The sequence below is a fragment of the Haliotis rufescens genome, unplaced genomic scaffold (assembly GCF_023055435.1).
Source record: "Haliotis rufescens isolate VD_foot unplaced genomic scaffold, xgHalRufe1.0.p SCAF_10, whole genome shotgun sequence".
Taxonomy (NCBI): domain Eukaryota; kingdom Metazoa; phylum Mollusca; class Gastropoda; order Lepetellida; family Haliotidae; genus Haliotis; species Haliotis rufescens.
Genome location: NW_025963780.1, coordinates 25,866,541 through 26,010,719, shown reverse-complemented (window position 1 = coordinate 26,010,719; position 144,179 = coordinate 25,866,541). Strand labels below are relative to the sequence as shown.

The 144,179-nt window shown below is 41.4% G+C and overlaps 2 protein-coding genes across 7 annotated transcripts; both read left to right on the top strand.

Annotated features, from left to right (window-relative positions):
- The first annotated feature begins 27,800 nt into the window (after positions 1-27,800).
- On the top strand, positions 27,801-96,732 carry LOC124123019 (serine/threonine-protein kinase tousled-like 2). Of its 6 annotated transcripts, none has more exons than XM_046486257.2 (23): positions 27,801-28,281; positions 51,446-51,519; positions 57,154-57,327; positions 58,291-58,369; positions 59,528-59,586; positions 60,621-60,692; positions 62,532-62,633; positions 64,611-64,739; positions 66,683-66,775; positions 68,312-68,422; positions 69,500-69,636; positions 71,098-71,127; positions 74,154-74,288; positions 75,897-76,061; positions 79,484-79,565; positions 80,908-80,999; positions 81,935-82,024; positions 83,014-83,183; positions 83,497-83,635; positions 87,207-87,318; positions 88,027-88,134; positions 88,696-88,796; positions 90,402-96,732. In XM_046486257.2, the coding sequence occupies exons 1-23, from the start codon at positions 28,197-28,199 to the stop codon at positions 90,514-90,516; spliced, it is 2,454 nt and encodes an 817-aa protein (XP_046342213.1). In that variant the 5' UTR covers positions 27,801-28,196; the 3' UTR covers positions 90,517-96,732. The 6 variants fall into 6 exon arrangements, with proteins under 6 accessions (XP_046342213.1, XP_046342212.1, XP_046342217.1 ...); XM_046486256.2 differs by having other exon boundaries at positions 71,095-71,127; XM_046486261.2 differs by having other exon boundaries at positions 71,095-71,127; positions 88,696-88,800.
- Positions 96,733-107,084: 10,352 nt separating this feature from the next.
- Positions 107,085-142,105, top strand: LOC124123021 (ATP-dependent RNA helicase DHX8-like). Its single transcript, XM_046486264.2, has 22 exons — positions 107,085-107,490; positions 109,365-109,450; positions 110,206-110,361; positions 110,894-111,066; positions 113,940-114,005; positions 114,237-114,480; positions 115,696-115,794; positions 116,033-116,143; positions 117,088-117,379; positions 118,216-118,313; positions 120,902-121,049; positions 122,600-122,781; positions 124,350-124,544; positions 125,097-125,282; positions 126,479-126,565; positions 128,347-128,470; positions 132,130-132,452; positions 133,524-133,817; positions 134,934-135,062; positions 135,955-136,151; positions 138,334-138,513; positions 140,376-142,105. Exons 1-22 carry the CDS (start codon positions 107,397-107,399, stop codon positions 140,611-140,613), a joined length of 3,702 nt encoding a protein of 1,233 aa, XP_046342220.2. The 5' UTR covers positions 107,085-107,396; the 3' UTR covers positions 140,614-142,105.
- Positions 142,106-144,179: the final 2,074 nt, after the last annotated feature.

Genomic DNA, 144,179 nt, shown 5'->3' with positions numbered 1-144,179 from the left:
TTGTCTATCGAGGGAGTTAGTAGATTCAGTTCTCATGTCAGCCAGACAGTTGCCTATGGAGGTAGTTAGTAGATTCAGTTCTCATGTCAGCCAGACAGTTGCCTATTGAGGTAGTTAGTAGATTCAGTTCTTATGTCAGCCACACAGTTGCCTATCGAGGGAGTTAGTAGATTCAGTTCTCATGTCAGCCAGACAGTTGCCTATTGAGGTAGTTAGTAGATTCAGTTCTCATGTCAGCCAGACAGTTGCCTATCGAGGGAGTTAGTAGATTCAGTACTCATGTCAGCCAGACAGTTGCCTATCGAGGGAGTTAGTAGATTCAGTTCTTATGTCAGCCAGACAGTTGCCTATCGAGGGAGTTAGTAGATTCAGTTCTTATGTCAGCCAGACAGTTGCCTATCGAGGTAGTTAGTAGATTCAGTTCTCATGTCAGCCAGACAGTTGCCTATCGAGGGAGTTAGTAGATTCAGTTCTCATGTCAGCCAGACAGTTGCCTATCGAGGTAGTTAGTAGATTCAGTTCTCATGTCAGCCAGACAGTTGCCTATCGAGGTAGTTAGTAGATTCAGTTCTCATGTCAGCCAGACAGTTGCCTATCGAGGGAGTTAGTAGATTCAGTTCTCATGTCAGCCAGACAGTTGCCTATCGAGGGAGTTAGTAGATTCAGTTCTCATGTCAGCCAGACAGTTGCCTATCGAGGTAGTTAGTAGATTCAGTTCTCATGTCAGCCAGACAGTTGCCTATCGAGGTAGTTAGTAGATTCAGTTCTCATGTCAGCCAGACAGTTGCCTATCGAGGTAGTTAGTAGATTCAGTTCTCATGTCAGCCAGACAGTTGCCTATCGAGGTAGTTAGTAGATTCAGTTCTCATGTCAGCCAGACAGTTGCCTATCGAGGTAGTTTGTAGATTCAGTTCTCATTTCAGCCAGACAGTTGCCTATTGAGGTAGTTAATTAGTAGATTCAGTTCTTATGTCAGCCAGACAGTTGCCTATCGAGGGAGTTAGTAGATTCAGTTCTCGTGTCAGCCAGACAGTTGCCTATCGAGGTAGTTAGTAGATTCAGTTCTCAGTTCTCATGTCAGCCAGACAGTTGCCTATCGAGGGAGTTGGTAGATTCAGTTCTCATGTCAGCCAGACAGTTGCCTATCGAGGTAGTTAGTAGATTCAGTTCTCATGTCAGCCAGACAGTTGCCTATCGAGGGAGTTAGTAGATTCAGTTCTCATGTCAGCCAGACAGTTGCCTATGGAGGTAGTTAGTAGATTCAGTTCTCATGTCAGCCAGACAGTTGCCTATCGAGGTAGTTAGTAGATTCAGTTCTCATGTCAGCCAGACAGTTGCCTATCGAGGTAGTTAGTAGATTCAGTTCTCATGTCAGCCAGACAGTTGCCTATCGAGGTAGTTAGTAGATTCAGTTCTCATGTCAGCCAGACAGTTGCCTATCGAGGGAGTTAGTAGATTCAGTTCTCATGTCAGCCAGACAGTTGCCTATCGAGGTAGTTAGTAGATTCAGTTCTCAGTTCTCATGTCAGCCAGACAGTTGCCTATCGAGGGAGTTGGTAGATTCAGTTCTCATGTCAGCCAGACAGTTGCCTATCGAGGTAGTTAGTAGATTCAGTTCTCATGTCAGCCAGACAGTTGCCTGTCGAGGGAGTTAGTAGATTCAGTTCCCATGTCAGCCAGACAGTTGCCTATCGAGGGAGTTAGTAGATTCAGTTCTCATGTCAGCCAGACAGTTGCCTATCGAGGTAGTTAGTAGATTCAGTTCTCATGTCAGCCAGACAGTTGCCTTTCGAGGGAGTTAGTAGATTCAGTTCTCATGTCAGCCAGACAGTTGCCTATCGAGGTAGTTAGTAGATTCAGTTCTCATGTAAGCCAGACAGTTGCCTATCGAGGGAGTTAGTAGATTCAGTTCTTATGTCAGCCAGACAGTTGCCTATCGAGGGAGTTAGTAGATTCAGTTCTCATGTCAGCCAGACAGTTGCCTATCGAGGGAGTTAGTAGATTCAGTTCTCATGTCAGCCAGACAGTTGCCTATCGAGGGAGTTAGTAGATTCAGTTCTCATGTCAGCCAGACAGTTGCCTATGGAGGGAGTTAGTAGATTCAGTTCTCATGTCAGCCAGACAGTTGCCTATCGAGGTAGTTAGTAGATTCAGTTCTCATGTCAGCCAGACAGTTGCCTATCGAGGGAGTTAGTAGATTCAGTTCTCATGTCAGCCAGACAGTTGCCTATCGAGGGAGTTAGTAGATTCAGTTCTCATGTCAGCCAGACAGTTGCCTATTGAGGTAGTTAGTAGATTCAGTTCTCATGTCAGCCAGACAGTTGCCTATCGAGGTAGTTAGTAGATTCAGTTCTCATGTCAGCCAGACAGTTGCCTATCGAGGGAGTTAGTAGATTCAGTTCTCATGTCAGCCAGACAGTTGCCTATCGAGGTAGTTAGTAGATTCAGTTCTCATGTCAGCCAGACAGTTGCCTATTGAGGTAGTTAGTAGATTCAGTTCTCATGTCAGCCAGACAGTTGCCTATCGAGGGAGTTAGTAGATTCAGTTCTCATGTCAGCCAGACAGTTGCCTATCGAGGGAGTTAGTAGATTCAGTTCTCATGTCAGCCAGACAGTTGCCTATCGAGGTAGTTAGTAGATTCAGTTCTTATGTCAGCCAGACAGTTGCCTATCGAGGGAGTTAGTAGATTCAGTTCTCATGTCAGCCAGACAGTTGCCTATCGATGTAGTTAGTAGATTCAGTTCTCAGTTCTCATGTCAGCCAGACAGTTGCCTATCGAGGGAGTTAGTAGATTCAGTTCTTATGTCAGCCAGACAGTTGCCTATCGAGGGAGTTAGTAGATTCAGTTCTCATGTCAGCCAGACAGTTGCCTATCGAGGTAGTTAGTAGATTCAGTTCTCATGTCAGCCAGACAGTTGCCTATCGAGGTAGTTAGTAGATTCAGTTCTCATGTCAGCCAGACAGTTGCCTATCGAGGGAGTTAGTAGATTCAGTTCTCATGTCAGCCAGACAGTTGCCTATCGAGGGAGTTAGTAGATTCAGTTCTCAGTTCTCATGTCAGCCAGACAGTTGCCTATCGAGGGAGTTAGTAGATTCAGTTCTCATGTCAGCCAGACAGTTGCCTATCGAGGGAGTTAGTAGATTCAGTTCTCATGTCAGCCAGCCAGTTGCCTATCGAGGTAGTTAGAAGATTCAGTCCTCATGTCAGCCAGACAGTTGTCTATCGAGGGAGTTAGTAGATTCAGTTCTCATGTCAGCCAGACAGTTGCCTATGGAGGTAGTAAGTAGATTCAGTTCTCATGTCAGCCAGACAGTTGCCTATCGAGGTAGTTAGTAGATTCAGTTCTCATGTCAGCCACACAGTTGCCTATCGAGGGAGTTAGTAGATTCAGTTCTCATGTCAGCCAGACAGTTGCCTATCGAGGGAGTTAGTAGATTCAGTACTCATGTCAGCCACACAGTTGCCTATCGAGGTAGTTAGTAGATTCAGTTCTCATGTCAGACAGACAGTTGCCTATCGAGGGAGTTAGTAGATTCAGTTCTCATGTCAGCCAGACAGTTGCCTATCGAGGTAGTTAGTAGATTCAGTTCTTATGTCAGCCAGACAGTTGCCTATCGAGGGAGTTAGTAGATTCAGTTCTCATGTCAGCCAGACAGTTGCCTATCGATGTAGTTAGTAGATTCAGTTCTCAGTTCTCATGTCAGCCAGACAGTTGCCTATCGAGGGAGTTAGTAGATTCAGTTCTCATGTCAGCCAGACAGTTGCCTTTCGAGGGAGTTAGTAGATTCAGTTCTCATGTCAGCCAGACAGTTGCCTATCGAGGTAGTTAGTAGATTCAGTTCTCATGTCATCCAGACAGTTGCCTATCGAGGTAGTTAGTAGATTCAGTTCTCATGTCAGCCAGACAGTTGCCTATCGAGGGTGTTAGTAGATTCAGTTCTCATGTCAGCCAGACAGTTGCCTATCGAGGTAGTTAGTAGATTCAGTTCTCATGTCAGCCAGACAGTTGCCTATCGAGGGAGTTAGTAGATTCAGTTCTCATTTCAGCCAGACAGTTGCCTATTGAGGTAGTTAGTAGATTCAGTTCTCATGTCAGCCAGACAGTTGCCTATCGAGGTAGTTAGTAGATTCAGTTCTCATTTCAGCCAGACAGTTGCCTATCGAGGGAGTTAGTAGATTCAGTTCTCATGTCAGCCAGACAGTTGCCTATCGAGGTAGTTTGTAGATTCAGTTCTCGTGTCAGCCAGACAGTTGCCTATCGAGGTAGTTAGTAGATTCAGTTCTCAGTTCTCATGTCAGCCAGACAGTTGCCTATTGAGGTAGTTAATTAGTAGATTCAGTTCTTATGTCAGCCAGACAGTTGCCTATCGAGGTAGTTAGTAGATTCAGTTCTCGTGTCAGCCAGACAGTTGCCTATCGAGGTAGTTAGTAGATTCAGTTCTCAGTTCTCATGTCAGCCAGACAGTTGCCTATCGAGGGAGTTAGTAGATTCAGTTCTCATGTCAGCCAGACAGTTGCCTATCGAGGTAGTTAGTAGATTCAGTTCTCATGTCAGCCAGACAGTTGCCTATCGAGGGAGTTAGTAGATTCAGTTCTCATGTCAGCCAGACAGTTGCCTATGGAGGTAGTTAGTAGATTCAGTTCTCATGTCAGCCAGACAGTTGCCTATCGAGGTAGTTAGTAGATTCAGTTCTCATGTCAGCCAGACAGTTGCCTATCGAGGTAGTTAGTAGATTCAGTTCTCATGTCAGCCAGACAGTTGCCTATCGAGGTAGTTAGTAGATTCAGTTCTCATGTCAGCCAGACAGTTGCCTATCGAGGGAGTTAGTAGATTCAGTTCTCATGTCAGCCAGACAGTTGCCTATCGAGGTAGTTAGTAGATTCAGTTCTCAGTTCTCATGTCAGCCAGACAGTTGCCTATCGAGGGAGTTGGTAGATTCAGTTCTCATGTCAGCCAGACAGTTGCCTATCGAGGTAGTTAGTAGATTCAGTTCTCATGTCAGCCAGACAGTTGCCTGTCGAGGGAGTTAGTAGATTCAGTTCTCATGTCAGCCAGACAGTTGCCTATCGAGGTAGTTAGTAGATTCAGTTCTCATGTCAGCCAGACAGTTGCCTTTCGAGGGAGTTAGTAGATTCAGTTCTCATGTCAGCCAGACAGTTGCCTATCGAGGGAGTTAGTAGATTCAGTTCTCATGTAAGCCAGACAGTTGCCTATCGAGGTAGTTAGTAGATTCAGTTCTTATGTCAGCCAGACAGTTGCCTATCGAGGGAGTTAGTAGATTCAGTTCTCATGTCAGCCAGACAGTTGCCTATCGAGGGAGTTAGTAGATTCAGTTCTCATGTCAGCCAGACAGTTGCCTATCGAGGGAGTTAGTAGATTCAGTTCTCATTTCAGCCAGACAGTTGCCTATTGAGGTAGTTAGTAGATTTAGTTCTCATGTCAGCCAGACAGTTGCCTATCGAGGTAGTTAGTAGATTCAGTTCTCATGTCAGCCAGACAGTTGCCTATCGAGGGAGTTAGTAGATTCAGTTCTCATGTCAGCCAGACAGTTGCCTGTCGACGGAATTAGTAGATTCAGTTCTCATGTCAGCCAGACAGTTGCCTATCGAGGGAGTTAGTAGATTCAGTTCTCATGTCAGCCAGACAGTTGTCTATCGAGGGAGTTAGTAGATTCAGTTCTCATCTCACACAGTTGCCTATCGAGGTAGTTAGTAGATTCAGTTCTCATGATGGCCAGACAGTTGCCTATTGAGGTAGTTAGTATATTCAGTTCTCATGTCAGCCAGACAGTTGCCTATCGAGGTAGTTAGTAGATTCAGTTCTCATGTCAGCCAGACAGTTGCCTATCGAGGGAGTTAGTAGATTCAGTTCTCATGTCAGCCAGACAGTTGCCTATCGAGGGAGTTAGTAGATTCAGTTCTCATGTCAGCCAGACAGTTGTCTATCGAGGGAGTTAGTAGATTCAGTTCTCATCTCACACAGTTGCCTATCGAGGTAGTTAGTAGATTCAGTTCTCATGTCAGCCAGACAGTTGCCTATTGAGGTAGTTAGTAGATTCAGTTCTCATGTCAGCCAGACAGTTGCCTATCGAGGTAGTTAGTATATTCAGTTCTCATGTCAGGCAGACAGTTGCCTATCGAGGTAGTTAGTAGATTCAGTTCTCATGTCAGCCAGACAGTTGCCTATCGAGGGAGTTAGTAGATTCAGTTCTCATGTCAGCCAGACAGTTGCCTATCGAGGGAGTTAGTAGATTCAGTTCTCATGTCAGCCAGATAGTTGTCTATCGAGGGAGTTAGTAGATTCAGTTCTCATCTCACACAGTTGCCTATCGAGGTAGTTAGTAGATTCAGTTCTCATGTCAGCCAGACAGTTGCCTATCGAGGTAGTTAGTAGATTCAGTTCTCATGTCAGCCAGACAGTTGCCTATCGAGGGAGTTAGTAGATTCAGTTCTTCACAGTCGTACAACTTGTGTGAATCACTGGATTGGACTACATTAATTTACAGACCGCCGTCACCGCTGGAATATTGCTGAGTGCGGCGTTAAACAACAAACAAACAAACAAAACATCTCTGCCGAAAATGACGCAGACGCATAAAGATTAGTCGACGTTATTCCGGCGTAATTCAGGTCGTCGTGGTTTGACTTCACTGTTGTGTTTGACTTCACAGACAACGTATTTGACAATTGGTCGTTGATGACGTTAATCACTGGATTGTCTGGTCCAGACTTGATTATTTACAGACCACCGTCATAAAGCGGCGTTAAACAACAAACAATCAATCAATCAATGTGAAAGCTCCTAAATTCTTTAATCATTTTAAGAATGACATTATTTTATAAAGGAATTATTATCCTTCTGTGCTGAGAATTGATATCTTGCACTAGGAATAAGACATTTACTGTGTAGGCCTCAGAACGGGGACGTCAGACACTGGTTCGTGTCTAATATGCAGGAATTCTGCATCAGAGAAAACCACACATAACAAACTTGGTTTATCTGTCACCAGGATGGCAGTGCCGTTCTAATATTCTACTCAAAAGAAGTTAAGGACCACCCGATTTTTTCATATGATTATAGTTAATCTGTCATGACAGTCTAGACTTATCTAATACATAATCCATATCCGTGAAGATCCGGGGTAGAATAGGTCTTCAGCAACCCATGCTTGCCGTAAAAGGCGACGTTTTGGGCGACTAACGGGATCGGGTGGTCACTCATTGACTTGGTTGATGCATGTCATTGTATTCCAATTACGTGGATCGGTGCTTTTGATGTCAATCACTGGATTGTCTGGTCCAGATTCGATTATTTTCAGACCGCCGTCATATAGCTGGAATATTGCTGAGTGCAGCGTTAAACAACAAACAAACACAATATTAACTTCAGTCTACTTTTATACTCAGCCAATATTAGAGGCAGGCTGTTTTCAGTCTGTCCTTGTTCCTTTGGTGTGTGGGACGAGAACAAACTTCTTTATTTCGTAAACATTCAAATGTTTTCGTGAGAAATCGTTAGTATGGTGATCCAGATTCTATTAGAGGAATGGTTCTTTATTTCAAAACTTACCCCAAGACACAGTCCCGAATAAAGGCCGACACATTTCAAAACCTTACCCCAAGACACAACTCTGAATAGAGGCCGACACTTATTTCAAAACTTACCCCAAGACACAGCCCCGAATAAAGGCCGACACATTTCAAAACCTTACCCCAAGACACAACTCTGAATAGAGGCCGACACTTATTTCAAAACTTACCCCAAGACACAGCCCCGAATAAAGGCCGACACATTTCAAAACCTTACCCCTGGACACAGCCCTAATGAGGGCCCGGCTCTTATTTCAAAACATCAACAGCACTTATATTGGCAAGGCTCTCATTTTAAAAATAGGCTCCAGCAGGTAATTTGTGATCTTCTGTAGTCAGGTGCTACAGAGGTTGTGATTAATGTTACACTGTGCAGGGGTCGGAAGCTCACCTTCGCCAATCACTCTGCCAAGTTTGTTCACAAGGCTTTTTTACATTTTTCCGTACCAAGGGAACTGGTATTGTGTTATTGTTACATTATGGTTTCGTGCATCTATTTGAATAAAGTTGATATTTTCAATTGAAGCCATGATTGTGTTTTCAAGTTTGGCAATCTTAGCTTCAGTTGGTTTTAAATTAGAATAACACACCCATTTTCATTACGAGACCTCTGCCGATGTGACGTAAAATATCAACTCACTCATTCCGAGACAGTGTTTTCATTTTCAATCATTGATGTGTTGTCAGTCCATCAGTGTCTTAACTTCTCGACCGCCTCCGTGGTCTAGTGGTAGAGTGTCCGCCCGGAGAGCAGAAGGTCCGGGGTTCGATCCCCGGCCACCTCATACCAAAAGACGTTAAAAGATGGCACTTGTTATTACCCTGCCTGACGCTCGGCATTAAGCGGCTAAAACAAGAACTGATCGTCTCAGAGTCAGTATACTGTGTCTTAGTGGGGAAGTCATGTTAAAATGTGTCATGGTATCTCAGTGGGCTAGAACTATCAAATTGGCATTAGTCCGAACTAGCACAAGCAGACACACACACACACACACACACGTGCATGCATGTCTGTGTGTTAGTGCAATAATCTTGGATACGACGTTAAACCCCATTTCACCACACCTCACCACCTAAACTTCTGCTTGTTTGGACTGAGTGCAGTCTCATTAAACTCAGATCTTCGTGCTCTCTTCCGCTAGAGGTATGTCCTACGTTTTGGGGTCACGAAAACTGAGACCTGTTTGGTCATAGGTGTGGATGTGTGGGTGGGTGTTAGATTAAGTGGGGAGGGGGTGTTGTCACAACTATTGGGTGGGGTTTGAATCCCAGATTCGTCCTGATTATGTATCTAGGTCACCACAGTGGTCAAGCCTGTACCACTTCGGACTTTCTTCTCACAGCAAAGTGACGGGCTGTGGTGTGACCATAATACTGTTCAAAGCAGTGTTGAACCAAACTCACTCACTCACTCTGAGCATCTGCTGGATTGAAGTCAGTACACTACACACAGTGCGTGCTAGTATTATAGGCATAAAAGTGTAATATATATTTAGATAATTAACAAGTAATTAAAGTAATTAATAAGCATTAAGATACATTCTGATTCTATAAAAGATCAAGAGGGAGAGTTGGGGTCGGTAAGTCGGGAATATGTATATGTATAATACAGGCAGCTCTGGTTAGTTGAAGACTACGGGAGCATGCCTGGCCACGTGGATCCAGGGACGAGGGCAGTAGGTCGAGGGTTATACATGAACGAAAAATGATTAACAGATGAGGAAATAGATAAAGGGGTAAAATAGAGTTGGGAGGTACGGGAACGTCAGGGACTTTGGACATATATGGTCTGAGAGGGGAAATAGTCCAAATTCCAAAGGGTGAGGAGTTACATGATAGCAAGTCCGAATAAGGTTCTGGTTATTAGAGAAGAGTGGGGAAGAACGACCTAAGGTAAGGGGGGAAAGGTGTTTGACCAATGAAATAGGAAAAAATGGGTAAAACCTTGACGTAAGCTGGGGGGTAAAAAGACGGGGAGACCCAAGGTTCGGGAGACTGGAGGATCCCAAATGAGCACCACGATCTCGACCTTACTCTTGAAAAACACCAGTCTACACCTCCAGTATTTCGGCCAGGACTGAAGCTTCGCGGCTAAAGTACATAAACCATCGTGACTAGAAGTTGGTGATCAATCTTATGTGATTGAATAAACAGTCATCAACGAAAGAAAACGCTTTGTGCTCATTGGGAGAACTACGGTAATTCATCCAAGGCCCTCGGGTACTGACATTGTACCTCTCGCTCATCCCAGTCTGTCAGCACCAAGAACGTGGGGATTGCCGTGGTTCAGGTGAGGAGGTAACGACTGTTACACTCCGGTTAATTAACACCAATTAACTCCAATTAACACCTGTAATTAAGGTGTTTAAAAATACCTTGGATACTAGTTATTCATCCTGGAGATGCTGTACAGTAGATGTGAAGTCCTACCTTTCACCATTGCTTAACACACATACGACCCGTGAAGATTCCGTGGTAGAATAGGTCTTCAGCAACCCATGCTTGCCGTAAAAGGTGACTATGCTTGTGGTAAAAGGCGACTAACGGGATCGGGTGGTCAGGCTCGCTGGATTGGTTGATGCATGTCATCGATCCCAATTGCGTGATATTAATCACTGGATTGTCTGGTCCAGACTCGATTACTTACAGACCGCCGTCATATAGCTGGAATATTGCTGAGTGCGGCGTAAAACAGCCGACGTATGGTCGCCGTGAAACCGCTCTTCGACATGGCTACAGCGTACGGCAAACCTAGAAATGAAAAAAGTTATAATCCGCGCTATAATCCCACGGCGACCCCTACGGCCTGTAAAAGATAGGATACGCCCTAGGGCGTCCCTGAGGCCACCGCAGATCCTCTGCGGCCGCCGCAGGTATCTCTCGATTTCGGGGGGTACGGCCGCCGTATCCTAGCCGTAGAGCAAATGTGACTGAAGCATTAGTTATAGTAGCCTGTAGCAGTCATCGCCCACGTTCGACTCCCAACATTGCTTTGATTTTTGAAAAACCGTGCATTGTGTCTATCGACGCGATATACATGTAGTTTGTTTGTCTATTTGTTGTTTAACGCCGCACTCAGTAATATTCCAGCTGTATGATGGCGGTCTGGGCCACACAATCCAGTGATTGATATCATGAGCATCGATCTACGCAACTGGGATACGATGACATGCACCCGATCCCGTTGGTCGCCTCTTACGGCAAGCTTAGTCGCTCTTTACGGCAAGCATGGTCCGCTGAAGACCTATTCTACCTCGGATCTTCACGGGTCGATATATACATGTAGTAGATTTTCTTTATGGACGTAAAACTTTCCCCGTCGTCATGGGCGACGTTAGTAAAACCTAATCTGTCATCTAACATCGCTTTACCTATAATGATTATACACATTTCATGTCAACGCAAGTATTCTTTAATTTTTACATTTACCTTAAACATTTCGTATGATGTTTGCTTTGGTTTTGTAGAATTCAGTTTTGAGTAAATATATGTAAAAACACATAGGGTTATCATGATCATTATTTGAATAGAAATAAGAAATGAATTATGAAAAGCCTTCCTCGGCATAGGACTACCAAGTGACTATGTAATAATTAATGTATACTGGCCTACAATACCATATCGGCTTCGTATAATATTGGCAATAATCATATTAGTGCAGGGTGCATTCTGATTGCTTTGTAGCACGGGTTGCGAGCGGTACCTTTGATCTTACCCGTGCTGTATCATGGTAGTAAGAGCACGGTTTGTTAAAGATTATTACCATTGGCTGATGCCAAGATCAGCAAGCCCCGCCTACTGGCTTGAGAAATTTCAAACTTACAATGTTTCTTTAGTGTTGTACACAGTGTTCAAGAGTAATATGGTAAATAAACAACAAAAATCAATAAAAATGTTTATAACTTATTTAAAAGATTACAATGTAACTGTCAAACATAAAAACAACTGGACACAGAACGCATTTTGCTAAATTCGGAAAATTAATAGTTGACATTTCTAATGTGCCTTTGAAAATTCCAAAGTTTACACTTGATTTAACAATTAGATTAAAAGTTAAACGTTAACGTTAAAAGTTAACGTCATATTAACGTCACTAAATTTTACACAAACTCGCGCAATTTTGGAATGACCGTCGCAACCCGTGCTACAAGTCACTTACAACATTCTGATTGCTATACAGGTATTATGTACATGTTAAAAAAGGCACTGCATGTATCCTGTGGTAGAAAGGGATTGTATATGCACAATAGAACAGAAGATTGTCATAATAGTGTCGTGTTGAAGGCAACACTGATAATGTAATTGGGAGTTAAACCATTGGCTCTGACATGACCGTCTACGATTATCCAGAGTTATATATTTCCATTCTATTATGATAAACACCTTGGACCCATTGGCTACAACGGATTCAGCTTGATGACCTGTGCCTTAAAGAGCCGACCTATCAATATTTATCTCATTACTGAAGATAGCAACGCGATAAATCGCAAAGAACAATGAAGATCGAATCGTGGTTTATTTCACGATAAAACATTGTTCTATCATGACGTCATTTCTGGAGTTCGAACATGCGCTCGCATTTGGATGACATCATATATTGGACGACGTTAGGTGAGTTGTTCTCCGTAGATGTAGCTGGACAGCGCAGATGAGCGCAATGTAACTATACTAACAGAAAAAAGTAACTGTGCTTCACATAAAGCTCAATAAAAATATATTTATTCTGAAATGAAATAAGGCATCTTTTAACACATATTCATGAAAACATTAAGGTGTGTAATGGAATGGGTTGGCATCACACCTCATGGGAGAACATGACTCTTCATTGCCAATGGCAGTTTGAATAGCGTACGCTACCGGAAAGACTTCGTTTGAGAACATTGTTCACCATCTGTGCAAGTAACGTTGCAGCAAGTCAATGCCTGCCCACCTTTTACACGTGTTACAACAGACTTTTAGAGGCAGCATAACAATGCTGCTTTGGCCAGCTGTTTCTCCAGACCTCTCCCCTATAGAACATGTCTTGGATGAGATGGGTGGACGCCTACGACAGGACCAGAACCAGCAGATAAGGCTAGCTCAGTTGGGCCAATCTCCCAGGCTGTTTTCAATTTATCAAATGTCTTCAATACGCCGCCGCTGCCTCGCCTGTATCAACACAAATGGTGGTCACAAATTGACATTGTTAACTTCGTTGTTACACCACCACTCTTAGGGCGCATGTCTCTGTCTTCTGTTACCAGGTGTGGGATTTGTCAAAGAACGCACCATGATAAAACACTGATCAGACGAATGACGAAATATGTTATTATTTTCAATAGCATAATATTTACACCATTTAATATGAAGAACAGTTACTGTGTTCCGTTGGTATATATACTCACAGCCAAAAGAAACGCGAACTGTAGAAACATATAGAGAAGTATGCACGTTAAGAAGAGATGTTTCTATTGTGTACCACTTAATGACAAAACTAACAACCAGTCAAGTGTTACCACAGAATGCCTTTAATCTTAGGAAGAATGAGACCCTACGAGTTTACACATTGAAGACACGACAGACCAGAGCCGGTGTCACGAAATATATTCGCCCCCAGAATAAAATCTCCCCCCGGCGAATTTATACCGGTACAGTTCCGCCCCTCTCGAAATAAACTCTCCCCCCACCTACGAAATAAAATCTCCCCCCAGAGTATTCTCTCTCTTCCCCCCCCCCCCCCCCCCCCCCCCCCCCCCATTTCGGTCGTTTTATATTTGCCATGCTTGTGTAATCGGTTAAATTGTACGGTATACATTGTAGACAGACAGACAATAATTTATTAATGTCTCACTTCTGTACATACATAAAACAGCTTTGTACAAATAAACATTGATAGAATGTAAAGAACCATTCAATAGAATTATGAGAGATTATTAACAGAATATCCCACTGCTAAGTATATGATAAATTGTTGAATTAACATTAGATAAGGTTGAGAATAAAGTGTGTGTTTTTTCAATACATCTTAGACTGGTGAGTCTTCTGCTCGATGATAACCAGCCTACTCATATGTTTACCCTTTTCCCCATTGTTGGAAAGTGTGTCGTCTGCTACCCCAGCTGGAGCCACCTGGTAACAATTAATCACCAGCTGTCAATATACAATACATTATAATACATCAAGATGGCAGTTTCCATGTAAAGATTAAGTATTTCTAAGCAACTTAAAGATATGCACAATATCTAGATATATGTATCTTTAATTTGCTTAGAAATACTTAATCTTTACATGAAAACTATCATCTTGATGTATTATTCTGTTTTGTATATTGACAGCTGGCGATTGAGTATGAGGTTAAACTGTATCATCTTTACTGTTTTGATATTTTGCAAAATGTTGTGGTCATCAGTTATGCAAATCAGTTTCGTTGTGTCTTTTTAACAAGGTGTTTTTCATTAAGATTCACCGCCAGCCCGATTGTAACAATTACATGTGCACTTTGCTTTGACGATGCCGGTTGATGTTGTTCAATACAGGCTGGCGGTGGGTGTTTTAGAATCTTTTCTACATGCTAATCATTTCGGGAAGATGATACACATTTCTCTATAATTTGGGTTACTTTGCTTATATAATTTCCGATTATCATTCTTAGTTTTACTTTTTCTCTTTTGCTGCGGTGATATCCATCCGAATCCAGGACCTTTGCATAGTCCAGATTTAAAGTTTATACATCTAAACGTACGCTGTCTTAAAGACAAAGTAGATTTAATCAGTGCTGAATTAGATAGTTATGATGTTGTATGTTTAAAGCAAGGACTGGTCGGCTCGGAGTCACTATACAGTAAACTGTGGCATGCTATCTCAGTGAGCTAGCACTATAAATCGGCATCAGTCCGGACTAGTACAAGCAGCCACACACACACATACCTTGGACGCGACGTTAAACCCAATTTCACCTCACCTCACCTACACTAATACCATTTTCAAATCGTAGCCTGTATTAAGGAATATATTTTAGATCTTAAATCAGAGTATAACGGACAGCGTGAGCTGGAGGCGCGCATGGATATGTTGACAGTTTTTACGTAGTTAGTGTTAAAACCGAATGTTTGCGAGGATTAATAAGATTTCTGAATTTCAGTTACGACAGTAACCGTACATGTATTTGTCACATTAAGTCATTTCATTCAAATTTGTTTGGTATGATTATGTCTTATAATTATTTTAGGATGGAAGGTACAGTTACCAAATAAAATATGCTGAAATATCAATTCATTATGACCATATTTCATAATCTATATTTTAAAGTAACCCTCCTTACATTAAAGATAACTATTTAAAGAATATAGTACTTAAAGACATTGCAACAAACCGAATAATCAGAGGGGAGACTTTATACTGAAATATATCCGCCCGGGGGAGATTTTATTTCAGAACAGATTCTCCGGGGGAGAATCTGTACCGGTATAAAATCTCCGGGGGGAGAATTTGTACGGGGGAGAGTTTATACCGGGACACCGGCCTCATCCACCACATGCTGGACGCTAGAGGTGGACCCAAGACAGCCTTCTTGTCTTATGACAGGCTCATCATAGGTGATGATATTTTTGTATTAGACAGTAATGGGGGATTACAACGGGTGTGAGTAAACGAGGTAAAAACTCATCGACCCGTGGCAGACCCAGTCACCATTCTCCTGCGGACAGGGTGGATAGCCTACCCGGCCCCCAGGGGAGGGGTGAAGGGAGACGCGCCGAAGGCTCTTCTCGCGCTTCTCTTTCTTCTCCTTCAGACTAGGAAGACGGCCGTGGCCCACTGCAGTACCAGCCCGAGCCACGTCTGCCCCGTCAACTGACAACGCCTCCCTGCGCTTGGAATGTGCAAGGCATTCATTCACACGTTCAAGACACAGACGTTTAAAACTTTTGTCAGAACTATGAAATATTTGGCCTGATAGAGATCATGTAACCTGTCACTGACAGGATTAGAAATATTTTCCCAGACTTAATTTGTTTGTCATCACCTGCCAGGAGATTGAAAAACTCTGGAAGATTTTCAGGCGGGGTACGTGAGGAACTCACTGTTGAATTATGTTGAACAAACGCATCCAGACTGGATAAATTCTGTCTTTATATGCATATAAACACACCCAGTAAAAGGTTAATCTTAGGTTCTGTATATGTCCTCCCAGATAATCTGATAATTATGCGGATACTGATAATACTGGTATTGATGACTTGGACTTAAAGTTAGCCATCTTGAAATCAGAATATGACGAAAATGTAGATATACTGCTGTGTGAAGACTAATGCCAGAGTAGGAAATAACGATGCTATTATAGTGGAGGGCGAAACGACTCGTTATATTCCACTTGGTGATACGTATATATGTGACGAATTTTGTCAACAAAGGTCCACGCAAGACAGTATTTTAAACAGCTATGGGTTGTTACTTCTCGAATTATGTAAAAGCTTCTGTATACAGATTGTCAATGGGAGATTAGTTAGTGACAAAGAGGGAAGTTTTCCATGTGTCATTAATAGGGGTACTGGCTTGGTAGACTACTTTATCGCATCATCAAACATTTTATATATCATAGATCTAGCTGTTCACTCCAGACCGGATTCTGATCATCTACCAGTTTCATGTCAGCTAAAACTTCCATGTATTTCCCATAGTGCGCAATATCACAGACAGACTGATCTTGATTCCGAAACAATACTCAAGTTCAAATGGCATGATTACGGTAATGAAGAGTATAAAAGTCGATTAAACTCTGATAGGGGCAATCATAGTTAATGATTTTCTTGATGTTGTACATACGAATGTAAATGCAGCGACTGTTAAAATTGTCGAATTACTCCAATATGCTGGCGATTACTTTAAAGTTATAAATAGAAATAGATCATGTGATAGAGTAAGACAACCTCCATGGTTTGACTCTGAATGTTTATGTGCCAAGAGAAAGAAATATATGTTTAGATTTTCTTAGGAACTACAGATCTGGAGAAAATTTAGAAAATTACATGACAGCAAAGAAGATATACCGTAAATTGTGTTATGAAAAGAAAAAAGCTTTTAAAATGCCTGTCTTACACGAGATTGAATCTGCTGTACGACTGTAAAATGTTCTGGAGAAAGGTCACATCCTTGCTGCGCTCTGACAGTTTTCACAACAGTGTATCAAGTTCTGATTGGTACAACTACTTCAAAAATTTGCTAAATATCAAAGATACAAAATCACATTGTGATTTTGATATAAATGTGAAAGAGTTTACTATCCAACATGATTATGATAACTGTGACTATTGTAATACTACAGATATATTGTCCGAAGCCATTACTGACGATGAAATAAGGGCAGCTATTAGAAGTTTAAAGTCTGGTAAAGCACCTGGTATTGACGGTGTTCCTTCTGAACTTTATCAAAATGCTCTTTCCATTGTGTCATATTTGAATATACTTTATAATTCTGTTTTTGATCGTGGCGAATTTCCAGATGAGTGGAATATAGGAATGATTGTCCCACTGTTTAAAAAAGGTGACGCTCGAAATCCGGACAATTACAGGGGAATTTAGCTTTTAAATAGTGTTGGTAAAATTTTCACTTCAGTCCTAGAACTGAGAATACGAAACTATGTCGAAGTTAATGATATGCTACATGAAGCACAGGCGGGATTTAGAAATGATTATTCCACTACTGATCAAATGTTTGTTCTACAATCCCTACGTCAGAAATATCTTAGAAAATCAAACCACAGATTTTATGCCTGTTTCATAGACCTTAGGAAAGCCTTCGACTATGTAGATAGAAATAAGTTGTTATATGTGTTATTAAATAGAGGTGTTCATGGTAAAATATTTATTATCCTTAGAAATATGTATGAAAATATAAAAGCATGTGTAAGGGATGAAGATCTGAAAACAAGTCTTTTTAACACAAGTGGTGTTAGACAAGGATGCATGTTAAGTCCTGTTCTTTTTATACTTTTTATAAACGAGTTTGCACTTGAAATGGAGATTCTTGGGCTAGGAGGCATATTTGTGAAAGATAATTTTGATGAAATAATGTTATTATTATTTGCTGATGATGTCACTCTTGTTGATGATTGTGTAATTGGAATGCAGAGAAAACTAGATGCTTTAGACTCTTATTGTGACAAATGGGGCCTTGAAGTTAATTTAGATAAGACAAAAGTCATAGTTTTTTAAAAAGGGTGGCTATCTGAGGAAAACTGAGAAATGGTTTTATAAAGGTTCGCAAATTGAAGTTGTATCATATTTTAAATACCTATGTCTACTATTCTCTTCAAGGCTTGTTTGGACTAAAGGATGTGATACACTGGCTATTCAAGCAAGGAAAGCGACTTTTCTTGTGTTAAATATGATAAAGAAATTCCTATCGCTCCCATTTTCTACTGCTGCTAAAATATTTGATTCAAAGATAGCTCCTGTTCTTTTATATGACTCAGAAATTTGGAGATGTGAAAAGGTTCAGAGTAATTTCTTTAAAAGTGTTCTTTCCGTTGGTAAAAGAACATCAACAAATGCAATTCTAGGAGAGCTGGGAAGAACATCACTGTGTGCACACTATTACAGTCGTTGTATTAAGTACTGGTGTCGACTACTCAGATTACATGAAACAAGAGATCTGTATGCCTGTTACCATATGTTAAAAGCATTTGACGAAAATGGTCAAACTAACTGGGTTTCTTATATAAGACAATTATTGTTTGAAACTGGGTTTTCATATGTGTGGTTGTCTCAGGATTGCGGCGATATGAAATGCTTCATGGTTATATTCAAACAACGATGTAAAGAATTACAAAACTAGCATTACAAAATCTCCAATTCTTCTTTCCCTGGTGTTTTTTTATCTTATAAATCACTAATCGAACCAGCAAAATATCTGTCTACTTTAGCATGTGAAAGATATCTTCGTAGAGCTTTTTGTGAGTTCCGTTGTTTAACCCGTAATCTAAATGTACAGAAAACTCGATTTAATACAACCACAGAGACATCGTTTAGTTTATGTATGGAATGTAACCGCTATGAAATAGAAAATGAATACCATTTTTGTTAATTTGTCCATTTTATAAAACTAGTAGAGAAAATTTAATTTCAAAATGTTACCATGTGCAACCTTCTGCCCCAAAATTCTTCTATCTACCAGAAATGATTGTGTTATTGAAAACCTGTCCATATATCTAAAAAACCCATTTACCTATGTAAATACAAATGTCAAAAATGATTAACGTTTGTTGTAAGAAAATGTGTGCGTGTGGATAGTATATATTATTCCTGGGCCATGTGGCCTTCATTCATGAATAAACTTCTTCTTTTATCTTATCACGATATGCTGCACGTGATTTCCAAACTTTACACGCTAATCCTGCACGAGACAAATGGTGCATATCGAGTCATGGATCTATGACGTCATATATGATGCGTTCATGAGCATCGGTTCACACATTCACACATATTCATTTGTGCATCGAACCAATCTAAAATCTCTTAAATATGAGTATGTCTTCATATATCAACCAACCTGTATGGTATTAGCGTTTCTTTTGGCGGTGAGTATATGCTGCTGACCACTTGGCGTATAACTGTGTCGATCCTGTAATGTTTGACATATTGACATGGACATATTTGTTCGTGCAGTAGTAAATGAGTTGGCGTGTTATTAAATAAACATGAATGAATCATACCCAGCCCTTTGCGTTTGTCGGACGGACTTTGTACCAAGCTGTGAACAAAGCATGTGCCACACTATTTGGAACTAACATGTGCTTGTATTTACAGCACCTACGTGATATGACTGAGACATGATCCTAGCGATTGCCTTCCTCCATGGTCGGGCCAAGTAAATAAAAACATTCACTCCCTGTACATTGTGAAATTGTGAAACCTGTTGATCCGGAAGATATTGGTGAAGTGAAAAAAAAAAATGGGGTTTAACGTCGGATCCAAGATTATTATACTTATATTCGGACGTGCATGCACGTGTGTGTGTCTGCTTGTAATAGCCCAGACACACACACACACCCCCCCTCTCTCTCTCCCTTTCTCTCTCTCTCTATCTCCTCTCCTTCCCTTTCACCCTCCTCTCCCCCCTTTCTCTCCCTCCCTCTCTCCTTTCCTTCTCTCTATCTCCTCTCCTTCCCTTTCTCCCTCTCTCTTTCTATCTCCTCTCCCCCTCTCTCCTTTCCTTCCCCCCCCCCCCTCTCTCTCTCGCGTGTGCGCTTGTACTAGTCCGGATGTATGCCAGTTCTACCCCAGTGAGATACAATGCTGCAGTGTAACATGGATATATACCCTTCTCAGACACAAGTATACTGGGGGGCACGGGTGGCCCAGTCGTCTAAGGCGCCGCGATTCGCTGTGCAGAGTTGCGTCCCTTGGGCACACCAGAAACCTATGATTGTGGGTTCGAATCCCGGTTCGCCCCAATTATGTTTCTAGGTTTGTCAGCACCATACCCGTGCTCGTGGGTTTCACCGAAGTGGTAAACGTCTGAGACCTGCATCACTTCGGGCTTTCCTCCCACATTAAGCTGACACGCCGCGATATAACTGGAATATTGTTAAAAGCGGCGTTAAACCAAACTCACTCACAAGTGATCCAAACAAACTCACAAGTATACTGACTCCGAGCCAGCCAGTCCTTGTTTTATCCCCGTAATTTCGAGCACCAGGCTGCCTCGTGAGTCGCCAGAGGCCACTAAATATCGAAATTATTAACCCACTTGAACATTTTCCCTTCTGCTTTAAAGTCAACTTTAAAAACAACAACCAAAAGTCGCCTACGCTACATCCATTTACAGTCAACATCACAAACAAATTACTTGTCGCGTGGCAACCATTAAGCGCAAACTTCATAAACCGTCACTCCGTCAAGCGAGTGACAGAAGCAAAGCTACGTGGTGAATGTAGAATTTCCGTCGCTTCATGGCGACCTATTTCATAGGCAGCAAAAGCTCTGATTAAAATAAACAACCACGACACGTGAAAGACAAAACAAATATCATAATGTTGTTAAATCGCGAGAGAGTTGCCTGGTTGCAAGTTAACATTATTTTAATCTGAACTTCGGATTCATGACTGTGACATTTCATTGTCATAAAGGGGGCGGTCGGGTAGCCTGGTGGTTAAAGCGTTCGCTCGTCACGCCGGGTTCGATTCCCGACATGGGTACAATGTGTGAAGCCCATTTCTGGTGTCCCCCGCCGTGATATTGCTGGAATATTGCTTAAAGCGGCGTAAAACCATACTCACTCACTCACTTTATCATAAGGGGACTTTCCTCACACATTAAAGTACAGTTCAAAGTGGCGTTAAATCCAACACATTCACTCACTTTCAGGCTAATTTTAAGCACATCTTCTCGCAGGAATTACAATATTTTTAACTGTACCAGTTTCTTTCTGAGTCAAGTCGACATTTTATTCACTGTGATGTCCCATTACGCGACTTCGACAACGTGCACATTAACCGCGTATCGTTATATTTTACGTACGCTTCGATTAACGTGTAAGGAATGCCCGCGCGTTAATTAATACAATTATATTTCATAATTAAGGGCAAAATTGAAATCTTTCTTATGTCTCCCTTAGTTGACGTGGCTTGGTTGTCGATCCTTTTATTACCATATGTATGCTGTATAGGGTTATTCAGAGATTATTGGAATTTAACGAGTTTGTAAGTTAATTTCACTGTCAAAACGACATGCGACCCTAGGCGCCTGACTACATTGATATGAGGTGAGGTGAAATTGGGTTAAACGTCGCGTCCAAGATTATTGCACTTATATAGCGACGTGCATGCACGTGTGTGTGTGGCTGCTTGTACCAGTCCGGACTGATGCCGATTTATAGTGCTAGCTCACTGAGATACAGTACCGCAGTTTAACATGAATATCCCACTCAGACACAGTATACTGACTCCAAACCGACCAGTCCTTGTTTTAGCCCCTCAATGCCGAGCGCCAGACAGGGTAACAACAAGTACCATCTTCTAACGTCCTTGGTAAGGCGCGGCCGGGGATCGAACCCCGAACCTTCCGCTCTCCGGTCGGACGCTCTACCACTAGACCACGGAGGCGGTCACGTGGATATGAAACCTGCCGGGCTCTGTGGCCGACAGTCGTGCACATGCAGGGTCACCTCTAAATTCCACACCAATGACTCAACACAGTGCGTCATATCCTGGCTCTATTTTCTTATATTGGGTTACGGAAACAGTTCAATTAATCTTCCTGTCGATTTTAAAGGAGGTCAGTCAAGACACGGCAGCTGCTCTTACAAAATATGCGAACAGGAAAATATTATCCCGTACGCGTGTGAAATTGTTGTGTTATTTAAATACAAACCACGGAAATGACGACAGTGATGTTGGGATTATGTTTGTTGTTTAACGTCCGTCTCAGCAATATTCCTGAAATATTGTTCACACAAGTGTTAAACCAAACAGACTATTTCTTTGGTTTTTTGTTTATTCCAATACTAGTATTCAATATTCCAGCTATATGACGTCGGTCTGTAAATATTCGAGTCTAGTCCAGACAACCCAGTGATTGACATCGTGAGCTTGTCGCAAGAGGCGACTTACGAGATCGGGTGGTCAGACCCGCTGACTTGGTTAATGCATGTCATCGTATCCCAATTGCGTGGATCGATGCTCATGATGTCAATCACTGGATTGTCTGGTCCAGACTCGATTTTATTTACAGACCGCCGTCATATACCTGGAATATGTATGAATGCGGCGTTAAACAACGAACAATTAGTTAAACAAATAAAGGTAATGAACTTAGAATTACAACAAAGCTACACACATTTGCATAGAGCGTTAAAAATTTGTCTAAGTTTCCTTTTTGTATGTGAAGAGCAGCGTGTATCCGTGAAACATGAAAAAATGTTCTAGCCTCAAATATGTATGCTATTCATAATTAAAGGCATAAGTTAATAATGAAAAGCCTAAAAGTAAAGAACAGGGAAAAGTAAAACAGTCACAACTATTCACAATGTTCACAATGCCGTCAGTATTTTTCCGTAAAGCCCGCATTGAAAGTTAAAACGATATTACAAGCATGTGCATAATGTGGAATATGCATTCAATCGTGCATAATAATTTTCTAGTTTTTATTCCACGTAACACAAGGAAAACGAATGCAAAATCAGACGAGTGTGGCTTAACCACACAGACGCACGCACGCTGAATACAGCCCGGTAATAAAAACGAGTCTTTGAAGTATTTTCACTGCTGTTGTTCAAGCAGTAAGGTAGATGTCGTCACTGTGATCGTGACGGTGGCAGAAGCAGGTCATTGTCGCAGTACAATCAATATCTAAATAATCGTACAACAATCCCTCTTCAGAATAAGACGAGTGTATTATCTACCAAGTACATGCTAATCCTAACAACGTCAATATATAAACATTCAAGCAACATTAGCATATAAATAAAGCAACACAAAACACGAGGACTGTTTACTTCACTTTCTGGTATCAATATTCTAAAGATTATCCACGCTCTACAATCTCTTGCCCAGCTTACAATGAGTCGCTATTGGTAACAGTAATTATATCTCTCACTGTTCGCTCTCAAATACAATAGGTAACGGTATATTACAAGGTCCGGGCTGCTTAATATTGTGATTGGCTAGGTCAGACCAACGTGACCCGTAGGACTTATCAGGTCAAAGGTTATAGATAATCGCGACATGTTTTCCTTAGGGTGTTCACCTCTCCGGTCGACCTTGAGAACGCCGGAGGGCGTTAATTTCATCCAGATGTCAAATGCATGGTGCGAATTGTTCGACAACTGCTGAAAGGAATGTCGTTTGATCTGGGGCATGTTGGAAAGAACTATAACACACTCCTAGAGTCTCAATACACATTTTCAACTTTGACCATAGTAGAAAATACTCGAATGATGAATACCGATGTTGAACTCGTGCTGTTACAGAATTACGTCCGATCGACAGCTTCAAGATATATATATATACATTTTGACATGGTTTCTGACTAACTAAAGTATTTTTGTTCCGCACATCATACAAATCGTCAATTGCAAGTAGTTATAGATTTACAAAATAGTGCTTGAGTGAATTATTTGCCGTTTGGGACATTTGATCCTGTCAAGAAGCGATCACTTCCTTCAGTGCAATTAAATGTAAGAGTTACTTCCCTTGCACCTTGTCCATGACGAAAGCGCGTTACTTCACTGTATCGGCAGAATGGACTAATCTCAATTGTTTATTTTTAATTTTGCTGTGAACTCATTCATCAATCTTTATCACTCTTGCTATTTATCCCTTTTATATAGCCAGCAATTAAAACAATTCTGCCTATGCTAATGAATCCTGGTCATCAATCTAACTATATACGATTTTTTTTTATAAAATAAGGTTCCTTGTCAAAAACATATTGGGCCTTTTATGTCATCTCAAATTTGTTGACTTACATAACGGAAGAGACTATTCCTCTAAAAAATACAAAAACTGAATTTAGTGATTCTTTTTCTTTACTTTTTGTATTTTTTGGAGTTTAAATAGAGCGAGTATTGTGCCGCCTTTTGCAATATTCCAGTAAAATCACGGCGGGGTTGACCAGAAATAGGCTTCACATATTGTACCTATGTGGGGAATCGAACCCGGGCCTTCGGCAAGAACAGCGAGCGCTTTAAACGCTTGGCTTCCCAACTCCCCAAATCTAAATAGAGAGATACAAGACTCAATGTAAACGTTGTATTAAATTATTGAAAACTAGCTAAAACTATACCTCCGTACCACGCCTGTTTTCACATGAACTAAACCATCCACATAAATTGCAAGAAATGATGTAAAATGAAGCCGACTTCGTGAAATAAGGTTGGTTGGTTTGTTGTTTAACGCCGCACTCAGCAATATTCCAGCCATATGACGCAGTCTGTAAATAATCGAGTCTGGACCAGAAAATCAAGTGATTGATATCATGAGCATCGATCCACGCAATTGGGATACAGACATGCATCAATCAAGTCAGCGAGCCTGACCACTCGATCCCGTTAATTGCCTCTTACGGCAAGCATGGGTTGCTGAAGACCTATTCTACCCGGATCTTTACGGGTACGTGAAATAAGGAGCCAGTTGTAGTGTTGTAGTGTTGTAGTGCATTATTCCGGGCTAGTTGTAGTGCATTACTCCTGGCTAGTTGTAGTGCATTATTCTTGGCTAGTTGTAGTGCATCATTCTCTGATTTTGTTTTGTCCTAAACCGTGGAATTAATGATCGAAATTCAAACACAACAAACGTTTACAGGTTTTTTTTAATTCATCGCATATGAGTAATGGTTAAAAAAATAATTAAGAATTAATTAAAAGTTCCATATTGACGTTGAGTTATTTCTTTTCTCCCGTAACACACTTCTCCATATTACTTCCATTCTCGAGGGAAGCATAAAGACTGTTTTTAAAAAAAATGTGTTGCACTTTTGTGAAATGTTTGAATGGAGGATCAGTCGACAAAGTAATTGAAACAAATCCATCACGAAGAATAGCAACTAACATTAGTATACTGAGGAGCAAAAGAAACTATACCTCTCAGTTGATTTATTTGCATATCTTAAGTTAGCTACATTATATCAAAAAAATGAACTGCACTGGCGCTTAGTCAGCACTCAAAGAATACTTCTACGTGGTTTCATTTTTAAAATATAATTTGATATAAAACATTTAAAATTTCAAAAAGAAAAGTTCTCAAAATCGTCAACTGCTGGTGGGTATCTTTGACATATTATATTGAAAATCAATTAATTTGTTTGTTTTTTCGGCACATGGTAGGGGTCACGTGATTGCAAATTCATTTCTTGCCCGAGTCACCTTTCAACCAATTTATGTTTACACACAATTTCCCAGCCATAGATAACCTTTTTACAAACCTTTGCAGGAATGAGTGACGGGTCAATGGACATAACCAAATTTAACAACAGTCTTTTTAATTTTCAATTTCATAAAAAAGAAACTCTATATACATTCTTTTGTACCTTTATGCAAATACATCTACCCAATTAATCAAACAATGCAAATCTTCATAAACTCAAAAATATAATGTACACCATCTGCCAATATCGCCAAAGCTTGAAATACATGGACGATCGCACATGCTTTTTTGTAAAACAGAATACATTTTCCAATGCAAGTTTCCGCTGATTGCAAACGGATATCTAAACCGAGATTCTAACTACTAAACGAATTATGAAATTGTTGACATTTTGTTATAAGCACGACAAGGTTGAAAAAAGGACACGGCGATTTATCCACAACGCCATGTTTGATATGATCGACATATGTCATGTCAATAGCATGTTGGTACGACTGCAGGAGCAAGGCGGTGTGCGGCGGCGGCCACGAGATGGCAGATGCAGATGCTGCAATATTCATTGCATGTTGTAGTCGTGCTAAAGGTCAGGCCCCGCTGCATACGTGTACAAGACGACATGTGGTGTATCTACAGGCTGTGTATGAGCGTGGGGATATTGATCAGCTCCGTTACCATGCGGAAAGCTGACCTTGACCATTAATGCGTCATAAAGATGAAGATATTCTGACCACATTCATGTTGAATACAGTGGGTTTCTCTGACATGTTTAAAGTCGACGCATATCACAATTGTTATAATGATAAGTCGGGAAAGTAATATCTATAAATAAAGCTCTTCTATATTTCATCACGTATCGTGTTCATTGTGGAATATTTACATATTTATATATTTTATATATGATTTCTTATATATGATTGTTGTAGGCAGGAGTTGCTCAATGATCAGTCATCGAGTTTTGAATGTGTATGTTTCTGGGAAATTCAAATGTTGTCAATCTTATTCTTTGAACTAAAATGCCTCATTAGTTACACATTTAGTATGCCTTTAATTGAGTGAACATTAATTATGATTTTTTTAAAATTATGTATTTACTGAAAAATGAACACAAATAATTTTTATCTCTGCAATGGATTCGTATTACTTCCAATAAATCATTGCATAGATAGTAGTCCCCAAATCGTCGGAACATTTCCTGCGCCCAAGATCCTTTCACAGAAGCTCGTGCATATTCACACTCACACTATAAAAGCTGCTGAGATAACATAATGACTCGGCGGTTCTTTGTTCGTGTAAAATAATCGATTTTCAGAGTTTCATTTTTTTAAAATGCCATCCACTAAGAATAGAATTATGACGTCATAAGATAGAAATAGTGACGTCATATATGTTTCACGATACCAACAGGTGCTTGTGATGTCACAAGTGCACGTGCGATGCGTAAACGTGCTTGTGTACGCGTGTTGCCTGCCTGTGCGGCTGTGTGACAATGACTGTACAATATGGACAGGGAAATGAAACCGAGATTTCTAAATAGCACTGCGCGCCTCCGATTGCATTTCGCTTTGACTGAGAAGGGTGAGAAATTACTAGACTTCGACTATCATAACTCCCCCCTATGGATTTACTACAAAAAGGGTATATGGGCTGATTACTTTTACCAGTTTGATTGATATCAATATTACTGCGACAACATTTATTATTTTCGTTATCTCATCCTCATCGTAAGAGAGCTATATGTCTGCGAGTTGGCCATACTGTTCCCTCTTTTATTTTCCTAGGTTAGCCAGACGGTTGATGGGAGCTGTGAAGACGTTTAAGTTAACTATGTGTAATGCGATCTCGCCTCTTTTTGCGTCACCTAGGCATTTTTTGGCGGGAGCAAGATGCCCGTATGTAGAAAATGCTCTTAAAATTTAGCCCTGTTATGTAAAAAGAGGTAGCCCTTCTCCCGTCACACACGTTTTGTTCATTAATACACATAGCTGTATGCATCGATCCAGTCATCTCTCTTAGTGTAATAATGACTTTAATAGATATTAATATACAAGAAATTTGATCATTTACAGCAATTAATTAAAAAATAACAGTTGATTAAAATTAAGGCTGTATAAGTCATTGACCACGAATCAGGTAGTCGCTACTTTTAGATATCATACTTACCTTTGATATTAGCGAGAGTTCACGTGAGGTCACAAGTCCTGGACTTGCTTCAATGAGATCTGTCATATTGTGTCCTAGTTAAACTAAATACGGATACGAAAATATTGAATAGTGACACCAATGATGAAATATCTTTGAAAAACTTTGATTCTTCCGGGGGGTGGAAGTTGTTAGGCAACCAGCTTTGATGTCAGGGCGGGAATCCCTTTGACGAAGGGCATCCCCCACCGGAAACATCCGAGAACAACCGATTGCTACCGCTATCGTGACCAGGGACTGGCATACTTTGTAAGGCGCATTTTCACTGTTGATGGCGTAGACTGTTGACCCTTGTAAATTCTTATTCTGGAGACACGGGAACAAGCGACATCTTCTCCCCTCGCCGCATTGGCGTGCTTGGGAATACGGCTACGGTGGATGACGTCACGTGCCCTAACATCAACAAAGTTAGCCGTGAGAGACCACCATCTTTTACACGTACGATTAATGCAATCGGGTTTTTGCAAAACTAGAAAAAATGTTTAATCATCGAAGCAAAGATTGAAAGGACAGATCCTTGGCCATCGCGTGCCATAAAGGTGAATTTCCAGTTTGTTTGCAAGGAATGTCTAGCGGGAACACTTGGGGACCGCCATCTTGGACCACAAACAGCTCTAGTGGAAATTCATCGGTACAAAATCGCGGCCAAGGTAAATCGTGGGGCAATTATTTACCAGATCAGATATTATATGTCACAATGGATATACCTACTACAAATGTGACCATTTATTTTGTTCATATAACCACCATGGAATAAGAAGATCGCCCTTTTATAGGCCCTGTATCCAAATTTGGCGAAAATTTCCTTACAGTCCATCTTGCTAGTATTATCGGATGCCAATTAATTTACCCCAGAACCTGGTGACAAGCCTAAGTTGATACATCCGTCTGCCATTTTGTTACAGCACTAGCGCATTTTCACAGCAACTAGTTGCCACAGAGGGCAGAACATTTAATTCTTAAATCTAAATGCCATATTGTTTATGGTGACGTCAGTGGTGTAAATTGTTGACTCGTGTTTGGCAAAATCTTGCCGCAGGTTGCACTCGTGTGTCAACACCGTGTTGTGAACCTCTGCCATGTTTATTGGTTAGGGCACGGAGAGTCCATTTTTACTTCTGGACAATTCATGTTGGATACGATATTCCTTGCATGTGACATTCAGTTTGACAGGTGATAAATTAGTAGCATTCCAGAACTGCCCTTGATTCAGCTAGAAGGCAATTACAAGATCGGTCAGCTGTTCATGGGGATTATTTAGGCCATTGCTGACCTTGCACATTGAACGAAGTATTACTGATTTGTTTCACATTTTGTGAAGGTACTATCACCAAGAACATCAAATACATAACAAAATAATTATTTGTATGATTGAGACAACCATTACAGTATCTCTTCTAGAAATGGTCAAACTATGATTCCTCATATTGACAATATATGACAAAATTATTTTGACTCCTTCACAGGAGAATTGCCGAATATTTGTCTCTTGTTGATATATACACTATGATTAATTTTTTGTTGTTGGCATGACGACAATGATGTTACAGGATGTGAGACCCTCATTTCCTAATAACAATTTTTTCTCATACTTTATCAGTGACAGCCTTCATTATAACAATCACTATCAAGAACAATGAAAAGATTTACAGAAAACATGATGTTTAACATCATGCTTGTTGAAGCATGTTGGTTGAATGAATGATTGTCAGAAGTATGAATGATGTTGATGAATGAGGGGATCATTCAAAGTGAATATAGCGCCTTCCCTTTTCAGCTTCTAAAAAAGATGAAATAGCTAATTCATTTGGAGGTAGAAAAAATGCTGAAAGGTTACAGTGACTTTGACATTTTAACAATACAAACAGGACATTATTGGAGGGTTTTTTATGTTATTAAATGCAGTTTGATTTGGCTTATTTCTAGAAATATCATTCATTCTAACTAAATTATCAGTAAAAAAACTGTTAAATCAGTTGCCAAGACTACCAAAGCTTGAGTCTGTGAAAGATGTTTTTAGTGTAGGATATGTGTATTTGATTTGATATATGTATGTATAATTGTAATTTACATTATGTATCTGATTCCATGATGCAGTATTTGATATAATTGCTCCCAAAGCTCATAATGACAAAATGATTGCATATTTTATGCATATCTGGTAAAGAGAATGACAGGAGTGACAGTTTGCCATATATTGAAGGCAAGTACAGACTGAATGGACCTATCTTGGGCTGTGACGGATAACTCGGGTACTCTGGTCGGGTAGGTACTGAGTATGACCCGGGTACCCACAGGACTACCCGAACCCGTGGTTAGTCATGTGATGTATTGTTTCAAAAATGACAAAAATTCACAATATAACTACATGGTTACATGACAATTTTAAGTCTCTATTGTTCGCATTTCTTCATGACTATGAACACGTTCCTTCTGACTTATATGTTTGAACAAAGTCAGTCAACTTCAGTGTATGCATGACCACATCGTTTTATACATGTATCCAGTTACATTCTGCAAGGGCTACTGTCAAACTATTCCCAATCGGACATTTTGTACCTATCTCTTGACACCAACAACGGGCACCCGGGTAGGGTCGGGTAATAGGGGTGTGGGTACCCGTGTAGTAAAATTGGACTCGTCCCAGCCCTAGATCTATCTATATTTGAGTCCAGGGGCCTCTCAGTTATAATTTGGGTGTTCTAGGCTGGCGACACGGGTAGACACCAGGCTTACTATCAAACTAGTCTCACTGCCACTGTGGTCTTGTGCATAGAGCATCTACCTGGAGAGCGGAAGGTCGGGGTTCAATCCCCAGCCGTGTCATACCAAAAGATATTAAAAGATGGTAAAATGACCAGATTGTGGGAAAAACAACAACTAGTGCCTCAGGGATTTTCACTAGTCTTGAATTAACGGACCAGTGGCCATGTCTGTCCATGTAACATGTGACACACTGCACTTGATTCCAAGAATTTTACTGATATATCACTGCGCATACTCGGAAGCCCTTCAGCGTGTATGGATGGTCAGTGCTTTGTTGAAGAAAGTCAAGAATTGATCCTTGGCACTTTGAATTTTTTCTTTCTATATGGGTTCGTTAACATGCTAACCACAATGTTCATTAGTTTCAAAGATTCAGGACAGTCATACTTCTTTGTTGAGCTGAGTATCAACTGGTATCTTTCGATACGATTTGTATCATGAAATGGACTGACTTTACTACTGGTATCACAATATACTTTTTCTTCCTTAAAGCAAACCACAAAAGCAAAACAGGTTTAAATGAAGGGATGGTTATTAATGTAACAATTAGTCAGCGAGCCCTCAGCTACAATGTTCTTGTAATCTGCCATGCTTACAGGTGGCGCTATTCTTTTCTGCCATTATGGGAGGCAACTCTATTGTTTCTGTTCTATTTCTAGAGTATTGCAATCTCACAAAATGACGATTCAAGTTTCGTGTGTCAGTGTTCCTGCTGGTTTTTGATACTGCCTGTCCTGGTGCACTGGCAACTCTAAAAAGTACCAGTTCCCCGAAATTTTTGTCAGTACCAACTTTCAACAAATCAAAAAACATATGCAAATTACCTGATTTTAATTCTTCCAACTTCGTGTTCAATGCAATGACGTCATCTCTGAAGTAACTTAGTTAGATCTACCGTCATTCACACAAAGTTCAGTCACAATTTTCTTCAGACCGCTGTCATATAGCAGGAATATTGCTGAGTGCAGCGTAAAACAACAAACAAACAACATGTGGTTCGTTGTCATTGTGTTCTGGTTGTTTTCAGTACTGTCTCATCTGGTCCCTGAGTAAGTGATCGTTGCATACAAACTCCAGAGCTCCAGATAAGCTGCGTGTCTGCGTGAAATACACATCAGAAATGCAGAAATACACAGTAAAATATAATCCAAGCGTATCAAATACGCAACGAACATTACAGGATACGCTACAAAAATATAACTTGTGCGTATCATCAAAATATTGTGAAGTAACCCTGCGTATTCGATAAGCAAATCAGCAACTTATTTTGAAATTATAAACGGGCATTCCGTCAACGTTGCCAAACTCCACGATGACAGTTACATCATGATCATTTGCCATCACACTTTCTTGTGGAAGTATCGTGGTATTTTTGAGTCCTATAAAGATCTCGAACCCACACAGCACCAGTTTGCAGGGACTAGATGAATAGTGTTTTTAAACATTTAACTTAAATACCCACATGTGTAAAAACTAGTGGGTAACAGAAATTTGAATACACAGATAGAATTACTGATACCCAATGATTTTAAAATGCATGGGTAAAATACCCACAACACCAAAAGCTTATCTGGAGCTCTGAACTCTGTTTCAGTTATAATACAGGGATGTGAAATCTCCGCGGAAACGCGGAAAATCGCGTATTATTAATAAACGATACATAGGGTTGTGACTGTTTATCTTCCGCCACGTCATGGTATTTCTCCACAATGTGTTGCATGGATACAAATGCATATAAATATAAAACATCAATGCTAGAGTTTAACAAGTCTTCATTCCCCCAAACAGATTTATTGAGTGCAAAAGACAAAATAGCATTGAAAAAAATATGAATGGGTGAGTGAGTGAGTGTTTTTAAGCCGCTTTAGCAATATTCCTGCAATATTGCGGTGGGCGACACCAGAAATGGGCTTCACACATTGTACCCATTTGGGGAATCGAACCTAGGTCTTCTAACCACTAGGCAACCCTATGGATCACATGACCCGTGAAGATTCGGGGTTGACAAGGTGTTCAGGTACCCATGCTTGCTGTAAAAGGTGCTGTAAGGCGCCGCGATTCGCTGTGCAGAGTTGCGTCCCATGGACATGCCAGAAACCTATGATTGTGGGTTTGAATCCCGGTTCACCCTGATAATGTTTCTAGGTTTGTCAGCACCATACCCGTGCTCGTGGGTTTCACCAAAGTGGTAAACGTCCGAGACCTGCATCACTTCGGGCTTTCCTCCCCCATCAAGCTGACCCGCCGTGACATAACTGGAATAATGTTAAAAGCGGCGTAAACCCAACTCACTTGCTCACTCAATGTATTTGAATATAACCTTGGCATATTATGAGCATCATTTTGGTGTTTCATGAAAGATTAAAAAATATCCCTATCCAAAATGGATTAGTATATTTTATGATGATATGTATACAAGCTGTTAGTTCTAAAGGACTAATTTTGTTTGGGTTGGGCCTATGTTCATCTTTTATAATGATGTAATATGTCTTCTTAATGTGTCATTCATCTCAATCTTACTTTATGATTCTTAACAGGGACACTGGTGCCCCTGTCGTCTGTGTAGAGTTTTATGCTTTGGACATCCAAGAAACCTATGATTGTGGGTTCGAATCCTGGTTCGTCCCGGTTGTTTCCAGGTTTGTCAGCACCAAACCCGTGCTCGCGCTTTTCACCAAAGTGGTAAACGTTTGAGACCTGCATCACTTCAGGCTTTCTTCCCATATGAAGCTGACAATCATTGAGCTTGTACCAATGATGTATCAGTAAGGGTGGACTCCATTGGTCAAACCCAGCGCATCGGCCGCTCATTTCAGATGAGTTGTTTGTGTAAAGAACTAGATTTTGGGATAAAACAACTAGTCTCTCTGGACTTTCACTAGTCTCATCGAGCCAACAGCCTCATGGCCGTGCCTATCCCTGATGAAATACAGATCACAGAGATCGATATTCGTCAATTTTCGATAAATATCGGAGAAGTAACTTTCAGCAAATATACAAAAAGCTCAAAAGCAAAACATATTTCACATCACTGGTGAGTGGTGATACATTTATGCATGGATTACTTTGTGGACATTTAAGGTGTGTGGACAAAAACAAGTCTGCTTCAGCAATTTAAAACTTTATTTTATCACAATAGTTTATGTGAGATATTGATGACACAAATTTCATATAGATTATCAACAATATTTCTTCCCCACGAGACCACGAGATACATGACGTACGCAGCGTCTAATGGGATCAGGTGGATAGGCTCACTGACTTGGTTGATGCATGTCATCAATCCCAAATGCGTAGATCGATGCTCATGATGTCAATCACTGGATTGTCTGGTCCAGACTCGATTATTTACAGACCGCCGTCATATAGCTGGAAAATTGCTGAGTGCTGCGTTATACAACTAACCAACCAATCTTCCCCACGATAATACGACTATCAATCTCTTTAGCCAGCCATACAGATTGGTGGCAATGGGCCTCGAAACGCATGATGAGAACTGTGAGTCACTGCATATTGTTTTGAGAGTCATAAGTATCATCATGACTCCATGTTAGAGTCATATGCACAATTATGACTATGACTCACTGTGAGAGTCATATGCACTATTATGACTGTGACTCACTGAGTCATGCACTATTATGACTATGACTCACTGTGAGAGTCTTGCACAATTATGACTATGACTCACTGTGAGAGTCATATGCACAATTATTACTGACTCACTGTGAGAGTCGTATGCACAATTTTTACTAGCGAGTCTAACTGAGATGGGTTCTGTTTGTAGTAATGAACATTTTATTTGAAATTATTACATTTTATACCTTATAATGAAAAATGAACAATTTCTGTTACAGTCCCTGGGTGGAACTGTTGTGTCTGAGCTGCTGATATTTGCTGTTCAGAGTTGCGTCCCTTACCTGTGCCAGGGTCTGCTGATCATTAGTTTGAATCTCAGGTTTGCGTCCTGATCATAATCTTTGGTTTGTCAGCACCAAAAATGCACTCTCTGCTCATGGGTTTCATCAAAAGGGAAAAATGTGAAATGCTTTAATGCTTTCAGTCAACATCAGGCTGACATGCCATGTTATTAATGAAATACTGTTTAAAGCACTGTTAAATCCAACTCACTCACTCACTCACTGTATTCGTTTTGACACTGGGCTTCCCAACTGTCATCCCCAGGATGTAATCAAGCATACATGGTGAATTCATAGATCTAAGGCATAGTTTTTATGTATGGTTTGTCATACAAAGACATAAAGAATAATGAAAAGCTTTTAGGTGTACGGGGTTCACTCAAGGATTTTTGGATTAATAAGAAAATTTCAAATATTCCAGAGCAGGGGTCCGGAAAATTTAAAATCCCAATCAGACATTTGCATTTAGGCCACGTCCCCTTCAAAAAGCGTTGTTTGTTTTTTAAAATGTCCGAACAGAAAAATTTACATTTGAGATTCCCAATCGGACATGTCCGGCGCATATGACCGTTTCCGAACCCCTGTTACAGAGGTATACCCAAACTTGCCAACACAGCACAATGTTAAAATGCCCCATTGTATTTGAAAATGTGGGCTTTTTTTTCAAATTTAGGGTCTAAAAGCACAAGGCCCCACCCTAGAATTTTCCCTTGGTGTATCATGTAACCCTAAACATCCCTATTTAATGGGTGACACTGTTTTCCCATGTGGGGTATCAGACTCAGGCCTGTACAGAACTCAGTCATGCAGCTCTTGAAATGGTTGGGTAATCAGTGTGCATGGTGGCTTCTATGGTGTTGACTGCAAGGGAAGTAATTCTTCTACCCATGTGTTCAATGCTCAACAGTAAACACTAACATTGTTTTTGAGCCAGACATAACATCGAAGGGACTGCTACATTAATTGTTTGTTTTCATTGTTAGTTTTATATGTTATGTCAATCAATACAATAATTATTACCGGCATGTTATTTGTTATTAATATCCTGTAGACTGAAAGTTGATCTTGTCATGACTATATAGTGCACATGACTAAATAAATGTACAGTGTGTCGTGTAGGGCTGGGACGAGTCCAAATTTACTATCCAGGTACCCACCCCCTATTACCGGACCCTACCCGGGTACCCACTGTAGGTCTCAGGAGATGTCTCAAAATGTCGATTGGGAACACTTTTAGCACAGCCCTGGCAAAACGTATTTAGATACATGTATTTAACAATCTTGTCATTCATATACTGAAGTTGAAATAAGTTATATCAAGGAATGGGTGCATAGTCAGAAAGAAATGCGGACATTAGTGACTTAAGTGTAACCATAGAGTTCTAGATAATTTTTGTCATTAAACAATATATCACGTGCTTAACCACGTGTCCGGGTACTCCTGTGGGTACCCAGGTCCTACTCAGTACCCACCCAACCGGGTAACCGAGTTACCCATCCCAGCCCTAGTGTCGTGCCCCCAATAGGCTTGCCATGTTGGTGCTCGAAATTAGCATAAAACTCCAGGTGTCCTTGTCATGGCCCTAATGGTAACAGATAAAGATTCAGTATGTCCTCAAGGTGCAAACCTCAAGGTGACAGGACTCCCTTTATTTTGAACAGCGTTAAGCCCTTGTCTAATTCCCAGTGGTACTGGTAGATGTGAAGTAGATCATGCATACACCTAGGATTTTCTGCAACCATTGTTGTCTGGCAGATGAACTAAGATACCGTCATTTCTATGTGGTGCTTGTCAGTGGTCTGGAAGGGGAACTAAATTCAATACACTTGCCACTCACTCACTCACTCACTCACTCACTCACTCACTCACTCACTCACTCACTCACTCACTCACTCACTCACTCACTCACTCACTCACTCACTCACACACTCCACATTTGTCAAACCATGACAAATGTAAACATATATATACTTTCCCTTTACTTGACCGTATGACCAGCTATACTTGACTGTATGACCAGCTATGACTTGACCGTATGACCAGCTATGACTTGACGGTATGACCAGCTATGCTTGACTGTATGACCAGCTATACTTGACTGTATCACCAGCTATGACTTGACCGTATCACCAGCTATGACTTGGCCGTATCACCAGCTATACTTGACTGTATGACCAGCTATGACTTGACCGTATCACCAGCTATGACTTGACCGTATCACCAGCTATACTTGACTGTATCACCAGCTATACTTGACTGTATCACCTACTATACTTGGCTGTATCACCAGCTATGACTTGGCCGTATCACCAGCTATACTTGACTGTATCCCCAGCTATGACTTGACCGTATCACCAGCTATACTTGACTGTATCACCAGCTTTACTAGCCGTGTATCACCAGCTATACTTGGCTGTATCACCAGCTATACCTGACTGTATCACCAGCGATACTTGACCAGGGATTGACTTAGGACACAATTCCGCGATATTCTTGCATAGTTGTCGTAGATATAGCATCAACATTCAATCAGCGCAATTGAAAAGCGCGTAGATCTTTCAATAGAATTATCTGCATTAACATTCTCATTTTCACCTATAAAAATCGAAAATGTCGTATTGCTAGAATACATTTATCTATGGTACCTAAAAATGTCGATAAAAAACTAACACGCTAGTTTATTCAATCATCTAAAGTCGTCAACAGAAACAGCGGTTTGCATACTCGCAACATTGCATGCTATCTCTTTCCGTGCATAACCGATTCCTATATCACTGCATGGAGCTTTGCATCAGCTGACAGTGGTGGAGTGTGCAATAGTTTTTTTTATCCCTGATTGGCAAAACAAGTGTTTGTTTTTACCAACTAAATACTTTGGTAGTGCACGAAAATCTTATTCCGTAATCTACAACTCCAATTCATTAAACATATTTTTTAAGACTTAAATCCTAGGAGAAATCAAAGACGTTGATCTTCATGTATGTGCGTCTGTGCAGAAATCAATAGAAAAAAGGAAATCACAGGTAAAGTTTCAAAACGAGAGCAAATTTCGATTTTGGAATGACAGCAAAACAAAAACTAAATGAATATGCATACAACTCTTTCTCTATAATAATCTACAAATTGCAGATCAGAAACGATTGTATTTTAGGTGAGAATCGCCAAGCTGGTGACGGCACCGGTGGAAGAGTTTTCATTAATGTACCCGGTCCAGACACGATTATTTACAGACCGCCATCATATAGCTGGAATATTGCTGAGTGCGGCGTTAAAGAACAAACCAACCAACCAACCAACATTAATGTACCCTCGTGCAAGAATGAATGGCAACCGTGCGTGAATTACAAACTTTGGATTTAGATTATTTAGAAAATGCTATGATACGTTTGCTTCCATATTTGTCCATAAAAATTGAAAACTGTGACTTAATCATTCAAATGTAAGTCTCAAACATCGTGAATGTCAAGAGTCTTTTCAACTTCAGTTACTTGTAAACATTTCCTGGCTGCTGCACATAGCAAACACGCCGCCTTCTGTGTGAAATATATGACTTAATAGTTGCTAATTAAACAAGAGGGTGAACTTGGAGCAATAGTCATTGTATAATGTTAAAATTAATTGAAAAGTCCATATTGATAAGATATCATTTGATACGGTCAGATACCCGGCCTCTGATTTGATACACACTTCAGACGGAAATAAGACGGCGAAATTGACGAAAGTGACGAAAGTACTGGAATGTAAGTAATATACTTTTGGCCAACAAACTGTAATACCATTTACAACAGTCGCTATTTCATGTCATCACTCTAAATACATGTGTATATTGAATTACGATCTAAACACACATTGTCGAAATTTGATAACTGCAGATTGTTGTTTCCTGCATGCCAACGAAATGAACAGCTGATGGTGGTAAACATGCCTCCCAAACGATCTATAATTGTCCTCGAGAATAATTCACCATCAAGTCGACAATGAACAGAAATACATAAATGTTGGTGTAATTTCTCCTAAAGTAGACAATGAACAGAAATATAAGTCGGATGTAATTTTGTGTTAATACTAATGCTAATATTTTTAAAAACATGTATTCGCAGTGGAATGATTAATGTTCAAAAATAGGATATCCGAGGATATATCTATATAACCTAGTATGTTACTTGCAGCATTATTGGAGTCACAAGTACCAAAAAACAAATACAATTTCCCTACTATGTGAAGATGAAATATCTCTGAAACTTAGCAAAATCTCATCATACTCCAAAAAATCTCATTGCTTTTGGACCAGGGGAGATTTCCTCTCATTGGTAAAATTTCCAGGATAATCCCTGCTTGACGTATATCACCAGCTATGCTTAACTGTATCACCAGCTATACTTGACTGTTTCACCAGCTATACTTGACCGTATCACCAGCTATGACTTGACCGTATCACCAGCTATGACTTGACCGTATCACCAGCTATACTTGACCGTATCACCAGCTATGACTTGACCGTATCACCAGCTATACTTGACCGTATCACCAGCTATGCTTGACTGTATCACCAGCTATGACTTGACCGTATCACCAGCTATGACTTGACCGTATCACCAGCTATACTTGACCGTATCACCAGCTATACTTGACCGTATCACCAGCTATGACTTGGCCGTATCACCAGCTATACTTGACTGTATAACCAGCTATACTTGGCTGTATCACCAGCTATACTTGACCGTATCACCAGCTATGACTTGACCGTATCACCAGCTATGACTTGACCGTAACACCAGCTATACTTGACCGTATCACCAGCTATACTTGACCGTATCACCAGCTATGACTTGACCGTATCACCAGCTATACTTGACCGTATCACCAGCTATGACTTGACCGTATCACCAGCTATGACTTGACCGTATCACCAGCTGTACTTGACCGTATCACCAGCTATGACTTGGCTGTATCACCAGCTATGACTTGACTGTATCCCCAGCTATGACTTGGCTGTATCACCAGCTATACTTGGCTGTATCAACAGCTATACTTGACCGTATGACCAGCTATACTTGACCGTATCACCAGCTATGACTTGACTGTATCACAAGCTATGACTTGGCTGTATCACCAGCTATACTTGACCGTATCACCAGCTATGACTTGACTGTATCACAAGCTATGACTTGGCTGTATCACCAGCTATACTTGACCGTATCACCAGCTATGACTTGACCGTATCACCAGCTATACTTGACCGTATCACCAGCTATGACTTGACCGTATCACCAGCTATACTTGACCGTATCACCAGCTATGACTTGACCGTATCACCAGCTATACTTGACTGTATCCCCAGCTATGACTTGGCTGTATCACCAGCTATACTTGACCGTATCACCAGCTATACTTGACTGTATCACCAGCTATGACTTGACTGTATCACCAGCTATACTTGACTGTATCACCAGCTATGACCTGTGTGACCGAGCGTATGTTTACGGCCCTGTCACCTACTCGAGCCACAGTTTGTCCAGAGGCATCACAGTGTTATCCATGAACAAGATTCCCACAGGCCTTGATGCAACTGAAGTACCTCCATTACACCATTATAAACTAGCAGTCAGTACAACTGATTCACCAGGCACACTCTGCATTTCCGCCTGACTCGACTTGTGTCTGAGGATTGGTAAAAATTAAGTCAACCTAGGACACAGCTAAACATTTATTTCTAATTAGTGATAACTGAACACTTCCAAAATGTTAAGGGGCAGTCGGGTAGCCTAGTGGTGAAAGCGTTCGCTCGTCACGCTGAAGACCCGGGTTCGATTCCCGACATGAGTAGAATGTGTGAAGCCCATTTCTGGTGTCCCCCGCCGTGATATTGCTGGAATATTGCTAAAAGTGGCGTAAAACCATACTCACTCACTCCAAAATGTTAAAATTCTGCTTTCCTTAAGGATGCATGTAACATTTAGCAAGTTCTCCAGGGCTTGTAGGCAGTTGCTCATGTCAGTTCTTTGTTAGGCCAATGGGTAGTGTGTTAGATAGAGTGTTCCATCCCCTCCAGGTACAGTTTGTAAAATACATTTCTGGAGCCCTTATCAAGATCCTTCCTGTGTCTGCAACTAGACTATTGGACACCCTGTATCCTTACTGTGAGGACAGCCTCCGTGGTCTAGTGGTAGAGCGGGTGGTAGAGCGGAAGGTCTGGGGTTCGATCCCCGGCCGCGTCATACCAAAAGACGTAAAAGATGGTACTTGTTGTTACCCTTTCTGGCGCTCTGCATTAAGGGGCTAAAACAAGGACTGGTCGGCTTGGAGTCAGTATACTGTGTCTGAGTAGGGTATTCATGTTAAACTGCAGCATGGTATCTCAGTGAGCTAGGACTATAAATCTATGGGTTTGCTCATTAATTCACTGACTATTTGTATATTTGTACACCCTATCATGGTTACAATATCTGTTTGCTGGACACCGCGCACCATGAAGTGGCATTTAGAAGTTGTTATAATGGACAAGCAAGATAATACTATGGATATACAACCTTTTTGTTGCAATAAATTTGATGTTTCGATGTGGATACAAACACCGTTATCACTTGCCTGGTACAATGACTGCATGATCTCTTTCCGGACACCTGGTACCATGACTGCATGATCTGTTTGCTGGGAACCCTGGTAAGTCCTTTCCGGACACCTGGTACCATGACTACATAATCTGTTTCCTGGGAACCCTGGTAAGTCCTTTCCGGACACCTGGTACCATGACTACATAATCTGTTTCCTGGGAACCCTGGTAAGTCCTTTCAGGACACCTGGTACCATGACTACATAATCTGTTTCCTGGGAACCCTGGTAAGTCCTTTCCGGACACCTGGTACCATGACTACATAATCTGTTTCCTGGGAACCCTGGTAAGTCCTTTCCGGACACCTGGTACCATGACTACATGATTTGTTTCCTGGGAACCCTGGTAAGTCCTTTCCGGACACCTGGTACCATGACTACATAATCTGTTTCCTGGGAACCCTGGTAAGTCCTTTCCGGACACCTGGTACCATGACTACATAATCTGTTTCCTGGGAACCCTGGTAAGTCCTTTCCGGACACCTGGTACCATGACTACATGATTTGTTTCCTGGGAACCCTGGTAAGTCCTTTCCGGACACCTGGTACCATGACTGCATGATCTGTTTCCTGGGAACCCTGGTAAGTCCTTTCAGGACAACTGGTACAACGACTACATGATCTGTTTCCTGGGAACCCTGGTAAGTCCTTTCCGGACACCTGGTACCATGACTGCATGATCTGTTTCCTGGGAATCCCGGTAAGTCCTTTCCGGACACCTGGTACCATGACTGCATGATCTGTTTCCTGGGAACCCTGGTAAGTCCTTTCAGGACACCTGGTACCTTGACTGCATGATCTGTTTCCTGGGAACCCTGGTAAGTCCTTTCCGGACACCTGGTACCATGACTGCATGATCTGTTTCCTGGGAACCCTGGTAAGTCCTTTCAGGACACCTGGTACCATGACTGCATGATTTGTTTCCTGGGAACCCTGGTAAGTCCTTTCCGGACACCTGGTACCAATAACTGCATGATCTGTTTCCTGGGAACCCTGGTAAGTCCTTTCCGGACACCTGGTACCATGACTGCATTATTTATTTGCTGGATTATGTTCCCTGTTGAATTTGTAGCTTTATTGTCATCTATAATGCTGTTGTGTGGAGTTGCCAGAGTCCTTTGATTGTGGGTTCAAATCCCAGATTCATCCTGATTGATGGTGTGTCTGCACCATACACAATGTTGGTTTCACAAGGTGATAAATGTCTCAAAGACCAGCATTGTTTGTGTTTTTTGTATATTGACTGTTATCATGTGTTAACATTTGGTCTTTGCCCTATTCAAGGGATTTATTACTTGCCCGTGAAGAGATCACCCGTTTAATAAACATATAGCTTTATTACACATTGTGTAATACCAAAACGCGTGCTTATGTACTCTCGGAACATGTTTCACGAACAAATATTGAAAGCTCTCAACATCGCTTGGCTTATTCAACGACATTGCGTGTGGAGTTGATAGATCACTGAGAGGAGCTTATGCACACTCGATGACCCCAGCAACCTTGTTGCTAGGCTGACGTCACATGGCATTGTTTCGCCGATGGATCTTGCATCAAAATTCCACAAATTACGTCATCGGGTATTGTGACGTTACTGAAAACTTTGAGGTGCAAGGCCCGTTCCACAAGACGATCGTATTGTAGCGCAACGACAGTCGTTGGTCTAAGTTAAAGTATGTGAGATGCGAAAGTCTTAGCCCTACGATAATTTTGTGAATTCTAAAGGTAGACCCGTTGCATGGTATGAAATTCATACGTTTCAACTTTTGACGTGTTTGAAGTATTATTCTGTTAAACTCAATTGGACTATGTCGTGGATCATGTAGGTGTCAGCCTATTCATACTCAACAGTATAATTAAAAAAACGTTATAAATTGCAAGTAATAAATAAAATACTAAACTCGCTCCCGTGTAAAACCAATTTATGAAACTCGTGAATAGTTGTTGTATCTGACTCGCTTTCGCTCGTCAGATACCACAACTATTCACTCGTTTCATAAAATTGGTATTACACGGGAGCTCGTTTAGTATTCTATATATATCTGACCTGCTTAAAGCAATATCCTGTCCCCAATATAGACCTGTCAGAATGATGTTACAATTCCATTTTTAATGTACATGCTGTCTATATTGTAGATCTGATTCTATAAATATTGACATGTTCCGTTCTGTCAATGGCAAGAAATAGGCAAATAACCAAAATAGGCAAATAACCAAAATAAGCAAATAACTGGTTTACAGTTTAATTGAGTATATTTGCCTTGTCCATACGTCCATCAATCAACTACTGGCAGAATGAAGACAGACAACTGTCTTGGGGTGGGGTCTGATGGGGTTCTTGTGATGATTGACAGCATATTACTCTGTGCTGATTTGTGTTCTAGCTTGGACAAAGAATATATGGAGAATGGGTTTGCAGTGTGATATTCAGTGTTTGAAACTGAGGGGGGATTGTGGTGTGCTTCAGGCCTTCTAAAGTATTTCAATCTTGGGAACCTCTAAATCTTTAACTTTTAGCATTGAGACAAATGACCCCCCCCCCAACTTTCATGCTTGAGGCACGGATGGCCCCGTCATCTGAGGCGCCACAAATTGTTGAACAGAGTTCCGTCCCTTGGGCAAGCTTGAAATCTCAAATAATGGTTTCGAAACCAAGTTATTTCTAGGTTTGTCAGCACTATACCCATGCCTGTGAAGATCTGTACCACTTCCCCAAACAAGCTAACACGCCATGATGTAACTGAATACTGTTCAAAGCGGCTTTAAACTCACTCACTCACTCACTCACTCACTCACTCTTGAACACAGGGTATGTAATCGATGGAGAATTTGTATAGGACATTGCAATTTTATTTTTTTACTGTATCATGTTCATTATGTTGTGAGTTTCCTGTATTTCCGGGTCTGTTTTGTGTACTTTGCTTCCTCAATCATACATTTAATTCATGGATTCATTCTTCCCTATTCACCATACCTTTCTCACTACTGTGAAAAACATCAAATCCCTGCTTCACTTCGGGCCTTGCTATGATAGGACTGAAACACTGTTCAGAGTGGCTCAAACAGCTCTCTGTCTCAACTTAGTTAGACCTTAATACCTTATTAGATTTTCATCCAAGTTTATCAAAAACAAATTCATTTTGTAACTTCCATTTATAATAAAAAAGACCCGGGCACACATGTACATAACTTGTCAATGGCCAATTTTCGGTCCCAAGTTTTTATCATATATCTGTATAAGTTACCAAAGTTTTAAAGTCTTGCCTATATATAATCGGTTATAGAGAATTTAGGGAGAAGGCGGTAATAAGTGCTGCACTTGTGCCCAATCCCTTTGTCTTTTTGGACAATAAAATATGTTTAATAATAAAATAATGGATTCTAGACCAGGCAAACCAGTGATTGATGTTGGTTGGTTGGCTTGTTGTTTAACTCCGTACTCAGCAATATTCCACCTATATGGCGACGGTCTGTAAATAATCGAATCTGTACAGACAATCCAGTGATTAATATCATGAGCACGGATTCACGCAATTGGGATCGATGACATGCATCAACCAAGTCAGCGAGCCTGACTACCCCATCCTGTTAGTAGCCTCTTACGACAAGCATAGTCGCCTTTTACGGCAAGCATGGTTTGCAGAAGACCTATTCTAACCCGGATCTTCACGGGTCAGTGATTGGTGTTAGGAGCACGGGCCCACTCCTTTGGGGTATATTGACATGCAATCAACTGAGTCACCAAGCCTGACCACCCTGTCACATTTACATATCTGTAATCAATTATTTGCTGTTAGTTCATTAAATGAATTCTTAGGGGATAATGTATTCAAAACAAGGGAGACAGATATGCACTTCCTGTTGCAAGGTTTACAGTGGGATGTGTTCATGTGTTACACTAAATGGTGTATGCTGCACAATAATGGAAGATTTGAACGCTGTTTTGTTTTTATGGTGGGCCCCTGTAGTTGTAGAATTTAGGGACCCTCAGATTTAATGTTGGGACCCCGTCATTTTTTAATGTAGGGACCTTGTCAGGTTGAATGTAGGGACCTCGTCAGGTTGAATGTTGGGAGCTCGTCAGGTTGAATGTAGGGACCTCGTCAGGTTGAATGTAGGGACCTCGTCAGGTTGAATGTAGGGACCTCTTCAGGTTGAATGTAGGGACCTCATCAGGTTGAATTTAGGGACCTCGTCAGGTTGAATGTAGATACCTCTTCAGGTTGAATGTAGGGACCTCATCAGGTTGAATGTAGATACCTCTTCAGGTTGAATGTAGGCACCTCGTCAGGTTGAATTTAGGGACCTCGTCAGTCTTAAACATTCAACATTGCTTTAAGGACAAGGAGAAACAAGGTTAAGCTTCATTTATCATGTTTATCCCGAGAAAGACTCTTTTTGCAGGGTTACAATTTGGCACTAGTCTTATAGTCCTTGCCAAACTGCCCAATAGTTAAAGTATCATGAGGACTTGTAGACATTTACCCTTTTTAAGGGTTTTGCTATATGTTATCATTGTAAGGACTAGTGGACTAAAAACTCTCTCTACCGCTGGTTTAATTACCGTATTCGACGTAATAAGCACCCTGCTCTAATAAGCGCCCACGGCGATATTTGCTAATATATTGGCTAGTGAACAATCCCAATTAGCACCCCTTCCGATTGATCAATGTATACAAGACTTATTTATTCGCGTATAATACGCACTCGTGTGTTATATGCACCTTAAATATGGGCAATTAAATTCTGGAAACAGCATAAACAACGAAATTTATCTTTCTACTCTGTTTTTTTTCCATCAAAATAATATTCTAAAAAGAGCCCCCATATTTCTAATTTTGAGAGCGCCTTGGGTGCTTATTACGTCGAATACGGTATATATTTTTCTTATCATTCAATGATTCGTAATCGACCGTTGATTGATTGGTTGCTTTTTTAAACCAATGTTAAATCTCAAAATTTAAATAATGCCCAGCGCTTCCAGTTTCTTACACTTGAGTTTTCTGGTGGCAGATGACACTGGACTGATAAAAACAGTTATTGTGATCAGGACAAGCTATCCGGTTGATTAGGTGACCTGCCTTCATTTGGCTTCCTCACCCTACATACTACATACTGTCCCCAGATTACACCATGGGTCATGCACCTGTTCCTTGTGTACACACACACAGGTAGTTTTGTAGATTAAAATCAAAACAAACCCAAAGGTAAATTTTGCAAATTATCATAGGGCCTTTTATTTTTTATGAGTTTGTATACAAAATGTTTCGCCTCAAAATCAATGTTTTTCGCGGGGAAAAACATTTCAACTAACAGATTAATACTGTTACCATGGTTACTATTGAATGAAAACAAACAAATTTTAACATTCAAGATGGATATTATTTTGGTATGGATAAACATTTATATTAGTATTATTCACCATTTCTTAGAAACTGTGTTAACAAAATCTTGTGTGTTTTTTTTCATTTCACCTAATTGTAAAACAATAAGAAAAAACTTCTTTGTCGAAATTTATTCGAGTTATGTTATTTTATCAGTAAAGTCTCGTAAACCATCTTAAAACAAATGCAGCATGTGATTGCAAGTGCATATGGACCTAATTTCTTTTCATGTTAATTTTGAACATTGCATCAGAGGAATTAAGAAATTAACGAAAAAGATCACTCTTAGTAACAGAAAACAGAGCAACAATTCCCATTCAAAATTATCCAACAGCCATTTCCATCAATGGGCTTAGATTTACACTGATCTGTGAATCAGGGCTGACTCTGAGACGGTCAGCTAATCTCAGAAGCAATTAGCAGTTTGTCCGACGATTAAGCTTGTTTGAAGAGCCTGTAAGATAATGGCTGTGCAGCACGGTCTGAATTGAAAAGAATTACCTCGGTGTGGTGGGGTGGGGCAGGATTGGACATGCCCCGTGTGGGATGCTGTGAGCCGGCTTCTGTGTGGCGGCTGACGTAGAGCTACCTACACTTGCCACCCCAGGACATGGTGTTACGATTTCATTCAAAGGATATTTGCTGTTTTGTGAACATGGATTTTAGAGGTAGGTGTCTGTTCGAAATTATGCGTGAAAGTCCAGGCGCCCTTGCCATGAATCTGATGTTGAAAGGTAATTATTAACGTTGACTTAAGGGGTCATGCCTTTGTTGTGTATTGTGACAGAGGCAAATGTTTTCAATTTGCATCACATCTCTACATCATTAAGATGACATGTCATCACTTCCCTGAAACACTTTTCAAACGGAAGTTTTTTATAGACATTTCTTAGGTGACCAGTGACAAAGTAGAAGCAAATGTTTTATAGATAACATCTTCTTAATGTACAGTTATTGTGACGTTTCAGTTTAGATCTTTATACCGTTGTCAAGCAGGACTTTTCACTTTTCACTCACTCACTCAGAAATCCGAAATAGATGTATGATGTTGAGTCAGTGACCATGGTGACCTGAGACTTGCATGTATCTGAACTCCTACATGGTGGTTGCTATGGCAACATTTTTCAGTTTAATTGCCTTGTTGGTTTGGTTGAGACGTAGGTGGCAGTTTGTGCTTGATTTACTGTTTTGTAGAAGACCTGAGCATAAGCTAAATATGTTTTCTCTTTGTCTTGCACTATAATCTACACCGCTTTAATCATGCTGAAGAATTGGCTTAAAAAATATATTGGATTATTACTTCTTGAGAACATTATTCCAAGACAGAAGCTCTGAAATATATTTTTTACCCTATTGTATTAGTACATTAGATTAATTATTAGAACTATCCAGAATTTTCAAAAAATGTGATGTGGGAGGCATTTTTTAAAAATATTTGTATTTTCTTAAACTAATTATTGACTTGAAACACGAAGCCTTGGTAGACTTTCCATGAAGTACTTAAAGAAGTGAACAAATGTGTAAATTGTCTCGTCTGTAGGTACTCGGACAGCAGAACTATATGAGGTGGGCTGTTTGGTCATGAGATGGTCAGGGATGTAGCTTATGGTTAATTTATGGCCAAATATCCAGCATTTTATAGTTTCCTTGAGATGTGTGTTTTAGAACTTTCATGGATATTGTTTGAGTTACCTCCCCTTGGCCTGCCAGGATTCTATGATAGTTTGTTCAAATCTAATAAGACTGCTATTAGAAGCAGGGCACAGCGAATATGATACAGTATATCGATATGCTCTCACCATTACCATGACAACCGAGCCTTAATATGTTTTAACTCCCTTGATGGGATTGAAGAATGTTAAGTCAGGTATTTCTTGGATTCTGAACTAAGTGCCCATGCCAGCCAGATTGGGAAAACAAAATTCTTGGTTAAAATTGGAAGTTTTTTAAGTTATGACTTTCATAAGTTCAGATGTATTTTAAGATTGCATTCAATGCAACCAACAAACTTGAGGATTAAAGCTTCTTCCTTTTTATTGCAGTTCATCTTTTCAAAGCCATAACATGAGTTGTGACTTTAATAACATGAATTGGGAAATTTAAGATTCCAGTTTGGGAATTTGTACTGACATTTGCTGCAGACATTGAACCTGGTATCGTCTCATGGGCTGTCGAGAGTAATCCCCGGAAGTATGATGCCTGTGTTGTTTATGGAAATAAAACCCTTTACCTTTATATCCAGGGGAGGATCAGCCGTTTATTCTTGTGTAAACAGGTAAATAATGGTGATGTACACTGAAATCTTTTTAATACTGTCTTCTGTGTACATTTGCCCATGGTACCATCTAGACTTTAGAGACTCATTCAGAGATAAGTGCTTGTCAGATTACCTTTAAGAAGAAATGAATACCCCTTCTTTGATTCTTTGACATATTTGTATGAATATTTATGGAAACCTGAAACTGGAAATATTGTTTCAGTATTTTGTAGGAAATCATATTTCCTGGAAGAAAAAGTCCATAGGAGATATGGCTTGTTGAGATTAAGCAATCTTTCCCTGAAGATATCGCTGCAATGACATTGCATCACAATGGTTTGCAGACCATTGTGATGTCATCGGTTGCCATGACATCACAATCAAATGACGTCACTAATCTCTGTTTCTGAAGCTGGTAAGCTGTACTTTTTAAGCTGGGGCGGTCGGGTAGCCCAGTGGTTCAAGCGTTTGCTTGTCACGCCGAAGACCCGGGTTTGATTCCCGACATGGGTACAATGTGTGAAGCCCATTTCAGGTGTCCCCCGTCGCGATGTTGCTGGAATATTGCTAAAAGCGGCGTAAAACCATACCCACTCACTACTTTTTTAAACTCAAGACACTGCTTAGACTGCTTATAAACTGAAAAAGTGGTAAGAATGATTTCGGATTATTGATAAAATTTACATCAAATATTTAAATACTCGTTGATGAAAGTTTAAAGCTCCTTGGCAAGCCTCAGTGTTTTGAACTTTTATTGACTTGTGTTGATATGTTTGATATCTGATGAGATTCTCTGCCACATTTGGCTCCTGCATACTTACAGGAACTGATGTTACCCATGCAAGCCTGCATGTTCTCTCCGATCAAAAGATCGACATCTGCTAATGGTGCCAAAGTCACTTACCAAAACAGATGGCAATAGGTCATTTCAACATGCTGGACCATTGCTAGGGAACAATCTGCCACAAGAAATCTGAGAAGCAGAAAATCTGACAAACTTTAAAAGACATTCAAAACCTGTGGCTTCAAGAGATCCTTTGACTAGTAGATCAATCATCGTCTAAGCGCATTTGAGCAGTTGTTAATTAGAAAATATATTTCACAAATTCTCAATTTAATTTATTTTAATTTAATTTATGCTAATAGTCAGACACCACAAGTTGCATGTCCCAGTCATCTTACATCAAGTCATCCATCATGGTCGGGACATATTTCTGAGAACAGAGTTAATTTATTGATGAATAATAACAGCATTTTGCTGATGGATACCATGATATAATTGGTGTATACAAAAAATGTTCAGTATGTTTATTAAGTGTATGAGACTGAATTCACTGGCCAAGCAGGGCGGTCGGGTAGCCTAGTAGTTAAAGCGTTCGCTCGTCACGCCGAAGACCCGGGTTCGATTCCCAACATGAGTACAATGTGTGAAGCCCATTTCTGGTGTCCCCCGCCGTGATATTGCTGGAATATTGCTAAAAGCGGCGTAAAACCATACTCACTCACTCACTCACACACTGGTCAAGCACCTGATGCTGGTTGTACAAGGGAGGGACCGAGAGGCCAGGTGGTCAGGCGCGATTCGCTGTGCAGAGTTGTGTCCCTTGGCCCAACGAAAACCTATGATTGTGGTTTCAAATCCCCGTTCGCCCGATTATGTTTCTAGGTTTGTCAGCACCATTCCCCTGCTTGTGGGTTTCACCAAAGTGACAAACGTCCGAGACCTGCATCACTTCAGGCTTTCCTCCCACATTAAGCTGACACGCCGCGATATAACTGGAAACTGGAATATTCTTAAAAGCAGCGTTAAACCCAACTCACTCACTGACTTACTAATTTACAAGTCGCCATCATTTAACTGGAATATTGCAGAGGACTGCGTTAAGATCAACAAGCACTTTCTTTTTGATGCATTTAAGATGACCTTGGGTGAAAAATGAACGGATAAGACCTGAGTCAGGTCCCTTGGGGTGTGTAATGTCGAGTTTTGTCTGTACAGATCTTACAAGTGATATTATCCGGATTAACAAATGTCTGGATTAACAAATCACGTTCAGCGTCATGCCCTTGCACTTGTGTGTGTACCCAATATTCTCAAAACATCATTTTCAGTAGATTTTAGAGCCTTCATATTATACTATTATCAGCAGATACTATTTGTATCATTATAAGGACTAGTGGACTAAAAATGTTAGTTTCTTCCGCTTTGTCTACTGATTTGTCAATATGTATATGTGCTGGCAAAATCAAAGGTAACTATTTCAGGGACTCGGAACAGTTTGTTACCATAAAATGAACTGAAGTTTCCTAAAGATTTTGTCCTATAAGAACATCAAGGCTGATGGATACAAAATTGATAGAGCCGTGAAGGGTGCTGCTTCAAACATCTCGTCGCTAATTTATACTTTACATGCATAGCAAAACATTGATCAGGAGACAGAAGACAGGACACAGACATAGACAGAGTGTCAAGTCATCTAAGGTCAAGGAATTCACATGGCAGATTACAAGTCTTGATTATGCAGTCACTGGACTGTGGATCAGCTGAGCTTAATTGACCAAACAGAAATTTACTAGACTCGGGATTTGGACGAGTGGCTCTATCTGGTTTTGATTGTATAATGGTTTAGTGTTTCTAAGTAGGTCTTGATTGTGAATTATAGATTATCTCAGCGTTAGAAATTGGCACTAATCCTATAGTCTTTACCAAACAGCCCAATGGTAAAGGTATCCTAAGGACTAGTAGAAATTGGCCAAATCTAAGGGTTTTGCTATGTTATCATTATAAGGACTAGTGGAAAAAACTGTTAGTTTCTAACCCTGAGATTGTATGTGATGTCCGACAGTGAAGGATGTACTGTATTCGTTCTATTACAGGCTACAATATGGACAATTTAGGTCTGGACCCCAGGAAACAAGAATTGCTCGAACAAAGATTTCTCGGAGGAAGGGTATGTATTTTTTGGTTCTCCCTATGCATATCAGTTGTCATGACAATGTGGACAGACAAAAGCCCTTAAGCTGTTTTGTGAAAAAAAGCTGTGTTGGCTCACCGCTACACTGACTTTATGTGTCCTTAAAAGTGTTGAGATTTATTTTAATGCTAGGTTTAGCAGCACCATACCCGTGCTTGTGGGTTTCACCAAAGCGGTAAACGTCTGAGACCTGCATCACTTGGGTTTTCCTCCAACATTAAGCTGACACGCCGTGATATAACTGAAATACTGTTAAAAGCAGCGTTAAACCCAACTCACTCTCACTATTTTAATGATACTGTATCACCCATGAGTCATGCCATTTGGAATTGGTCTCTAGGCGGGTTATGAGAGTCGACCAAATGGATCAAGTGGTCAGGTGTGATTGTATCCGATGTGGGAGCTGTGGGGTAGCCTAGTGGTTAAAGCGTTCACTCATCACGCCGAAGACCCGGGTTCGATTCCCGACATGGGTACAATGTGTCAAGCCCATTTTTAGTGGGTTGTCGTGATATTGCTGGGATATTGATAAAAGCAGCGTAAAACCATACTCACTCGTACCCGATGGTGTGTATCTTTGCTAACAATATCAATCACTGGATTGTGTGGTCCAGACCTGATTATTTGCATGGCCTTGAACAACAAACAAACAAGACAACACTATCAGGGCCCCATTCCTCAAAGTGAAATCCTAGCGCTGAGGTGATCGTAAGTCCCATACTTTAACATAGGCTTACGATCATCGTAGCGCTAAGATCACTTTGAGGATCAGGGCCCAGGAGGCCATATCTCAGGATCAGAAGTGCCCATCTTCTTTGTGGAAGCCACCGGCTTAGATAAGGATCAGACAGCCACTTTTCAGATTGTGCAGCATACCCAGTCATGGATTATTGTACTTGTTTCATGTGATCACTGTGATTAGGAAATATAGGGACGGACACACACTAGTTTATCATCCCAAACTGGCTCCCACAGGAGATATGGCTTGGGTGAGATCAGGCGATATCTACACTGTAGATATCGCTGCAATGAAATTGCATCACAATGCTTATCAGACCATTGTGACGTCATTAGTTACCATGACGTCACAATCAAATGACACCACTAATGACTCTGCTACTGAAGCTGTTAGCAGTACTTTTTACACTTAAGACACTGCCTATTACTGTCTACAAACTGAAAAAGTTTGAAGAATGATGTTGGATGATAAATAAAATCTCACCCTCATGTCTTTTGATATAAAATATATCAACACTCGTTGATAAAAGTGGAAAAAATCCTCGGCAAGCCTTGGAGTTTTCCCACTTTTATCAACTCGTGTTGATATATTTGATATCAAAAGACACTCTGGTGAAATTCTCTATTTATCTTATCTGAGTGGGTCCAAGGTATTTATCAAAATTCAGTAGAGATTTGGTACACTCTGATGGTTCTGACAATGGTTCTGGGGATAATTGTCTAGAGACAAACTAAATACAAAGGTTGGGTTGCCGATAGTGTGTGGGGTTTGTGCCAAAGATCTATTTCTAATCTACAATGCATCCAGGATTAACATCTGAAAGAAGTCGTAATAGGTGACTACCGGGATTGGGGGATCAGGATGGGTGACTTAATTGATACATGTTGTCATGATGTCCATCACTGGATTGTCTGGTCCATACTGGGTTATTTACATGCCGCTGTCATGTAGCTGGAACATTGCTGAGTGTGGCGTTTGACAAACAAACAAACAAACAAACACTTCTCATGGTGTACTTTCAAGGTGTACTTCTGTCCCTGCGTACTATGATATAGCTGGACCTACCTCATGGGTCCTGTTTCGGAATAGGTTCCTACCACTCTGTTGGTTGTTGAAAGGGGTGTCTAAATTTATTCGGTGCTCAGACTTGACGTGCGACTTTAGTCACAATATTAATCACTTGTTTGTCAGGTTTGACTCCATTATTTACAGGACGTCATGGAGGTTGAATATTGCTGACTTGACATAAAACAACAATAAAACCCACATGGACAAACAGTCTGTGACTTTAGCCACAAGTCTGAACCCCGAGTCTTGTATTATTTGGTTTAGTCTCGTAAGGTCACAGTCTCCTAGTGTGACCATATTTGACATAATAAGTGCCCAGGGCGCTCTCAAAATTAGAAATAGGGGCTCTTATTTGAATATTATTTTGGTGAAAAACAACAGAGTTGAAAGATCGTAAATTTCGTGGTTAATGCTGACAGTCTGAAATCTTTATATACAACAGATATATTCTTTCAGAATTTAATTTCCCATAATTAAGGGTGCATATAACACACAAGTGCGTATTATACACGAATAAATAAGTCTTGTGTACATTGAACAACGGAAGGGGTGCTAATTGGGATTGTTCACTAGCCAATATATTAGCAAATATCGCTGTGGGCGCTTATTAGAATGGGGCGCTTATTTCGTTGAATACCGTAATTAAATAAAACTAAAGGATACTGAAAGTAATGCCAAAATGCAATTTTAGGTTAGAACTGTTAGGGCAGACCAACGTAAACTCTACTTGTGAAATAACAGCTAAATATTTCAATCATACGCAGAGATATTGTGAAATAAAATCAAAGCTGTTTGTATACGTGTATTATGCACACAACACTAGTAGAATACATTTATGTAGGGAGGCCCTTTCCTAGGTCGATTGTATACAGACTAGTTAACACACATGCACACCCACGCACGCACATACAGACATACAAAATGAATGAATGAATGAATGAATGAATGAATGAATGAACAAATGAACATGATTGAAAAACATCCGATCACATGTTCCTCCCTTCCATTTGTTTGTCTCCCTGATTAGCTAGGTCAGGTTTCAACCTGGTGTTTTGCCAGACTGGCTTGTGCCCCAGGATGTCAGTGTGTTGACCTGGATTTAGGACATGGCAGGCTCATCACTCTTCATTGAATAGGTGAGGTGAGGTGAAATTGGGTTTAAAGTTGCGTCCAAGATTATTGCACTTATATAGTGATGTGCATGTACGTGTGTGTGTGGCTGCTTGAACTAGCCCGGACTGATGCCGATTTATAGTGCTAGCTCACTGAGATACCATGCCGCAGTTTAACATGAATACCCCACTCAGACACAGTATACTGACTCCGAGCCGACCAGTCCTTGTTTTAGCCCCTTAATGCCGAGCGCCAGACAGGGTAACAACAAGTACCATCTTTTAACGTCTTTTGGTATGACGCGGCCGGGGATCGAACCCCGGGCCTTCCGCGCTCCGGGCGGATGCTCTTCATTGAATACATGTGTGAACCCTGGGTAGGACATCACACTAGAAGTGACGTCATAGCCGAAGACTGTTGATGTCATTCCACAAATTGTGGTTTTCTAGGACAGTCGTGATCAGTGCATTTTTCTAAAGGGGAGCTTGAAAGGATTAAGAAATAATGGGTAATAAAGAAATTATTACACTCACATGTGTGTCATATGGATTTTATTAAATGGGTGTCAGAATTCTTGTATTTCCCAAGCGAGAGTGAAGATTTGAAGATTTGTTCTGAAATATTCTCTTGCTTTCATCCCTACATCTCTATTATTCACGACGGGAATGTTTAGTTTCATTTTCGAATTTACACTCAGTAATTTGAATGAATGTATGGAAACCAGTTTAATGAACCTTTAGCTGACAGTGCACTGGTAGAGTACAAATTGCTTGTGGCAAGTCCAGACAATTAAGCTCCAAATATATAGAGGATATTATATGATTGTTCATGTCATACAATGTTTATGACACCAGTGTCTAAATACCGGAATTTAGGCACCGATGTTGTAAACATAGTATGACATGAACAATTATATAATGTTCAATTTATTACCAAAGAAGACATGATATACTTTTATTATGAATTTATTTGTTATTGTTTTTTGTCTCCCTGTGATTACTGGCTCGTTGCATTCCGCAAAGAGACAGCTGTTTTTTTTTTATCCACTTGTGAACTGTCTGATGGCCGAGCTTATGAGAGTACCAGATTTACCTAGGCCTCTAAACCCAATGTTCCTCCGAGAATTTTTTGTTTGTTTATTTTGTAAAATATTTTGATTTCTTATTTTCTTCAGAGATTGCATTCAACGTAATAATATAAGAATAAGTAATAACACCTCTTCCTATTTAGTGGTCCTGTTATCAGTGAAAAAGAATACAGGTTATATCTAGAAAGCCATAATATTAGTTATTAGTTACACGAATTGGAAAACATTAAGTTCCTGGGAATCCATTTTGGGAATTTTTAATGAGTTGACTATCGGCCTCTGATCAGGCCTAGATAAATCAATGGAATATGACTGTAAACATCATTATAATCGACCTTATTTCAATACTATATTGATTAGGTGTTATGGCAGATCGCTAATTGCTTTGACAGTTCAAGATTTAGAAAATGACAAATCTTGATAAAAGCACCTGTACTTTTGAGATGCAATAACTGAAAAATGTACAAAATATTTGACATCCAATTTAAAGAAGCAGGACATTTCCTACCCTGATGACATGTTGATTTGGTTGTTAAGGTAAACACTCCCTGTTGACTGTTTACTTCTGCAAATCTCAATCTCATTAAAATCAGATCTTAGTTCTTGCTACAGCTAAACAAAGATCTGAGGACATCCCATTACGGGTCACGTCAGACCGACCTTGCACAAACTTTGACCGACCAATGGAATGACCAATCAGAAGGTAGCTTTCTCGTGCTTTACGGCACTAATTTCAAATTGGCGACCACGCTTTGAAACATATTTTCACAAATTCTCGATAACAAATTTGAAACCTGAACAAAAGAATATTCTGGAATGGCTAACAGATGGTGTAGATTGTATGGATTCAGTCGTTAAACCCGTAACTATCGTTCGGAGTTCAAGTTTTCGAGGTTGCATGATAAGAAATCACATTCGGACTGTCACTTTCATAATCTGGTAAGCAGCGCTCTGATTGGTCGGATGAAAGGTTGTTCTGATGTGACCCCTAATGGGATGTCCTCAGATCTTTGTTTAGTACTAGCAAGAACTGAGGTCTGATTTTAATGAGATTGTGCAAATCTAAGCACAATATTTCTTCGCTTCATCGAATACAGGAGTTGTTACGGTATGTCATGGCTACACACAAGTATACACGCTTTTATGATAGTGTCTGGAGTGTTTTAACCCATTCGAAATTGGTAAGATAGGGACCCCTTTGTTTGGATGATGTCCCTTGACTGGTAAATGACCCAACCAAGGTCATATGCAATCTGATTATGTATAATCGAAAACAGGAAGTGATGTATCACACAACAAAATAGTGAATCTGCTGTAATTGAGAGTTGCCCGCTGTTGAGTCGCTAATGACAAGTTTTTTGTTTACCAAACTCGGTAAAGAAAATCGGCATTGATCAATCCTAATTGATGTGTAAAAAAAGTTGAACAAAGAACAAGAAACATTTTGCGTATGAAATATTTAATAGGTTAGTAAGCATGCACTATTATGATCCATTATAAATTAATTAACGCGATAATATTGCATACTATGCTACACTAATTAGCTCAATAGCTGTCCTAGATTACACAAGGAATAGTAAAGTTTCTTTCTGTCCCCCTACAGTTCCAGCCCTTGACTGTGGGTGTCCCCCCACACCACCCGGTTGTTGGTGGGAGCCTCCCCCCGCAGACTCAACAGCTTCACCCCCAGCATCATCCTCAGCCAACACCACAGCAACAACAGCAGCAACAGGAAAACAGCAACCTCAGTGCTGGCTCAATAGACAGAGATGAAGAGGTGAGTAGGGGAGGTAACTCCGTTGACAGATGTCAGTCAATATACAGTATTCGACATAGGCAACTTGCTTTTCTGGATTCACAGACAGAAGTGCAAAGCAGTTTCTGAATTAGCTGCCCGCCCGGTAACAAAAAGCTGGCATGACTGTCTAGTTGAAAATTCTAGTCAATACTAGGGCTGGCAAAAAAAGTTGATAATCGGAATTATCGTCGACGGGAAGAAATATTAACTATTATCGCTATTAAAATTGTGTCATTGATAATATATTTAGAAATTTGTATTCTTTATGTTCCCATGGCAACAAGATGGACTTAGGTTCTGTGAGGGTAGGGTTCGTTTCTGGAGCATAACTCATAAACCGTTCAATATTTTTTCATCAAACTTTGCAGGTCTGTCAGGTACATGCTGAACTTGTGCCTTTTGCTATTTAGAAATTTTAGAAATTTTTATTTTTGTACGTTTCCATGGCAACAAGACTGACTTAGGTTCCAAACTCTTCTTTTTTTTACAATTTCCATGACAAGTTCCACCTTGGTTAAAAAAGGTTAGGGTTTGTTCAGATTTAATTATGTCATAAATTCTGCAACAGGGGCGGGGGATATAGCCATGTTAGTGGCAAACTCTTGTTTTAATTATTTTAAGTCCCTTAATTCAAGCCTTAAGGAACCATCGGGTTCCCCCTTCAGTTTATGACACTGCGTTGCATTGTATCCTTGATGACGATACACAGCCTGACTTACTTCTCAAAGATAGCATGAAACAAGTGCTCATACAGGGTTAAATGTTTGTTGACCTGATACATGTTTTGCTCTATTTCTTGGGGGCAGTCTGGTAGCCTTGTGGTTAAAGCGTTCACTCGACCTGGGTTTGATTCCCGACATGGGTACAATGTGTAAAGCCCATTTCTGGTGTCCCCTGTCGAGATATTGCTGGAATATTGCTAAAAGCTCACTATATTTCTAGGCCCAGGTCCACACCCCCGACAAGTCTCGGACACCGTCGGAGAGGAAACGGAAACGGAAGACAGTAACCGATGAAGGTGGTGAGTCAGCCTTTGTTTGTTGTGTGACACAGGAGGTAGTGTGTATTCAGTCAATAAAATTCAGATTAATTTAAGCAAGACAGCTGGTCTCGCAAGTCTCTGGACATTACCAGTAACGTTAAAAAGTTGCCAGTCCACATTTATCTACAACAAAACACGTCACATCATTCGGCATAACCAACATGTGGCATGGGTGGCCCAGTTGTCTAACGCATCGTAATTTGCCGTGCAGAGTTGTGTGTCTTGGGCACGCCAGAAACCTATGATTGTGGGTTCAAATCCCGGTTCGCCCTGATTATGTTTATTATTATGAGACTTTGACCCAGTGCAATTTGGAGTCATTTACTGCAAAATTGATACTACACATACCAATTGATTCATCTACAAATAGTTGTATAGTGGGTCATTCCTTTGTATGTATAGTGGGTCATCCTGCATGGATAGTGGGTCATCCTGAGTGGATAGTGGGTCATCCTGAGTGGATAGTGGGTCTTCTTGCAAGGATAGTGGGTCATCCTGCAAGGAAAGTGGGTCATCCTGCATGGATAGTGGGTCATCCTGCGTGGATAGTGGGTCTTCTTGCAAGGATAGTGGGTCATCCTGCAAGGATAGTGGGTCATCTTTGTGGATAGTGGATTACCTGTGTGGTTAGTTGTCATGCTGCATGGATAGTGGGTCATCCTGCATGAATAGTGGGTCATCCTGCATGAATAGTGGGTCATCTTGTGTGGATAGTTGGTCATCCTGCAAAGATAGTGGGTCATCTTGCGTGGATTGTGGGTCATTCCTCTTTTATAAAAATTGTATAGAAAAGCATGAAAATATTGAAAATTAGTGTACTGATTGACAAAAAGGGCAAATTACGCTTTTTTTCTGCAATTCTGCAGTTAGTTACATTTGATGGAAATCTTTCCATGATCAAGAAATTGCAGAATTTGTCTGGGACTGGTGGGTCCTCTCTGCATGGATTGTTGCTTCTGGAGGGGCAGTCGGGTAGCCTTATGGTTAAAGCGTTCACTCGTCATGTCATAGACCAGGGTTCAATTCCTCACATGAGTACAATGTGGCATAAAAGCGGCATAAAACCAAACTCACTCACTCACTCACTCACTCATTTTTCTGTTTCCATGTAATTAATGAATGTCCTTTGTGTTTTAGGTGTTCCAAAGAGTGGTCGCTCAGAAGCAAATGGCAAAAAGATAAACGAGTATTTCAAGGTATTAAGATATTTTAAGATTGTTATCTTGGAGCAGTGACCATGTAAAACTTCTATTTCTCACAAAAAGTATGTTTGTAAGCTCTCTGTCATTGGGAGAACATTCAAACATGATGAAAAGACATGTGTAGATGGGAATCAGGAATACTTTTGGGATATTGTTTTGTAGTGCTCTGTAATGACTGAGCATATATTTCATAAAAATATACCAAAAATATGCCAAACTTAATTTGTTCAGTGTATGTTATTTGATAGTTATTATTTATGATTTCCCATGATTTCATTCAAATACTTCTAATATTTGTTTGTCGATTGTTATATTTAACACAACTTGTTTCATATCAGTATTGGTTCCTTAGTCTAAAATTTGAACTTCATGCACGAGTCGCCATTGTATTGGGGGCTCTCAACCAGTCAGTCAAGATGGCTTGGTTATCTCACTTACCAAATACTCAGTTATTTTTGGATTCGACAAAAATAAACTTTTACTTAATCATATTATAATATCCAGTAAAAGATATATATATATATCAAGTATTAAGGGTGAGAAACCAATTTTTGATAATTTTAGGAAAATACTAAAAGAGACAGCGATGATTGAAAAATTCATTGCCACCAAAAACAATGGCCTATTACAATTTGAACGAAAATAGGGAAAAATCCTACACAAATTAATATAATACTCATGCCCTGTACAATAAGGCTATAGATCAGCTATGCCTCAAATAGCAATACTACCATAATTGTTCTAGTTATATCTGACTATCGATACAACTTTTCATGCTCTTCTTGAGGCATATCATGTGTGTGTTTGTGTGTGTGTGCGTGTGCGTGGGTGTGTTTCAATTATGCATGCTATATTTATATCACAAGAAATGTACATCTATGTAACATATTTTCACTACAATTGACTAAACCTACTGTGTAACCTCTGAACCTGATGTACAACTCTTCGAAAGGAATAAAAAATGTCCAAAAAAAATAAAAAAAGATGGCTTGGTTATGCAGTTGTTGATGATGATATTGTGTTTGCAGCAGAGCCAGTCTCCTAGTCGCAGTATTATCCCCCCTTCCGGAGCCAAGTCCCCCTCCCCGCAGGCTGCCACAGTAAGTCGTCTTCTTCCATACTAAAACAACTTACGTGTTAATTCCTAATTCCTAAAACATTAATTCCCAATATATAATATTTATAAGACGGAAATAAACATGGATGATAATCTCTATATCATATGTCATTCTCAATATACAGTATATCTCGGTTATGACAATCTTAAGACCACCTCCGTGGTCTAGTGGAAGAGTGTCCTGGGTTCGATCCCAGGCAGGGCCATACCAAAAGACGTTAAAAAATGGTACTTGCTGTTACCCTGTCTGGCGCTCGGCATTAAGGGACTAAAACAAGGACTGGTCGGCTGGTATCTCTATAAATCGGCATCAGTCCGGACTAGTGCACACGCACACGCACGTGCATGCACGTTGCTATATAAGTGCAATAATCTTAGACACGATGTTAAACCCCATTTCCCCTCACCTCACCTTTTATGCGTGTTTGTTATGAACATAGTTTTCTGTAATCAATGTTTAACATGTAATTTCACTTCCGGAATTAGCTTTAGCAGCTGATCATAAAGATCTGTAATAATTGGGTGATCTTTGCTGTCTATCATATGATATAGTGCCAAATGGCTTGTGTCACGATTAGGTCTGGGAAGCTACACCAACTGGGTGATCCGATGCGTATCACGATACCTTGCTCATGATCCGATACATATATCGATACTTGTATGTGCTCATATCTGAAGTGCGTAACCCATATTTTCCAAGACTGGATATTCAAATACCTGGCACACTGATGATTTCAGTGGCAGTTTTAAGTATGGCACAATGGATGAAAATATTTAATTTTTCACTACTAAATAGTATTTGGTGTAACATTTATTAAAGAATACGTAAGAATAGATAAGAATTGATACTTTTTACTTTAAAAGTGTGTAACTGTGATCGATACTTGTATTGGGAAGTGAAATATCGCGATCTACCAATGCATCAGTGTATCGTCCCACCACTAGTCATGATTCACTGATGCTTGATGCGCCTACCCTTTTAGGGGTACAATTGTATTTGATTCCACGTGTGCGAACTGGAAGAATGCTTTTTAGACATAAGTAGGTGTGTTTGTCCACTTTATATGATCATAAACATCACATCCTAGTCACTGCTGTATTCAGCAGCCAAAAACTCAAAACAAAGCGGAAGGGGGATATAGGAATGGGTGCCGTCATTCCATCCTTCCATCGACCCCCTCCGTGGTCTAGTGGTAGAGCGTCCGCCCGGAGAGCGGAAGGTCCAGGGTTCGATCCCGGGCCGCGTCATACAAAAAGACGTTAAAAGATTGTACTTGTTGTTACCCTGTCTGGCGCTCGGCATTAAGGGGCTAAAACAAGGACTGGTCGGCTCGGAGTCAGTATACTGTGTCTGAGTGGGGTATTCATGTTAAACTGCGGCATGGTATCTCAGTGAGCTAGCACTATAAATCGGCATCAGTCCGGACTAGTACAAGCAGCCACACACACACATACACGTGCATGCACGTCGCTATATAAGTGCAATAATCTTGGACGCGACGTTAAACCCAATTTCACCTCACCTCACCATCCTTCCATCATGTTTTGTTGTTTCCAGAGCAGAACTCAAAAACCATGAGAGAATTCTTCACCAAACTTGGCACATAGATAGGTTCTAGTTGTGAACTGGAGCCTTTTGAAAGTTTGAGAATTTGTAAAAAAATATTTTTTGAGTTTCCATGGCTTTTTTAGTGCTTGCAATTAGGGCCATTTACAAAAAGGCCCAGTGAACAAAGTTCACAGGGGCTAATGCCTTGCACACAACCAGACATGTCATGTTTGGGGGGATATGAGTATTTCATGCTTGTTTTGTTTGTTCCAGAGTTATTTGGCAGCTTCCCCCCAGTCTTCATCGACATGCAACTCTGACATTATTCCGAGCTACCCCGTGAGGCCTGTGTACAGCTGCTCCAAGGGAGCACAGGTGGGATAACAGGCCATATACCTCAGACTGTACAGTGTGATAGACTTCAACTAGGGCTAGACACAGTGTTACACATCTGCTGACTATATACAGTGTGATAGACTTCAACTAGGGCTAGACACAGTGTTACACATCTGCTGACTATATACAGTGTGATAGACTTCAACCAGGGCTAGACACAGTGTTACACATCTGCTGACTATATACAGTGTGATAGACTTCAACTAGGGCTAGACACGGTGTTACACATCTGCTGACTATATACAGTGTGATAGACTTCAACTAGGGCTAGGGGCGGTCGGGTAGCCTAGTGGTTAAAGCGTTCGCTCGTCACGCCGAAGACCCGGGTTCGATTCCCGACATGGGTACAATGTGTGAAGCCCATTTCTGGTGTCCCCCGCCGTGATATTGCTGGAATATTGCTAAAAGCGGCGTAAAACCATACTCACTCACTCAACTAGGGCTAGACACGGTGTTACACATCTGCTGACTATATACAGTGTGATAGACTTCAACTAGGGCTAGACACAGTGTTACACATCTGCTGACTATATACAGTAGGATAGACTTCAACTAGGGCTGGACACAGTGTTACACATCTGCTGACTATATACAGTGTGATAGACTTCAACTAGGGCTAGACACGGTGTTACACATCTGCTGACTATATACAGTGTGATAGACTTCAACTAGGGCTAGACACGGTGTTACACATCTGCTGACTATATACAGTGTGATAGACTTCAACTAGGGCTAGACACAGTGTTACACATCTGCTGACTATATACAGTAGGATAGACTTCAACTAGGGCTAGACACAGTGTTACACATCTGCTGACTATATACAGTGTGATAGACTTCAACTAGGGCTAGACACAATGTTACACATCTGCTGACTATATACAGTGTGATAGACTTCAACTAGGGCTAGACACAGTGTTACACATCTGCTGACTATATACAGTGTGATAGACTTCAACTAGGGCTAGACACGGTGTTACACATCTGCTGACTATATACAGTGTGATAGACTTCAACTAGGCCTAGACACAGTGTTACACATCTGCTGACTATATACAGTGTGATATACTTCAACTAGGGCTAGACACAGTGTTACACATCTGCTAACTATATACAGTGTGATAGGCTTCAACTAGGGCTAGACACGGTGTTACACATCTGCTGACTATATATAGTGTGATAGACTTCAACTAGGACTTTTCAGAGTGATATGCATAAGCTGGGACTATTTAGTTATAAAATTCAGCTAGGACTATATGGAGTGATAGACTTCAACTAGGACTATATGGAGTGATACACTTCAACTAGGACTATATGGAGTGATACACTTCAGCTAGGACTATACGTGTGATACACTTCAGCTAGGACTATACGTGTGATACACTTCATCTAGGACTATACGGAGTGATACACTTCTGCTAGGACTAAACAGAGTGATACACTTCAGCTAGGACTAAATGGAGTGATATGCTTCAGCTAGGATTACAAAGAGTGACGATTTAAACAAGATGTGGAATAACTTTGTTTGTCCTAGATTCTGAAATGGCTGATGGTTTATTGCCAGTGTCTTTTGAGTGAGTGAGTGAGTTGGGTTTAACGCCGCTTTTAACAGTATTCCAGTTATATGGCGGCGTGTCAGCTTTATGTGGGAGGAAAGCCCGAAGTGATGCAGGTCTCAGACGTTTACCACTTCGGTGAAACCCACAAGCATGGGTATGGTGAAATTTGATGTAATTTCATCGAGTTGTGAGATGCAGAAATTTTTAGAACAAATTATAGGAACAGATCATTGTTAGTTGACTTGAAAACTGGGGTTCTGTTTCATAAGGACAGTGGAGTAGCCTAGTAGTGTTTGTTTGTCCCACCTAAGTCCTAGGTTTGATCCTGCACATGGGTTCCATGTACCTATTTTTGGTCTTACCTGTAGGTAACATGTTGTATTTCTTTATTCATCAGGAGGATGTGGATCAGGCGCTACCGAAAAGGACATCACCTTCTCGGTTCAGCGCCAACGTTTCTAAAATGCCGATGCCAAAGAGGCAGAATCGATCACCTAACACCATTCACAATGGCACAGACACCCAGGTCAAAATATTTTCAAATTCTCCCCTTTTTCTTTTTTGTTGTTTTGTCACCTGTCATCCCTCCACCTGACCACATCCACCTATTTCATTGGCTGAAAATATTAACATCATTTCCATGGTAACGTGAGACCAAAGTATTTCGCCGAAATATTTATAATGATTTTGAAAAAAATGGGACATGAGTAGTTGTTAGGGAATTATTTGCATGATTTCCTTATCACTGTCGCATACTTTTGAAGAATACTTTGTATCCTGTATCACAGTCCTTCGTTTTTTATGTATCTGTTCATAGTATAGAAATGTGGGTAGAATCATTGTCACCTGAAAACCATTTTGTGTACAAGAACTTGTCCACGTGAGAGGTTTGGGTTGGAGACAACACCCGTTAGTCACCCCGTCAACCTCCTTGTATAGTTGACAGATGAGGATTTGCACAATCTCATTGAAATCAGATCAAAGTTCTCGCTACTGCTAAACAAAGATCTGAAAACATCCCATTATGGGTCAAGTCAGGACGACCTTTCGCGAATGTTGACAGACCAGTGAAATTACTAAAAAGAAGTCAAGATTAGGCAATCAGAAAGCAGCTTTCTCCAGCTGTATGGCACTTGTTTGAAACTCGCGACCTCCATTCCAGACTATGCTTTGAAAATCTATCAATTCAATTTGAAAACTGATCAAAAGAAAATTCGGGAATGTCTAATAGATGGCCGAGATTGTATGGCAGTACCCACCATGGCTGTGGCAAGTGTCTTCTGCTTCAAATGTTTATCCCATTGAAGCGAGTGATAGATGTACAGCCAGTAACTGTCTTTGGAATACCATGTTAACCTTTTCGAGGTTACACGATTTGAAAACACATTCCAGCTGTCTCTTTCCCAGTCTGGCAAACGACACTCTGATTGGTCGGATGAAAGGTCATTCTGACGTGACCTGTAATGGGATCTTCGCATGGAGATTTGACGAAGAATCCGTATGAAGTCGCATCAGGTGTACTTTCTTATCAGACAATCAGTTACAGATATGATGTCTGTATCTTGAAAAATCAATTGAACAGCCAGTTTTGAATGTAAATAAGAAAAGGGAGGACCAGTAAGCTGACATCTGACTGGCTCCAAAACCCTTCATTTAGATTGTGATGTCAAAGTTTGCGACCTCCTATACAGGTATCCTCAGGTCTTCAAGCGGTCGGGTAGCCTAGTGGTTAAAGCAATTGCTCGTCACACCGAAGATACCAGTTCGATTCCCGACATGGGTACAATGTGTGAAGCCCATTACTGGTGTCCCCCGCCGTGGTATTTCTGGAATATTGCTAAAAGCGGCATAAAACCATACTCACTCACTTAAGAGTGGAATTGTATGGAATTTGAAGGTCTGCTTTTAATGAGATTGGAATTTGCACTGAATATCGTTTTAGGGTTCTGTGTTTGTCAGATAAAGGGGACACCATCCAGTGCTGCCCTTTACATAGCATGGGTCGTTGCTCACAATATCAATCACTGGATATCTTGTCCAGACTCAATTATTTACAAGCCGAAAGCATATAGCTGGAATATTGCTGAGTGCGGCGTTTAACAACAAACCAAACCAAGACCCAAACCATTCTAGTTATGTACATACATGGGCACATTGGTCCCTAATACCCCAAGCTGAATGAAATGAGGATCAGATGCTTAGAATGTGTCATTTTTGTGTATTGGTTGGTCAGACTCAGTGACTTGTCTGATTGCATGTCAGTTGATGTCTCAATATTGGTTGATATGATCTCTGATATCTCATTGTTGGTTGATATGGTGTATTATCACTCTCAGACCGATATCCAATGGTTGGGTGATGTGAAATATTATTGATCTCAAACTGATATCTCATTGTTAGTTGATATGAAATATCATCACTCAGACCAATATCGCATTGTTGGGTGATATGAAGAAGTGTTCGTTTCAGACTGACATGTCAATGGCCAGCATCCACTCGATGGAGTCGCGGTCTGTAACAGATATAGAACAGAAAGATACCAAAATAGAAGACCTAATACGGGTAAGTGCTGAGCAGATAACCAACAGGTAATAACGGAAGTTAGTTTATGGTCGCCATAAATGGTGCAACAAGGAGTAATATTTCCTGAGTCTTGATGTGATACTGTAAATCGTGAAATTAATGCGTCTAAAAAAGAATGCGACCACTGGACCCTAGCAAAAAATGCGACTCAATATGAATGCGACAACCCCTCCTCTCAAGCATCAGTGGATTTTTATCTAAATATGTCCTCAGTCAGGTTTAGAATCCTCACCCTAATCCAACCTTAAAATTAATCCAATCACACACTAAATAGCACCGCTTATTAGTGATGAGTAAAGTACTTCCGCAGAAACAATACATGCACGCTGGCTCGTGTCGGCCTTTGACGCAGTCGCAAAGAACAAAGGGTGGCGTCTGTCTGGACTTGCAGGTGTGATCAGTGATGACATAAGTGAGTGGAACTCTTGTCTTGACCCCAGCAGTGACAATTCACAGGACGTAATTAGTGTTTGAATGACATTGTTTATATACTTGTTACAAGTGCTGCTCAATAGACAGTGATGTGGAATACATCAGCGTATGTCTAAGTTGTATTTTTGCTATCCAAAATGTCTTATTGTTGATATAAATGCGATGTTTAAAAATGCGAGCAAAGACCACTCGCATTTTTCGCATTTAATTCATGCTCGCGTTAATTTCAAGATTTACAGTATGTATTGCAAGATATGATGTGATCACCATGTACTCAATGGCTTGGTTGATGCATGTCATCAATCCCAATTGCGTGGATCGAAGCTCATGAGGTCCATCACTGGATTGTCTGGTCCACACTCGATTATTTACAGACCGCCGTCATATAGCTGGAACATTGCTGAGTGCGGCGTTAAGCAACAAACAAACTATGCACTCTATCCCTTGGGGATAGGGAGTTGGGGTAATGTGTACACAACACCACATTGCTAGTTATAAGAGGCAACTTAGGAACTATGAGGAATAGGTCCCCTTTAACCTTATCTTGTCGTAAGCTCTGATAAGGTGGTTAATTCTTGTTAATTACCTGTCATATTAACCCTTCTGCAGGGATCGATGCTCATGATATCAATCACTGAATTGGCTGGTCCAGGCTGCTGCCATGTAGCTGCTATATTTGTGGACCTGTAAAGATCCTGGGTAGAATAGGTCTTAAGCAACCATGCTTGCTGTAAAAGGCGACTGTGCTTGTCGTAAGAGGCAACTTACAGGATCGGGTGGTCAGTCTTGCTGACTTGGTTGATGCATGTCATCGTATCCCAATTGCATGGATCGATGCTCATGATGTCAATCACTGGATTTTCTGGTCCAGACTCGATTACTTACAGACAGCTGTCATATTGCTGGAATATTGCTGAGTGCGGCGTGAAACGATAAATAAACAGAATATTGGTGAGAACCATATTAATTTTTCTGACTGCATGGAATGGACTCCTTCTCATTATGTGCTATGTGTGATGCATGTGTTATGTGACAGCATAGACAGTACCAATGTTTTAGATGGCCGTATTATTACTTTTTCAGCAAAATGATGAGCTCAGGAGGCAGTTAACAGCTCAACAAAAACTTTTAGAAAAACACAAAGAAAATTTGCAGAAATGTTTGGAGGTCAACAAGTCTTTACTTATAGAAAAGGTGAGGCTCAAGATTGTTAACCTCAACTGATCCAGGAGTATTGAGTTCCAGTGACTGGTCCTTGTGATCCTCTGTGAGAATTCCAGGCAAGAGTTGGTCCCAAACAGCAAGTGCTTGTTTTAAGAGCTGCTATCTGTGTCATCGTGACCTGTGCTCATGTTTTCAATCACTGGTTTGTCTGGTCTATGTGTGATTATTTATGATGTGGATGGATATGGTGGAGTCAAAATATTCAATGCTTTGGATTTAACTGCGATGGTAAACGGTCTTGGCCAGAATCACTGAGCTAACATGTTTTCAATGAAGTGTGGTCTCATGCAACTGACCCGTGAAGATCCGGGGTAGAATAGGTCTTCAGCAACCCATGCTTGCCGTAAAAAGCAACTATGCTTGTTGTAAGAGGTGAATAACGGTTGATGCATGTCATCCATCCCAATTGCGTGGATAGATGCTCATGATATTAATCACTGGATTGTCTATACAGACTCGATTATTTACAGACCGCAGTCATATAGCTGTAATATTGCGGAGTAGTGTGGAGTAAGACAAACAAATAGTTTCTCAGCTTCCTAGGGAGTATACAACCCAAGCCAAAAGGTTAAGTTATATAACCATGTCATCCTACCGGGTACCCCTTCACTGCTGGGTGAACTGAGGCATATTGCCTGAGGTGACATCACATGTACTATATGTGCTTCAGTGAGGGGAAGGACTGAAGCCCTTGATAATGATGACAGGAATACTGTTAAAACAGCATTTAACTCCCTCACTCACACACATGGCGGTCGGGTAGCCTAGTGGTTAAAGCGTTCGCTCGTCACGCCGAAGACCCGGGTTCGATTCCCGACATGGGTACAATGTGTGAAGCCCTTTTCTGGTGTTCCCCGCCGTGATATTGCTGGAATATTGCTAAAAGCGGTGTAAAACCAGACTCACTCACTCACTCACTCACTCACTCACTCACTCACTCACTCACTCACTCACTCACTCACTCACTCACTCACTCACTCACTCACTCACTCACTCACTCACTCACTCACTTACTTACTTACTCACTCACTGCAATTTGTCTTTCAGAGTACATTAGTGAAAAAAGAGACAAGACAGAAGTGTATGGAGAACCGATTGAGATTAGGGCAGTTCGTGACACAGCGGCAGGGTGCAACGTTCGTGGAGAACTGGGTGGACGGCTGGGCTTTCACAGACCTCATGAAGTAAGTGTAGCGGGCTGATGGCAACTGGACAAACACATCCAAGTCATCATGCCATGTCTTACATGTGATTTATTCACGATACCTGTCGTGACATTCATTTTGAGTAAACTCTGTTAATTTGATATAAGCGCAGGTACATTTGATTGCTTGTTTCAGACACTTTTGGCCCTAAATTCCTGAAGACAGATGGGAGAATATATAATAATCTCTAAAATTAAAAAATCAGTGACTTTGTAACTGTATTGTGCCTATTACCATACGTTCTTATTAATAACAAGCGGCTTCTGTTGGATGTTTGGGTAGAGGGTGGTGTTTTTTGTCCTTTTACGTCAAGCCTAGCCAGTGGGAGAGAGCAGTCAAAATGTCAGTATATCTGTTAATGTTGAGGTGAAAGGTTACGTGACACAACTTTTTTTCCCACACATTTATTTGTTTTTTGTTGTTTTTGTTGTTTGTTTTTTTTTGGTGTGGGGGGGGGGGGGGGGGAATGGCTGAAGTGTGACTAGGGAATCAGTAGAACAAGGATTGTTGGATCATATTTTTTTCGGACATCATACGTTTTCGGACAGCCATGTTTATCACGATTACTCGACATTGTAAATACTCAGATGATGACAAAGTCATCTTTTATACCTGAGTGAGATGTTTTACAGTTGTTCTCGTGATTAGAAAAAACTAAACTACGAATGTTTCTTAAGCGTTTGAAAACCCATAACACAGGGATAATTAAATTCTGTCCAAACAAAGGATGACAAAGCTGATTTTGCTTCCAATTGACATGCAAGTCAACATGATCAGATCGAATCAGTAGGGGTTAAAATGTGAAGTGATAGGTCGCCATTGCACTGAAGGTAGTGTTTATACTGTGACTTCTAGCATCCTTATTAATGATGAAGGCATGTTGAGTTCAGAACAGGACACAATGGTGTGCCACAATTAGACTATATATATATATTTTTTTTATCACTTGGATCACGGATTATTTTTAAGCTGAAGATGAGAAAACTGAAGTTCAAATGGGCACTGTAGTAGCTGTTTAAGATTATTTGAGGCAATACTGAAGGCAGTGTACCTGGAGACATTTATCTCACTCTTATGTCCAGGCTTTTGTCTGTTTGAGCACAAATGAATCTTCCAGGGCTGTTCCTGGTCCTGAGGGCTTACCATTTAATAATCATTGGAGGTGTGAGATATATTTCTTTGAAAGGAGATTAACAATTTTTTCCACAACGCATTTTTGTATTTCATACATTTCCAGCAAATAATATTTTGTGAGTGTATCATGGCAACTCAATGTTTTGTGTATATTCTGAAACAAATGATTTTTAGAAATTTCCAGTGGTCCAGAATGTTAAATGGTTGGTCCCTAAGGTTAAGAAACTGTTTGTGAATTCAATCGAAATAAAACAATCAATCCAAATTAATTTATATATTTTTTTCACTTTTCAAACATTGGAGCAGGCGGATTCGTGATCCAAGCAATAAGAAAAGGTTAGAGCTGAGTATACCGTATTCGACATAATAAGCGCCCAGGGCGCTCTCAAAATTAGAAATAGGGGGCTCTTATTAGAATATTTTTTGGTGAAAAACAACAGAGTTGAAAGATCGTAAATTTTGTGGTTTATGCTGACAGCCTGAAATCTTTATATACGACAGATTTATTTTTCCCATAATTTAATTTCCCATAATTAAGGATGCATATGACACACGTATTATACCCAAATAAATAAGTCTTGTGTACATTGATCAATGGGAAAGGGTGCTAATTGGGATTGTTCACTAGCCAATATATTAGCAAATATCGCTGTGGGCGCTTATTAGAGCGGGGCGCTTATTACGTCGAATACGGTATGTACCTATTCAATAACTTATTAGCTATTCACACACTTACAGGCTTCAGCCCGTGTAGCCAGATCAGCAAGGTTCATACAGGCTTGAAAAGGCCTTTTTAATGTCACTCGTGAAAAGCCTTGATTTCAGTGTCAACCTTGAAAAGCCTTGAAAATCACCAAAGTAGCTTGAAAAGCCTTGAATTTGTACAAAATAACACGTTCTTGTTTCTTAAAGTATTCAAATTCATGACAATTTATTTTATTTGTTGGTTATGAAAATATATCTAGTTGGAAATTTAGTGATTTTCATACTGCTTTTCAGGTCTCTTGACTAATATATAACAGGCTGGATTATAAAACAATATTGACAGACTAAGGGTAATAATAACCCAACTTCAAAAGCCTTGAACATGACAATTGGAAGCCTTAAAAAGCCTTAAATTTTTGTGTTCCATAGCTGTATGAACCCTGGATCAGTCTCTTGCTGGAGGTCTTAGGACCTTCTGGCAGTCATTCAACTTGTCCAGAGTTGTGTCCCTTAGCTGTCAGGATCTGCTGATTCTAGGTTCGAGTCCTGAATTCACCCCGATTATGATCCTTGGTTGTCAGCTCGAGTGTTTGCTGAATCTGCATCACTTAAGTCTTTTCTCACGCTGAAACTGACATGCCAGGATATTACTGAACACTGTTCGAAGTGGCGTCACACCAATCTCACTCTCATGTAGACATGTAGACATGATAGATGCTTCTAAACACTTGCTTGGGTGTATGGTATTCTCATGTGTTTATGCTTTGGTGTATTCAAATATTTTGTCGTTAAAACCTGATGTATGAGTTGGTGCATCGACCCGTGAAGATCCGGGGTAGAATAGGTCTTCAGCAACCCATGCTTGTCGTAAAAGGCGACTATGCTTGTCGTAAAAGGCGACTAACAGGGTCAGGTAGTCAGGCTCGCTAACTTGGTTGAAGCATGTCATCGTATCCCAATTGCGTGGATCGATGCTCATGATATTAATCACTGGATTGTCTGGTCCAGACTCGATTATTTACAGACCACCGTCATATAGCTGGAATGTTGCTGAAACAACAAACAAACAAACAAAAAGTTGATGCATCATGTCAGGATGTATTGAGGCTTCTAAACTAAGTATCCCTGGCTGGAAAATTGGGGGGGAAACTGGTTATTTTGGTCAAAATTGGGATTTATATAAAGTTCTTATTTAATCAAATTCAGAGGTATTTTAACATTATTTTGGGGGGGGATTGTATGGATTGCAGTTATATAAAACTAAGCATTACAACTGCTTCCTTGGACCTGTTGTCAGTGAAATACAGGTTATCTCTACAAAGCCAAAGCTTAGTTAATAGTTCTACATAAACATGATTTTGTTTTTTTTAGTGGATATTTAATAGCTGCTGGGATTGAATATCAGCCTCTGAGCATTCTAGATAAATCTCTCCCTGTCATGTAATATTTTGGTGGCGTCATTAGTGATTAATTAATCAAATTCAATATTGACTGTCGGGACAGGTATTGAACTAATCTTTGTCTTATCTAGATGTTTAGGAATGTGGAACATACAATGTTTGTTCTTTACTAATACTGTTACTTCAATAAGAATAGGATACTTACTATTTTCTTTCTTTCATTTCAAAATGGGGGCGGTCGGGTAGCCTAGTGGTTAAAGCGTTCGCCTGTCACGCCGAAGACCCGGGTTCTATTCCCGACATGAGTACAATGAGTGAATCCCATTTCTGTGTCCCCTGCTGTAATATTGCTGGAATATTGCTAAGAGCGGCGTAAAACCATACTCACTCACTCATAACAAAATGGACATAGGAACGTTATTCTTGGGAGCAATCCTCATTATAGAAAAATAAAATTGTGTCTGTTGGGTAGCCTAGTGGTTAAGACGTTTGCTCGTCATGCTGAAGACCTGGGTTTGATTCTTAACACGGGTACAATGCGTGATGCCCATATCTGGTGTCCCCAGCAGTGATATTGCTGGAATATTGCTAAAAGCGGCATAAAACCATTTTCACTCATTATGAAATGGGTTTTCAATAACCTAACTTTGTTGTGAGAATTGACTAAAATGATTGTGTTGTAGGATTGTGACATGGTCTGGTGCTCATAATATCAACCACTGGTTTGTCTGACCCGATATGTCTGTGCTGCATTATTTAGCTGTAATATGGCTGACTATATTGCATAAAAATTTGAGTAGATTCTTATTTGCTCCTTATTCTCCTTATTGCTGTTAGTGTTAATATTCTGAACCAAAAAAGTTAAGGATCATGGTATTTATATAAAATTGTGTGCTCAGTCTTTAATACAAAAAAATACCCCCCCCCCCCCCCCCCCCCCAATCCATAATATTCATGATCCCATTGTTTTTTTTTGTTCGGTATAAGAGTGATAACTTACTTTACTTAAATGCCCCTAGAAAGTGTCAATGATGTTGGATGTCTGTGGCTAATATACTGAACAAAAGAAGTTAGGGATCATGAGTATTTTTGGGGATACTTTCATAAAATTGGGTGCTTAGTCTTCACTACAAAAACTTAACCCCCCAAATATTCATCATTACATTTTTGTTCGGTGTAATAGTGATTATTTACTCCACTTACAATTGATGCCCCTTGAAAGTGTTGATGATGTTGGATGTCTGTTGTGTCTTGCAGACAACAAGAGAGGATAGGAACGGACCGCGAAGACATAGATAAACAGAGGAGGCTACTCATGAAGAGGAAACCCACCATGTCGACAGGGAAAAACTCCAAACAACACGAGTTTCTCAAACCAGGGCAAGAGAAACCGTGAGTCCACATTTACAGGAAACCGTTAAAGCAATGTGTGCTGTATACATCCTCTTCTCTTAACTGTGCCATTGCATGTTGGATCCAGGCTAGAATAAGCGGGCGGTCGGGTAGCCTAGTGGTTAAAGCGTTCGCTCGTCACGCCGAAGACCCGGGTTCGATTCCCAACATGGGTACAATGTGTGAAGCCCATTTCTGGTGTCCCCCACCGTGATATTGCTGGAATATTGCTAAAAGCGGCGTAAAACCAAACTCACTCACTCACTCACTAGAATAAGCTCCAGGCGCTGTGTTTGATATTCACTCAAGTCGGATGTGTCCGAGATTAATAGTGGTAAAATTAAGGACAAGATACTTTGAAGTGTCAGTGATATTTTCAGAGGCAGATGCTGCTCATAAACTGAAACACCTTGCTCCCTATGATGGTAGCTCCCAGATGTACACGTGATGTGTATATAGCCATGTTAACTCCCAGATGTACACGTGACGTGTATATAGCCATGTTAACTCCCAGATGTACACATGAAGTGTATATAGCCATGTTAACTCCCAGATGTACACATGAAGTGTATATAGCCATGTTAACTCCCAGATGTACACGTGACGTGTATATGGCCATGTTAACTCCCAGATGTACATGTGAAGTGTATATAGCCATGTTAACGCCCATATGTACACATGAAGTGTATATGGCCATGTTCACTCCCAGATGTACACGTGACGTGTATATAGCCATGTTAACTCCCAGATGTACACATGAAGTGTATATGGCCATGTTAACGCCCATATGTACACATGAAGTGTATATGGCCATGTTCACTCCCAGATGTACACGTGACGTGTATATAGCCATGTTAACTCCCAGATGTACACATGAAGTGTATATAGCCATGTTAACGCCCATATGTACACATGAAGTGTATATAGCCATGTTAACTCCCAGATGTACACGTGACGTGTATATAGCCATGTTAACTCCCATATGTACACATGAAGTGTATATGGCCATGTTAACGCCCATATGTACACATGAAGTGTATATGGCCATGTTCACTCCCAGATGTACACGTGACGTGTATATAGCCATGTTAACTCCCAGATGTACACATGAAGTGTATATAGCCATGTTAACGCCCATATGTACACATGAAGTGTATATAGCCATGTTAACTCCCAGATGTACACGTGACGTGTATATAGCCATGTTAACTCCCAGATGTACACATGAAGTGTATATGGCCATGTTAATGCCCATATGTACACATGAAGTGTATATAGCCATGTTAACTCCCAGATGTACACGTGATGTGTATATAGCCATGTTCACTCCCAGATGTACACGTGACGTGTATATGGCCATGTTAACTCCCAGATGTACACATGAAGTGTATATGGCCATGTTAACTCCCAGATGTACACATGAAGTGCATATAGCCATGTTAACTCCCAGATGTACACATGACGTGTATATGGCCATGTTCACTCCCAGATGTAAACGTGACATGTATATGGCCATGTTAACTCCCAGATGTACACATGAAGTGTATATGGCCATGTTAACTCCCAGATGTACACATGAAGTGTATATGCCCTTTTTCTATTTCCCAGGTTAACGTTAGCAGAGTTTTACGAGCAGGACGAGATCCTGAAGTTACGACAAGCGACCTTGAAAAAAGAGGATGCTGACCTTCAGTTGGAGTTGGAGAAGCTTGAGAGAGAACGTAACCTGCATATACGAGAACTCAAACGCATTCACAATGAAGATAACTCAAGGTAAAGACTGTCGCAGTGTTTCAATGTTGTGGGGAATTTGATATGAATAATGTTAAAAAGTTCAGTTCAGTAAATAGCTCTTCCACTAGTGCATATTGCCTCCCTTAGCCATACCAGGATCTGCTGATCAGAGGTTCAAATCCATCAGTGATGTACTGTCGGTCAGCGCCATGTAAACACCAAAAGCTTCTTTCATTTTAGTTTGTCTTCTCATGTAAGTGGTAAGCTGACATACCATGATGTCTTGAGATTGACTCGTGAAGATCGGGGTTTGAATCGGCCTTCAGTAACACAGCCTTTTTTATAATAATAATAATTATAAATAATAATTAAAGCTGCAAGCAGCAATGGCGGGCTCCAAGTAACACTGTGCCCAAACGTCCATGTTCGAATCCTCAAAGGGTTTCCTTGAACCAAATCCGTCAAATGTAGGCACCACTTGCAGGGTATCGTCGCTAGGAAATTGGCGTGTGCCAGCGGGTCCAGGTCTGTTCTTAAACCATTTCCGACCTCAATCATGTTCGAATCCATAAAAGGTTTGCTTGTGCCAACTCTGTCAAAAGATAGTCACCGTAAATCGCCGCTACGAAATTGGCGTGTTCCAGGGGTGTCCCAAATATAAATCAAATATTACCACCAAGCGGTGTTACTTTTAGCATACAACCAATAACAAAAAATGAGATGCATATGGCACACTAACTTCATGTAAACTTGCAATAGTTTCTGTGGAGAACCTTACAAGATATGATCTTTAAAGCAAAATTTCGTTGAACAAAATTATCAAAATCAAAATCCAATATGGCCCTAACTAAAAAAGAATTCCGAAATCGGCTATTAAAGTTTGATGTGTTACATGTATGTATGGAGACAATTCTCAGAAAGTTTGAAAGCATTTCATGCAGTGGATTCAAAGTTGTTTGCATTTGAAGACAGGTACCCCAAAAAACACTATGAAAACCTTGAATCCAATATGGCTGCCAAACCATGTGACCAATGACCAAAGTCAAAGAACAAAAAAAGTCAAGCAGCTCAAGCAGCAGATACATGCAAGGTTTCAAAGTAATCGGATAAGCGGTTGCGGAGCAATAGAGCGAAATACATCTTCAAAATATTCTGTTCTTTTAGTTATCTGCCCTTGGCTTTTAGGTCTACGTCCTTGGGTTTATGGCGGGCACTAGTACCCGACGGTCCACATACACACACAAAATGTGAACAAAATCGAGCTTGGTTACTCTTTAACAGGCCGTAACTTCTTTGTCAGTTGGGCTCCAGTCAAACGGATTAGCGTTCTGCGTTCGTCGGGGCCCCAGGTTCCTGTCGCATTGCTGAGATAAAGTGCTAAACTTGTTTCCCACCTCGTTCATATATTCGAATCCTGAAAGGGTTTACCTGTACCAATGCCGTCAAATGTAAGGAACCTCTTGTGAGACATCACCACCACTAAATTGACATGTGCCTGGGTGTTTTAACCAATTTCCAACTTCGACCATGTTCGAATCCTCAAATGGTTTGCTTGTACCAACGCCATCAAATGTAAGGAAGCGCTTGTGAGACATCACCACATGTGTCCCAGTGTGTTCTCAATCCATGTTTGACTTCGACCATGTTCGAATCCGCATATGGTTTGCTTGTACCAACGTCGTCAAATGTAATAAACCGCTTGTGAGACATCACCACATGTGTCCCAGTGTGTTCTTAACCCATGTCCGACTACGACCATGTTCGAATCTCCAAATGGTTTGGTTGTACCAACGCCATCAAATGTAATAAACCGCTTGTGAGACATCACCACATGTGTCCCAGTGTGTTCTTAACCCATGTTTGACTTCGACCATGTTCGAATCCGCATATGGTTTGCTTGTACCAACTCCGTCAAAAGATAGTCACCGTTTTCAGGACATTGCCGCTACCAAATTGGCGTGTGCCACAGTTTCCCAGAGTGTACTAAACCAATTTCCAACCTCCATATTCTAATCCGCAAATGGTTTGCTTTTAACAAGGCCGTCAAAAATAAGGTACCATAGCAATTGGCAATTGAAAAATGAAGAACCAAGTCAGCGAGTCTGACCACCCGATCCGATTAGTCGCCTCCTGTGACAAGCATAGTTGCCTCTTGAGACAAGCATCGGTTGAAAAAGGCCAATTCTAATCCTGGTCGTCAAGGGTAGTACACATAATACTGAACAAGACTGTGGAGAACGCTTGCAAAGCCAGTGAATGGGGGTGTTTGGTAGATTTATGAGGCGCTTCCTTCAGTATTTGTACTCAAGTCTGATTTTTAACTTAAATCAAATAATACTACACCAAGCAGTGGTGCTTTCAGTATGCAACCCAGAACAAAATGAGCTACATATAGTCTCAAAGCTTCATGCAAACTTTCAATAGTTTCTGTTAAGAACCTTACAAGTTATGATCTTAAAAGTAACATTTCGGTGAAAAAAATGATCAAAATCAAAATCCAATATGACCGCAACTAAAAAAGATATCCAAAAACGGCTATGCCTATTTGTTGTGTTCTGTATGGAGACAATTCTCAGAAAGTTTGAAAGCATTTCATGCAGTGGATTCAGAGGAGATAGTATTTGAAGACAGGTACCCCCAAAACCCTGTGAAAACCTTGAATCCAATATGGCTGCCAAACCACGTGATCAATGACCAAAGTCAAAGAACAAAAAATATCAAAGAACTAAAGCAGCAGATATATGCAAGGTTTCAAAGTAATCGGATAAGCGGTTGCGGAGCAATAGGGCGAAATACATCTTCAAAAAATACTTGTTTTTCAGTTATCTGCCCTTGGCCTTTCGGCCTACGCCCTAGGGTTTTTGGCGGGCACTAGTACCCAACGGTCTACAAACACCCACAAAATTTGAACAAAATCGAGCCGGTGGTTATTTTGCTAGGGCAGGTACAAAAATCGGCGGAATAATAAATAATAATAATAATAATAAATAATAATAATAATAATAAATCGAACGATTACAATAGGGCTCTACAGCCTTTCGGCTTGGAGCCCTAATAAGAGGCAACTATGCTTGTTGTAAGAGGCATCTGACGGGATCAGGTGGTCAGACTCCCTGACTTGGTTGATGCGTGTCATCGTATCCAAATTGTGTGGATCGATGCTCATGATATCAATCGCTGGATTGTCTGGTCCAGATTTGATTAATTAAAGACTGCCGTCATATAGCTGGAATTTTGCTGAGGGTGGCGTAAAACAAACAAAACGAACGAACTGTTCAGATTGGCATTAGCCCAACTCACTCACTCCCCAGACAGATTCTCACCGGTCTGTGAATAGTTGGTTGCCATCACTCCACACACAAACAATTTCAGTGTTACAGCCATGAAAATGATTTGATTGTTCAGAATGACATGTTGAATTTTGTTGATGCAATTTAATACTGTGATGTTCTGCTTTATAGGTTTAAGGATCATCCAACGTTAAACGAGAGATACCTGTTGCTGTGCATGCTGGGAAAAGGGGGTTTCAGTGAAGTACACAAGGTATGGAACACGTACACATTGAGTGTGGATGTGTGGGTGTGGGGGTGGGGGAGGGGGAGTGTGGATGTGTTGGTGTTGGTGTTGGGTGTGGGTGTATGTGGGGGTTATTTAGGAGGGGTGAGTGGGTGCCCCATGTTCGCCTTTTCAATCTGAAGACGGTTGTTTGATTTTAGATACGGGTGTTAAGTGTAAGTGTGAAACCCATTGCTGATGTGCGTGTTGTGGTGATGCTGGAAAATTGACACTTGATACTCGAATGATGAAATCTTTACGGTCTCTAAATCGATAAGTAATTATACTGTTGCATAGTCTAAAATATATGTACTCATATTTGAGGCAAGTGTCTCATGTTACACTGCATTCACATTATGATACATTACGACCTTCAACTAGGTGACCTTGACATTGACCTCATGTACCAGTAACTGGGAAATTATCTATTCTACAATTTGTAAGAATTTCCACAATATTTGTTTCAGATTTAACTGAAGTTTTAGGACAGTATGACCTAAACCATCTGAAATGTGTCCTTAACCTTTGGGAGTGTCACACCAAACTTTTTAAACTTTTAGCATCAGGGTTTCCCCTTGTCTATTCTTAGTGCAAGGAAATAACATTTCACTTTGCTTTGAGGTTAAATATATATTTGTAGCGACTTAGTCTCGAAATCTTTTTTAAAAAGTGTGAGAAATGTGACTCAACTTTGTGTGAATGACGTGTAGATCTAACAAAGTTACTTCAGAGATGACGTCATTGCATTGAACATGATGTTGAAAGAATTAAAACCAGGTAATTTTCAAACGTTTTTTTATTTGTTTAAAGTTAAGGGGAACTGGTAATTTTTAGAGTTGACAGACCGCCAGGACTGGCAGTTTCAAAAGCCAGGAACACTGCCTCGTTGTGTGGTCACATACCTTGCATTATCAGATTTGGTTGTTTGAACACCATCGTACCCCAACAACGTGGGTCATTGCTCATGCCGTCAACCACTGGTTTAACGAGCCCAGGCTTACTGACAGATTGTCATGACATAGTCAGCGTTATATAAAAATAATGTTTTTGAGGAAATAGCTGGAATATTGCTGAAGTGAAATAACATTCACACGCCATCATTTTCTAATGTGACCTGTGACCTGCTCATGGTTGTCTCCAGGGTCGGTCGGGTAGCCTAGTGGTGAAAGCGTTCGCTCGTCACGCCGAAGACCCGGGTTCGATTCCCGACATGGGTACAATGTGTGAAGCCCATTTCCGGTGTCCCCTGCCGTGATATTGATGGAATATTGCTAAAAGCGGTGTAAAACCACACTCACTCACTCACTCACGGTTGTCTCCTCTGTTCCAGGGTTTTGATTTGAAGGAACAGAGATATGTCGCATGTAAAATTCACCAGTTGAATCGTGAATGGAAAGAAGATAAGAAAGCTAACTATATCAAGTAAGTTTGGGGAACTTTGTTTGTAATTCTGTATTTTCTCAGTGTGCAATTTAAGAATCATAGACTGGAATCTTTGAGTCATGATAGATCCACTCACTTGTGATAGACACATGCTTCAGATAGATGCTTCAATGGAAGTATTATCCAGCATTAGAAATTGGCACTAGTCCTATAGTCCTTGCCAAACTGCCCAATAGTTCAGGTATTCCAAGGACTAGTAGAAATTTGCCATTATTAGAGGTGTTGCAATATGTTATAATCATAAGGACTAGTGGACCAGGGTTAGAAACTAACAGTTTTCGTCCACTAGTCCTTATAATGATAACATATAGCAAAACCCTTAAAAAGTGCAAATTTCTACTAGTCCTCATGATACCTTTCCCATTGGGCAGTTTGGCTTGGACTATAGGACTAGTGGACTAAAACAGGTACTTTCTAACCCTGTTGGGGCACGGGTGGCCCAGCCGGCTAACGGCGCTGTGATTCGCTGTACAGAGTTGCGTCCCTTGGGCACGCCAGAAACCTATGATTGTGGGTTCGAATCCCGGTTCGCCCCAATTATGTTTCTAGGTTTGTCAGCACCATACCCGTGCTGGTGTGTTTCACCGAACTGGTAAACGTCTAAGACCTGTATCACTTCAAGCTTTCCTCCCACATTAAGCTGACACGCCGCGATATAACTGGAATATTGTTAAAAGCAGCGTTAAACACAACTCACTCACTCACTGATATAATTGAAATGCTGTTAAAGTGATGTTAAACCAAAATCACTCACTTGACTGTTTTCGGAAACAGGAGAGTCTGTTATAGGTATTTGGTCTGGCACTTTTTGTCTTCTGAGACAGTTCCTAGACTCAACTGCAAATGTTGCCCGCGGCTGCTCTTGTCATGAAATATACATGTGTTGGTCATGGTTGTGCTTGATTTCGTTTCAGACATGCTCTTAGGGAGTATAACATTCACAAGAGCCTAGACCACCCAAGGATAGTTAGATTGTATGATGTTTTTGAAATTGACAATAATTCGTAAGTATTATTCTAGTTTTTCACTGTTATCACTAATCAGTTGGTCATGTTATGATTTATTTTTGAGAGGATGGGGCAGATTTAGTTACATGTTTTTTGTGATACATGGCATTACTATATATGCATAAATGATATGGATTCCCAGATCCCCAGCTAACTTGCGATGCTTTGGAAGAAATCTTTTCTCATCCCTCCATTTATAGGGTTAATCTAATGTATTGTAAAGGTTGATTTGATGGATCCAGTTCTGTACAGTAAACGTCATGAAAACTGAATTGATTCATAACTGGATGGGTGATGTTGGTGCTTCAGTTTGTTGTTTTAAGTTGTGTGACTGTCTGGTAGCCTAGAGGTTAAAACATTTGCTTGTTATGCTGAAGGCAAGGGCCGATTCTCTACATTGCTGTGGCGTACATAAGTCAAGTAACTACCTGACCAAACTGGTCGGGGCTTCCTTCTGATTTTGACGTCAAACATGAATCACTCAAATGATAACGATCTAAACGTTTCTGAATGGGCACAGGTAGCCCAGTCTTCTTAGACGTCGCTATTCGCCATGAAGGGTTGCTTCCCTTGGGCACACCAGAAACCTATGATTGTGGGTTCGAATTCCGGTTCGCCCCGATTATGTTTCTAGGCTTGTGAGCACCATACCCATGCTCGTGGGTTTCACCGAAGTGGTAAACGTCAGAGACCTGCATCACTTCGGGCTTTCCTCCCACATTAAGTTGACACGCCATGATATAACTGGAATACTGTTAAAAGTGGCATTAACTCCAACTCACTCACTCTAAACAGCGTGTATCTCACTAAATGTTTATATTCAGAGTCGGAGTGTTTAATGAAAGGCAATTTCACTTGATTTTCCAGATCAATTACAATTATCATATATCTCATTCCTCAATCCTCAATATCATGATAGCTGAAGAAAGCAGATGATTGATGCCAGTTGAATAATTAATTCATTGATGCCTTGATTTGTGTTTCAGATTTTGTACAGTGTTAGAGTATTGTGAGGGCAACGACCTTGACTTTTACTTGAAACAGAACAAGTGCATTCCAGAGAAGGAGGCCCGCTCTATCATCTGTCAGACAGTCAGTGCCCTCCGCCATCTCAATGAGATCAAGCCAGCTGTGATACATTATGACCTTAAACCAGGTGAGATGTGACCTTGACATTGACCTACGTATCAGTAGCTGGGAATATATCTATTCTACAATTCGTAATAATTGCACAAAATTTGTTTCAGATTTAAATGAAGTTTTAGGACAGTATGACCTAAGCCATCTGAAATGTGTCCTTGACCTTTAGAGTGTGACTGAAATGTGTCCTTGACCTTTAGAGTGTCACACTTAATTTTTTTGCATATTATTATAAAACCATGTGGTTTTTCTTTGTTAAAATGTAATTAAGATATTGATGCCCTATCATCCCAGCTGCTTTTAATTTTAATCAAATTATTTTTGCTTAGGTAATATCCTGTTAGGAAGTGGGTCCGTGAGTGGCGAGATCAAAATCACCGATTTTGGTCTGAGCAAGATCATGGACGATGAAAACTTCTCCCCCGACATTGGGATGGATCTCACATCTCAAGGGGCAGGAACATACTGGTGAGATCCAGGAGAACAAAAATAATGTTTTGATTTGTTCGTTTCGGGACAGAAAACGTCCCAAGTACCCCATGCTGTGAAGGTCCAGGTTAGAAAAGGTCTTCAGTAACCCATGCTTGTCAAAAGAGGCGACTAACAGAACCAGGTGGTTTGGAGCACTGACTTGGTTGATCGTATTGCATAGATTGATGCTCATGATGTCAGTCACTGGATTCTCCGGTCCAGATCGATTATTTACAGACCGCTGTCACATAGCTGTAATATTGCTGAGTGCGGCGTTAAACAACAAACAAAACAACAAATCTCAAATTGATGGTCAAATTGTATGTCAGTGTGTCTCATTGTCTGTCAGTGTGTCAAATTGTCTGTCTGATTGTATGTCAGTGTGTCAGATTGTCTATCAGTGTGTCAAATTGTCTCAATGTGTCTAATTGTCAGTTTGTCAAATTGTCAGTGTGTCTAATTGTCTGTCGGTGTGTCTGATTGTATGTCAGTGTGCCAAATTGTCTGTCAGTGTGTCCAATTGTCTGTCAGTGTGTCAAATTGTCTGTCAGTGTGTGTGATTGTCTGTCAGTGTGTCTGATTGTATGTTAGTGTGTGTGATTGTCTGTCAGTGTGTCTGATTGTCAGTGTGTCAAATTGTCTGTCAGTGTGTCTGATTGTCTGTCAGTGTGTCAAATTGTCTGCTAGTGTGTCAAATTGTCTGCTAGTGTGTCCGATTGTATGTCAGTGTGTTTAATTGTCTGTAAGTGTGTCTGATTGTCTTTCAGTGCATCTATTTATCTGTCAGTGTGTCTGATTGTCTGTCAGTGTGTCAAATTGTCTGTCAGTGTTTCTGATTGTATGTCAGTGTATTTAATTGTCTGTAAGTGCATCTATTTATCTGTCAGTGTGTCAAATTGCCTGTCAGTGTGTCAAATTGTCTGCTAGTGTGTCCGATTGTATGTCAGTGTGTTTAATTGTCTGTAAGTGTGTCTGATTGTCTTTCAGTGCATCTATTTATCTGTCAGTGTGTCTGATTGTCTGTCAGTGTGTCAAATTGTCTGCTAGTGTGTCAAATTGTCTGCTAGTGTGTCCGATTGTATGTCAGTGTGTTTAATTGTCTGTAAGTGTGTCTGATTGTCTTTCAGTGCATCTATTTATCTGTCAGTGTGTCTGATTGTCTGTCAGTGTGTCAAATTGTCTGTCAGTGTGTCTGATTGTATGTCAGTGTATTTAATTGTCTGTAAGTGCATCTATTTGTCTGTCAGTGTGTCAAATTGCCTGTCAGTGTGTCAAATTGTCTGCTAGTGTGTCCGATTGTATGTCAGTGTGTTTAATTGTCTGTAAGTGTGTCTGATTGTCTTTCAGTGCATCTATTTATCTGTCAGTGTGTCTGATTGTCTGTAAGTGTGTCTGTTTGTCTGTCAGTGTGTCAAATTGTCTGTCAGTGCATCTATTTATCTGTCAGTGTGTCTGATTGTCTGCCAGTGTGTCTGATTGTCTGTCTGTCAGTGTGTCAAATTGCCTGTCAGTGTGTCAAATTGTCTGCTAGTGTGTCCGATTGTATGTCAGTGTGTTTAATTGTCTGCTAGTGTGTCTGATTGTCTTTCAGTGCATCTATTTATCTGTCAGTGTGTCTGATTGTCTGTAAGTGCATCTATTTGTCTATCAGTGTGTCAAATTGCCTGTCAGTGTGTCAAATTGCCTGTCAGTGTGTCAAATTGTCTGCTAGTGTGTCCGATTGTATGTCAGTGTGTTTAATTGTCTGTAAGTGCATCTATTTGTCTGTCAGTGTGTCAAATTGCCTGTCAGTGTGTCAAATTGTCTGCTAGTGTGTCCGATTGTATGTCAGTGTGTTTAATTGTCTGTAAGTGTGTCTGATTGTCTTTCAGTGCATCTATTTGTCTGTCAGTGTGTCTGATTGTCTGTCAGTGTGTCAAATTGTCTGCTAGTGTGTCAAATTGTCTGCTAGTGTGTCCGATTGTATGTCAGTGTGTTTAATTGTCTGTAAGTGTGTCTGATTGTCTTTCAGTGCATCTATTTATCTGTCAGTGTGTCTGATTGTCTGTCAGTGTGTCAAATTGTCTGTCAGTGTGTCTGATTGTATGTCAGTGTATTTAATTGTCTGTAAGTGCATCTATTTGTCTGTCAGTGTGTCAAATTGCCTGTCAGTGTGTCAAATTGTCTGCTAGTGTGTCCGATTGTATGTCAGTGTGTTTAATTGTCTGTAAGTGTGTCTGATTGTCTTTCAGTGCATCTATTTATCTGTCAGTGTGTCTGATTGTCTGTAAGTGCATCTATTGTCTGTCAGTGTGTCAAATTGCCTGTCAGTGTGTCAAATTGCCTGTCAGTGTGTCAAATTGTCTGCTAGTGTGTCCGATTGTATGTCAGTGTGTTTAATTGTCTGTAAGTGTGACTGATTGTCTTTCAGTGCATCTATTTATCTGTCAGTGTGTCTGATTGTCTGTCAGTGTGTCTGTTTGTCTGTCAGTGTGTCAAATTGTCTGTCAGTGCATCTTTTTATCTGTCAGTGTGTCTGATTGTCTGCCAGTGTGTCTGATTGTCTGTCTGTCAGTGTGTCAAATTGCCTGTCAGTGTGTCAAATTGTCTGCTAGTGTGTCCGATTGTATGTCAGTGTGTTTAATTGTCTGCTAGTGTGTCTGATTGTCTTTCAGTGCATCTATTTATCTGTCAGTGTGTCTGATTGTCTGTAAGTGCATCTATTTGTCTGTCAGTGTGTCAAATTGCCTGTCAGTGTGTCAAATTGCCTGTCAGTGTGTCAAATTGTCTGCTAGTGTGTCCGATTGTATGTCAGTGTGTTTAATTGTCTGTAAGTGTGTCTGATTGTCTTTCAGTGCATCTATTTATCTGTCAGTGTGTCTGATTGTCTGTCAGTGTGTCTGTTTGTCTGTCAGTGTGTCTGATTGTCTGCCAGTGTGTCTGATTGTCTGTCTGTCAGTGTGTCTGATTGTCTGTCTGTAAGTGTGTCTGATTGTCTTTCAGTGCATCTATTTATCTGTCAGTGTATCTGATTGTCTTTCAGTGCATCTATTTGTCTGTCAGTGTGTCTGATTGTCTGTCAGTGTGTCTGATTGTCTGTCAGTGTGTCAAATTGTCTGTCAGTGTGTCAAATTGTCTGCTAGTGTGTCCGATTGTATGTCAGTGTGTTTAATTGTCTGTAAGTGTGTCTGATTGTCTTTCAGTGCATCTATTTATCTGTCAGTGTGTCTGATTGTATGTCAGTGTGTCTGATTGTCTGTCAGTGTGTCAAATTGTCTGTCAGTGCATCTATTTGTCTGTCAGTGGGTCTGATTGTATGTCAGTGTGTCTGATTGTCTGTCAGTGTGTCAAATTGTTGTATTATTGTGGTCATGACTTTGTTGATTGTAATTCCTCGTACCCTGATGACATGGGAAATTGCTAACTTCAAAGTTTCCTAACCCAGACTCAGTTGTGTACTGGCCGCTGTGATATTGTGAAGATTTTGCTCTGACATTAAACACCAGACAAAAGAACACTGGCTCCTATGAGAGGAGAACTTGATTCAGAATTGTTTACTCTGCCAATCATATCTGTGTTTGTTCTGCAGGTACTTGCCCCCCGAGTGTTTTGTTGTGGGTAAAACGCCGCCAAAGATTTCTTCCAAAGTTGATGTGTGGTCGGTCGGTGTGATATTCTACCAGTGTCTGTATGGTAAAAAGGTAGGTTGGCTTCACTAGGTCACCTGTATTTAGGGCAGGGGGGCCGGGTAGGCTAGTGGTTAAAGCGTTCGCTCATCACGCCGAAGACCCGGGTTCGATTCCCGACATGGGTACAATGTGTGAAGCCCATTTCTGGTGTCCCCCGCTGTGATATTGCTGGAATATTGCTAAAAGCGGCGTAAAACCATACTCACTCACTCACTCACTGTATATAGGGCTGTGTATTGGCCAATTGTTTTTTTATTGCAATATAGTGTGATACAGGGGCGGTCGGGTAGCCTAGTGGTTAAAGTGTTCGCTCATCACACCGAAGACCTGGGTTCGATTCCCGACATGGGTACAATGTGTGAAACCCATTTCAGTGTCCCCTGCCGTGATATTGATGGAATATTGCTAAAAGCAGCATAAAACCATACTCACTCACTATTGTGATACAGGTATCTGTACTGCGATATGTATTGCAATATATATTGGGAACTAAAGTGTTTGGACCCGTGAAGATCCGGGGTAGAATAGGTCTTCAGCAACCCATGCTTGCCGTAAAAGGCGACTATGCTTGTCGTAAGAGGCGACTAACGGGATCAGGTGGTCAGGCTCGCTGACTTGGTTGATGCACGTCATCGATCCCAATTGCAAACACACTTGTTACATATATTTATCAGTTGAAGTAGTTTGATTTTGTTCTTATATTGCCTGTTGTGTTTTCAGCCATTTGGCCACAACTTGTCTCAGGCGGCCATCTTGGAGGAGAACACAATTCTTAAAGCTACAGAGGTTGACTTCCCTCCTAAACCCCCCGTCTCATCAGAAGCTAAGGTACGTCCCTCCTAAATCCCCTCTATCCCCAAACCCCACCTCGTCAGAAGCTAAGGTACGTCCCTCCCAAATCCCCTCTATGCCCACCCCACCTTGTCAGAATCCAAGGTACGTCCCTCCCAAATCCCCTCTATCCCCCACCCCAACTTGTCAGAATCCAAGGTACGTCCCTGCTAAATCCCCTCTATCCCCCACCCACCCCACCTCATCAGAAGCTAAGGTAAATCCCTCCCAAATCCCCTCTATCCCCCACCCACCCCACCTCATCAGAAGCTAAGGTAAATCCCTCCCAAATCCCCTCTATCCCCCACCCACCCCACGTCGTCAAAAGCTAAGGTACGTCCCTCCCAAATCCCCTCTATCCCCCACCCACCCCACCTCGTCACAAGCTAAGGTACGATCCTCCAAAACCCAGTTATGTCAGAAGCTAAGACAGAAACGTTTCAAAACACCAGTCTTGTCAGAAACTAATGTATCCCCCTTTAAATGTGTGAGTGGCAGTGCTCTGGCAGTGCTCTGGCAGTATGTTCAAATGGTTGATTCTCCTCTCCAATGTTGCAGGCATTTATCCGGCGCTGTCTTCAGTACAAGAAGGACTTCCGGCCCGACGTGCTGATGCTTGCTCAGGATGACTATCTGAAACCCCCACAACTCAAATCCAAGTGAGTGAGTGACCTCTGCCTCCTCCTTACAAACAGCTCATCCCTGTAACTTGTAGATTCATCACTTCATAACTTACACTGATCTTATTTAATTTAAAGTACCGTATTCGACGTAATAAGCGCCCAGGGCGCTCTCAAAATTAGAAATAGGGGGCTCTTATTAGAATATTATGTTGGTGAATAGAGTTGAAAGATAAATTTCATGGTTTATAGTGACAGCCTGAAATGTTTATGTACGACAGATATATTTTCCCAGAATTTAATTGCCCATAATTAAGGGTGAATAAAACACACGAGTGTGTATTATACCCGAATAAATAAGTCTTGTGTACATTGATCAATCGGAATGGGTGCTAATTGGGATTGTTCACTAGCCAATATATCAGCAAATATCGCCGTGGGCGCTTATTAGAGCGGGGAGCTTATTACGTCGAATATGGTAATGAAATTTTATTATTGAAAGTTAATATTTATTGTTTGATTTTAAGATAAGAAACAGGTATGGTGATGTCTCATGAAGTAAAAAATGTTCATCTAATGGATTATGAAGCCTTTTCATTGATTGATTTGTTTTTTAAATATACTGCTCAAAATAAGTTAGGAACACCCACAATTGGGAGGCTGTGTTGCAATACCCACCAGCCAAGACAGATTAACTCGGGATTTCTTGGACTTCTTTTGAGTAGTATAAATTAAATGTTGTGTTGTAACATATACAAGCTGAATAATTTTGTACCCTGAGACCGAATGGGAGGTTTAACTCGGAGAATTCCAATCATATGGTGAATGTTCGTGAGACAGTGACTGGCCAATCAGATGGCTTGTGTAAGGGTGAATATTTGCAAGACTGACTAGCCAATCAAATCGCTTGTGTAATGGTGAATGTTTGCAAGACTGACTTGCCAATCAAATGGCTTGTGTAATGGTGAATGTTTGCAAGACTGACTGGCCAATCAAATGGCTTGTGTAATGGTGAATGTTTGCAAGACTGACTGGCCAATCAATGGCTTGTGTTTGCGTGAATGTTTGCATGACTGACTGACCAATCAGTGGCTTGTGTTTGCGTGAATGTTTGCATGACTGACTGACCAATCAGTGGCTTGTGTTTGCATGAATGTTTGCACGACTGACTGACCAATCAATGCCTCGTGTTTGCATGAATGTTTGCACGACTGACTGACCAATAAATGGCTCGTGTTTGCCTGAATGTTTGCATGACTGACTTACCAATCAATGGCTCGTGTATGGGTGAATGTTTGCATGACTGACTGACCAATCAATGGCTCGTGTTTGCCTGAATGTTTGCATGACTGACTGACCAGTCAAATGGCTCGTGTTTGCCTGAATGTTTGCATGACTGACTGACCAATCAATGGCTCGTGTATGGGTGAATGTTTGCATGACTGACTGCCCAATCAATGGCTCGTGTTTGCATGAATGTTTGCACGACTGACTGACCAATCAAATGGCTCGTGTATGGGCGAATGTTTTCAAGACAGTCACTGGGCAATCAGATGGCTCGTGTAAGGTTGAATGTTTGCAAAACTGACTTGCCAGTCAGGGAGCTGGTTCTATGTAGTCCTGATACGAAGGCTTCTGTTTCAGACATCTGGACAACAGCCTGGTGAGTCAGTCACCAGGGAGCAGCAACTCGACACAGGGACCGACCATCAACCTGAATCAGTCTCCGTCATTCTCCTTCGGGGATAAATACTCATAGCTCAACATAGGGGACACTTCTGGGAAAAGGCCAAACAATGTCTGAAGCAGTCGCTACAGACCAACTGCATCTGGGTCAAACTCGTCATAGCATTCAATCTCCCTTTGTTGTGGAGATAACCACATATGCAAGCTCACTGCATTGGAAGCCTGTTGCCATGGTTTTGTCTTGGTATCCATGGTAACCATTTCCAAGACTTTACTTTCAAGAAAATAAATGAATCATCCTGCCTCGCCATATTTCTAAACTATTTTGCTGTGAGACATCCAGTGATCACGCTCGCGGAGTTGCATACAGGAATGCATGTGATGGGGCCCTCAAATACTGGTGCAAGGGTCGTCATGGAGATCCAAGGTGTCTTCATGGAGATCCAAGGTGTCGTCATGGAGATCCAAGGTGTCGTCATAGAGGCTAAAAGGAGGTCCAAACGGTTGTGAGGCCCAAAGGTGTCGTTATGGAGATCTGTGTGTCATCAAGGAGGCCCAACGGGTCGTCGTGGAGATCCAAGGTGTCGTCATGGAGACCCAAATGGTCGGCATGAGGCCAAAAGGTGTCGTCGCAGAGATTCAAATTGTCATGAGGCCCAAAGGGTAGCTCATGGAGATTCAAAGGATCATGATTTAGATCCAAGGCTTCTTCATGGAGGCCCAAACAGTCCTCTGGACAGTGAGATGAGAGTGAAGCCCTGAGGCGCCCTATCACATTACATGGCGACACGTGCTAGCCCTCAAGGCATCTCTTTGTGTCTGGATCCACATCACTTCATGTGACACAACCTTACCTACCAGGAGGAGGAGTGGGATTATCAAAGTGTCATGTGACGTTCTCCAAGTTTCAGCAACGTAATTGGATACCTAAAGTGCCATACATCATGACCTGGTCTACTCGGACGGATGTGTCACAACACCAGGTGTCGCGTGTTGTATCCAGGTGTCGCGTGTTGTGTCCAGGTGTCATGAGCCGTGTCCAGATAACTGCTGTGTCTTGTGAGAGTCAACAGTCGACCGACACCAGGTGTTCCATCGGCGAGACACAAGCACCATGCGACATGACAGCCTTCGTCATATTTGTGAGTCAACCTTGGCCCGACACCAGGTGTTCTTCTACGTCATGTGATATGTGCGACTGTGAGAAATGCTTTCAGATGTGAATTACGAGCGGGTGTGATGATTCCACAAGCAGTGCTGAAAACCAAGTGTGTTTAACGTGATATGTACATATTCAACGGTCCCAACTCATGTAGATATCCTGTGAGAATAACAACCTGTGTCCTGACCCTGACGTTCACCCATTAACTTCCTTCAGTGCACGTTTCCGTGGGTAATGAAACCAAGTCGTAGGGGTACCTGGCACTCGCTTCACTGTCACCGACTTCATCCTCATCCACCAGAAAAATAGCGCATTGAAAAATTAGGTTAAAATAACTGAAGAATGATGCAAATATATTATTGCTGGGTTTCAGTAGGATTATTTCCCTAGGGCAGTGGGTAGCCTAGTGGTTAAAGGGGTGGTTGGGTAGCCTAGTGGTTAAAGTGTTCGCTCGTCATGCCGAAGACCCGGGTTCGATTCCTGGCATGGGTACACTGTGTGAAGCCCATTTCTGGTGTCCCCTGCTGGGATATTGCTGGAATATTGCTAAAAGTGGCATAAAACCATACTCACTCACTCACTCACTCCTAGTGGTTAAAGTGTTCACTTTTCACACCGAAGGCTCGGGTTTGATTCTCCTTATGGGTACAATAAGTGAAGCCCATTTCAGTGTCCCCTGCCATGATAAAATTCTTGAAATTAATCTAAAAGTGGCTTAAAACACTCACTCACTCTTGGACATTTGCTGATTGCCATTCAAAATGTCCTTTAAATGAAATAACAGAATGCTCCATCAAGAGTTGAAATGTCTGAATTTTATTGTCTCCGAAAATTTCCCTGACTTAATATATGCACAACAGATATTGACACTTACTTGTGAATAATGTTTTGACGAAATATGGACAAAATATATGTTGTAATTGATCTTACTTGTTTATATGAGGTTGGATATTTTTAAGGGAAGAGAGTGGAGTAGGTAGCCTCAGCCCATCACACTGAATATCCAGTTTTGATTCCTTGTGGGTTTTAGTGAGCCTTTCTGTCCCATCGGTACTGCTTGTTTCTGTTCCAAATGGTGTATAACTCTTAAGACGTGAATATATACCACTTAACTTTTGAAAGGGATGGCAAGATATTCATACTGTTTACATATCCATAATAAATTATCAGTTTGTTATATCATGGAATAATAGCAATGTCCCTATCTGAAGTTAAGTGGTATGCGGGTCACAAACCACACTTGTGGAAACCTTGAAAGGATTAAATTCACCTGTAATGACAGCGTCTTAATGTAGACCAGGGTGCCGTTGTACAAAGCGATCTTAGCGCTAAGGTGATCGTAACTCCCATACCATAACACAGACTTACGGCAGTCGTAGCGCTAAGGTTGTTTTGTACAACGATGTCCAGGAAATGGATATGAGTTATGGATCAAGTAACTTTTACCAAATTGGTAAAGACCTGAGCCCTGTTCCACAAAGCGATCTTAGCGCTAAGGTGATCGTAACTCCCATACCATAACACAGACTTACGGCAGTCGTAGCGCTAAGGTTGTTTTGTACAACGATGTCCAGGAAATGGATATGAGTTATGGATCAAGTAACTTTTACCAAATTGGTAAAGACCTGAGCCCTGTTCCACAAAGCGATCTTAGCGCTAAGGTGATCGTAACTCCCATACCATAACACAGACTTACGGCAGTCGTAGCGCTAAGGTTGTTTTGTACAACGATGTCCAGGAAATGGATATGAGTTATGGATCAAGTAACTTTTACCAAATTGGTAAAGACCTGAGCCCTGTTCCACAAAGCGATCTTAGCGCTAAGGTGATCGTAACTCCCATACCTTAACACAGACTTACGGCAGTCGTAGCGCTATGGTTGTTTTGTACAACGATGTCCAGGAAATGGATATGTGTTATGGATCAAGTGACTTTTACCCAATTGGTAAAGACCTGGGCCCCAAACCCACAAACCGATGCCTGCAGAAATAAGCTGCCTGGTTGTGTATAGAAAAGTATTCATAACGGAAACTGTTAAGGGCGTAGTATACATCCTTGGCTCAGGCCTTTTCGTGAGTGAGTGAGTATGGTTTTACGCTGCTTTTAGCAATGTTCCAGCAATATCACGGCGGGGGACACCAGATATGGGCTTCACACATTGTACCCGGGTCTTCGGCGTGACGAGTGACCGCTTAACCACTAGGCTACCCCACTGCCCCCTCAGCTCAGCGAAAGCCTTTAGTCTATATTCCAGTATTGGAGTTACAATCAGGTCAGACCCCTTCCGATGAAGATCAATTGGAAAGATTTTCTGCTTGTCTTCATAAATATCTAGGCAACGCAAACAGCGTGGCGTAATTGACTGAATTCTGAATCAAAATTGAATATGCTCATCTTAGACCAGTAAAATTCAGGAAGGACAAGTGACATTTTTGGGGGGGACTACCACCTCTAGAATTAGCTAGATGGCAACTTTGGCATGTATTTGACATAACGCTATCCAGAGTTTTTTTTGGATGAAATTCTCAACACATGTAGGTTCCTTTCTGATATCAGTGACGTTCCTGATTTTGAAAACAATTGATAACATTCAAAACATTGTTCATGTGTGGTAATGTACAGTATTATTTGTTTCAATGGGCCTTTATAAATTAATGTATCATAGCACCAATTGCATATCATCACATGACACTATTATTGCATGAATATGTCCCTGTTCCCATAGAAACATAATTTAGCCATAAATCTCATGTCAGTGCCTGTAAGATATGTTTTGGTATTGTAAGCTGGACCACTGTTGGAAACTAAGATCCATTTGAAACTATATCCAGAGACAAGTTCATGAAAGGGCTAAGGTAGAATGGTCTGCCATTCCAGTGTAGGTCCAGACAGTTTAATTAGTGACATATGCCGAGTTGCTGACCAAGGTGTCCACTATGCCATCCAAAAAAATACATTATCATATAATGGGTAGGTGCCTTATGCTACTAAGAAAAAAGGATTTCATTCAATCGAAAGAAACTTATGGATTACGGGAAGAAAACCTGATATAGACTATCCGAAAATTGATTAAATTTCTTATCTGAAATTATGCTTCACTTTGAGTAGGTTCTATCATCCTGAGATCCATACTCTTTTGTGTCCACTCGGACTCATAGTACCGTAGCTATTATTAGTGTCCATTCTTGTTGGCATCTTGGATGCAGAATGTTACGTCCTATCAAACCAGGCGTGAGTGAAATGGAGACATTTTCTTTGTGTGAATAGGGTAATCAATGCTAATCAACTGTGATACTGATAAAACAGGAAATTATTGTTAACAGGCTTACAAATTGGACTTTAAGTGACATACTAACATTGTCAGTTCCCAATATGGTGCTGAAATTACTCAAGATGTGGATGAAGTTGGTGCTTGCCTGCAGTGAATCTTTTGACGAGGTACCTTTAAGTACCATCAGTTTCACCGGTCCCCATGGACAGGACATTACAAACTGTGTGTCAATCTTTATTCCATATAGGAGTATATGTGATTGTAATATTACCGCAATAACGGGTTTGGGGTGGAGAAAATGTGTCTTGAGAAGACAAAAGTTTGATTTTTGTTTACCGAAATTCTGACATAACATGTCATTGCTTGTTTACACTTCAAAACAGTCCTCACAGCGGTGAAGCTATACCAAAGATATGTCGCCTGTGTTGATCAGTACTGCCCACGAGTCTAGGGCGGCCATGTTGCATGTTCCAGGAAATGGTTGTATAACTTTAACTCTTTCGTTGTCTGACCAATCTCATTCAAATTATTCGGTTTCATTCTTCACCACCTCGCTTCGATTTGTAGAAACCAACCCCAATGAACAAAAACACTTCTTCAATGGTACTCGTTTTGGGTTTAGATGCCATGTCGCGAAGAAAAGAAAAGACGGTGTATAAATATCCATAATGATATGTTGGTGTGGCCTTATTTATCCATATTTGGAGCTTGTCCTGTGTTTTCGAGGTATGTAAATCAGATATGCTGGCCTGAATGTTTCTCTCACTTGTACTGAGAATTTAGAATCCTCAATGCTGATAGGTCGATTATAAAGATCATCTGATGCAACCTCCGATAGGGGTGTCCTCAGATCATCACGGAGAGAGGTATCATATCGGAGTAAAGATCTGATTTTAATGAGATTGGTGGACGTTCAAATAAAACAAGGGAGGCAAGTTGAGCTGAAAAATGAAAAAGGCCATCCTTTGAGCTTCTATCCTTCTTTATGGACCAACTGGGACTTGACTCGGTTATTGCTAAATGTTGTGTAATGGGCTGGAGCCACCGAGAAATGGCTGATTCAGCGTTTATCAATTTCCCCTTACGTTCCTATTCTTATGGTCATTAATGCCTGGCTTTCATGGTTGTATGAACCAGAGGGCCATAGGTACTTTATTTCTTGCATTTCTCACGCGTGAACTTGTGACGCTTCCCTCACACTTCTGAAACACCCTCTTCCACCCACCGGGGACTTGTCAAGGCATTGTCAAAGTTCGATCACAGCAAAGTTTGAATACAAGTTTCAAATTGGAATTAGAACTTTTCAAATTAAAGTGATAACGGTAACGGATGCTTCAGTTTTCTGAAGGTGACTTGTAGTGCACTGATAATGCAATATGGAGCAAGAGGGTAATATATCTAGTGTCACAACTGTGTCTACGTACATTTCCGTTGAATTTAAATAAATGAGGGCTTATACAATACTTCTTCTGACAAACTCCAGTCATATAAGGCACTGCAGCTCTGTGTGGCGATGCATCCTTTGGACATGTCAGAAACCTAATATTGTGGGTTTGAATCCTGGTTCACCCCGATTATGTTTCAAGGTTCGACGGAACCATACCCATGCTTGTGGGTTTCACACAAGCAGTATATATCTGAGACCTCCATCACTTCAGCTTTCCTATCACATTAGCTGACATGTGTTATAAATGGATAAGTGTTAAAAGTAGCATTAAGTCCAACTCACTCACTCACTCACCCCGACCAACTCATTGACCTCTGACTCTGAACCTCTTCAACCAACCCAACTCTTCTGTACTCTGTCCTAAGTCTGACGTCCGAGTAGTTTCAAAGTGTTGGTTTGCCTTTTAGAACTGACCGAAAAAAAATCACTCAACTTAAATTGTCATTACCTGTTTGAGGTTTTTGTTTTTTTAAACTGAATGTGCATTGTCGAATATTCAGGGATGCCTATTAACCTGAAATATGTTCTTCACAAAATAGACATGCCTAAGAAACACCAAACCTACAGAATAGTTTTAACATTAAACAAATTGACTGGGGCTAGCTTGCTTGTGACAGTTGTCACCCCTGTAAACTTCTCAAATAGGGCATCTCCCAAATGATATTGCCAAACCTACAACTAAACAGAAATGCCACCCCACCCCAACCAACCCCCCTCCCACACGTTGCTGGACTTCCAACATGGAGAATGTATGACAATCATATTTATTTATTATCAGGCTTATAATGGGTTGTCTCCTCTTTGAAGGGGTCTTCTTGTTCAAGCAGCTCAAGATGGCTTGCATGCACACACCTCTCCTGGCAACATGTGACACGACTGTATGTAAGATTACCATGTGAGTGTTTCACTAAGGCTTTACTTGTATTTAGAAGGAAACAAGGCATTGTATTTATTCAATCTCATTAAAATCAGATCTTAGTTCTCATTGCTGCTTAACAAAGATCTGAGGACATCCCATTATGGGTCACGTCAGACTGACCTTTCGCGAACTCTGACCGACCAATGGAATTACTGACAAGAAGTCGACATTAGCCAATCAGAAGGCAGCTTTCTCATGCTTTACGGCACTTGTTTCAAATTGGCAACTACCCTTCGAAAGATATTTTGACAAATTCTCACTTAAAGATTTGAAACCTGATCAAAAGAACATTCTGGAATGGCTAATATATGGTCTAGATTGTATAGATTCAGTCGTTAAGCCCGTAATTATCGTTCGGAATACCCCATTTTAAAGATTTCGAGGTTGCATGATTAGAAATCACATTCCGACTGTCACTTTCATGATCTGGTAAGCGACGCTCTGATTGGTCGGATGAAAGGTCGTTCTGACCTGACCCCTAATGGGATGTCCTCAGATCTTTGTTTAGCGGTAGCGAGAACTAAGATCTGAATTTATTGAGATTGGTATTTATTGAGAAGGATATTCATTTTGAGTAAAACACAAATGATTTGAATTCAGGAACACTGATTAGTGAGGACATTATTGTCATGATTTCTGACTTTTTGCAGAACAAGCATTAAGGTTAGTGTTGACAGAGTTATCTCCCTTGAAAGCTGTTCACATTTCCTGAAAGGATTATGGGACTGTGTTAGCAAGGGAGGTAACCCTGTTTAAAAAGATAGTTTCATGAACAAGACCTGTTTAGCTCAAGTTGCCAGTTACCAGTAGCATTAGGGTTGTTGAATTAGGAAATTTGTTAAAAAATTGTACAGCAAGATGGAAGAGTTTAGGGAAATACTTGTTTGTGACTTTTGAAGACACAGAGGAAAAAAATGGTGGTTTTTTGGAAGGAGGAAGAAGAACTGTGCATGGGAAGATTGAGGTCGATGGACTGGGACAGCTGTTACTTGCCGAAAGATAATCTTGGTCACCTGCAATTGGGACTGTGTCAATTCAAAGAAAGAAATTCTTGTGACTTTGTGAAATAGACTTGTACAGAACTTGTACATTGGTACATTGTGAATACATGACTGGAGGAACCTTTCTTGGAACTATTTTTCAAGTGTGGCGAAGACTGTTGATGGGAGTATTACCAGTGCATGTGATGTTGGAGTGCGTGAAGTCTGGAAACAAATGTGTGCGTCGTCAACTAATAGACATGAATTACTACTTGTGTACTGCCCTGTTGTCGTTTCTACATGAAGCAAATGGTCATTGATGTGTGATTCGGTGAGGTTGTCACATTGTTCGGAGTTATGTCCCCTTGAGATGTGTGGTCCATTCTGTCCGAGAAAATCTGTTTTTAGAATCTGTGAAAGTGTGCTAGGAGAGAATAGTCTGGTATCTCCAAAATTTAATGTGTTTTTAATAATTATTTAGTGCCAGTTTATGACAATGTTTTACAAAACTATTTTCAAACCTGTAGCGACATCACTTTCTTAATTATTCATTGATTCAGGTGTTTACACACATCAGGATCGTGATCTGTGAATCTGTGACAGCACAGAACCATTTAATGCTAAGCTATGGTATGCAAGAATGAATGATGTTGTTCGTTGCCATGGTTATGTGTATTGTGTGTGAGATTTAGGCGCAAATTGTGCCTGGGTTATTGGTGTGCATGTTTGTATGAATGTGCGATTGACGGGTTACTGAAAAATTATGGACATTTTTAAATTCGTTGATAGAATCTGAATGAAGGCTCGTCTTCGCAGTTTTCTTTGATTTGATTTTTTTTTAACTGTTGGAGAAGCAGAGAGGCTGTTTGCTTGCTGACCAAGGAGTCGGCTGATCAGTGGTTGTTTTTAAATGGAATAAATCATGTATAAAGTGTTGACTCGACATGACTTGTTATTCATAGACATCTTCAAACTGACCAGGGAGACACATTGGTCTGAGGTCACAACTAGACTTACCCTGTTTGTTATAAGCTCTCTGATCCCCTAGAAAAGTGCCTTATGATAACTTATTCAATGATTTTGTTTGTTGTTTAACACGGCACTCAGCAATATTCCAGCTTTGTGACGGTGTTTAACACAGCACTCAACAATATTCCAGCTTTGTGACGGTGGTCTGTATAAATAATCCAGTGATTGATATCATGAGCATTGATCCACGCAATTGGGATACAATTGCAGTCATCAACAAAGTCAGCAAGCCTGACCACCCCCCTGACCTCCTACAGCAAGCACGTGTTGCTGAAGACGTATTCTATCCTGGATCTTCACGGGTCCATATTCAATGAGTTAAATTTGTTTTCAGATATTGAGGGATAGTGAACAAACTGCTGTGAAACTAAACCTGTTGGATAAGTTACCAGGCAGTGATATACCCCTTCTATGCTGCTGACTCCTGTTAAACTGCCGCATGGTATCTCAGTGAGCTAGCACTATAAATCGGCATCAGTCCGGACTAGTACAAGCAGCCACACACACACACACACACACACACACGTGCATGCACGCAATATATAAGTGCAATAATCTTGGACGCGACGTTAAACCCCATTTCACCTCACCTCACCTCCTGTTGGTAAGGCATCTACTCTTTCGGTCTTCGTAGGGGGCGCTAATACAAATTATTTACAAGTTGGTGTAGAAGTTGGTGAGGCATCTTCTGAGGCAAGAGAGTTAACTGACTTTAAAAGTCCAGTTTCCACCCTTGCCGAACTAGGCTGGAATTCCTGGGCTCGATCAGAGCGCCACCAGTGGCTATTACGAGTCATGTCCTTTCTATGCCTCTCCTATTGACCAATCAGATTCAACCTCTCGTATCACTTGCATTTGTTTCAAACAAAACGGTGGTGCCCAGTCAAGACGATCTGATTGATAATGAAGATCTATATTGTGATAAAACGAGTCTTACATCGCGAAGTGCATCAAATCACGTGAGCACCTTGATTAAAATCATGAAAAGATTTAGAAAATATCTGTTGACAACGAGTTAGCGGTGCACATGCTTTGCAAATCCTGCAGTCGACCGAAATCTGCATGACACTTTACGAACCGGATTTCGATTTCAGTGCGCGATTTTGATTGGACAATGCATAGACTCGTTAGTCCAGCCAAAATGCAACTCCATAATACCAGCCTAGTTCGGCAAGGGTGGAAACTGGACGTTTATAGTCAGTTAACTCTCTTGCCTCGGGAAGATGTTGGTGAGGAGGCGCTTATTGGAGCAGGATGATTAATACGTACTGTATGGTAGGTTCCTTATGGTATCAACCGCCTCCATGGTCTAGTGGTAGAGCGGAAGGTCCGGGGTTCGATCCCCGGCCGCATCAAATCAAAATACCTTAAAAGATGGTACTTGTTACTATCCTCTCTGGCGCTCGGCATTAAGGGGCAAAAACAAGGACTGGTCGGCTCGGAGTCAGTATATTCAAGGTATTCAAGTTAAACTGCGGCAAAGTATCTCAGTGAGCTAGCACTATAAATCGGCATCAGCCCGGTCTAGTACAAGCAGCCACACACACACACACACACACACACACACACACGTGCATGCACGTCGCTATATAAGTGCAATAATCTTGGACGCGACGTTAAATCCCATTTCACCTCACCTTGAAAGGTGAATGATGATTCTACATTACTTTGGAATACTTTCAATATTTTAAGTATTACCACCTTTGACTGAAACAGCTATTTTTTTTTAAAGCGGTATCAATGCTGAAGCTTATTTTTATCAAAAAATACTGTGAGGTCTGAGACGTTTACCACTTCGGTGAACCCCACGAGCACGGGTATGGTGCTCACAAGCCTAGAAACATAATCGGGGCGAAACGGGTTTCGAACCCACAATCATAGGTTTCTGGCGTGCCCAAGGGACGCAACTCTGCACAGCGGATCGCGACGACTGTGTATCATTACGGCTGATGACACAAACCAATCCGATGACCCTCCATGACTCAATATTGGGTATGCCCACCATAAGGGGGGAGGGGGTCACGTTTTTTCTTTCTTCCCTTTTAGGGGCTGAGATTTTTTTTCTTCTTAAATGAGAGCTGAGATTTTTTTTGATGGCACATTTCAAATTCAACCTATGGGACGAATGTTAAAGTTTCTCACTGTTCACTAAAACATTATTACTGTACGTATTTAGGTGATTTTATAACAGAACAATGAAAATAGCAGTATAATGAAGCATAAGATAAAACGTGGCGACATAAGAAGGTGTTAATCGACATTTATAGACAGCGCTGGGCAATACCACTGAACGTCTTTGTCCTCAAACGCATTTTAATCATAGTGACAATAGTGAAAGTACAAGTATACAATAAAATGCATTTCTACAAACAAAGATCAGTTTTTGCCTCAGATTGGTCAGGATGAAGACATACTCACTTACATCATCACAAAATAGAAACAGGTGATGCCAAACACATTAGACTCTCCTTTAGTAAGCAAAAACCAAGAATGTTCCAGACAGGTGCAAGAAATGTTAGAATCAAATATCATTCAGCCCAGTTCTTCTGAGTGGCACTCTCCCTTTGTCGTGGTTAAAAACACGGGATAGCTCATACCGCGTTGCTGTAAATTATAGATGCCTCCCCTCTGCACCTTTTGAGTGAGTGAGTGGGTATGGTTTTACGCCGCTTTTAGCAATATTCCAGCATTACACGGCGGGGGACACCAGAAATGGGCTTCACACAATGTACCCATGTCGGGAATCGAACCCGGGTCTTCGGCGTGACGAGCGAACGCTTTAACCACTAGGCTACCCGACAGCCCCTTTAAACCTTTTGAAGATGTCGTTGATGCCATATATAGGCGACAGCCACGCCAACAGTTTTAGTGTCCTTGATTGTGCTAGAGGCTTTTGGCAGATACAAAACACAAGTTGGCCTTCATTACACCCAATGGTGTTTTTAATGGAATCGCCTCCCTTTTGGGCTCAATGTTGCTGCTGTGGCATCTCGGCAAACCTTTTCAAGCACTAAAAGAAATTAAATGGCTTAACATATTACTTACTATATGTAGATGACATCATAATATTTTCTAAAAAGTTTTCAGAACATTTGAATCACCTCAAGGCAGTATTCCAAAAGATCAAAGAAGCAGGACTCACTCTAAAACCAAGCAAATGGAAATTTGCCACAAAACAAGTCACCTACTTAGGGCATATCTTCAGCAAAGATGGCATCCATGTCGATAAACTTCAAAAATAGATTCAGTTACACAGATCCTACCCACTACAAATGTCAATGACATGCATCATTTCTTAGGTTTGGCCTCGTTAATCTGTAGCAAACTTTTCTGGCATCGCCTCCCCTCTATACAACTTTCTGAAAGCAGAATGGTCCAACAATTACCAACAGGCAATCGAAAAGCTAAAGAAAGCCCTTACAACATCCCCCATCCATGGATGTTCCGACCAAAACAAACCTGTATCTTCACATCTGATGCATCTAAAAATGCAAAAGGGCGCCGGAACATTTTAGGCCTACTTGATTCTCATGGCATAACATGTTAATTCATGTCTTTTGTCAATACAAGTATCTTCCTTGATATTGGCCCTGTTCTGTTTTTAGGAACAAACAATGTTGGTTGGTAACGTTTCTTTTGCTCGTCAGATAAGATTATTCCAAATAAGGGTAAATGAGGCTTAATGGGCATTTCAGAGTCAACAACTGCTTCAGTCCTATCAAAGAGGGACAAGTGGAGTCAATGACCTTTTCCAAGGTGAGGTGAAATTGGGTTTAACGTCGCGTCCAAGATTATTGCACTTATATAGCGACGTGCATGCACGTGTGTGTGTGTGGCTGCTTGTACTAGACCAGACTGGTGCCGATTTATAGTGCTAGCCCACTGAGATACCATTCCGCAGTTTAACATGAATACCCCACTCAGACACAGTATACTGACTCCGAGCCGACCAGTCCTTGCATTAACCCCTTAATGCCGAGCGCAAGACAGGGTAACAACAAGTACCATCTTTTAACGTCTTTTGGTATGACGCGGCCGGGGATGGAACTCCGGACATTCCTCTCTCCAGGCGGATACAACACAGTGACTTGCATGATATGGTCTCTTGAATGGAAGATTTGAAATGATAATTAATAAATTGGGAATACAAACATATTGCCTCTCATGGTGATGATTCTCTGTCAAGGACCATGGCTTTGCTCACGAAATACTCTGTACTGATGAGGATGGCCATATTGCGGTCGAGACTTTTTATTGAGGCAGAGGGGCAGTTTGGTAGCCTAGTGGTTAAAGCTATCGCTCGTCACGCGGCGTAAAACCATACTCACTCACTATTGAGGCAGAGCTATTTCTTTTCAATCAATTGGAGGCTGTTTTTTTTATTTACACAAAATTACGAGGTGTGTTCTATTCCTTACGATGTACAGCCCCGTACACGGAACCGTTTAAACGTATTCCTTCTCAAACCATAATGATCCGCCACTACGTCTGTTCGAGTGAGTGAGTATGGTTTTACGCCGCTTTTAGCAATATTCCAGCAATATCACGGCGGGGGACACCAGAAATGGGCTTCACACATTGTACCCATGTCGGGAATCGAACCCGGGCGTGACGAGCGAAGGCTTTAACCACTAGGCTACCCGACCGCCCCTACGTCTGTTCGACCACCAAACAGTACGAATATCGTTCATTTCTTTACGTTTAAACCAACGTGCATGGGTCATTGTGAAAACCCACAGAGTAACGCGACTCCTTTGCCAACACAGAACAGCTATAAACTGCAACTGTTTGTTTTGCAGTTTAACGCCGCACTCAACAATATCCCCGCTATATATGGCGTCGGCACGTGAATAATAGTCTGCACCAGACAATCCACTAACATATTACTGTGAGTAATGAATGACCCATGTTGTCGGGGTACGATGACACGTCATCAACCAACAAATCACCGAGCTGATCGATCCATCATGTCGCCTCTTATGACCTCTTATGGCTGTTGGGGGACCTCCTCTCACCCGGAATCCCCGCCGGGAGGGCTGCAACGGCAGAAGACGATGATGCCCAGAAATAGGTGGTGGCATTTCTTTCATCAAGGAGTATTGGGGAATACTGGTCCAAGCGGTGTTAAACCTATTGCGCTTCCCTGGTGATAATGGTTAATCGTGTGTACATAAACAGATCTATTCCGGGACAAGCCGAATGTAGGTTACGGAAACGTGCGAGTAGTGACGAATGAGAATTCGATGGTCATGAGTTTGAATCCCGTTTCGTTCCGTTTTTATTTGTTTGTCAGCACCATGACAGTGCCCGTGGATTTAATTGGTTGGTTGGTTTGTTGTTTGCAGTATTCCAGCTATATGACGGTGGTCTGTAAATAATCGAATCTGGACCAGACAACCCAGTGATTTATATCATGAACATCGATCCACGTAATTGGGATCGATGACATGCATCAACCAAGCCAGCGAGCCTGACCACCCGATCCCGTTAGTCGCCTCTTACGACAAGCATAGTCGCCTTTTACAGCAAGCATGGGTTGCTGAAGACCTATTCTACCCTTCACGGGTCCGTGGATTTAATTGGGTTATAAATAAAACGGCATCTCAGCAAAACGTCACCGATTGGCGAAAACGTCACCTCGTTAGGCGTGGCGACGTTTTCGCCAATCGGTGCCGAAAACGGCTACTAATGCCTGGCGAAAACGACACCTTATTTTATTTTTTTTTATCTTATCGTTATATAAAATAGAGGTGCCGTTTTCGCCAAATGAGGTGCCGTTTTCGCCCGAGACATCGGTGACGTTTTGCTGAGATGCCGTTTTAGCTTGTACCCGACTAAACTTGGGTTTTTAGCGTCCATGGCTTTCATTCCAAATTAAGCTGACACGCCTTTACAGAACTGAAATACTGTTCAAAGCGGCGTTAAATCAAACTCATTCATTAACTATTCAATTTACCAGTTTCATTGTGGTAAACGTGCATATAGTTTCATTGCAAATAATAGTATCAACTGATAAATATAAGACAATAACACAGAGTCTGACCCCGGTGAAGCAAACTGCATATTTATCAGAGGTGAGGTGAGGTGAAATTGGGTTTAACGTCGCGTCCAAGATTATTGCACTTATATAGCGACGTGCATGCACGTGTATGTGTGTGTGTGGCTGCTTGTACTAGTCCGGACTGAGATACCATGCCGCAGTTTAACATGAATACCCCACTCAGACACAGTATACTGACTCCGAGCCGACCAGTCCTTGTTTTAGCCCCTTATTGCCGAGCGCCAGACAGGGTAACAAGAAGTTCAATCTTTTAACGTCTTTTTGTATGACGCGGCCCGGGATCGAACCCTGGACCTTCCGCTCTCCGGGCGGACGCTCTACCACAAGACCACGGAGGCGGTCCATATTTATCAGAACACCGGCGGCTTGTTATATATTCTTGTACAGTAATGTCGCAACACTGCCTATTTGGATGGGGCTGCAAGGGGATTGAAGTGAAAGACAGGCATCGGTGTAGCAAGGCGTTATTGTCCCCACGTACGTCGGATTATTAATACTATAATACTCCAGTCAACTCCCCCAACAAATAGGCGGTTAAATTTCATGATAATTTCCATGTATTGGATCATTGAAAGAAGGGGTATTTGTCAGTGATCATGGCAGGAAACAACTCTGTATCACCAACTCAAGGTCACTCAAACATAATTGATTGTGGTAGGGCTTGGAGGGGTAAATCGGGTACTCGGGTCGGGTGGGTCCTGAGTAGAACCCAGGTACCCACAGTACTACCCGGACCCGTGGTTAGTCACGTGACATATTGTTTAATGACAAAAACTCACTTTTACTCAGTGGTTACACTACAAGTCGCTAATGTTCCCATTTCTTTATGATGATGCACACATTCCTTTTTACTTGTATATGTTTGAGTAAAGATAAAGCTTCAGTTAACTTCAGTGTACGCATGATTCGATCGTTTCATAAGAGACCATGTATCTATTGTATGGTTTCTGGTTTCATACATGTATCTAAACAGTTTTTGCCAGGGCTACAGTTAAACTATTCCCAATTGGACATTTTGTTCCAAACTCTTGAGATCCACAGTGGGTACCCGGGTAGGGTCGGGTGATAGGGGGTTGGGTACGCGGGTAAGAAATCTGGACTCGTCCCAGCCCTAGATTGTAGGGATTTTCACTTCATCACCTCCATCAGATGTCCATGTTTCTTCCTTTCTCCATTCCATGTTTTGTTTGCCGTTTCATCAACTTCATATCAGATCATATATATCACTCTGCTGACAATATAAACTCAACAGTTTTTCGACAGTTATAAACACAAACATATATTCGTTAGCTCGACTCTGTTTTCATCAGGAACGTTACGTATATCATTACATAATTTTAATGTTAATAATCTCAGAAAGAAAAATGTACAAGATAAAGAAAGTAGTTTATGCCGTTATTGTAATGAAGGCTATGTTGAGGATGAGTTTCATGTACTTCTCATTTGTAAATATTATCAGTTTCTTAGAAATAGATACCTCCTTATGATTTCAACTATGTACAAAGATGAACAACTGATGAAAAACTTGTTGAACTCCCGCAATGCTAATACAATATCATCTCTGTCAATATTCCTGAAGAAGATTTTTGAAATTAGACGTTAATGTTATATGTAAACTTATTATTACCTACTCGTGACTGTACAATGTTGATAAAAAAAAAACCAACACTTCTGTACTATAGGTCATATATGGCCTAAAATATTGAATAAACTTCTGTCTGTCTGTTAGAGTTGTCTCCCCTTGACGACTCTTTGGCGTCACGAACTAAAGAAATCTATTTCCTGTTATTACCGGAAGTAAGAAATAAGACGTATGATAGCTGCAAATAATTTGCAACAAAGTCTGTTCCCGAAAATTTGAAATAGGACCAACGCGATTAATTGATGTCTGACGAAAGTCACAACACTAAAGACTAGCATCATGTAATGTCAGATAATACCACGTGACAACGGGTGATATAGACTTGACACGGTTCAGGTGTTGAGTGAGTTATGCACGAAAACATGGCATCCCTCGAATAAACTAAAACTGGCTACCTATAAGTAATCGTATTTTTGAGTCACAGGTCAATCTCATTGACATCATGGATGAGCTACAGAAGCTGGAGTATCTGTCTTTGGTGTCCAAAGTATGCACAGAGTTAGAAAACCATCTTGGGATAAATGATAAAGATTTGGGTAAGTGTCCCTACTGTTTTCAAATAATCCTTGAATAAGGGATAAGCATGGTACGCAATATCATCGGTGTAGTTAATTTATAATGGATCATAATGGCGCACGGTAATTAACCTATTAAATATATCATACGTAATATGTTTCTTGTTCTTTTTTCAACTTTTATGTTTTATGACACATCAGTTAGAATTTATCGAGTTAGGTAAACCCCAAACCTGTTATTAGCTTCAGGACAGGCAACCATACGGGTTATAGCGAAAACGGCACCGATTGGCGAAAACGGCACCGATTGGCGAAAACGGCACCTCGACTCGAGCGAAAACGGCACCTTATTTTTTTTTTTACCTTGGTCAAATGAATGATATTAAACTTACATTGTAACTTGCAAAGACCAATAATTGTGAGATGTTAAAACAAGTTTACATTAGAAATTAGCCTCTGCTCCAACTATAATCCAACTTAGCTTATACGCAACTCAACTTATGGTGAAAACATAACATGCTTTGACGAAAGATAATAGAAATTAAACTCACATCGTCTCTTACAAACACAAATAATTGTGAAATAAATCAAATGAGAAATTAGCCCCCTACTCCAATTTACTCACCGACTTTTATTCACTATACGCTTTGAAGTTTTAAGTACCTTTACTCAATTTAAGCTGAAACTGTATTTAAGAGGCCTAACATGGTGCTGTCAGATCACAATTATTCACAATGGCCTTTCGATGTGTTGCATGCGAGAAGAATGACAGAAAAAAAAAATCAACATGCTGTATCATGTGATAACTGTGACCAGTGGAACCGGACTTTCTATGGCCCGTTATAGAGAAATTTGCCGTACTGACTTCCCTTTCCGCTGTGTGAAATGCGTAGCTCCCGTCATTGAAGAGGTTTGGTAACTTTCATGACAGTTTCCAGTCAGAAGATGCTGAAGAAATGAGAGTACCAAACCTATCGGAAATTCACATTACCGCTTCAGATGTACTCAATACATCAAATACCATGTAAATAAACCCTATATATTACTACAAAAATTGTTGTTATCGTTATTAAACATAGAGGTTCCGTTTTCGCCCGACACATAGTAGCCGTTTTCGCCAAATGCGGTGCCGTTTTCGCCAGAGAAATCGGTGACGTTTTGCTGAGGTGCCGTTTTAGCCTGCACCCCAACTATACTATCGCGGTTTCACTTTATTGCTGTGTGATATCACGGACCTATATATACAAGTCCGTGGTGATATGCATGGAATATGTGGTTTTATATCATTTTTTGGATTATACACATTCACTTAAATCAGTGTGCATATGATCTAGGTTGGGCAACAAGTCCTGTGTTTGATCAAACGATGAAATATCGTGATGAGTTTTGCGTAAGTAAACAGTCGACAAAGGGGGTGGATTATGAGATTAGCTGATGCTGTGATAATATAGAGCATGCAATAATATAGAGTCAAACTATAGTTGTCAGATTGTGCCTTGTTTATGCCTGTTATGATTCATTGCGACGCAAATTTGCCATGAACACGGTAACTGCAAGCTTATAACTACCAGATTCTTTGTCGCCTATAACATGCATAATGCTCAGTAGAGCATATATGGCATGAACATGATGAATATTGTTAAATTAACTAATTAGCTTTTGTCTTTTTGATGACAATGATGTGACAGTATACCATGGCACACAGGACTATTAGTAAATGTTCCATTTTTTGGTAATATTGCTACTAAACATGTAAGACTATGAACAATGAATGTCATACATATTGAGAATGTTTTTCAGTTTTATATGTTTAAAAATACAGGATATGTTTTTAACATTTTTAGTATGTTGGTAATAATTGAACTCATAATGACTTTCTGTAATTTGGGTTTCAGCTGAATATGTGATTGATCTCGCTGAGAAACATGACACATTTGAAAAATTCAAGAAAGCCTTGGATGAACGAGATGCACAGTTCTCAGTGAGTAGAAAGCTACTTATCATGCTTATTGTCAATACTTGACAGGCTTGTATACAAAACATTTTTCTATCACCCATGAATACACAAAGCTGCTTGGAGATGTAGTGGGGATGCATGTTTATTGTGGAGTCTAATGAATTACCGTATTCGACGTAATAAGCGCCCAGGGCGTTCTCAAAATTAGAAATAGGGGGCTCTTAGTAGAATGTTATTTTGGTGAAAAAAACAGAGTTGAAAGATAAATTTTGTGGTTTATGCTGATGGCCTGACTGTTTATATACGACAGATATATTTTTCCAGAATTTAATTGCCCATAATTAAGGGTGCATTTAACACACGAGTGCGTATTAGACACAAATAAATGAGTCTTGTGTACATTGATCAATCGGAAGGGGTGCTAATTGGGATTGTTCACAAGCCAATATCTTAGCAAATGTTGCTGTGGGCGCTTATTAGAGCAGGGCGCTTATTACGTCGAATTCGGTATGTCCATGTACAACTCACGGAAGTCGAATCTGCCCTTCTCTGTTTTGGGAGGCCTCCCACCATTGACTGACACTGATGCAATATGTAGAGCCAGTCATGGTCACGAAGCAAGAGGTATAAGACGTCTTTATTTTTTAACCCTAAAAGAAACATTTAACACAACTTGACCTTTGAACAACATTTCTCTATTATTAGTGTGACTAGGTTGCTTATGAAAAGTAGTTGGATGTTTTCTGTGATATTAATAGTTAAGATCTTGACTTTTTCAGGACTCTCTCATTGCTAATCTTCTACGTCTCATCAAGAAGATGAAGCCCAAGGTGAAGGAGCCTGAGATAGCTGATGAGAAGAACGCCTCCGATGAGACAGACATGAGGAAAGCTCTGTATCCCGGCCTGGCGATGCCCAATAATCCAGAAGTCAGGGTAGGCTGTCTTACGTGATATGACTGGAATACTGCACAAAGCTGAGTTAAATATCACTCTCAAGTCTTTGGGGAGATATGCAGGACTTTACTTTGTCTGGGGTGTGTGTCCAATTGTCTAAGGTGCAGTGGTTAACTGTGCAGGGCTATTCTCTCACTCACTCACTCACTCACTCACTCTAAGAAGTCTTTGGGAGAGATATGCAGGACTTTACTTTGTCTTGGGTGTGTGTCCAGTTGTCTAAGGTGCAGTGGTTAACTGTGCAGGACTGTTCCATGCCAAAATCCAGTGGTAGGTTTGAATCCCATATTCACTACCTCGTGATTCTTGGTTTGTTGGCTGATTGATCCATATTCACTACCTCGTGATTCTTGGTTTGTTAGCTGATTGATCGGGGTAAAAGTACATGTCCCTTGCATTAAGCTGACACACTGTATGAATCTCCTAAGCAGTGATAACCTCACTCACTATGTCCTTATTCAGTCAACAATCCAAGCAACTTGCCTCAGCCTTTCATATTGTACACTTTCAGAAAATGCTTGATGGAGAGGTGAGCACAAAGAAGATAGAAGTGAAGACTGAGGTGGTTACGGAGGAGAACGGCAAGGGCTGGGGTCGAGGTGGAGATCAGAAAGTGGCATCACAGATGATGGACGAGCTGGAGGCGCTCCTCGGGGGCAAGCTGCCGGTCAAGGAGGAGACAAGGTACTGTACTTCTCTTTAGTCACATAACCATCATCAGGATGTCACAATCTTGAAAGTGTCACATGTCTAGTTGAGGGCATTGGTGTGGCATATCAGTTACACTTTTGCTTGATAAAAACCCTCCGGTATTCCTCCCTGATCTGCCCATAACTTTTTACACAATCCTACCACCCCTAACCAACTACCTAACCTCTTCTCACCTACTCCCAGTTGCAGGATAACAGTGTGGTTAAAGCAGGCCTGTGAAGATCCGGGGTAGACTAGGTCTTCAGCAAACCATGCTTGCTGTAAAAGGCGACTATGCTTGTCACAAGAGGCGACTAAAGGGATCGGGTGGTCAGGCTCGCTGACTTGGTTGATGCATGTCATCGTATCCCAATTTCGCATATTGATGCTCATGATGTCAATCGCTGGATTGTCTGGTCAAGACTCGATTATTTACAGACCGCCGTCATATAGCTGGAATATTGCTGAGTGCGGCGTTAAACAACAAACAATCAAAATCATTGAATACGGTTTTAATAAGGGCCCCCCTCTGTCAGCTTTCTAGTGGATCAAAGTGCTTATAACAAATACGGTAACTCATCACGCTAAAGGCCCAGATTCAAATCCCCACATGGCACAATGTATAAAGCCCATTCTGGTGTCCTCCACCCAGTGATATTGCTTGAACAATATTCCATTCTCCATCACTCTGTTTGAAGATAACGATGAAAGTCAACTGGGCCCCGTTCCACCAAACGATCTTAGCCCTAAGATGATCGTAACTCTTATACTTTAACATTGGCTTACGATTGTCATAGTGCTAAGTTCGTTTTGTGGAACGGGACCCAGGTCCTTAATTTGTAGCCATCTTCTTTCTTGACACCCATCTTCCAGTGGCAAGGATGCTGATTGACAATAAAAGTCCAGTTTCCACCCTTGCCGAACTAGGCTGGAATTTCATGGCTCGGTCGTAGCGCCATCAGTGGCTATTATGAGTTATGTCCCTTCTATGTCCCACCTATTGACCAATCAGATTCCACCTCTCATACCACTTGCCTTTGCTTCAAACAAGATGGAAGCGCCCAGTCAAGACGATCTGATCGATAATCAGGTCTTCTTTTGTAATAAAACCGGTCTTACCTTGTGAAGTGCATCAAATTATTTGAGCACCTTGATGAAAAACATGAAAATATTGGGAAAATATCTGTTGACGCCCAGTTGACGGTACACATGATTTGCAAATCCTGCAGTCGATGAAAATTTGCAGGTTCATTTCCATGTTGTTTATCATGTTTATGAACGGGATGTCTAGGTTGTTATGAGATCTAGGGGAGGTCGGGTCTTGTGGTTAAAGCGTTTACTTGTTACACTGAAGACCCGGGTTCGATTCCCGGCATAGGTGTGATGTGTGAAGCCCATTTCTGGTGTACCCAGCCGTGATATTGCTGGAATATTGCTAAAAACGGCATAAACACGTCCTCACTCACTCACTCACTCACTCACTCACTCACTCACTCACTCACTCACTGTTATGAGATTTTGACTGGACTATGCACAGGCTCGTTAGCGCAGCCAAAATGTAACTCACTCACTCACTCACTCACTCACTCACTCACTCACTCACTCACTCACTCACTCACTCACTCACTCACTCACTCACTCACTCACTCACTCACTCACTCACTCACTCACTCACTCACTCACTCACTCACTCACTCACTCACTCACTCACTCACTCACTCACTCACTCACTCACTCACTCACTCACTCACTCACTCACTCACTCACTCACTCACTCACTCACTCACTCACTCACTCACTCACTCACTCACTCACTCACTCACTCACTCACTCACTCACTCACTCACTCACTCACTCACTCACTCACTCACTCACTCACTCACTCACTCACTCACTCACTCACTCACTCACTCACTCACTCACTCACTCACTCACTCACTCACTCACTCACTCACTCACTCACTCACTCACTCACTCACTCACTCACTCACTCACTCACTCACTCACTCACTCACTCACTCACTCACTCACTCACTCACTCACTCACTCACTCACTCACTCACTCACTCACTCACTCACTCACTCACTCACTCACTCACTCACTCACTCACTCACTCACTCACTCACTGTTATGAGATTTTGACTGGACTATGCACAGGCTCGTTAGCCCAGCCAAAATGTAACTCTGGAATTTTAACCTAGTTTGGCAAGGGTGGAAACTGGACTTCTATAGTTGGTTAACTCCCTTGCCTCAGGAAGATGGTCACCATGATCATCAACAGGTTTTATGATCACCTTTGATGGGCTTGTGTAACACAGGTTACTCTGATATCTATTTGAGAAACTAGTTGTTTTACAAGTAACATGCAGTCAAGATGGTATACTGATAGTTATCTCACTTGTATTGTGTTCAATATAGGAATTCCACTGTAAAATATTAAGGTCATATGTTACTTCGGGTCCTTGGGTATTGCTTTGCTTCCTGTAAATGGAGATCCGTGAAGATTCCGGGGTAGAATAGGTCTTCAGCAACCCATACTTGCCGTAAAAGGCGACTATGCTTGTTGTAAAAGGCAACTAATAGGATCGGGTGGTCAGGCTCGCTGACTTGGTTGTTGCATGTCATCGATCCAAATTGCGTGGATCGATGCTCATGATGTCAATCACTGGATTGTCTGGTACAGACTCGATTATTTTACAGACCGCCGTCATATCTATAGCTGGAATATTGCTGAGTGTGGCGTTAAACAACAAACAAACAAAAATCCTGTAAGTGGAATGTTAGAATCAGTGTTTCTTGGCCTAGGTATGCTGTGTTCAAACACTCTGGCATAAACATTTCTAACACTGTCTTGTATTTTTCACAGGACAGAGAAGGCAGAAAAGAAAAGGAGAAAAAGTCGAAGTCGAAGCCGCAGTAGAGAGAAAAAGAAGTAAGTACAAATGCACTGAACAGTCTTACCTTTGAGTAGTGAAAAGTAGGTCACTTCGACCTAGCTGAAGACCTGTGACATTGCTTACAATACAATAGGTCACTATGACCAAGCTGGAATATTGCCGACTGTGCAATAGGCATCCTTGGTACGTAGACTTGTCCTTATTGTGTTTCTTGTGAGGAGAGAAATTGAGAGAGAAAATATGTTAAATTTGTTTTTCTTCAACAGAAAAAAACGTGACCGAGATCGATCTCGTGAGAGACGAAGATCCAGGAGTAGGTCACGTGATCGTCATCGTTCCCGTAGTCGGAGTCGAGAGAAACGTCGCCGGTCCAGGAGTCGAGACAGAGATAGACACAGAGACAAAGAAAGAGACAGAGATCGAGACACAAAGAAGCGAGACCGAGATCGAGACAAAACTAGAGATAAAGACAAGTACAATGACATCCCAATGGAGCCAGTGGTGGCACAGGTAGGCGATGGTTGCTTCTCTGAAAGGGAGACCTGAGCCATTTTGTTTCAGGGCATCATCGTGCCCATCTAAGAGTTTTGTGTAAAGGCCAAAATATTTCCATGCCTTGGTGAACTGTAGTACTATGAACAAATCAGGTGGTCCTTAACTTTCTTTGGGTAAAATATTTCAGTATTTACTAGAAGAATTGATTTTTTACAAATGAATTCTGGTCCACCAACTCCAACTGGTCTACCTCACCCACACCCTATATACAGTCAAGTCTCGTCAATCCGACACTCGTTAATCCGACACTCGTTAATCCGACACTCGGCTTTATCCGACACAAATGATGGGAACCGATTGAATCAGTGCTATTTAGTCCCGTTAATCCGACATTCTCGCACTCCGACTCCGACACACCTAATTTGCAACGAATTACCGAAATCACTCATTAATCAGTCTCGTTAATCCGACACAGTGATCAGCGTACTCCGTGGTCATCTGACCGCGAGTACACAACCCCGTGTTTTGACACGCACTGGCTGCAGAGATTAACTTAACAATTAACAGGAAAAGCTATTCAAACCTGTATCTACAAAGCAGGTATGTATTTTAAGTAGATGAAGCAAGTTGTTAAGACAGTAGCACTTGCATCTACACGAGGAAACGTATGTCGTTGATCATGTGATAAATTCAGTGAGTAATGTCTCTATTGTTATGCATAAATGGGAAAATTATTATTATTTTTGCACAGTCATTAATTATAAATTAAGGAATGAATGAATAAACAACAAAACAATATTAATATTTCGTTTTTAATGATTTTATTACAAGGTACACACGGTTATTATCTATCGTGAAGACGTCCGATTTTCGATCACAAATCACTTAATTTCGTTAATCCGACATACTCGTTAATCCGACACAATCATGTGCAACCAACGATGTCTGATTAACGAGACTTGACTGTACTATCATTAAAATTTGTTCATATTTATTAATGTAAAAACTTCAAAACACAATAAATTTTGACAAATTGCCTTTTCCTCCCACCACAACATTTATACATAAAACTTTTATACCTATACATATATTTGAAATTTGATTTTGTTTTATGTTATATTTTTTTCGACCTGCTGACCAGAATGTTTGGGCCAAATAAAGTCTGGCCTGATGAAGTCTGACATTTTGTTTGTGAAATGCTGTAGTCACAGAAGAGTTGTCTCCCTTCAGGTGTACCACGGCAAGGTGACGACCATCATGCAGTTTGGATGTTTTGTTCAACTGGAAGGCCTGAGGAAGAGATGGGAGGGTCTTGTACACATATCTCAGGTAAGTAACTGTTGTTAGTTCCACAACTTTTCAAGAATTTCTCCTTCTTCTGTTGGTCTTGGTGTGGACACGCTCAAAAACAAAGTTTCCAACTTTAAAAAAACATGGAATGTTATTTATATACAATTTATTGTAATATTTTTGTTGTTGTGCATATCATCATTTTCCATTCTTTTGAATGTATATATTTGATGCTTGCATTCACAACATCTTCTCATATAACTGACCATTCTCACAGCTGCGCCGAGAAGGGAGAGTGACCAACGTGAGCGATGTGGTCAGTCGAGGCCAGAAGGTCCTGGTCAAGGTGCTGTCCTTCACCGGCAACAAGACGAGTCTGTCCATGAAGGTAGGCACCCGCTGGAGCCACATTGTGGCAGCCGGTCATATCTAAAACAATTAATGATGAATGGTACGATATCATGAACTAGGGACTTATCCAGACCTGATTTGAGGCCGATATTTAGCCCAAAGCCAATCTCATTAAAATCAGACCTCAGTTCATGCTACCGCTAAACAAAGATCTCAGGACATCCCATTAGGGGCCACGTCAGAACGACCTTTCATCCGACCAATCAGAGCGTCGCTTACCAGATTATGAAAGTGACAGTCGGAATGTGATTTCTAATCATGCAACCTCGAAAACTTTAATTCCGAACGATAGTTACGGGTTTAACGACTGAATCCATACAATCTAGACCATCTATTAGCCATTCCAGAATGTTCTTTTGTTCAGGTTTCAAATTTGTAATCGAGAATTTGTCAAAATATGTTTCGAAGGGTAGTCGCCAATTTGAAATTAGTGCCGTAAAGCACGAGAAAGCTGCCTTCTGATTGGTCATTCCATTGGTCGGTCAAAGTTCGGGCAAGGTCGGTCTGACGTGACCCGTAATGGGATGTCCTCAGATCTTTGTTTAGCGGTAGGGAGAACTAAGACCTGATTTTAATGAGATTGGCCCAAAGTCAGGAGGAAATGTTGGTAAAACTACTCAAGATTGGAATAAAACATTCCCAATTCATGCTGTTATAGTTACAACTAATGTTATGACTTTGTAGGGGTGAGGGGGCATGAAATGTATCATTCAATGTTAAAACACCCCAGATTTTAGGAAAACAACTTTGAACAAAATAACAATTGTTTCGTAATTTTCCTGCTATGGGCACCTGGTTTCCAATCCTGGATAAATCCCTGCATGCCCTCTTTGCATATTAATATTTGCTAGTGGTTCACGATACAATACATCAATTTACAACCCCTGTATCTCACTCCCATCTCACTCCCATCTCGCTCAGGATGTTGACCAAGACACAGGGGAGGACCTCAACCCCACCAGGAGTCGCAACATCGGCGGTGATGTTGGAGGAGATGACATCGAGGCCCGCAACCCTGACAGGCCGTCCACAATACCGCTCGTGGATGCTCCTGAGAATGATGACGTCTCTACAGACAGGAAGACCTTCAAGCGAATCTCATCGCCAGAGCGATGGGAGATCAAACAAATGATGGCGGCTAGCTGTATAGACAAGTCTCAGCTTCCGGACTTTGATGAGGAAGTCGGACTGCTGCCGAAGGAGGATGACTCAGGTGGGGACGTGTTTCTAGTTCGGGGATAACTTGTTTGTAGTCTGGGGAGCACTTGTTTGTAGTTCATAGAGCACTTGTTTGTAGTTCAAGGGGCACATGTTTCGTGGTTTCTTGGTACACCTGTTTGTAGTTCAAGGAACGTTTGTTTTGTAGTTAAGGGGCACATGTTTTGTTGTACAGTGGACACTTGTTTATTGTTCAGGGGCATATGTTTTGTATTTCTGGGGACACTTGTTTGTAGTTCAGGGGCACATGTTTTGTAGTTCTGGGGACACTTGTTTGTAGTTCAGGGGCACATGTTTTGTAGTTCTGGGGACACTTGTTTGTAGTTCAGGGGCACATGTTTTGTAGTTCTGGGGAAACTTGTTTGTAGTTCAGGGGCACATGTTTTGTAGTAAAGGAACCCTTTTTTATGTAGTTCAGGGGGCACTTGTTGGGCACAATGTAGTTGGGTCTGTTTTGAGCATAAGCGCAACTGGTGATTTCTAAGAAACTTTGTCCAAAGCATACCACTTATGCCCCCTCATCCACCACTACAAAAAATGAATGGTACAACACAATCCCCCAAAAATTAATAAATATGCGGATTAGTTTCATTTGCCCTTGACCTACGAACATCACAACATATGCAGATGAGCTTTTTAAAGTTTGTTATTCCCCCACCCAATGACAAGAATTTTTCACAACCATATTTCTAAACCTGGACTCATCATGGTGAAGAAATATTTCTCACAACTTTGTAGGTAATGAAGCTTTTGTGTTACTTGCTGTCCTCCCTCCAATATTCCTTCTGTCACTCAATCCTCTCCCGCTAATGCTGCTGCTTGTCTCCACAGATGAGGATGTGGAGGTGGAACTGGTAGAGGAGGAACCGCCCTTCCTTCAGGGTCATGGTCGGCACTGGGTCGACCTCAGTCCTGTCAAGATTGTCAAGGTTTGGTCACCGCTCATTGAGGGCGGTCGGGTAGCCTTGTAGCTAAAGCATTCGTTCGTCACGCCGAAGACCCGGGTTCGAATCCCGACATGGGTACAATGTGTTTTGGACGGGTTTGAATAAAATCAATGCGATTGGGGATGAAGTACTTACAAATTGCTACAAGAAGCAGCTGTAAATGTGCTTAAAAATAAGGATTGTAGCAGGATGAGTATGCAGCATATACAGTAAACTACAGTTATTCTGAACTCAAAGGGACCACTCATATTACTTCGTAATAACCGTGACCCGTGAAGATCCAGGATAGAATAGGTCTTCAGCAGCCCATGCTGGCGACTACCGTATTTTCTTGAGTATAGTGCGCACCCATGTATAATGTGCACCCCCCTCTAGCGGATTCAATATTTTGGAAAAAAAAGAAATTTGAATATTATGCGCAGAAAAAAATTACAACGTACCCCTTCAGTGAAGTCCGGCAAACGAACGGGTGATGAGAAACTTTGTCAGTACAAATTCGAAATTTAAGATAAAAAATCACCAGACATGTTGATTTACCGTTTAAATTGTATTTTTTGTTCTACTAGGCATTGTTTTATATCCAGGGATTAAGATTACCATGTGTATTTTCTTGTAAACTAAGCCGGACACAGGAATCAGCTGTACACACGTTTTCTTGGAATCTACCGGTGTTTCGGTCAAGACACACCCAATGATTTAACTTTACAGTATTTTTAATGCAAGGATCGGCAAAAATTGTATCTGAAACTTTTTTTTTTATCAGGAATAATATATTCAAATATCTTGTTAATTAATAATGCAGCTTTTACTAAACATATTTAAAATAATAATAACCCTAAGCGAGGCAGCTGGTCGCTATTGCCGGTTATTATTTTTTACATGGAACCAGTCTGACCATTCACCGTCAAGGCTCCCGTGCACGTGATCGCGAGAATTATGTGTTGACATAGAATCGTCTAACAAAAACAAATATGACTTTTAACGATTCAAAGTATGGCATTTATGATACATGTATCCATTCTCTGCCAACTAAAGTTCGTTTCAAGGTGTCAGTAGCGGTAATCTGACCGTGGTTGCTGTTAATACCGGTGAGTTGTGCGATCTTCCGATCGCTTCACACACGATTTCGCCGAAATTAATTAAAACAATATTAAAAGGAATTTTGAATAAAGTTAACGAAATAAGTTACAAACATAAGTCCAGATATACAAAGAACACTTTTTATAGCCAGACAGTGTAATTACATGACTAATTTGCGTACTTCAGTATGGATTTGTTGACATGGTATTTCCGGTGCGCACTATACTCAAGAAAATACGATATGCTTGTCGTAAAAGGGCGACTAACGGGATCGGGTGGTCAGGCTCACTGACTTGGTAAAAGGCGACTATGCTTGTCGTTAAAGGCAACCAGCGTATCGGGTTGTCAGACTTGCTGACTTGGTTGATGCATGTCATCGTATCCCAATTGCGTGGATCGATGCTCATGATGTCAATCACTGGATCTGGTCCAGACTCGATTATTTACAGACCGCCGTCATATAGCTGGAATATTGCTGAGTGGGGCGTAAAACAACAAACAAACAAATCGTAATAACCGTAGTTTGTTATAAGCATATATACAACAAATGGCCTGGACTAAGTTCGTTATATCAATCAGTTCGTTATAGGAGTGTTCTTTATAAACGTAGTTTACTGTATGCTGTGGTCAGATTCCTGTGAAGTCCCCTGTGGGTATTCCAGGTTGAAAATGGTCCCCAGTGGTGACTAAATGGATCGGGTTGTCAGATTTGATGATATTTTTTTCTCAGCGTCAGAGTACCCTGACACAATCTCATTAAAATCAGATATAAGTTTTCGCTACCGCCAAACAAAGATCTGAGGACATCCCATTACGGGTCACGTCATTACGACCTTTCACGAATTTTGACTGACCAATGAAATGACTGACAAGAAATCGACATTAGCCAATCAGAAGGCAGCTTTCTTGAGCTTTACGACACTAGTTTCAAACAGGCGACTTAGCTTCGAAACATATTTTGACGTATTCTCGATTAAAAAAATTAAAACTGATAAGAAGAACATTCTGGAATGGCTTATAGATGCCTAGATTGTATGAATATAATCATAAAACCCGTAACTGTCGTTCGGAATACCCCTTGTTAAATATTTCGTGGTTGCATGATTAGAAAACACATTCCGACTGTCACTTTCATAATCTGGTAAGCGACGCTGGGATTGGTTGGATGAAAGGTCGTTCTGACGTGACCCATGATGGGATGTCCTCAGATCTTTGTTTAGCAGTAGCGAGAACTAAGATCTGATTTTAATGAGATTGACCCTGACAGCATTGATCGTTGCTCACAACATCAATCACTGGATTGTCTGATCCAGGCTTAATTATTTACAGGCCATTGTCATATTGCTTGAATATTTAGTATGGCGCCAAACAGCAAACAACTACGGCAAACACCATATGAAGACACCAACCCTTATCTGGCAGAAATGAATAAAATAGAAATAAGCAAATATTGGTGACTGCAGATTGATTTACGATATATCAACTTTCAGAATCCTGATGGTTCTCTGGCGCAGTCGGCCATGATGCAGAGTGCGCTACAGAAGGAGCGGAGGGAGTTGAAGCAGGCGCAGAGAGAAGCGGAGATGGACTCCGTGCCAGCCGGACTCAACAACCACTGGATCGACCCCATGCCTGAAAGTAAGATACCGTTGTCCTTTCCTGACCTGCATTAACACTCGTCATAGATATATTTCAAATTAGAGATAGAATTATGACCAAATATCCTGAGACCACATCCCCAAAAGTTCCTACCTTAAACATCGTGACATATTGTCAGCTCCAGTTTTATTGATTCAAGTCTTTGACACTCACTACGAAGTTTGAAAAACTTAAAGACATTACATTTTCGTGAATAACAACTTCTATATTGTTTGTCAGGCCACACATTTTTTATTTTTTGTTTCATGGGCCATCCATCCCGAATGAAAAGCAGCCCGTCTAAGAAATAAATTAAACATAAAAATATTTATTTTTATTATGTCTTCCGCTAGTAATAGACCCTCAATATCAAATGTTATATATATTCCATTTGTACACTACTATCAGTGATTCAAGAGGCCATCTGCAGTTTTTTACCTCCCCAGCAGAATGACTTACAAATAAATAAATAAATAAATAAATAAATAAATAAATAAATAAATAAACATGAATGAATGAATGAATGAATGGATGAATGAATGAATGAATGAATGAATGAATGAATGAATGAATGAATGAATGAATGAATGAATGAATGAATGAATGAATGAATGAATGAATGAATGAATGAATGAATTTTATTTCAAACAACCTTGTGTGGCAAAGCTGGAATAAATTCGTGAAACTTAAGATTAAAAATGTGTGGCCTTATGACATTACAGGGCTAATGTTGCCTCTTCATTGGGTGAACACTGAGCAAGTGTATATTGACTTGATAACATGACGGCTGAATCAGTATTTGACCCTTGAAGGGGCAAGAAAGATCCATGAAATGTTGCTACAAACAATAAAGAAGTTGTTATTTATAAAATGTCTCGTGTTCATATGTCATGTTTGGGACCGCCTCCGTGGTCTAGTGGTAGAGCATCTGCCAGGAGAGCGGAAGGTCCGGGGTTCAATCCCCGACCGCGTCATACCAAAAGACGTTAAAAGATGGTACTTGTTGTTACCCTGTCTGGCGCTCGGCATTAAGGGGCTAGAGCAAGGACTGGTCTGAGTGGAGTATTCATGTTAAACTGCGGCATGGTGTCTCAGTGGGCTAGCACTATAATTCGGCATCAATCCGGACTAGTACAAGCAGCCACACAAGCGCACACACGTTCATGCACGTCGCTATATAAGTGCAATAATCTTGGACGCGATGTTAAACCCCATTTCACCTCACCACCTCACCTCATGTTTGGCTTTGTAGAAGGCATGAGTCCTTATCAAACAACAAGGGTTCTATTCCTCCATAAACCTTAGAGATAGTTTGACAATGAAAGTCTACTATGCTTTCTATACTAACATAAATAGAACAATCTGTTCTAGGGCAATTACTATGGTTACATTCTGAAGCCAATGACATAGAACAAATGTATTTTGTTTCTTCTAATTATCACATCCTCAAATATCCAGGGAAATGTGTACAATGTTTTATTTGTAGACATAATTCAGGCCTTGATAATCATACGTTGAGGATGGCCTTTTGACTGTGAATATGTGTACAGGTGATGGACGAAAGCTGGCTGCGAACATGCGTGGTGTGGGGATGGCCCCGAACGACGTCCCTGAGTGGAAGAAACACATCACGGGGGGCGCGAAGGCGTCGTACGGCAAGAAGGAGAAGAAGTCCCTCCTGGAACAGCGGCAGAGTCTGCCCATCTTCAAACTGAAGGATGAACTCTCCAAGGTAAGGGAGACAACTCTTGAGCTGATGCACTAGATAGAAGGGGAATTCTGATGGTGTCACTTACAATATGAAAATGACCATTGATTGGCTTTGCAATATCCTTAATTATCCAGTGTATAATAGGGGGCACAGGTGGCCCAGTCATCTGAGGCGCCGCAATTCGCTGTGCAGAGTTGTGTCCCTTGGTCACGCCAGAAACCTATGATTGTGGGTTCGAATTCCGGTTCACCCTGATTATGTTTCTAGGTTTGTCAGCACCATACCCGTGCTCATGGGTTTCACCGAAGTGGTAAACGTCCGAGACCTGCATCACTTCGGGCTTTCCTCCCACATAAAGCTGACACGCCGTGATATAACTGGAATATTGTTAAAAGCCAACTCACTCACTCACTCAGTGTATCATAATGTCTCCATTTTTATCCTGGACCATTGACTGCTATAGCTTTGTGTTGAGCTGTATGCGAATAGTAATAGCTGTCCATTCTAATGACATTTATAACGAACTCACTTATAATGAACTGACTGATATAACAAACTTAGTTTTTAGTCCCGGCCATTTGTTGTATATATACTGTATATATGCTGTATATATGCTGTATATAAGCTTATAATGAACTACGATTGGTCCCTTCGAGTTCCTTATAACCATAGTTTACTGTATTCTAAATAGCAAATTTCTGCACTGGATAGGAGCGTGGAGGTGGTAAGATTGGTGTGGATAAGCCCAGGGTATTTGTAATAGACTTGAGATTTACTATGCTGGACAGTCGAGGATGACCTTCCAAGGGTAAGGGAGACAACTCTCATCTTGATTCGATGTCCTACTGGGTCCAGGTAGTTTGTTGGAAATAGTTGACAAAAATAGGCTGAATCATCAAAATGAATAATATAACTGATGACTCACAAATAATTGATCATAGTCCTGCTATTTTGTCATCTATGATCATACACATTTCAATTCAGACAGACAGACAAAATACAAAAGTCCAAAACATTCACTCAACCGTTTCACGAATGTGATTTATAAATATTTATATATATATATACACACACATGCACACAACACTAATAAAAACATGATAAGCTACTGTATGGAAAGGAACGTTCTCATATTTTTAAGGCCAAAGATTTTTTATCTTTTGAAATTAGCCCAGTTGTGATGCTGTGTTGGAATTGCTCCCTATCTCTTCCTGGTCGCAACAGGTTAGACTCTGCAACTTAGTGGATTGCGTGTCTTTGGACCGCGCTGCTGATCAGTATCGATCACTGAATTGTCAAGTCCAGACTCAAGTATTTTGGGGCCACTGTCATATGGTTTGAATATTACTTAATGTTCGGAGGCGGTTGTGAGGATAGTGGTTGAAGCATTGGCTCGTCGCGCCGAAGACCCGGGTTCGATTCCCCACATGGGTACAAAGTGTGAAGCCCATTTTCCAGTGTCCCTGCTGTGATATTGCTGGAATATTGTTAAAAATGACGTAAAACCATACTCACTCACTCACTTAATGTTCAGTGTTAAGCAAATAAACAAAACAAATTGAAATTAACAGATGTAACTTTGTCTGCAGGCGGTCAATGACAACCAGATATTGATCGTGATCGGAGAGACTGGTTCAGGGAAGACAACTCAGATCACACAGTACTTGGCCGAGGTGGGCTACACCACGAGGGGGAAGATCGGCTGTACACAACCCAGGAGAGTGGCAGCCATGTCGGTGGCCAAGCGAGTATCAGAGGAGTTTGGTTGCCGTCTCGGACAGGAGGTCAGTAATCTGCAGTTTCAGACAACATCTTTGTTGGGTCTAAGACCACTTTGCACCAAATAATACCTGCTGACATTATTGTCTTTTAACTTTGAAAGGGGCGGTGGGGTAGCCTAGTGGTTAAAGCGTTTGCTCGTCGTGCTGAAGACCCAGGTTTGATTCCCACATGGGTACAATTTAAGAAGCCCATTTTCCAGGGTCCCTGCGGCGATATTGCTGAAATATTGCTAAAATCGATGTAAAACCATACTCACTCACTATAATTTTGATGAGGATAAGTAAATATATTTAATATTCTAGGGTATTGAAAATGTTTCCTCACATTTTCCTGATATATTTATGAGTTTGTGATTATTACACATTTCCAGATTTGTTCATTTAGCAAACATTGATTTTTCTGACAATCACAAAATTTGATTATTTAAAGACCACTGTCATACAGCTAGAAAATTGCCAAGTGCATCGTTAAACACGAAACCAAGAAAGATGCAGATGTGACCATGTCCCATGTCATCAGGAGTTTGTTCACTTGTCCTGACTGTTTTTGCACAGGTTGGCTACACCATTCGTTTTGAGGACTGTACGAGCCCCGAGACGAAGATCAAGTACATGACAGACGGTATGCTGCTGCGAGAGTGTCTGATCGACCCTGACCTTGTCCAGTACTCCATCATCATGTTGGACGAAGCCCATGAGAGGACCATCCATACGGATGTCTTGTTCGGACTTCTTAAAGCTGTGAGTCTCCTTGAGCAGCATCGTTTCAGAACCTGGGGCTAGGGATGTTACCGGGACTGTAACAAGGGCTGTAACAAAGGCTTTAACAAAGGCTGTAACAAGGGCTTTAACAAAAGCTGTAGCAAGGGATGTCACAGAGGCTGTAACAAGGGCTGTAAGAAAGGCTTTAACAAATGCTGTAGCAAGGGCTGTAACAGAGGCTGTAGCAAGGGATGTCACAGAGGCTGTAACAAGGGCTGTAACAAAGGCTTTAACAAATGCTGTAGCAAGGGCTGTAACAGAGGCTGTAGCAAGGGATGTCACAGAGGCTGTAACAAGGGCTGTAAGAAAGGCTCTAACAAGGGATGTAACAAGGGCTGTAACAAGGGCTTTAACAAAGGCTGTAACAAGGGCTTTAACAAATGCTGTAGCAAGGGCTGTAACAGAGGCTGTAGCAAGGGATGTAACAAGGGCTTTAACAAATGCTGTAGCAAGGGCTGTAACAGAGGCTGTAGCAAGGGATGTCACAGAGGCTGTAACAAGGGCTGTAAGAAAGGCTCTAACAAGGGATGTAACAAGGGCTGTAACAAGGGCTTTAACAAAGGCTGTAACAAGGGCTTTAACAAATGCTGTAGCAAGGGCTGTAACAGAGGCTGTAGCAAGGGATGTAACAAGGGCTTTAACAAATGCTGTAGCAAGGGCTGTAACAGAGGCTGTAGCAAGGGATGTAACAAGGGCTTTAACAAGTGATGTAACAAAGGCTGTAACAAGGGCTGTAGCAAGGGCTGTAACAAGGGCTGTAGCCTGTAGCAAGGGCTTTAACAAGGGCTGTAGCAAGGGCTGTAACAAGGGATGTAACAAAGGCTGTAACAAGCGATGTAACAACCAACATGACATGTTCAAGTAATACACACACACTACTATATCATTAGGACTACATTGTGAAAATTATCCTGATACAGTTAAGCTGATTTAAGTCCAAGCAGCAATAACAAATACCTTTCCAAATATTACATCCTTTAGACAGACATAAAAGTTGAATATTTCTTGTTTCCCTGCTGTGGTATTGCTGGAATATTGCTACGTGTGGAGTAAGACCATCTAGTTTGGGATAACTTTATCTCAACATACCCTTTCAATCCATCACAGTTGGAGTCCTAGGAATTGTCTATGACTCTTTGCAGCTTCAGTATAAAGATGATGTTTTGTCTTTTCAGGCTGTGAAGAAAAGGCCGGAGTTGAAGTTGATAGTGACGTCGGCCACCCTTGATGCTGTCAAGTTCTCACAGTACTTCTTTGAAGCTGTAAGTCATCACTTTTAGGCAATACGTCCCAGTAGTTGTACAAGTGCAGAGTCTGTGTGATGTGGGGGCACAGGTGGCCCAGTTGTCTAAGGCGCCGCGATTCGCTGTGCAGAGTTGTGTCCCTTGGGCACGCCAGAAACCTATGATTGTGGGTTCGAATCCCGGTTCGCCCGATTTTGTTCTCGGTTTTTCAGCACCATACCCGTGCTTGTGGGTTTCACTGAAGTGGTAAACGTCTGAGACCTGCATCACTTCGGGCTTTCCTCCCACATTAAGCTGACACGCCGTAATATAACTGGAATACTGTTAAAAGCAGCCGATCTTTCAGAAAATCACATTTTGTGCAGAACTCTTGTAGAATTTTGCATTTATGTGCCATAGAACTCATAAAAATACGCTGCAGAATTTTAACATGTGGATCGAAAGCTGGTTATGAACTATATTTTTTCCTTTTCAACTGTAACATTGCTGCCTACAGTCATACAGCTGTAACATTGGTGCCTACAGTCATACAGCTGTAACATTGCTGCCTACAGTCATACAGCTGTAACATTGCTGCCTACAGTCATACAGCTGTAACATTGGTGCCTACAGTCATACAGCTGTAACATTGCTGCCTACAGTCATACAGCTGTAACATTGCTGCCTACAGTCATACAGCTGTAACATTGGTGCCTACAGTCATACAGCTGTAACATAGGTGCCTACAGTCATACAGCTGTAACATTGCTGCCTACAATCATACAGCTGTAACATTGCAGGCTACAGTCAGACAGTTGTAACATTGCTGCCTACAGTCATACAGCTGTAACATTGCTGCCTACAGTCATACAGCTGTAACATTGCTGCCTACAGTCAGACAGTTGTAACATTGCAGGCTACAGTCAGACAGTTGTAACATTGCTGCCTACAGTCATACAGCTGTAACATTGGTGCCTACAGTCATACAGCTGTAACATTGGTGCCTACAGTCATACAGCTGTAACATTGCTGCCTAGTCATACAGCTGTAACATTGCTGCCTACAGTCATACAGCTGTAACATAGGTGTCTACAGTCATACAGCTGTAACATTGCTGCCTACAGTCATACAGCTGTAACATTGCTGCCTACAGTCATACAGCTGTAACATTGCTGCCTACAGTCATACAGCTGTAACATTGCTGCCTACAGTCATACAGCTGTAACATTGCAGGCTACAGTCAGACAGTTGTAACATTGCTGCCTACTGTCTTACAGCTGTAACATTGGTGCCTACAGTCAGACAGTTGTAACATTGCAGGCTACAGTCAGACAGTTGTAACATTGCTGCCTACAGTCATACAGCTGTAACATTGCTGCCTACAGTCATACAGCTGTAACATTGGTGCCTACAGTCATACAGCTGTAACATAGGTGCCTACAGTCATACAGCTGTAACATTGCTGCCTACAGTCATACAGCTGTAACATTGCTGCCTACTGTCATACAGCTGTAACATTGCAGGCTACAGTCAGACAGCTGTAACATTGCTGCCTACAGTCATACAGCTGTAACATTGCTTCCTACAGTCATACAGTTGTAACATAGGTGCCTACAGTCATACAGCTGTAACATTGCTGCCTACAGTCATACAGCTGTAACATTGCTGTCTACAGTCATACAGCTGTAACATTGCTGCCTACAGTCATACAGCTGTAACATTGCAGGCTACCCTCATATAGCTGTAACATTGCAGGCTACAGTCAGACAGTTGTAACATTGGTGCCTACGCTGTTATGGGTCATCTGCTTCTTTGTGCAGCCAATCTTCACGATCCCCGGGCGAACATACCCAGTGGAAATCCTGTACACCAAAGAGGCAGAGACCGACTACCTGGACGCATCCATGATCACCGTCATGCAGATCCACCTGACAGAACCTCCAGGTGAGCACTTCCACCTGGCTCCAAGTAGTGCTGACTCAGTGATTACACATGGACACCTGGCTCCAAGTAGTGCTGACTCAGTGATTACACATGGACACCTGGCTCCAAGTAGTGCTGACTCAGTGATTACACATAGACACCTTGCTCCAAGTAGTGCTGACTTAGTGCTGACACATAGACACCTGTCTCCAAGTAGTGCTGACTTAGTGATTACACATAGACACCTGGCTCCAAGTAGTGCTGACTCAGGGATTACACATAGACACCTGGCTCCAAGTAGTGCTGACTGAGTGATTACACATAGACACCTGGCTCTAAGTAGTGCTGACTGAGTGATTACACATAGACACCTGGCTCCAAGTAGTGCTGACTTAGTGATTACACATAGACACCTGGCTCCAAGTAGTGCTGACTGAGTGATTACACATAGACACCTGGCTCCAAGTAGTGCTGACTTAGTGATTACACATAGACACCTGGCTCCAAGTAGTGCTGACTGAGTGATTACACATAGACACCTGGCTCCAAGTAGTGCTGACTGAGTGATTACACATAGACACCTGGCTCCAAGTAGTGCTGACTGAGTGATTACACATAGACACCTGGCTCCAAGTAGTGCTGACTGAGTGATTACACATAGACACCTGGCTCCAAGTAGTGCTGACTTAGTGATTACACATAGACACCTGGCTCCAAGTAGTGCTGACTGAGTGATTACACATGGACACCTGGCTCCAAGTAGTGCTGACTGAGTGATTACACATAGACACCTGGCTCAAAGTAGTGCTGACTTAGTGATTACACATAGACACCTGGCTCCAAGTAGTGCTGACTTAGTGATTACACATAGACACCTGGCTCCAAGTAGTGCTGACTGAGTGATTACACATAGACACCTGGCTCCAAGTAGTGCTGACTGAGTGATTACACATAGACACCTGGCTCCAAGTAGTGCTGACTGAGTGATTACACATAGACACCTGGCTCCAAGTAGTGCTGACTTAGTGATTACACATAGACACCTGGCTCCAAGTAGTGCTGACTTAGTGATTACACATAGACACCTGGCTCCAAGTAGTGCTGACTGAGTGATTACACATGGACACCTGGCTCCAAGTAGTGCTGACTCAGGGATTACACATAGACACCTGGCTCCAAGTAGTGCTGACTTAGTGATTACACATAGACACCTGGCTCCAAGTAGTGCTGACTGAGTGATTACACATAGACACCTGGCTCCAAGTAGTGCTGACTGAGTGATTACACATAGACACCTGGCTCAAAGTAGTGCTGACTGAGTGATTACACATAGACACCTGGCTCCAAGTAGTGCTGACTTAGTGATTACACATAGACACCTGGCTCCAAGTAGTGCTGACTGAGTGATTACACATAGACACCTTGCTCCAAGTAGTGCTGACTGAGTGATTACACATAGACACCTGGCTCCAAGTAGTGCTGACTGAGTGATTACACATAGACACCTGGCTCCAAGTAGTGCTGACTTAGTGATTACACATAGACACCTGGCTCCATGTAGTGCTGACTGAGTGATTACACATAGACACCTGGCTCCAAGTAGTGCTGACTGAGTGATTACACATAGACACCTGGCTCCAAGTAGTGCTGACTTAGTGATTACACATAGACACCTGGCTCCAAGTAGTGCTGACTGAGTGATTACACATAGACACCTGGCTCCAAGTAGTGCTGACTTAGTGATTACACATAGACACCTGGCTCCAAGTAGTGCTGACTTAGTGATTACACATAGACACCTGGCTCCAAGTAGTGCTGACTGAGTGATTACACATGGACACCTGGCTCCAAGTAGTGCTGACTGAGTGATTACACATGGACACCTGGCTCCAAGTAGTGCTGACTGAGTGATTACACATAGACACCTGGCTCCAAGTAGTGCTGACTGAGTGATTACACATAGACACCTGGCTCCAAGTAGTGCTGACTTAGTGATTACACATAGACACCTGGCTCCATGTAGTGCTGACTGAGTGATTACACATAGACACCTGGCTCTAAGTAGTGCTGACTGAGTGATTACACATAGACACCTGGCTCCAAGTAGTGCTGACTTAGTGATTACACATAGACACCTGGCTCCAAGTAGTGCTGACTGAGTGATTACACATAGACACCTGGCTCCAAGTAGTGCTGACTTAGTGATTACACATAGACACCTGGCTCCAAGTAGTGCTGACTTAGTGATTACACATAGACACATGGCTCTAAGTAGTGCTGACTTAGTGATTACACATAGACACCTGGCTCCAAGTAGTGCTGACTGAGTGATTACACATAGACACCTGGCTCCAAGTAGTGCTGACTTAGTGATTACACATAGACACCTGGCTCCAAGTAGTGCTGACTGAGTGATTACACATAGACACCTGGCTCTAAGTAGTGCTGACTTAGTGATTACACATAGACACCTGGCTCCAAGTAGTGCTGACTTAGTGATTACACATAGACACCTGGCTCCAAGTAGGACTGACTTAGTGATTACACATAGACACCTGGCTCCAAGTAGTGCTGACTTAGTGATTACACATAGACACCTGGCTCCAAGTAGGACTGACTTAGTGATTACACATAGACACCTGGCTCTAAGTAGTGCTGACTCAGGGATTAAGCATAGACACCTAGCTCTAAGTAGTGCTGACTCAGGGATTACACATAGACACCTGGCTCTAAGTAGTGCTGACTTAGTGATTACACATAGACACCTGGCTCTAAGTAGTGCTGACTCAGGGATTACACATAGACACCTGGCTCTAAGTAGTGCTGACTCAGGGATTACACATAGACACCTGGCTCTAAGTAGTGCTGACTTAGTGATTACACATAGACACCTGGCTCTGAGTAGTGATGACTTAGTGATTACACATAGGGAACACATTGATAAGTCAGTCGTGATCTGTGATTGATTTGACACACTTCACACTGTTAGGTGAACACAGTTGTATATTTCAATTAGGCCCTGGGGGCACAGGTGGTCCAGTAGTCTCAGGCGCCACGATTCGCTGTGCAGAGTTGCATCCCTTGGGCATGCCAGAAACCTATGATTGTGGCTTTGAATCCCAGTTGGCAGCTATTATGTTTCTAGGTTTGTCAGCACCATACCCGTGCTCGTGGGTTTCACCGAAGTGGTAAACGTCTAAACCTGCATCACTTCGAGCTTTCCTCCGACATTAAGCTGACACTCCCTAATTAAGAATTCACTTCAATATTTCTGTGCATATGGTGCGGATTTACACAAATTGTGCACACCAGTTTTTATGTATTTGACTCCAAAAAGACAAAAACATATCGTCAATTCTTACAAACGAAAACATCAACAAAAACTTCACAGACTGCTTGTTTAATCGTCAACACACACAAAAATGAAGGCAACAAAGCAGAATCAGAAACATCGTTCATCGCCGTAATGCAAGGCTCCTCCCATTCTATTATCAGCCAATCAGGAAACAGTAGTCCATTAGTTGGCATGGCCAAATGTCCTTTCAGTTGATGGAAACATAAACACAAAAATGTGCTTGGTTGGCCAACACAAATAACATGGAATCACTTGCTAGTTATGTCAATCGCTCTGTTCTTCATCTCTGTCCACCATGATGCCTGACTGTCTCTGTACCACACAGGCGACATCCTGCTCTTCCTTACTGGTCAGGAGGAGATCGACTCCGCATGCGAGATCCTCTACGAGCGGATGAAGGCCATGGGTCCCGAGGTACCCGACCTCATCATTCTCCCCGTGTACAGCGCCCTGCCCAGCGAGATGCAGACCAGAATCTTTGAACCGGCGCCACCTGGATCCAGGAAGGTTGTCATAGCAACCAACATTGCGGAGACGTCGCTGACGATTGATGGCATTTATTATGTGGTGGATCCTGGCTTTGTGAAACAGAAGGTGTACAACTCCAAGACGGGCATGGATCAGCTGATTGTCACGCCCATCTCACAGGTAGGGGGGACGACATGGGGAAATGGTGGAAACCGCCGTTGTTTTCGTGATATTTCTGAAACTTGGCATTTTGTTTACTATTGAAGTACTGATTATCATATTGGGATTTCTGTATGGTGACAGTTTGTACTGTGATATTTCAACAATATTCAGCATGGAACTTCCTCAAGATGCTCATCTACCATATTCAATATGCAGTGTTTGAAGTTAAGCATGAAACACAACGGTTCCTATAATAAGTTAACATCTACCCGGCGTTATCCTAATGTTAGTAAGTTAACATCTGGGCGGCGTTATCCTAAAGTTTATAAGTTAACATCTATGCGGCGTTATCCTTATGTTAATAAGTTAACCTCTACGTATCGTTATCCTAGTGTTTATAAGTTAAAATCTAGGTGGCATTATCCTTATGTTAATAAGTTAACATCTACGTATCGTTATCCTAGTGTTTATAAGTTAACATCTAGGTGGCATTATCCTTATGTTAATAAGTTAACATCTAGGCAGCGTTATCCTTATGTTAATAAGTTAACATCTAGGCAGCGTTATCCTTATGTTTATAAGTTAACATCTAGGCAGCGTTATCCTTATGTTGATAAGTTAACATCTAGGCGGCATTAGGGGGCACGGTTGGCCCAGTTGACTAAGGCTCCGCGATTTGCTATGCAGAGTTGCGTCCCTTGGGCACGCCAGAAACCTATGATTGTGGGTTCGAATCCCGGTTCGCCCCTATTATGTTTCTAGGTTTGTCAGCACCATACCAGTGCTCGTGGGTTTCACCGAAGTGGTAAACGTCTGAGACCTGCATCACTTCGGGCTTTCCTCCCACATTAAGCTGACACGCTGTGATAACTGGAATACTGTTAAAAGCGGCATTAAGCCCAACTCACTCACTCACTCTGGGCAGCATTATCCTTATGTTTATAAGTTACGACTAGGCGTTAATAAGTCTAGGCAGTGTCTAGATAAGAATACTGTAGAAGAAAATCCCAAGAGAACCATGACCCTGTTTATTTCCAACTGTTGTAACATTGTAACAAACACTGTAACACATTGTAACACACATTGCAGGCCCAGGCCAAGCAGCGAGCAGGCCGAGCCGGGAGGACCGGTCCGGGGAAGTGTTACCGTCTATACACGGAGCGAGCCTACCGAGACGAGATGCTGCCGACCAACGTCCCGGAGATCCAGCGCACCAACCTGGCCTCCACCGTGTTGTCCCTGAAGGCCATGGGCATCAATGACCTCCTGTCCTTTGACTTCATGGACGCGCCACCCATGCAGACGTTGATATCGGCCATGGAGCAGCTTCATGCCCTCAGTGCTCTGGACGATGAAGGATTGCTGACCAGGCTGGGCCGGAGGGTAAGGGGTCATTGTGTTAGATTCTATTCTTATTGTGTCATTATGCTCGAGAGTCAACCTCACACCAAGGTCGGGAAGCAGGAGAGGGTAGGGGGTCATTGTGTTAGATTCTATTCTTATTGTGTCATTGACTGAGAGAGTTCATTTTGCACCAAGGTCAGGAAGTGGTAGAGGGTAGGGGATCATTATACTAGATTGAATATCCGGGGTAGAATAAGTCTTAACAACCCTTGCTTGCCGTAAAAGGTGATTATGCTTGTCGTGAGGGGCGACTTACGGGATCGTGTGGTCAGACTTACTGACTTGATTGATGCATGTCATCATATCCCAATTGCGTGGATCGATGCTCATGATGTCAATCTGACTCAATTATTTACAGACCGCCTTCATATAGCTGAAATATTGCTGAATGCGGCGTTAAACAACAAACAAACAAATTTTATTGTGCCATTGAGCGAGAGAGACGCTCACTTCACACCAAGGTCGGGAAGAGGTAGACAGCTGGTGGTGCACTGGTCACATGACACCACGGGACACCATCCACGTATAGCTGTTCCCAGCTACCCCCGGCTAATGTTGAGACTTTTTACTTCTTTGAGGACTCCCCTTCCCGATGCAAGGGAGTTAACTGACTGTAAAAGTCCAGTTTCCACCCTTGCCGAACTAGGCTGGAATTTCTGGGCTTGATTGAAGTGCATCAAATCATGTGAGCACCTTGATTAACAACATGAAAAGATTTAGAAAATATCTGACGGTACACATGCTTTGCAAATCCTGCAATTGACCAAAATCTGCAAATTGCTGGAGTATTGCTGACTGTGGCGTTAAACAGCAAACAAAGTTTGCAATATGATTGCCTTGTTATCTAACAGTTAGAATTTTGGATAAGTAATAATGGTGATTGAGGCAGGTAGGGTAGCCTAGTGGTTAAAGTGTTCGCTCATCAGGACGAATACCAGGGTTCGATTCCCCACTTTGGCATAATGTGGTCATTTCTGGTGTGCCCTGCTGTCACATCGCTAGAATATTGCCCAAACAGCACAAAAATCATACTGACTGACTTACTCCCCCAGTTTATGATAAATGGTAATTATTGTCCCCTCTCCCCATCCCCAGATGGCCGAGTTCCCCCTGGAGCCCATGCTGTCCAAGATGCTGATCATGTCCGTCCACCTCACCTGCAGCGACGAGATCCTCACCATCGTCTCCATGCTGTCTGTACAGAACGTCTTCTACAGACCCAAGGTAAGGAAGGACAGACGACAGGAAAGTGTCAACATGGTGGACACACAAACTGGTCCAGGTGTCGACCCGTGAAGATCCGCAGAAGCATAGGTCTTCAGCAGCCCATGCTTGCCGTAAGAGGCGACTATGCTTGTCTTAAGAGGCAACTAATGGGATCAGGTAGTCAAGCATGCTGACTTGGTTGATGCATGTCATCGTATCCCAATTGCGTTGATCGATGCTCATGATGTCAATCACTGGATTGTCTGGTCCAGACTTGATTATTGACAGTCCACCATCTGATGGTGTTAAACAGCAAACAAACAAACAGGGTTGAAAATGCAGTAAAGTTTATGCTTCACTTTTGAATTATCTTGAATTTTGAAAATACCTTGAACATGTGAAACAAATAGTAATTTGACTTGAATTTTCATGCATTGTACTTAAAACTGAGCTTTAGAAGGTTGCGGTCAGTGCACATCATTTAACCACTGACCAGATTCTGTCCTAGGAACCTGTAATCTGTAACTATTTTACTCGCTATAATTTATGCAATACAGAACATTTATGTTGCTATTTAATTTTATTTGTCATTTATTAAAGGATGGGGGGTGACTTGGTCTTAGATATAATAAATGACCAGTCCCTAAATAATAATAAACCTTTTTATTAGAAATAATACAACTGTGTCATTTATTCATGCCCCCTCCCAACCATAAAGCTGTAATAAATTTGGCGACCCTCCCACTCCCCTCCATCTCTTTTGCTGAGTCACTTTTTCATGACATCCCCCCCCCCCCCCTTTAATCTGGGACTAGTAGACAAGCAAGATTTATTAAGGCTGGGTTACTGCACTGATGTGATCTCAGGCTTCAGGAATGTTATGGCTGTGTTTTAATCCCCACTGTAACAGGACAAGCAGGCTATAGCTGACCAGAAGAAGGCCAAGTTCCACCAGCCAGAGGGGGATCACTTGACTCTGCTGGCCGTGTACAATTCCTGGAAGAACAACAGGTTCGCCAGCCCTTGGTGCTACGAAAACTTCGTTCAGATCCGGACACTCAAACGAGCGCAGGACGTCCGCAAACAGATGCTGGGAATTATGGACAGGTTTGAACTTTGACCCTTCTCTAGGATCACAACGGCCTAGCTAGGTCGATGTGCTGTTGGGGCTATGACTGTCATGGGTCTGTTAAAGTATGGTAGCTATGAATTCACAATAGGCCGAGCGAGGTCGATGTGCTGTTGGGGCTATGACTGTCATGGGTCGTGAATTCACAATAGGCCGAGTGAGGTCGATGTGCTGTTGGGGCTATGACTGTCATGGGTCTGTTTAAGTATGGTTGCTGTGAATTCACAATAGGCCGAGTGAGGTCGATGTGCTGTTGGGGCTCTGACTGTCATGGGTCTGTTTAAGTATGGTAGCTGTGAATTCACAATAGGCCGAGTGAGGTCGATGTGCTGTTGGGGCTCTGACTGTCATGGGTCTGTTTAAGTATGGTTGCTGTGAATTCACAATAGGCCGAGTGAGGTCGATGTGCTGTTGGGGCTATGACTGTCATGGGTCTGTTTAAGTATGGTTGCTGTGAATTCACAATAGGCCGAGCGAGGTCGATGTGCTGTTGGGGCTATGACTGTCATGGGTCTGTTTAAGTATGGTTGCTGTGAATTCACAATAGGCCGAGCGAGGTCGATGTGCTGTTGGGGCTATGACTGTCATGGGTCTGTTTAAGTATGGTAGCTAGTTCACAATAGGCCGAGTGAGGTTGATGAGCTGTTGGGGCTATGACTGTTATGGGTCTGTTTAAGTATGGTAGCTAGTTCACAATAGGCTGAGTGAGGTTGTTGTGCTGTTGGGGCTATGACTGTCATGGGTCTGTTTAAGTATGGTAGCTAGTTCACAATAGGCTGAGCGAGGTCGATGTGCTGTTGGGGCTATGACTGTCATGGGTCTGTTTAAGTATGGTAGCTGTGAATTCACAATAGGCTGAGCGAGGTCGATGTGCTGTTGGGGCTATGACTGTCATGGGTCTGTTTAAGTATGGTAGCTAGTTCACAATAGGCTGAGCGAGGTCGATGTGCTGTTGGGGCTATGACTGTTATGGGTCTGTTTAAGTATGGTAGCTATGAATTCACAATAGGCCGAGTGAGGTTGGTGTGCTGTTGGGGCAATGACTGTCATGGGTCTGTTTAAGTATGGTAGCTGTGAATTCTCAACAGGTCTTTACTACAATGCAGTCTTAGTGCTAAGAAAATCGTAATTCCCACATTTAACCGCAATCTTATGACAGTCGTAGTGCTTAGATTGCTTAGAGAAACAGGACAGTTCCACAAATCTTTAGAAATTCTACAACTATCGTGTGTCTAATGTAAAGCATGGCAGCTACTATCATAATATTGGAGCTATGACTATCACAGTGGAGGACTACAATGGAGGGCAAGATTGCTAGTTCTATTATGGGCCACTATAGTTGACCTGTACAGGCTGAGGCCCATGTTGAGGCTGAGCTTTGTCCATTTAGTTTGTTAAAGGCTGCTTGATTGATGGAATCCTTATATATAGACTGTATGTACTTCACATCATAAAGATATGTGTGGGTATTTAGAAATAAGAAGTGTGGCCCAGGTGATCAGTGTGTATGTTAATGATGCTAACACTTTACAAATAATGACTCTTGATGATGCAGAGCTCCAGAAAACTTTATTTTAATTGGGTTATTACATTTTTCATTGGGTCACCAATATTTTTTCACTCATCTATTCATCACTCTATTGGGTTTTTCACAAAATTAGTGAACATTTTAAGATTTAAAAAATAAAGTTTTAGATGTATATAACTTTTTAAATGAAAGGCTTGACTCGAAAAGTAAATTTGCTCGTAATTGTGTTTCGGAAATTAGCTCCTTTGCACGCATGCTGAAAAAGCTTCATTGGGTACATATGTGAGCTGTTTTTATACATTTGAGTTTTTCATTTAATGCATGCATTTCAGTACACAAGTTGATTGAAAGTAATTGGGTTTTGAATATTTTTGGAGGGTATTTTACGCAAATACGTGGTTTATCTGTAGCTCTGTGATGTCAATATGTGAAAACAAGGACTCGAGGACCCGACCCCTGAGGTGTGCCGGTCAGACTGCCGAAGGTAGTTAGGCCCAGGATGTATTGTTTCGTCACCTGTTGTGGATTAACCAATGGAACTGCAAGGTTCTTAATACAGTTATAACATTTGGTGATGTTATTCGTTACTTCTTTGTAATTATGAACCACAAATCTTACCTCTCCACCTGCAGACATAAGCTGGACGTGGTGTCGTGTGGGAAGAACACGGCGCGGGTACAGAAGGCCATCTGTTCAGGTTTCTTCCGCAACGCGGCCAAGAAGGACCCGCAGGAGGGCTACAGGACGATAGTGGACAGCCAGGTGGTGTACATCCACCCCTCCAGCGCCCTCTTCAACAGACAGCCGGACTGGTAAGTGGGGCATGAGGTCTCCGAGGTCTGGGGGTCATGGTAACAGCCTCTGGTCCAGTGGTGTACATCCACCCCTCCAGCGCCCTCTTCAACAGACAGCCGGACTGGTAAGTGGGGCATGAGGTCTCCGAGGTCTGGGGGTCATAGGAACAGCCTCTGGTCCAGTGGATCTGCATCTGCCCCGAGATTGGGACGCTGTGGAGAGTTGCATCCAATGGGCACGCCAGAAACCTATGATTGTTGGTTCAAATCCCGATTTGCCCCGATTATGTTTCTAGGTTTGTCAGCACCATACCCGTGCTCGTGGGTTTCACCGAAGTGGTAAACGTGTGAGACCTGCATCACTTCGGGCTTTCCTCCCACATTAAGCTGACACGCCGTGATATAACTTGAATACTGTTAAAAGCGGCATTAAACCAAACTCACTCACTCACTCTAAGATGGTACTTGTTGTTACCCTGCCTGGCACTCAGCATTAAGGACTGGTCAGCTCAGAATCAGTATACTGTGTCTGCATGGGGTATTCATGTGGGCTAGCACTATAAAACCGTCATTAATCCAGACTAGTACAAGCAGCCATGCGGTTCCTCCACCCACCCACCCACACACACACAGACAGTAACACACACACACAGACAGTAACACACACACACAGACAGTAACACACACAGTCACAGACAGTAACACACACAGTGACAGTAACACACACACACAGTAACACACGCACATGCACGTAGCTATATATATAAGTACAATAACCTTGAACACGACATTAAATTCCATTTCACCTCGCCCCACCTCATGCCCTGTCTGAGTCTTGACCCTGTGTGTATCATTAACTTTTGGATTGATCTCCATCAATAAATTTGATTTTTGCAGAAACAAAGTGGTCTGTCAGCTACTTTCATTAAACTTCCAGGGGCTGCTAATTCATATAGTATTTCGACGTTTAGACCTCCTTACTATCTATAAAGAATAATACATCATCTCTCCCCAGTGCATTAAGTATGTACGTGAGGACTTACTGCATCGCTGTTTCAACACAAAGGGTTAAACTATGGTTGACAATGATTCTGATTAATTTGGCTGCATAAAAGGCCCTATCACCACTTACTATTTGGGATGTACCTACGATGATAATCATCGATACTTAGGTACACACGATACTTGAATTGTCATCGAAAGACACTGAAAGAGTTACCTCCCACAATGGCAGAAATAGCACATCACCACCTGTAAGCATGGCAGAACACATGGTAGCTGAGGACGAGGACTAACTGTTACATTTAATAACCATCCCTTCATTTAAACCTGTTTTGTTCTTGTGGTTTTCTTTGTTAAAGATTTTCAGATATCAATACGTAAATGTAGATGAAAGAGGTTTTGGAGCTGTATGTCAGTGATTTCATCTTATCTTACCATGGCTTAAAAAAATAAAAGAATTGGTTCTCAGGCAATGTTTTTTGAAAATATAGTGTGGGCGGGCGGTGTCTTTTTTTTCCTCCGGGTTTTTCAAACTAGTATGTGACCAATAAACAGTTGTGTAATCAATAAACAGTTGTGTACAATCAACCTTGGAAAGGGCCTGCCTACATAAATGTATTCCTTGATGAGTAAAATACTGGAATACACTATTTGACTAACGTTGGACTTTGAATATTTAAGGATTTTTTTTCGGTAAAAATCGAAATAACAACAAAATGTGCGGCAAACTTTATGATGATGCGGGCGGTGCCTGAGAACCAAGACTATTATAGTTTTTAGCCTATTTGATGTGATGTATCATGATACACATTGAAAAGCAAGATATCAGGCGATACTCAGCTCTAGTTACTAACGACTTGCCCTATGTCCACTTCCAGGGTGGTGTACCACGAGCTGGTCCTCACTACCAAGGAGTACATGAGAGAAGTGACGGCCATCGACCCCAAGTGGCTGGTGGAGTTCGCCTCCAAGTTCTTCAAGTTCTCCGACCCCACCAAGCTGAGCCGGCAGAAGAAACAGCAGAAGATCGAGCCCCTCTACAACAAGTACGAGGAACCCAACCAGTGGAGAATCTCACGGGCTTTCAGGAAGTTCCACACCAAAGTCACCTTCTAGACTGCGGCCTGGTTGTGTCAAGGCCCTTATGCTGCTGTCTTTGAACTGGAGGTCATTTTGTGGAGGTCATTCAACAATTTTCCATATGATGTGGATGTGTTTGCTGAAGAATACTTTTTATTAATTCATGTTTTTACCAAGCTTGTACATAATATTTTCTGTATAGATCTATGATCTATTCATCTTGTGCATATATCATCTTCATTAGTAGGGACGGGATCGGGTGGTCGGGCTCGCTTACTTGGTTGATGCATGTCATCGATCCCAATTGCGTGGATCGATGCTCATGTTGTCAATCACGTGATTGTCTGGTCCAGACTCGATTACTTACAGCTGGAATATTTCTGAGTGTGGCATTAAACAAAAAACAGACAAACAAACATTAGTAGTGAGGGTTGGACCCAGGAGGAATCCAGGTTAGATTTAGTCCCCGGGAACCTTTGCTGGTCATAAGAGAAGGTTGCACGGGTGGCCCAGTCGTCTAAGGTGCCGCGATTCGTCCCTTTGAGCACGTCAGAAACCTATGATTGTGGGTTTGAATCCTGGTTCCCCCCAATTATGTTTCTAGGTTTGTGAGCACCATACCCGTGCTCGTGGGTTTCACTGAAGTGGTAAACGTCTGAGACCTGCATCACTTCGGGCTTTCCTCCCACATTAAGCTGACACACCGTGATATAACTGGAATACTGTTAAAATAGGTGTTAAGCCCAACTCACTTACTTAATAGCTTAATAGATCGGGCAGTCAGGCTAGACTCTATTATTTACAGGCCCCAACATTTAGCTGGAATATTGCTGAATGTGCTTGAAGTGCAGTTAAACGATGTTAGCATTTGGGGTAAGAGTTGCCTCCCTTGTGCCAGGATTCAGTCACAGACTTGTCACTCATGATCCTTGGTCTGCCCAGAGATTTCATCATGTTAGTATTTCCTGACCTGTGCACTGCACTACCCTCTTACCTTAGGCCTGCCCACCCTGACTGGAATACTGTTCAAAGTGGCATTCAACCCAACTCCATCTTCCCGAGGCAAGATAGTTAACTGGCTTTCAAAGTCCAGTTTCCACCCTTGTTTCCACCCAGTTTACGAACCAGATGTCAATTTCCTTACGCGATTTTGATTGGACCTTAATTAAAAACATGAAAAGATTTGGAATATAAATTTATATGTTGACTCTAAATTGGCGGTACAGGTGCTTTGCAAATCCTGCAATCGACCCAAATCTATCCATGGCATATTACGACCCGGATGTCAATTTCCTTACGCGATTTTGATTGGACTATGCATAGACTCGTTAGTCCAGCCAAAATGTAACTCCATAATACAAGCCTAGTTCGGCAAGGGTGAGAACTGGACTTTTATAGTCAGTTAACTCTCTTGCCTTTGGGGAGATGCACAACTCACTCATTTACTTGTTTAGAGGTGTATAGCTCATTTACACATGTCGGATCAATACTTGTCATAGAAATGTTAAATAAAAACATGTAAATAGTATGAATGTGTGATGTTCTTATTGTAATAGGGCTGTGAGTATTTCAGGGGAGATAACTCTTACATGTTTATCTGGAAGTGTTCATCAAAGTAAAATGTCTTGTTGGTGTGGCATGCCAACATGGAGAAATTTTCTTCCCATTGTGTTAGAATTTTATTATCACATATTTGTTCTGAGCAGTTGATTGAAATGGGGATTTGATGGTCATAATGGGTGGTGTGTATGAATAATTTCTGAAGAACCAGGAGACTGATTGAGTGTAACCTTCTCTGCCCCTGTGGACCATCAGCTTTGGTTTGCTTCCTCCAAACTGGATGATGAACAGAGTTGTAATATTGCTATGTTCTCTAAAATACAACATTTACCAAGTTATGTCAAGCAATGATAATTTGAGAATATTGCAAATCGTGAATGCTCGTGTTAAGAGGCGACTTAATGAATGGGGTGACTTGGTTGATTGTGTATCAACATGGATTGTTACTCATAATGTCAATCGACCCCTGAAGACCCAGGGTAGAATAGGTCTTCAGCAACCCATGCTTGCTGTAAAAGGTGACTATGCTTGTCGTAAAAGGCGACTAACGGGATAGGGTGGTCAGGCTCGCTGACTTGGTTGATGCATGTCATCGTATCCCAATTGCGTGGATCGATGCTCACGATATCAATCACTGGATTGTCAGGTCCAGACTCAATTATTTACAGGCCGCCGTCATATAACTGGAATATTGCTGAGTGCCGCGTTAAACAACAAACAAACATAATGTCAATCACTGGATTGTCCGGCCCATACTCTATTATTTAAAGGCCACCATAATTTAGCTGAAATATTATTGAGTGGCCACTGTTCACCCCGGTGCCCGATCCGCTCTTCACCCTGATGTCCGATCCGCTCTTCACCTCGGTGCCCGATCCGGTCTTCACCTCGGTGCCCGATCCGCTCTTCACCCCGGTGCCCGATCCGCTCTTCACCTCGGTGCCCGATCCGGTCTTCACCTCGGTGCCCGATCCGGTCTTCACCTCGGTGCCCGATCCGCTTTTCACCCCAGTGCCCAATCCGATCCCCATAGGTGTGGAATCCCTCTTTTTAAAAATCTGATCAACCTTTAAAATCATCGTTTTGGTCACATACAAAAATATACTTCATTAACCTAGCCGTTTCAGGGAGTAAAACTGAGTAATTTGATTGACAGGGGTATGTGAGATCACAGGCCATAGCATAGGTCATAGGTCAATACTTCACATCTCTTTCCGACCGTACAAGATAACAAAGGTTATAAAAACATTATATGTTAAACATGGGATCTGGGTTTCAGATGTTGAAAATGTGACTATTTATTGCAGGTTACCGTAACTGACGAATGATAGACCAAGTCCATCTGACAAAATATATTCTCTGTCCAGCGAGTACGCAAGGACGGTATTATGAGGCAAGGAAAATCTATTCACCGATCCGATACGTAACCCATAAATGTTTTACCCGATGATATTACGTCTAACGCGCATACCCATGCATATAGAATGTCAGGACACTCAAAGCTCCGGGGTCCCGTGAAGATCCGGTTTAGAATAGGTCTTCAACAACTCATGCATGCCGTAAAAGGCGACTAACGGGTTCGGGTGGTCAGGCTTGGTCGATGCATGTCATCGTATTCCGTGAATCGATGCTCATGCGTTATGTGAATCACTGGATTGTCTGGTCCAGGCTCGATTAGTTACAGGCCGCTGGAATATTGTCAAGTGCGGCGTAAAACAAACAAACAGGGTATCATTTGTTAATATTCTTCACTCCAACAGTTATAGGACCCGTGAAGATCCGGGGTAGAATAGGTCTTTATCAATGCGTTCTTGCCGTAAAAGGCGACTATGCTTGTCGTAAGAGGCGATTAACGGGATCGAGTGGTCAGGCTCGCTGACTTGGTTGATGCATCATCGTATTCCGTGAATCGATGCTCATGATTTCCTTCACTGGATTGTCTAGTTCAGACTCGATTATTTACAGACCGCCGTCATATAGCTGGAATATTGCTGAGTGATGTGTTAAACAACAAACAAACAAACAAATCACAGTAATAGAGA

What these genes read in the sequence shown, in the direction of transcription:
- LOC124123021 (XM_046486264.2), top strand. Translation starts at nt 107,397, where the DNA reads ATGGATGAGCTACAGAAGCTGGAGTATCTGTCTTTGGTGTCCAAAGTA. An exon ending in AGACGAGTCTGTCCATGAAG is followed by an intron (nt 116,144 to 117,087) that starts GTAGGCACCCGC and finishes CATCTCGCTCAG; the next exon opens with GATGTTGACCAAGACACAGG. An exon ending in TGAAGGATGAACTCTCCAAG is followed by an intron (nt 122,782 to 124,349) that starts GTAAGGGAGACA and finishes CTTTGTCTGCAG; the next exon opens with GCGGTCAATGACAACCAGAT.
- LOC124123019 (XM_046486256.2), top strand. Translation starts at nt 28,197, where the DNA reads ATGTCTAGCGGGAACACTTGGGGACCGCCATCTTGGACCACAAACAGC. An exon ending in ACAATGGCACAGACACCCAG is followed by an intron (nt 64,740 to 66,682) that starts GTCAAAATATTT and finishes TGTTCGTTTCAG; the next exon opens with ACTGACATGTCAATGGCCAG. An exon ending in AGTCTTTACTTATAGAAAAG is followed by an intron (nt 68,423 to 69,499) that starts GTGAGGCTCAAG and finishes TTTGTCTTTCAG; the next exon opens with AGTACATTAGTGAAAAAAGA.